The sequence below is a fragment of the Tyto alba genome, unplaced genomic scaffold, assembly GCF_018691265.1.
Source record: "Tyto alba isolate M040663 unplaced genomic scaffold, T.alba_DEE_v4.0 Super-Scaffold_38, whole genome shotgun sequence".
In the NCBI taxonomy this organism is placed as follows: domain Eukaryota; kingdom Metazoa; phylum Chordata; class Aves; order Strigiformes; family Tytonidae; genus Tyto; species Tyto alba.
Window position 1 is genome coordinate 18,713,215 of NW_024881313.1, and position 116,604 is coordinate 18,829,818.

At 37.4% G+C, this 116,604-nt stretch overlaps 1 protein-coding gene and 1 long non-coding RNA gene across 5 annotated transcripts; one reads left to right on the plus strand and one right to left on the minus strand.

Annotated features, from left to right (window-relative positions):
- Positions 1-365: 365 nt before the first annotated feature.
- Positions 366-55,297, minus strand: MINDY3 (MINDY lysine 48 deubiquitinase 3). 4 transcript variants are annotated; one of them, XM_042801846.1, is made up of 15 exons: positions 55,100-55,297; positions 46,759-46,838; positions 44,580-44,637; positions 42,784-42,957; positions 38,973-39,024; positions 36,931-37,045; positions 36,410-36,483; positions 35,853-35,932; positions 30,332-30,402; positions 29,098-29,178; positions 11,985-12,057; positions 11,026-11,098; positions 5,991-6,078; positions 2,687-2,758; positions 366-1,440 (listed from the first exon to the last, which is right to left on the minus strand). In XM_042801846.1, exons 1-15 carry the CDS (start codon positions 55,194-55,196, stop codon positions 1,291-1,293), a joined length of 1,338 nt encoding a protein of 445 aa, XP_042657780.1. In that variant the 5' UTR covers positions 55,197-55,297; the 3' UTR covers positions 366-1,290. The 4 variants fall into 4 exon arrangements, with proteins under 4 accessions (XP_042657780.1, XP_042657781.1, XP_032847540.1 ...); XM_042801847.1 differs by lacking the exon at positions 55,100-55,297 and adding an exon at positions 45,931-46,160 and having other exon boundaries at positions 46,759-46,797; XM_032991649.2 differs by lacking the exon at positions 55,100-55,297 and adding an exon at positions 45,931-46,160 and having other exon boundaries at positions 42,784-42,973; positions 46,759-46,797.
- A 159-nt stretch (positions 55,298-55,456) lies between these two features.
- LOC116961257 lies at positions 55,457-61,799 on the plus strand. The gene is made up of 3 exons (XR_004406907.2): positions 55,457-55,548; positions 56,880-57,202; positions 61,582-61,799. It is a non-coding gene; the product is annotated as an uncharacterized LOC116961257 (long non-coding RNA).
- The last annotated feature ends 54,805 nt before the right edge of the window (positions 61,800-116,604 follow it).

Here is a 116,604-nt window from a genome sequence, read left to right on the forward strand (position 1 = left end):
AGTGGGTGTTCTTTCTACAACTGCTACATTACTTACAGTGCAAATTCTCCAACAAGGGTTTCTCCCCCACACTGCATACCTAATTTTTGACCAAATCAATTTGTTTACCTGCATGATGATCGTTCTAGAATCACATTGTTATTTATACATGAAAAAAAATTAAAAATAAATAATTCTGAATGCAAAATTCAGCCCTGCTAGCAATACCATAGGGTCTGCAATCAGAGATAAGAGGAAATATTTTTTTTTTTTTTCCCTGAGATGTCATCAGCTTGAAGCTTGGCGTTTCTAAAGCCCTGATCCCTTTTCATTATCTTAGAGAGGCAGTAAACAAGTTCAATTAAAACCAAACTTAAAACAATACGTCATGATTGAAGGAAAAGATTTTATTTTAGGGCTAACAAGTTGATAATAAATAAAGGAATATAATAATGTAGTAACAGATGTTCTCATGCACTTAACACATACAATAACGCTGGCTTACACTGCTGTTTGGACAAATTGAGAAGAGGTATTTGGCAATATTATAAGTTTGAACAGTTTAAAGATTATAGAACAAGAAATTATTTCTGCTGTTTTTACATTTCTTTTATACAAATTCAAATAAATAGTAATACATCTATTTTTCCTCAGATTTTCTGTTCACTCTTAACATGCCTGATAACTAAGCCACAGTAATATACAACTGCCAAGAAAGAGTATTTATGAATTATACTTATTCCTAAAAATGAATCATATTAATGTCACATTGTGCAAGCTCCTCAGGTAAAATTAGATTTTAGGAAAAATTGCAGAAAATTTAAACTCCTTAAAACATATCCAGTGCAAAGGCCAGTCTAGTCCACACATTATGGTGCTGTAATGTAAGCCAATATAATTTAAATAATAAAACATGCCTATATGATTCAGAGGAAGCTGAATATGTTTTATGTTTTAGAGATCTGACATCTAATATGCACATTCTGCAATATCAGACATTTTTCAAATCTTCATGAGATGGCAAAATATGTTAAGAGTTTATAAGTAGGCTTTTTTTTTTTTTTAAATAACTCACATTAACAGTACTACAGTGGCCAAAAAAGACAAACTATTATAATAGAAATCAATCTGATTAAAAAATTAAATATTCCAATTAACACTGAAAAAGTGTTTGTAATAACTATTTACAATTCGTCAATGATACCAGTGTATAACTTCACACAGTCAAAGTATACCACTTTCCAAGCAAATACCAATTCTTGCATCCCTGTTCAAGGATTTGCTAGTAGTATGTTGTTTATGCGCAACATATCAGTTTAAAGAAGGAGATCGATCTGTGGTCCACAGTAATTCTATATATGGCCATTTGGTTTGCAGGCAGCGTTTTACAGGAGTGTCGTCGGTCTGTAGCATTGGTTCTTCAAAACCCATAACAACTGCTGTGCCTTCTACATACATGACCTGTCAAAATAAAACCAATTATGTCAGCCTATGCTTATTTAAAAACTCTAAATTGAGATGATTATTTTCACGGGGTTTGGAGAGGATTTATACTTTTTTTTTTTTTAAATTACAAAAATAAAATCCATGAAGTTTTATATACTTTTTTAAAATGAAATTAGGTATGAAATAAAAAACGCCTAATCTCTTAGACTCAAGTGCCTGAAAACCCTGATCAGGCCATATTAATTCAACTGTTCACTTCAACAGACAGTAAAAGCCAAAGCTGAGAAGAAAAAAAAAAAAAAAAAAATCTATGAAATGCAATGCAAAAACTCTGTGACAACAGATCTTCTACTACTGTTGGCAAAGTTTGATGCTGTTATTTTATAAGAACAGTGTTCCTTAGAGTTAACTTTATGGGATTAATTTCCATAAAATAGAACTTCTGTTGCAAATTACCTCTATTTGTCAGACGGTATTTAAAATGCTATAGGCAGAATCCTCTGAAAACAAAAAATTGTTTAAATTTTCATTATGTATACATGTTTAATAGTAAAGATAAATGCATCTTTGAATATTTTTGCCTACATTTTGGGGTACGAAACTGCTGGAGGTTTCATAGGGGTAATTTTAAGGACTTAACTCCAAGCTATTCCGAAGTCTGAGTATATATATATATACACATACATTTTCTCAAAAAGTCTTCTTTAAGTAATTTTTGTTCCCTGTCTATTAATGTCTTATATTCTTCTACCCTAAATGCTAATTCAGGAACTAGCTTTCTTGGAAGTTGGGGTATACATGACACATGAAAATGCAACAGGTAATTTTTGTCCCCCACTAAGTGGTTCCAAAAAATACTGATTTTTTGATGCAAGTCCGGACTACTAAAATATTTCATAAAAAATTCCAAACATCTCAATTTAGATGCAGGGTTACTTATAGAAATTGCAGTTTGTCTGTGTTACAGCTCCATTTCCTTTACAGTTCAGATCCCACTTCTCACGGATAGACATGACAAGTGCTCTATTCAAAATACATAGCTTAAGAGATGCTGTCTAGCCAACTGATCCAGCATACTAGCTAAAATATGATAAGGAGCACAAAGCACTTTCCAATTTGAAATATATTATTTTGGAAGAAAATTATTGAAATAACAATTTTGTAAAAAGTCTGTTTCAAGTGAAAGTATTTAGCCTGTAACTATAGTCAGTTTTGCATATTAATTGTTACTAGGGCTAGATTTATGTTTCTTAAATCTCACCTTTTCATTATAGTTAGATTGCTTCAGTCCATTGTAATGGTAAACAGTGAATGACTCCGAAACCCTAGAGTCCTAGTAGAAAGAAGACAGTTAATTTCATGTGACATGTACATCATGCCTTGACAGACTCTTCTATTTACAATTCAACAGATGAATTTAAGCAGGAAGACTCAAGGAAATTGTAAGAAAGTGCCACTTTTTTAGGTGACATAATCTTGAAGATTTTGTTCATTTTACCTTTCTCATCAGAAATAAGAAAAAAGATGTTAGTAAATTAATGGGTTACGCCCTCAAGAGCAAGTAATGATTTTGTGTTCATCTGGCCCCTTTGAACTATAACTTCAGCACTAACCAGAAACTGGCCTAATTTTTGAAGTCAAACACCTTATGTAGTAGTCATATTCATGTGTATTTGTGACTGTGATGCTACAAAGTTAAATATTTACTAAGGACCAGATCCAATCAGCCAACCCTCCATTTAAGAGCTAAAATGTAATTTACACCCACACCTGCCTAACTGTAAACTAATTGTGAAGGCACCTGTTCTGCTGAGGCCTAACAGCAGATGTACTGAAGTTGTCAACCTTTACCATTCCAGGTGTTTAAATACTTTAGTCCTAAAAGGACTGAAAAGCTTTGCATTTCACTGAATCAGGAAATACAAATCAGGTGTAATATCATCTCTTTTATGCCTGCTGGACCAGGCTCCAAACAAAAGCTTATCCCTTTTTTAAGTACCTGGAGGTAAAGGGTGGAATGAGAAGAAATCTACTCAGGTTACAGTACATCCATCATATTATGAAAAGCCCTCATTCATTTTTCTCCTCTTAAATAATTCAAAACCCTTATCTCTGTATGGGTCTCTCACAGCAACCCAGGCTATTCAGTACAGGGTGGGTGGTGAAAAGGAAGATAAGCAGTAACTCTACTTACAGAAGTTGCTTCACAGAGATAAATAAAATCAAGCTTTGCTGGAAAGGAAAGAGGACACATTCTTTTCCCTGAGGAAAGTATGCTTGGCCTGAAGAAAAAGAAGTGCTGCTTTCTGGTTCCTGTCCCATGGATGTCAAGAATTGTGCAGTAATTGTTCCCTAAAAAAAGGGCTACTGGGGAATTCGAGTCCCCCTCTCCAGGTGACTGCCCTAAGCACTTTAGAGTCAGGCTTGCTATCTCAGACTGAATGATCTTTGAATATTTTTCTTCTAAGCCAACAGCTTTGAAAAGGAAAGCTGAGATACCTTCCTGCTTTTGAGGTGGAGTTTGGTACTTTCTAGGGGAATAAGAATGGGGTTTTAAATATTCTCAGCAAAGAAGGACTCTCATCTGTATCTCCTGAGCGCTAGCTATGTGTTCAAATGCTGTGTAAAGAGGAACATCAACAATTCCAACCATCACTGGCATCTGTTATTTCCTCACAGTATTTTAAGCAAAGACATTCATTTCTGCAGAATTTCACTTTCAGGAAGAATCCTGTACGAGGTGTCAATATGGGTAAGGGCTCCTGCTATCTGATCCACAGAGCACAGATTGGACAACACATTCTTGCTCTCAGCATTCATTCAGTAACTGATACTGGCAGGTTCCGGTCCAAAATGTGCTGATTGTTCAGGCTCTACCCTTAAGGCAGTAACACTTCCCATGTTTTGTCCTGGAGCCAGAGAAGGTTCAACAGCACAGGCAAAACTGAGTGGTAGGGAATCATGTGCAGCAGGGAATTAGTACTTGACAGATAGGCATTGACTTGGGGGCTCCAACTTTACAGCAGGTAGAGTTCCTCCACCAACTCTTAGGTGACTAAGGTGGGGAGATCTGCTCATGATTCCACCATTCTCCTTTCCTTCTTCAGTCAGTGATGCCCTTCAGCAACAGGCAACAGAAGCAGCAGCCCCATACGATGGCTGTTTTCTCCTCTGGCTGCCCATGACCCGCAGTACCAGACAGTTTAGGCACAGCCAATTACAGAGGATGTGCTTTGGCTTTCTGGACTTCATTATAAGCATCCGGTGCCTAAAGTTAAGCAACGGAGTCTTCCAGATTTGCAAGTGTAATGTAATTGTAAGTAAGACTAAATTATATTCAACTGTAAAGATATTTCCACTTCTGAATATACAAAGGAAAGGAAGAAGAAATAGTTTGCAAATATACAATGCAGATGCAAATCTGGAGAAAATGAACACTCTAACTCCTTCTTTTTCCTCTGGATGACGAATCATCTCTTAATTATATATTCAGTACCTACTACCTTTGGCAGTGCAGTTCTAGTGTCTTCTGAATGATGAGATTCTTTCATAGTACAGAATACTACACCCAAACAGTGCTGCACAACCCTTAACAAAAAGAGTGTTGCTGAAGGCATTTTAAAAATGTTAGTTTCCCATTTCCTTGGTTGTAAAAATTAAGCCCTATAGTTTCAATGACAAGCTACAAAAGCCTCCAAAGAATGACTCCTCTCAGCCCTTCTCTCGCCTCCACCAGCCTATCTTTTTGTCCCTGGGGAAACCCTCTCTTCTGCCAATACAAGCATTTGCATGGCCGTGGAACAAACCTCATAAACCTGCAAAGAGAGCTCTCATCTGGACCAGTTTCCTGTTCTGGTTTACCACATATCTGTACAAAGAGGTTCCTGGTGGCAGGAGGAAGGTTGCATGAGGGAAGGAAAATGTGACCCAGGGCAGAGAGAGAAGAGGACAGCAGTGTTCAGTTAACACAAGCTTCTCAGTTGTGGTGCTATCTTAATGAATATATGGAAAAGATTTACGAGTTTGAATATAATTTTCCATTACCCTGTCAGATCCTGACTTCCACATATGCTAAACATAACTCTAGCGTGACTTTTTGTTAAGCTGTCAAAAATTTTACATTGTTAGAGATATACATAAAAATTGTTTTAAATATATTTGTAACCTTTTCCCATTTGCTAGCAATTACAGCAGACATTTGCAATATTGATAAAAACAGTATGGTCATTTATTCTCAGAAATAACAAACTCAGATGATCTTTCTGAGTAGGGAACCAGTTCAATTTCATATGCAAAATGATTATATTTCCTGAAGTTAATTTTAGAACTTGGTGCTACTATGAAGTTTCCTTCCAGTGTAAAGCTGAGCAAATCACGGTCGCCCTACACAAAACAGAAGTCTACAGTTTGTTGTGTAATACAAGAAGTTGTTTGCTGGTCAGCTGCATCAATTAATGCAATACTTATTCTTAAAAACAGCTCTGTAATATTGATGGAGTGTTTAATGAATCTCAAAGACAAGCAGAATAGACAATGCTCTGCAGCAATAAAGCTATATTGATTACCTGCTCAGGGAAAAATTCTTGCAGAAAGGGACCCAGTAATATGATGCCCAGTCCTTCTGGGTCTAATTTGGTCTTCATGAGGTTTACACTATGACAAAAACATTGAATATAAAAGTATGAGTAAGACATTTTTATTCTTGCATGACTTAAGTTATGCTGTGCTACCACAGTACTGGTTGCCAAGTATAGCAATACTATTCTATTTTTAATAGTAAGTGACAGCTGCACCAGAATGGCATGCAAGTTGCCAAAACATGGCTATTTTTAAATAAAAGTAATCTGTTATTTTAAATTAAATAAGTGATAATTCTGAAGGACCACCATATTTGGTAAAATAATTTGAAACCCACATAATCTAACACCAGCTTTACAGCCCAAAAGGCATTTTGCTGTCTTGTGAGCATTCTTGAACTTAGATACGTAAAACAGTCATCTTTTGAACACAGCTCTGTAACTTCCAAATAACCTGGTTTTAAACAGAGATCTGAAAAGCCTCCAAGATTTTCTAAGTACACCAAAATAAAATTAAGTTGAACAGATAAATTTCTTATTTACATCATGTCCTCGATATCAAAGAAGCCAAAAACAATGAATAATGCAAATATTAACAATACTAATCTGAAAACCTTACTGCATGAATATGGTATCATTTCAGGTTACTACAAATGGATGGCAATTATAACTTTATAATTCTATTTAAGCAATATATTTCTACAGGCATCAGATTGCTTAAACATTTATTTGCATCTACCTATCTTTTTGCCTAAGTTACAAGTTGTACCATACACAAGAATGTCCTCCCTGGGTCAAACCAACAGAGCGTCTTGCCCAGAATCCTGTTTCTGACATTGGTCAGTAGTGGATGCTTACGACAGAGTACAATAGGGCAAACATACAGTGATATCCTTAGTTTACCCTCCCCATTTCCAGCAGTCTGCTGCTCAAAGACATCTTCAGTGAGAGGCAGTATCTAAAACACAAAGATACATATTTTTTCTTTCCATGCATGTGCCTAATTGGCTTTGAACCCATATACACTTGTGGCATTTAATAAACTCCACTCACAAAATTAAAATTAAACTCTAGATTCTGGGAATAAGTATCTCCTCCTGTTTTGAACCTGGCACCTGGTAATTCAGTCTGATGACACATTTTTGTATTGTGAAAAGTAAGTAATAATCATTCCCTATTTATTACGAAACTCCTGATTTTAGAAACTTCTCTTACATGCCAATGGTTGTCTCTCTCTGCCAGGTTGAACAGTCCTAACCTCGTTTTTCCTTGTACTAATGCCATTCTGTACCTTTGGTTAGCCTTGTTGCCTTCCTGATACCTTTCTACAATGTTCTTTTTTAAGATGGAGTAAAACATCATACATTTACACAATGGCATAATTCCTAGAAATCCTACTCCATATGTGTGTCTATTATGGAGTAACAGTTTAAATCTAAGATCTGTTTCCTGAAGGGTAATATGTAGTTCACAGCCCAACAATGTGTATGTAAAAATCAGGATTGTTTTACCCCTGTGCAATCAATCTGTGCTTACTGTACTGAGACTTTTCTGTTACCCTATCTTCCAATAACTTCTGCTGCTTTTCCACATAATTTTTTAATACCTTGAATACTTTTCTATCAGCAGCAAACCATCACATTAAATGCTACATTAAAATCCTCATTGGTGCCACGGCAAGCTTCACAGACCTAATACAAATTCCTGTAAAATTTCTCCAGTGATCTGCCTCCATTAAGAAAAAATGACATTTTTGTCCTTTGATCAGTTTTTTATCTACAAGAAAACCTTCTTTCTTATCCCACCTTTACACATGAAACATTTACATGTGAATTTTCCCCAGATTGGCCTTCAAATCCTCTTCTAAGTACTGTTGTCCATTTGTCATGTTCTTATTCTGGTACTGTCTGGTACCAGGACAGTTTACAGTGATATGTAACCTAAAATCATGCAGCAACTTCATTCTGATGTTTCTTCAGAATTTTGGGGTTTTTACTTATCTTGACACTTCAGACTCTTAGTTACTCTGACCACCCGTAAAAAGGCTTAAGTGTGGAAACCTCCCCGTAATCTTCCCCAGTGAAGATGAGAACTACTCCCTAGCATCTTCCCCAGTGAATATGCAGAAGAATTCACTACGCTTCTTACTGACTTTGTATACTTCTTAATATTAGGCATCACTTTTCAGAACTACACACCTCTTGCAAGTCTCCTGGTTCTGATGGACTTGAAAAAAATACTATGAACTTTTATTTTAGAACTTTGCAGAGTAGTCTTCAGGGGATTTTAATTCTGCTTTATTTTGTATTTACATTTAAAGTTCCATTATTGTAGGTTCTTCCCTATTTTTTTCATGTATGCACTACATTTTCCTTTCAGAAGACAGTCTTAGCTTCTCATAGCTGCTTCTTGCCACCTAGGCCTTTAACTACCTCGGTCTCTTTTGCTGGGGGCTGCAGGCAGATGTCTTTCTAAAGTCTTTTAAATTATTGTTGCATATAAGCATTTTATCCTTTTGGCTACCACTTATGTGTCTCTTATGTGTCTTCATTATCGAGTAGCTTCCTTTCTTGGTCCTAAAATAGCACTAGTAGTAAATTATTTTTGTTTCTGCCTCAACACAGACAGAATAAGTTACACAATTCTTAAGAGAATGGATCTGTTAAGGCCCTTGGAAGAGGAATTTTAAAATTAATAAAACTGAATGTGATATCCTATAAACCATGTTAATTTAAGATCTTAAAAAAAAAATAACACTAGTCAAGTGAAACTACAACTGAGGATTTGCAAGCTACTGGACTTTAATCCTTCTATTGCTCATTCTTACTGCTCTCAAAGTACAAAATTTAAGGTATTTCAGTAGCTGTCCGAAACCTGCTCAAATTCTTGAAATGCTGTAACTGAGTTGTAAAAACATTGTGTTGGTAAACAGAACCAAGGCAGATTTAAGTAAAGGTAATTTTGAGAATGCACTTAAAATTATGTAATAAAATTAAAGCAAGCTATATACTCACTATTAAAATACAAGAACTGTTCAAAAATGCAGAGCCATACTAAATTTTTAAGTATGAACAGTGTACAAAATTCAATCAATAAAGCAGGAGGGGAGATGTAATAAAATTTGATTGCTGTATGTTTCAGCTGAGGCTTTTTCATCCAGCAAACAGATAATGCTGTTCAGTGCTACTGCTATTGCAGCAGAGCTACCGAAACAAACAAGTGTGTGTACACACTTCAGTCACTTCAGTATGAAGTCCAGCATCTTAACTGAAGAGGTTATGAATGTTGGGGCGATGATACTGGTGACCTTTGTACAGTTATGGCTGAGAAGTGGGTGGGGACAAAAGCCTCCAGCACTGGTCAAATAGACAGATAGAATAAAATGTTTTAAACAAGCTAAACCTAGATTGACAGATGTACTGAAATCTGTGCCCTGAAGAACATCAGATGGTTTTTAGAAACAAAGTGACAAAACAAACAAAAGACCTGTGTTCTCAGATGTATTTACTAAAAGACTAGAAAATTTTACTAAAATGACATGCAATGGCATTAAGAGCCTCAGATGAGATGATAAAAGTGAATTTCCATTTAGTTCTTCAACTAAAAAATGTAAATAGTACACTTGGAAGCAATGCCTTTAATTTTACTTAAAATCAAATGAACAAACAAAAACCAAACAACCAGAAAAGCCTGTATGAAATTTGTTATTTATACTCATGTTCCACATTAAACAGACAGAACATCTAGAACTAAAACAGAGTAGGTCCTCAAGACAGTAATATTAGACTACATTTTTATTTAAGAGATGATTCAAGACTTAATATTTCATGGTTTGATCATGGCTTTTCAATATAGCAGGCCTTCTGACTGGCTATTCCTACACCAATTTATACTCCATGTGCTATGCACAATAAAATAGGCCAGGGCTATGGCACAAACACCCTGAAGGCCAAACAAAAAAACTGCTGAATACAGAAAAAGGATTTTCACAGATTTTTTTGAGGCAGCAGAACAAAAAGGCCAAAAGAAAGGTTCTCAGACCTATTAAACTAAAGCTTTTTTATTTCCCTCCCTTTAAAAACATCTTCTGCAGACTTCATGACTTATTCACATAATATGAATGTTAGCCTTTTTGTCTTCTATTTTTTGTTGGGTTTAGTTTCCTGGGTGTCTTGATTTCAATTTTCACTCCTATTCTCCAAAGGCAACAGCTCAGTAAACTTTGTTGTACTTTGTAACATTTCAAAGGACAGAAAATGGCATCAATCAAACTTCAGATGGCTGTAGTAAGTAAACATGCAGTCTCCACAGCCATTCTACAGGAACAACTGATTTAGACCCCAGTAAACTAGATCATATGTTTACAAAAGAGCAGAACCATTACTTGGAGATGTAGAAAAGTACAAGCACATAGCTCTCCTTTCTGGGTTAAGCATTTAGTGTCAAAACATGGTAAGATTTGACACCAAAGGTTAACTGCTGCCGCTGAATCTTAGTCTTGTTTGTCCACATAAAATCTAAAATAAATTACCTTTTTTCATTCACTAGTTCTAAGTTTAATCCTAGGAATCAAGGTTTCATTTCAGGAAACAAATTACAATTATAAACACTACAAGGTACTGAGTGTTGGTGGAAACAAAAGTGTAACTGAAGCAGTTTCAGCTTCAAACTCAACAGACAGATCCAGCAGTAATCTAATGCTCATCTGCCCATGAATACCTTGTCTGTTTGGCTCTTTTATCACACAGTTTCACCCTCATTAACATACAGAAATATATTCATGACTATCTCCTCAATATATAGTAATGCAGTAGGTCTGAGGGGTTTTTGGCTTCTGGTTATCACTACCAAAGTTAGAGACATTTTAGTTTGATTTCCTTCCATTTAATTGAAAGCTGACTTGAACACTTCAAAATAACATTCTGTGCCCAGAATGCAAGCCAGAAAAAATCTAGGAAAAAACCCCTGAATTATAATTAATGTGTGGTTAATTGTTACATCTGTAGTATTTAATTATACTTACTATTCAGGATCTGAAACAAGGTCCAGAGCCTTCATTACATCTTCTAGCAGAGTGTCAGGTATAAAACCATTATCTGAAGAAGTAGCAAAGCTTTTCATTAGGAAGAGAAAAAAAATACTTTCCAGGAGTACAAATTTTACTCAAAAATACCAATACTGCTTATCTTTCTCTCTAAAATTTGCAAACAAATGGTGGGGTTCTAGAAGGAACATAGTTTTCAAACACTTTTCTCCCACTTTAAAAAGCAATGAGTGAAATACAGATAGTTCAGTTATCAGTCATACACTTAGAAGTCTAATACTTGCTAAGAATTCAATCTTTTGATACCGATCTCCATCTCCACTAGATACCTTGGGATAATAACCGTTCATTTTTACCCCTTTGATTAGTTAAAATAGTACCTGAATGTTAGACATCCTCTGTTTTCCAAAACATCAGAAATTCTCTGATTACGCCATATACATTCAAGAACAAAATTTCATGAAGAATGCAAGCATAATGGATCAGTTACTTTATGAAAATGTAATAAAAGAGAAAGCAGATTATATTTAAGCTTGATGTTAATTACAACCAACATTACAAGGTTAAAAAAGCTTATGCTCTAAGAACTCTATTTCCTATTGTACAATGTTGTACTCAACTGCCCTTACTACAGAATTCTCAGAAAGCTTCTCTATGTCACTTGCAGATTGACTATTGTATTGAAAGTTTATTGTCTCAAGTACTAAGTACTTCATTCCTCTCTTAATCAGCTCAGGTATAAACAGCGTATTACCCTGGCATGGAATTTGAAATAGATTTGAAAGTGCAGTATTTGGAACAAATTTTAGAAAATAACAGTCCTATTTTTAAAGATACCCTGTACAATGCAGTATTCATTACTATTTAGAATTTGTCTCTACTGAGTGATTACATTTCAGTTAAAAAAAATTTATTTCAGCAAGAAGCACAGCCCTTACCCTCTGGGTCATATGTCTGGAAAACCCTCCTAGCTTGTTCTGAAGGCGCTTCAGGAGCAACAAGGGCCATATCCTTAGGAAAAAAAAAAAAAAAAAGAAGAAAAATAAAAGAAGAAAACTTTCAGAATATTCTTAATTCAGATACTTAATTCAGATACCAGATATTTAGCCATACTACAGAGGTTTGAACCTTAATGAAAATTTAAAGACAACAGAAGAAAAATTAAGGTAATTTGGCAATATTTCTGATACTGACATAAAATGATCACGAAATATGTTAAAGATTATTCCACAAATTTCTAGACAAATTCTATGTCTTTCATGCAGATGTCATGGCACAAGAGCTAATTAGAGACTACATGTATTATGTGGAGATTTATAGTATTGTTCTTTATATCTGAAAACACACATGCGTACCAGTGAAATTGAGTGTACTATGCATACATTGAAACGTGTAAAAAACATTTAGATAAAAAGCTGTGAGAGAATGTTTTGAAGTCCCTTTCACAGACTGTCAGAACACAAATTTGTTAGCTACATGAAAATGTATGATTCCAATAGTAGCTACTGCAATGCTTTTATTTATCTGTGACTTTTAAAATCTGAAATACAATCATGCTTTCCAAAACCTATGTGGAGGCACATGTCCACCTCCTACTGTAAAACCAACAAAAAGCATAGCCCTCTGGTTTTATGTTAAAAAAATTATTATTAAAAAAAGTGAAATTGGTAAGCTATTAATGGGAAATGAAAGGTAGCATAAAGGGTAAGAAATGCACCTATTCGAGGCACCCTTTAGTTTAAAAAGATACATAAACTTGATGTTCAAATAGAACATGAAACTCCAAAAACTGCTTGGTAGGAGTACTTAAAATCTCTTGCAAATTTACGATCACCTATGTTGTTTTTCACATAGAAAGGAAAATTAAAAACTTGCTCAAAGGCAAACACTGCATTTAACAATACTTTCTATAGTTTTTCTTTCTGCCAAAGTGAAAATGTAATGTTACCTGATATACTCTGAACAGTAAACACAAAACCCTAGAAATAGAATCACTGACATTGCTATGAACAATAAACACAAAACCCCAGAAACAGCAGCACTGACATTACTCTGAATAACATTAAACCCTGGGAAACTTGCTTTTGTTCATACTGTATTAAGTAAATTGATTTGTTACAAATCAAAAAGTTACCTGAAACTTTTATAAAGTATACATAATCTTTTTATGTCCAGTTCTGCTTTCTGAAGATGACTTTGATTTTCTTGAAAGAGAAAATCACGAGAACATCCCCTCATTATACCTGTATATGCTAACAGTGAACGTTGGTCTAAACTGTACAAGTCCGTAGTACTTCATTTACAGGAAGGCACAGAAGAGAAAATCAGAAAATGTAGAATTAAAAGATGCATAAAGACCTACTGTTCTTTTAACAGATCAAGAGAACTGCTTCATGGAAAGAACAAAAGCAAATAAGACATTTGACCAGAATTCCACTCTTATCCAGTTTCTTCTAATAGCTGACTCCAAATCAGCCAAGAATTTAAAGTATACACCTGACGGCATCCAGCATACACTTAAAAACTTTCCTGAATAAAAGCCAGCTGCCTAGGACATACCAACAGGGATAACACGGAACACAACATACACTTAAAAATAACAGACAACAGTTTTACTTTGAAGAGATGAATGATGCAGCCATTACTGGGATAAGGTGCGCACAGCAGGGGTTAGAGAGCTCCCCTCATTTCCATGTACAGGAGAGATAAAAATTTGGTATTATATAGGATTGTATTAGACAAAAAGCTAGGGGACATCTGCCCTGTCTTCCAAGGCTCTAGATCACCAGCCTGTTAAATACTTTCACTCCTGTGGGCTACTCTGTTGCCGCTTGAGCACAATGCAAACATTTACATTATGATCAACGCAGTGCATGGAGAGAAGGACTGGGCTTCAATTTGCTGTGACGTATTAAGGGGAGCCCACACTGCATCTTTACTGGCAAAGAAGTTTGTGCCAAACATCAGTCCTAGAAGCACGCCTTGCAGAAACAGAGCCAGTTGCTGGAAGCCCTTGTGTCCACACTGCAGGTGAGACACTCTGAAAGGCCTCCTCATGTGCAACTTCAAGTGCTGGCTCCACCAGGAGAGAAACATCTTTCAGCACATCTGTAGGACACTTAATTGCATACAGAAGTATTCCAACTCTAGATGCAAGGAAAATTTGCACCAAAAAGCAGTTCTCCAACATGCTAAACCACTAATATAGATGAATCTGATAAATCATGTCTGCTAGAATTCTTCTAGCTCCTGAGGTGTGATAGACTGATCAGGACTAAATTACTTCTGGGTCCAGCCTACTGCCCCTCTTGCAGCACAAGTGCCACCTTTCAACGCGATTGGGGCTGCTGGGCCCATCTTTAGGTCAGAAGCAGGCTTGCCTGCAGATTAACTCCCATACTATGGGACTTCTCCAATCACCCTGAGAGCTCCAAGTGAGAAAGCATATGGAAGAAACTAATTTAGGAGAGGTCCCGTTGTCCTAGACTATCCTAGTGAGAACAACTTATAATTTGCTTGCTTAATATACTGGAAATATAAAACCTAGATTTTTATATTAACTCAGATTCATAATAATATAATTTTAAGGATCCATAAATTGGACTAATTTGGTACAAAACCACTATTTAATGAAAAAGATTCCAGTGACTTCATAAATGAATGATAACTAGAACACTTACAGAAAATCAATGCTTTAACAGTCTATCTTCATGTTTACATATGTTCTAAACTTTTTTTTAAAGTATTTTGCAGATAAAGAGACCATACTGCTTTGATAACATCTACAGCTCAACACAAAAAGTTTCATGATGCCAAACAATAGAAGTTGTGCATTTGTCAAATATATACTCTGTTATAATGGGTAACACGTGATTATTTACAGTACATACATACACTGTCAAATTTGATATGTGACCAACTTTTAAAAAACCTGGAATAGTCCAGAAATGGAAAAGTTTCATTTTGGGTGTGGGTATTACAAAACACACTAAGTAGGAGTAGATTTTCAGTATCAGTGAATTACAGTAAACTATTTGAAATAGTTCTCAGTTTAAAAATCAATGATGCCATAGCATATAGAGTTTATCAACAGCAAAATGATCAGTGATTTCAATATTCAGGATTTGACTCCAAGGAGAGGATATTTTTATGGTAGGTTCTTATTAAGGAATTAGCAGCTCATGAAGCCAATGTAACAAGGCAAAACTCTTACCATTTCCATGGTATGGAAGGATATAACCAAAGTAACTTCCAACTGCACAGACATATTACTTCAAATGCAAACTACATAGTTCTACTTTGGTTTACTAGTATGTAGTTTTCATAAAATCTTAATGTAATCCAAGATTAAAGACTATCATTTGCATTGTCCTTCCTCCTCCCAAATCATCTTGTTAATGTAGTACTTTTCACAGTTTCATGTGACACAAACCAGTTTTTTAAAATTAAGTCTTCTGCAACTACTAACAAGTATTTTTTTTGATACTCCAATTGCAAACAGTGTGTATTTCTGTTGGCATTTTAATTTTCCAGGTCCTTAGTTATTTCAGTGCTTGTGTACATGGGAAGAACTTAAGAGTCACTGAATGTATTACCCAAAACTGAAAATTCTCCATGTCTTTCAACTGAATTTTTAAATATGGTAAAGCCTCCCAATTATTACACATTAATGTTTTTTATTATTTAAATGTGATTTACCTATGATTTAAGCTAGTCATTTCAGGAGGAAATTAGAAAATTACCTGCCTTGGAGAGATGACCAAAAAGCCCACCCCTCTTTCAAAATAATTCTAACTTTACACTGAGACTGTCATCCTGTAAACAGTTAAAAATACAAGATTTGAATCCTGCATATACAAATCCCATGTATCCTCTAACTTAACACGTCACTCATTTCTAGTATCCAGAAAACTTTAAAAGTACAACTAATCCATATATTTGTATCTAGGGGAAAAAAAAAAAAAAGTAACATACCTCCTTCAGGTGGCAAAGCTGAAAACATGACAAACATCTAACAAAAACTTACTTCAGCTGCCCAAGCTGATATTTCATCATATGTGCCAAAATATATCCACCACAGCCTTATGAATTGTATTTTGATGTATCTCATGCATTGAAAAAGAATCCCATCAACAGTTAATTATAATAACTATTTCCAATACTAAGTACAACATGTCCCAAAGATTGTGTTTCACTCATCGGCTCTTGTGATACACAAACAAGTCATTTTATATTACTTTGAAAAGTTATTCTCATCAGTAGTACCAGTTATTTTAAGATCCCATGTTTACTCTGAGGCAAAAAATACACTTCGTGAGTTTCAATGAAAACATTCTAGTTTTCATTCTACAAATCAAAAGCAGAATGTAAGGGCTAAGCCACACTGAAATCCTTGCTATGAATTTTTACAAAGATCCCAGCCTGAAAGATTTCTTGCCCTTGAAAATGTAATCTGTTCATATATTGACTGCTTTACAGTTCTATACTACCACTGTTGAGTGATATGTGGAAGAGTATTGTAGCACTTTCATCTTAAAAAACTGCCTAAAGACAATATAGAAACACTGATAATTTACCAACTATTTAACTTGCTATAATTTAAACAAATCTGCAAGAATGAAGATTATTTAATCCAGTCTTGTATTACAGAAAAAAGTATGTATCTTTCAATGCTATAATCAGCGTCTTTCAAGCCACCAAGTTTTCCAAAACGGTTTCCTAAGAAAACAAGGTTGATAGGATCTCTGAAATAGATTCCCATCTCTCTAGCTGACTTCTGAATCTGTTGTCCAATTTCAGTTTTATCTGACAGAGGGAACAGAGTCTCACAACTGGCTGTTGAAACTGGAAGCCAGGCAGGGAAGAAAGGTATAGGTTTGTGTGCCCACCGAGAGGGAAAGCAGAACACTGCTGTGAATCGCTGCATTTGGCAATAGGTAGACAACCAACCATTCAAACACTGCTGGCACAAGCCCAGACTTGTGCCTACATGCCTGGCTCTTGTCAGGAGTACCATCACAGAAGACAAGTGGTGGGTTACTATAGCAGGTATTGGTGTGCATGGGAGAGGGAGAAAGAGAGGTGCGAGACAGAGGTGGAAAGGAAAAGAGTAAAAAAAGCATTTAAGAAAGGGTCTAGGAGGCAAGCTGCTGGAAGACAGGCTTCAGATGGGCGATCCTTACATAACATGCTTTGATTTAGAAGTGCTTCCGTATGTAGTTTTAAATTAACATGACTTGAAGTAGTTGTACTGTTTCACTAACTACCCAGGGGAGCAACCTTAGATTTCTTCAAAGAACACTGCTTTATTATTCACACCGCTCTTGGGGACTTCAAAGATGGCAAAACATTTGGTGAAGGTACAGACAGTTCTGACAGATGTTGGCGAGGGATGTGGCAGGAAGAGACCAGACTGGAAATCCAAAAAGCATGTGGTAAAAGCATAGGTCCAATAAGGAGTAGAATAATGGGCTGACTTTCACTTATCTCTAATTCAGCTGAAGCGGATATTTTAAAATAATTGCAGTTGATATGAAAGGAACAGATTTCCAGGCAAACTAAGATGAAATTTTGATCCACCTAGGAAAGTGGAAAAGAGTCTATTATACATTCCTATCAGTCATGCTGGAGAAGAACAGAAGTCCCCATCCAACCACAGCTATCCACAATCCAGTGTTGTGAAGATCTTTGAGTCTGGAGGGATCAGATTGTTTAATCACTGTTCCTCGTCCAGATGTAAAGGTGGGGACTCTGGTCAACTTACTGAGGTCCTGATAATAGAACTGCCCCAACCATGTTAAAAACACTGGTGTCCTGTTCCGTTTTTCTATGAGTGGGACTCAAGGGACAAGTTAAACTGGGTGAAATATAACATCTGTCTCTTCAACCACAAATGCCATCAGAAACACAACTAAGAAATGGCAGTTTTTAACAGTATGGGATGCAAAAATATAAAATTCAGATCAGTCCTAATACTGTGAGACAACAAAGAACACCTGAGGCATGTTGTAGAGGCAAGAATGTCATTCACTGCGGAATTGGTTCAAAAAGAAATTTGATTTTAAATGTCAGTAGGCTTCTCTTGGAGATTATCTTTCTGAAAGAGAAAAGACACTTCATGCAATCTTACTGATGTACTATGTAACTCTATTATCATTTGGATGCATAGGTCTTTCACACGTGACCAGAATGCACTTCAAACTGGATAATGCCCTCAAATAAGAATGTGAGGCTTCAGTTCCTCCTGTGGCTGTAATCCATTTGTAACAAATCTCCAGATGCGTAAGAGCCACATACAACATACGTATCCCAGAGGAGAGACACACAGAAAAGGTGGTTTCTTCAAATGGTGCAGGGTTCCTGCTACCGAAGCCAGAACTGATGAAATGCTCTTTATAGCCTGGGAAATAAAAACCCACTTAACTGAGGGAGAATGGACTGAATGCAGCTTTATTTGGAGGCAAGGAGCAGAAGTCACGTGTATCACCACATATACAAATGAGGTTATGTGTCCTAAAGGTGTCAGATACTGTTTTATTTGCAGAGACTGGCTAGGAAGTGAACCAAATAATAAAACTTAACATAGACTGTTTTCAGATCACAAGTAGGAAAGGTATCATCACTACATAAGTAAAAATAGGTTCAGAGTATTTCAGTAATATAAAATTTAGTTGTTGATTCTCATTGAGATCGAGAAGATTAAATAGAACCTGGGCATTGCTTGAAATTAAATAACAGCTTTCTTATAGGTATTCCTAGGAGTTAATTAACCAGTCAAAGAAAGAGGGAGAGCCCTTGAGATCTGAAATGGGAGTCTATTATTACCATCATACAAAGAACTGAACAGGTATGGAAAGACCATAGACCTTGTTTCCTCTTAGGGACCACTGAATAGATGTTAAGAATGCTGAAGTATGCAGTTACTGGTTCTAAAAATATTTAGCAATGTAGCACCCACTGTCAATTTAGGCAGACTATTGTGAAGGGTCCCTGAAAAGGCACAGAGATGGAGAATTATGTTGTAGCAAAGAAGCAAATCAAATCCTAGAGCCCTTACCTGTAAAGTCCATGCTAAAGCATCTGATGTTAGTTGATATAAATGTAGTTTGAAAGACTACCAGTCTCTCTCTAACAGAGAGACAGCCAATGAAGACCAGTTCAAGACTCCCATCTGTGTTCAAGACATCATCTGCATCAACAGTTTGGAAGGGCCACTGCCCATAGTTGTTGCAGTGATGGAAGTATCCTCTACAGACTGCTTTATAATGCTTTTCTCATGCTGGCTGGTGGAATATGAGATTCCTCTGTGGCATATTATCTTCTGTGAGATAAGGCATTAAAAAATGTCAAACAACTGGAAAATACCTGCAGAATACCTGAAAAAGTAAAAGATTTTCCTGCTTGAGAGCTGTATAGGAAGAAACTGAAGGAAAGGTCCTTGACTTAGCTGTCACTATTCAAGAGGTCTGCAGCCACAACTGTTCCCACTTCAGAATGGCAGGTGTCAAAGATCATATACTGTATCCTCCTCAGCCTTGAAGAGGGGTTTTGGGTCTATGTGGAATTTGGAAAAAGCCAAAAGAAAATCCTTTCCAAGACCAAGAGAGGGGAAAAAGACACAAAAGGAAGCACACCACCCCCAAGATAGCGGAGTTCTTATCATGGGTCAGAAAATAAAATACAGGCCTTCTAATTTGGACCAGCAAATGGTGACACATTTTATCTGAAAGTGTTCATCGAGGGATAGAGGTGGTGATGGACACAAAATATTCATGGTAAGCAATTTGTTTCAACAGGGTAGTTGAAGCAAACTGGCTGAAGTTGCTCTCTGCCTTGTGAACAAGAGTGAAAGAAATTCTTTCCTGTGAGGGTGGTGAGACGCTGGAACTGGTTTCCCAGAGAAGCTGTGGCTGCCCCCTCCCTGGCAGGGTTCAAGGCCAGGTTGGTCGGGGCTTTGAGCCTGCTGGTCTAGTGGAAGGTGTCCCTGCCCATGGCAGGGGGGTTGGAACCAGATGATCTTTAGGGTCCCTTCTAACCCAAACCATTCTACGACATGATGAAAGGATTGCATTTACTCTACAGTATCTGCATTACCTTTCTGGTACTGCAAACAGAAGAGGGTTCTCAATAGGGCAGAATAAAAAGCAACATTTAGACTAATTCAAATCCTTTTTCACCTTCACCCATGTCACCCAGACAGAAAAGGGAGCCTACTTGATCCAAGGGTGGGGTGAGGCTGTGGAGAAAAAGCAAACACAAACCAAAGAGCAAGAATTAATAACAGAGAAATCTACAGTGAGTACATTGTAGAACTATCCATCTGGAAAGCAGGGCTTTTAACATGAACTCAGCTAAGTTATGGAAACCACAATATATGCTCCGTTCCTGTGGGAGAAGATGGCTTAATGAGACAGCCAATGAAAAAAAGCCACAGCATTGCAGTTTTTCAAAAAGAAGAGAAACTCACAGTACAGTGAATACACATTTAACAATTACATCGACGCAGATGTTGGTGTTTTAGTGCAAAACATTAGAAGAAGGCAACAATTCACTTGTTGACACACACAAAAAAAAGAGCACCTTCTTCACTATGTAATCTGTCCTTCAAAGCAGGGAACAAGAGATTGCTGTGAAACAATAAAGATTAGGTATAAAGTCTTTTTTTTTTTTTTTTATTCACAGTTACTACCTCATATTGCTCATCATCACAGAATTAAGTCTCTGTTTTGAAAACAAAAATACATCACTTGCATTATAGACCAGGATTCAGCAAATTTGAGTTTACTGGGATTGTTATCCAATTACTAAATTCCCTATTGGCCTCCAGTCACAAATTTAATCTGAAAGGGCAGCTTTTCAAATTACCTGCAGTCTGCCATATTCAGATATTTTTATTTTTTTGGAGGACAGAATACAGTGCTATGCAAATGCCAAATTTATTCCTAAGAGGAACCAAAGTAGAAGTGGGCAAATTTCATGGTTTATGACTTCCAAAAACTTCACAATATAATTCACTCAGGATGAATGGTAGCTTCTATTATCATGCCACTTTTCTTCTACTTAGAAAAATGAATTTCTGTATTAAACACTATTTCTATATCTAATACTATTTCAGCCTATAGACATGAAGTATTTGCTACACAACCTGTGGTGAGCATTAACATATAACTATTTAGCAATTACAATAAGAAGGTGGGAAATAAACAAGTATGACAGGAACATTTGATAGCAGAGTTCAAAGCCAGTGAAGATTTACTGCAGAAACTCAAATTTTCCTAAATACAGTTCTCGCAGTACCAAAACCTGTACTTAAAAGTTGAAAATCAGCTTCTAGTGTTCAGTTTCCCACCTAAACTATATAATTCTCTCTTGGGATGATGAAAACCCTCTGGTTTGCTTCAATCCAGAATGATGAAATGTTTTTGGAAATGGACCATTTTAATTATTTTCTAACTCGAGTATGACAAAAATGTTTCTAAAGGACAATTATTAGCCTGGTTAATTATTCTAATAGTAATATCTTATGGCTTTACATGTGAAATGTATGAGCTCTATGAAGAAATTCAGAAAACAATTTATTAATAATGCCATGTAATCCAGTGTTATTTTGTACTGGTAAGTAGCATTTTAGGGAATCTTTATACACCCATTTGTTGATACGTGTATGGAGAAAATACTAAGTATTCACAAACTTTACACATTTTCACATATTATAAAAACAGTATCGCCTTTTATGTTCATATTTGAATTTGGTATTTCAGGTAGATAATTCCAGTAGTAGCAGAATAGAGCAATTAGCTTCTATGAAAACCCAGTATGTTTTTTCCTTTAATTAATACAAAACTTGTGATATTTTTCTCCTTAAAGCTGTATTATACGGTAAAGCCCATCTCACATCACACCAATTACCTTAGCTTTCTTAACTATGCATAGGCAGTCACTGAAATTCTTTCCTAAGCACATCCACACTGCCTCAGTATTTCCATACCAAAGTGACTAACTTATTCAAGTCTTAGACAGACAACTTTGGCAGCCCCCTGTAACACAGAACAGTTACTTTTAAAGTACATATATAAACTTATATGCTTATAAAGATACCCTAAAGTATCAAATCAGTAGACCAAAATTGCATTGAACTCCTTATAACACAAATTAAAATAAAGAAATACATATTTCATACCCTTCTTATCTAAAATAAACCAGCACTGGAAAAAATGCACTTAAATACTGAAATGAAGTTACTTCAGTTTTAGAAACAAACAAATATATTACTCAGCTAATCGAATGTGACTTCTGATGTTATATAAGGAGACAAATAAAGATAGAAAATTAAGGTAATGTCCTAAATATCACTAAATGTGCTTCACCTCTGCTAGGAAGAGTGAAAAGCTTCCATCACCATCCACAGTCCCCATCCTCACTTTTTTGGTATTCATAACGTAAACAATACTTCACTATTCAATATAGCTGAAAAATAGAGTAATTGTGGCAGAATAATAGAGTAATTGTGAGTAGAACTTGTACCTGGAAAGGCCACGGCACCTGACTAGTACAAGAAGCAAATGATAGAGGAAAGAGCCATCCACATTTTTCTTTCCCACTTGATTTGGAATTAGAATTAACATTTTTTTATGCAACACATTTCTGTAAATATAAATTTGATTGATATTTAAAATCTGCAATACTAGCTGAAACTCTATCAATTTATTAATCATATTTTAACAATGAGCCAGGATGCCTACTCCTCCAAATGTGAAAATCAGAATATCAACCCATCATATGATGGCTCAGGCCCAATGTCTTCACTACTGTATCAAATATATCTGGAACCAACATTGGTTTCCCAACTAAAAGGGATACAGAATGACACAATGATGTTCTCAGCCTTTGTTTCTATGCAGTATGTTTACTTTCAGAATTTACTTGATACAGTGACTATTAATGCAATTATAAAATTGCATTTAGCAATGTCTTTGATGCATTTACTATTTGCAAGGCACTCTGCATATAATACTAAAAAGAAAGAAAAAACTAATTTTTTTTTCTTTAAAAACCAGCCTTTCAATTGATAGGTTAATATACATCCAAACTAGATGTTGCTCATATCCTCCTTCCTGAAACAGGAAGCTGTAATTCCTTCTAGATACTAGTAAGTATTCTTAGGGGGCAGGACCCAATACATTACCTTCCAGTCCCCAATTTCAGTTTATGAAGACATTCACTCTAATATGAGGAAAAGTACTCCTTAGGACTGCTCAACCTACAAAGGGACAGTAAGCGACCCAGCATTTCTATACTGCTTTGTGCATTTTTCACAACAGGTGCTTTACACATTCAGCACTACAATCTATTCCACTAAATGTATAGCTAACTAACTTGCAGAAACAATGCATCATTTAGGTTATAGTCAAAATATTGTTTCATGGAGATGACTCAAGTATGTTCCTATAGCATACCGATAATCTTTAAAAATTAGACAAAAGTTTGTTTCTTAACCAACTGAAATGCAAACTCAGCAAATGGAAAGGAAACAGAGCGTAGGCTTTGCAGGGAACTAGGACGTTGGAAAACTGAATAAATAGATGACTACTAGAATAACTTATCTTCCTAACTGTATTTAAAAAGACTTGAAATTATTAAGGAATACAATTTTCCTAAAAATGGTTAATGTAATATTCATGGTCACTACTTAAGCATAACTTCTTTTTAAGTTTTCCAATTGAGAAGTGCTCCTACAATATATTAAATCGAGAGTTTAGCAGTTCATGGGAAATTCTTTCATTTTTCATTTGTGGTTCTAGAAAAGGTTCTCTTCATTGCGTTGGCTTTCTTTCATTTCTTCTCTCATCCCTTCTTTCTTCCTTCATTTCAAAGGGCTTCTCATGCAACAAGTGGTACTGTTTTATTTTGAATATTTAGATCTAAATTCTGCTGGATCTAAAGTTCCTATTAGAACTGCTAGAAGTACTTCCCACATCTCATTTTACAAGTTTTCATCTAGGCTTGGAAACAGCATGCAAGGAGTCAGTACAAAGTCATTCTCTCAACGGCCTCAGCACAAAACGGTATCAAAACATGTAACATTTCAGGAGAAGGAATTCAGCGACACAAAAATTGGAACAACTCAAATATAAACACATGAAAAGCGATATCATCTAAGCAGCCCTACTCTCAACTACTTCATATATAAAACTGAAACTCCCCCTCTGAAAGAAAACAGATGGATGAGAAGTATTTTCCCAAAAGGAAGTAATTTGCTTATTTGCTTAGGGGCATATACAACTACATTTCATAGTCTGTATCAGCCAACCATGAACAATGTCCTTAAATGATCATTGTGAAAGCTGCATATAGTGGGATGAATGTTAAAAATTTTCTAAAACTTTAGAGAACATATAGCTATGACTAAATGGCTGGATTTAGTCAGAGAATTGGGGTAAACACAGTGAATACAATTCTTTTAGGATGGTAAATCCCAAATAATTGGCTCGGTTAAGATTCAGTCTTACACCTCTCAATTTAATGACCTCTACATTACACTTTCTATGCCTCAACTCTAAGAACAAATAATACAAAACCTCATGACTGAGTTATCTCTTTATGATCTGAGCAGTAAGTCATCATAATTACTACTCATTATTATGGGATAGACAACACTTCTCACAAAAGCAATACATGCATTACAGGACCTTGACCTAATTCCTAAATGTTCTCACTTTGGAGTTTTTGCCACAAATTGTCAAAATACCTACCACTGCCCAAGGATTAATTTCTCCAGCGTTCAAAGACAAAGGCAGAATGCTCTTTAATACTTCTCATGTGCAATTTCCTCAACGTATATGGGTACTGCGGTCTTGATAAAAGTCACGGCACACTGATCAATGAGCCCTAACCTTCTAGCTCTGCAGAGATCAGCCCTCCCCGCCTACCACAGACATGTACACCTCAATCTTCCCACTCAATTTTCTCTTTATCATCTGCATATCTCTGCTGTTCTTCGAAGTCCAGAGTTCTTCAAGACACTCTGTAGGCCTGAAAAGATGTCAGGGAGGTGGAAAAACTAGAATTAGTTCTTTACGTCTTAGATTGGAGAAGGCATCCCTGGCTTCTTCACAACCTTTTCTTCTTTACCAAACCAAGACATGAAAAAGAACATGTCCTGTAGAAAGTTGGAATAGCCACTTTGAGGAGCTTTGGTTCCTCCATTTAAAAATTCTTTTAGTACAGCAGAAGTACAGACCATCAAAAACTAAGAGGAGATAGATCTGATTTTTCCTTGCAGCTACCACAGTTGGCTGCTCATTCCAAAATCTGGGAAATGGGAAAATACAATGAGACAGAAATGTTTCTCCTGACCAAATCCAAAAATCATACGATGGCTAAAGTTTCTCATGAAAGCTACCTCCATTCAAAGCCAAAACTACATTTCTTAAAAAAAAAAAAAAAAAAAGAAAAAGAAAAAAGAAGAAATTAAAAAAGAAGGAATTAAAAAAGAAGAAATTAAAATACATATCTTCAGAGAAAATAAAGCCACCGTGACTTTGGATAAATTGATGTCATGAACTTGTTTCATTAAAAACAAATATGCCACCATACACTGCTGCACCACATATAAAGTCTCTTTTACTACAATGAAAACTTTAGATAAAATCTAGAATTACTTGGATAAACGCTGGTGTAAAAATCCCTTGCACTGCTGGTGTGAAAATCCCTTGCATGAATAAATAAAGCACAAGTTTTCCCATGGAAAACCTCGCAAACAAACAATAAACAAAGAAACTGCCCAGAAGCACCTGATCATAGAAACACACATCTGTAGTAGGAACAAATTCACCCACCAGTAAAACCGGAGAAGACCCACAAAGAGCAGAATAAAGTTTCAGAGTTATGGTCTGTGATCTTGCAAAGCTAGAATAAGGTAGATACCTCAACAAAAGTATTTTTATTTTGAGGTGCCCCTTGCCAACTATGAGACCTCAAAGTTGGCCTTTGCTCTAGAAAACTTATTTGGACAAAGCAACCCATATGAACTACTGCATTATACAGAACAATTTAAATTAATTCAAGAATAGCATTTACACTATGAAGCTTAAACCAACCAGTAGAGTAACTTCAGTTCTCTTTGGGGGCCCACAGATCTCACAGGAAACACCCTGCTCTAACATTCATTTTAAAAAGGGGTTTCTTCCTGCAGAAAGGAACTTTGAAATCAATTGCTGATAGAAGTATTTGAAGATTCACTGCTGATTTAGCCAGGTTAGAGCTATTGACAAGAACAGAACACCCTTTGTCTCCCTGCTCTTAATCAGAACACTGAAAATTTAAACCCTACTTTACTCCCAAAGTTATTTCTGCAGTTGCCTCACACATCTATAATTTATTAGATATCCAGACTGTCTCAACCAAAACCAATTCCACTTACTCATGGAAACTAAAGACTCTGAAACCACATGCTCTGTAACCATTTCCTGAAGTGGAATTCTTCAAAATCTGATTGATTTCTTCTCTGATGAAGAAAGACTTTTAAAAAATTTTATTACCTGCATTCACTGGTCGTGGGAGCAAAAAAAAAAAAAGGAATGGTGTAGCTATTTTTCACTACTTTCCCAAAGTAGAAGAGTTACTATAAGTATAGTTTATTTGGATATACATAGGTTACTTTTGCAGGGACCAGAGTTGTTAACATATACTAGTAATGGTTGAATTTTTACACATGCATCTTATTTTCCCTCATGGCCACTGACACTCTGTTGGTGTCCTGAGATTAAATGCTGTACCCAGTAACACTCCCCCTTAGCCCAGTTCTGGTAAACACCACTGACCCAAATTCAGCATCTCCTATAGCAGTGTCAGTGTTTGCTCAGGTGTCCCTCTGTTGAACTTTGATGAAAAACATTGTTAAGGAAGAGAAGTGAATGTTCTTTATTCTGAGAGACAATACTATCAAGGATGCTAAAGAAAGGCCCTGAGAATATGTAGAACAGGGTACAGTGATCAAAGTTAGAAAAATAAAAAAAATGCAATCCGAAACCATAAGTAGAGTCCCAACACAGCAGAACAGGCACACTTTCTCTGAAAAGCAGTAATTTGTAACTTATTCAGATGTCTCAGCCAGGAGTTACCTCTGCTTATCTGATTCTTCAAGTCTATAAATACTACAATGCTGTAACTGAAAATGGATAGCCAATTCTCTTGTGGCCTATGTGCTCCCAACACCTGGGAAAAGGCTCAGGGAATTTTTGAAAAACTTACACAGTTCCGAAGTGTCCCCACACACAGTTTCAATCACCTGAAGTCACCGGACACTCATTCCATGCTGTCTTTCCACTTTCAAAGTGTCTGCACTCAAACTTCCAAACCATGGGAGAGTTTGCATGTCAGCAGACAGTACATACAAAAGCAGCTATTAACCTGCTCTTGTTCTATTGTTGGTACTGAAACATTTTCTTGTTACATTTCACATAACATTTCAACCCATTGGTATTACTTTATACAGTGTCTGACCACACTCTGACATTCCTAAAAGTTCTGAATAGTCTCAGCTTGTCATTCCCAGGAAGAAAAAGTACTCATATTCTTGTCAATAAAATCTGCCTCAAAGTTGCTGTTTTAAGGAAGAAATTAGTTCTTAAGCTATTTCATTCTACCTCCAATTCGTTATAGTAAAATGAGGCTAATAGCATTTCTGTACATACCAAATGAGTTTTGATAGTCAAGATGTGGAGATAAAGACCATACAGATAGAATAAAATACCTGTTATTTTAGCAATGGGGGAAACTGCTGACTCACTGGTAGACTTTCATTAAAACTAGGAATTGACTCAGCTGTCACTGTTTAAGACTATTTCATGCAGCAGCAGTTACAAGAGAATTTAAGCCCAATTACACGCTTGAGTTAATTTTTTTTAACTTCACTTCTAGCTGTAAGTGTGATCTTCAGCCCAAAGATGCTGTGTTGCATTTTGCCCATTCATTAAAATCCAGTGAAAATGTAGAAAGTTTTAGAATGTCAGCTATGGACAGATTTATTTATTTTCGAAAGTATGACTGAAAAACATTTCTCTGAAAGTCACAGCTACAGCAGATTGGTCCACATTTAGAGTAATGCAAATATATTCTGGCAGACAGCAATAGATGTCTATAGTATTTAATTCAAAATGTTCTGAGATAGAAAAGCAAAGTAGATGATTGTTCAATCCACAGTTAAGAGAATGATGTTTATTGCTGTACTCAACATCAAATGTAAAACCCTTTAGTACTCTGGTGCTTCATTTAGAACAGCAGCCAACTTTCTTTGTGTAGGGTGGTATGCAGAATTTGAGTAAAACCTTTTGCTTGTTGAACCTCCATGCTCAAGAAAAGTCCCTGAGATAGCAATGAAGATTCTGTCCTGTTTCCTAATTTCCCTACACTACTTGTCCATAGTGACAGTAGTGTAGGAAGATTGCTTCTTTCTAGGTTTTTAGGCCAAATTACTCAGCTAATGACAAAAATTACTATTCTTCTGCTTAATAATTGCCTGATGTTCTTCTGTTTAAACATAATGGTTCAGGCTCCTGTAAAGCATATGCAGGTTGAAAGCATTAAAGCTATACTTTCCCTCCCCCCCCCCCCAACTTAATCTTTCAAATTTAATTAGTCCTGATATCTATTTTTAATCTAGAACAACAAACTATGGTTATAGATTAAAAATTGTGAAAGCACTGTCAGGGAGATTAAACTACTAATAGGCACCTACACATAACTTTCCTTTTTATATCTCTCTTACACTATAGAAATTTAAGACAGTACTTATCCCAATTATGGTGTTCTAAAGCATACCATTCCCCCAGCCCAATAAATTAAGATAGAACCAGAAGACTTCACTAAAATTTATGAGATATCATTAAACCATGTGAACAACTCTGCCTTCAAGGGATGGCTTAATTAAAAGGTTTGTTGACTACAATTTTACATTAAAGCCACATGAAACTCACATCGTAGCAAGATACGAACTTTGAATTTATGTGGTGTTTATCTACCAGAGGTTACCAAAAATCACATCTAACATACCTTGGCAAAAAAGACTGTGAGGTGTGTTTCACTGCCAAGAATCCAAATGGGAAATTTTGGAGATTTCAAATAGGAACCAACCTAAAAAGGTGTAACAAAATGAGAAACACAAAGCAAACAGAAAACTCATCTAGTCAGTGATCAAGTTAATGACAATTTATTTAGTAGAGTCCCAACTGCTCTGAAAACGAATATAAAATGTTCAATAAAGTGACAAAGCAGCACAAAAAATTTAGATTCTAATTTTTATCAATGACTCCTGTTGGACTTGGAAAACAACATAGCTTATGATAATTAACTGAAATAAGTCATCAGTGAGACTGTGGTATCAAAAATATCCCTTACTTCAACCTTGGAGATATGCTTCAAACACTGCACATGAGTAAGTACTCCTATGCTTAACAATACTAAAATCAGATGCTAAATGAAGTAGAAGTACACTTGACTTGTTAGCTGGTTTGGGATGGACCAATTTGGAATTTACATTTATTTAATAATGGACAGTTATTTACAGTCAATATACCAGAGTTCTGCCAACTACATAATCCTCTTTAAACCTGAGCTAAATTAAAGGAATTTAATAGACATTGAAAAGAAAGCAAAGACCAACCAAAAAGCATTTTGAAATTAAAAGTATTAATGCTGTTTCAAAAGTAGTATTTGTAAAGCACAAAGTTTCTCAAATAAAAGCCTTAAATCAAGAAACTCTATGTCACAACAGGAAGAAACAATGTGGACTAGGTTGTACTTTCAGATGTTCACAGATAAATTGATAAAGTAACTTAAGTCTTGAATATAGTCTATTCAGAATACATTTACTTAATAGTAGTTTTACCATTTTTACTCATGGCTATTTATTTTAAATGGAAATAAAAAGAGGACAATAAAATGTCAACATTCACAAGAGCAAGCCACTTTGAGACTTCACAGTTTCATAACCATATACATAACTTGCATTAAGCATTATTTTAGTAAAAACATAAGCTTCTACCTAGCTGTATTAAATTGGTGCAGTAAAATTCTAATTTAAATAGCATCAAACAGCATTTACTCAGTAAGATGCATTTAACAATTTTATCATATATCTGTTTTCATGTTATTATTCTGTTTTAATTCAAACATACTTTGTAAGTTCTTTAGTATCTCCAGTCATACACAGCAAAACTTTTAGCAATACTGTCAAAGAAGCCCACAACACCTTAATGAAAGAAAAATTAGGTAGAAAACAGCTTACCTTACAATATCTCAGAGATTCCATCAATGTCAAAAAACCTACTGTTGCCTGTTTATGTATACCAAGAAGTTCTGTTCAAAAGAAAACACAAAATTTATTCAAGAAATATTGCAAAGCCTCTCAAGCCATTTTTTCTTACTTTCAAAATTGGTCATGTAATAATTTTAAGTCATGCAGTTTTAGCAGCAACAGCAAATCATCCAGGTACGGTCAAAAAATGTTTTGCCTCTTTATAAAATAAGAAAAGCCAAATGGATGGTTTTAAAAGTTTGCCATTGATAGCCTTTTTTCAAAAGTTGTTGGATTTGTCAGGAGATGAAGTATCTGTAACTTACACCAAAACTATTCTCAGAAAAATTTAAGAAAAACAGCTATCTTGAATGGGGAAAAAAAATTACATATGCATATATGTATTTATGTATTCCTCCCCCCTCTTTTTTTTTTTGGTAATCCCCTGGACATATTTATTTTAATTATTTCACATTCTGAATAATAAAACATAATTTTTCAAATAATAGTTTCATTAGTAGGAAAAAAATAATTTCCTCAATTAGATTTTCTGTACTGACTTCCACTTAATGTATCATACAGCTCTCAAATACACACAGCTGTCAGGAACAGATGAAATATTTATGTACTACTGATTGGAAGAGCACTTACAGAGCCTTATTTGAGGCTCTCTAACAAAGAATGAGAAAGTACTTCAAAATTCAAGCTCGGAAGCTAGTTACAAGGATTTGAAGAAGCTCTGGGTTACACATACATCATCCCAACAGTGCAAGTACTGTCTACTTGGAAATGCTCTGTTGGGTCCCGAAACATTGCCTAAACAAAGAGCAACTCCAAAAAACAAAACCCCAAACACTTACAAATAGTAGCCCATTCACTACCTTTGTGGCCTGGAAGTACAACTCCTTCCTTAGAGTTGTCAGCTATACACAATAAAAGGCTCTCTTTGCAGTGCAGAATTCTTTGATCTGAAACCATGCCTTCAAGGATTATCTTCAAACTTGCTTGGAATTAAAACATTCAGGCGTGCATAGATAATACTTTGCAGAACCCCATTATCTTACTGACTTATAGCTGTGGTGCTATAAATTGTCATATGTTGAGACAGTTCATCCTCTCATTGAGCTGAGGGCAAGAAAGCTAGCCAAACTGAAAAAACTAGTGAAGGATTCTTCAAACCAGGTTGTTCAAAAATAGCACATTTATATGGGCAATAAAGGGAAACAAATGGCAGAAGCAAGCAATAGTACATTAAATAAATAATTTTAACACATCACGCGTATTTCTTAAAAATAATTTAAAAAAATCAATGTAAATTTCAGTCTGCTAAATAAAGGCTTCAGATTTAGGAGCTGATGCTTGGAGCAGAACTGCAAAGTCACAGATAAATAATATTTACTATTCAGAAAAAAAAAAAAATCACATTATTGAGTATTTTGTTCCCCTGACAGATAACTAGATGAGAACTCTGACTGATAACTAGAGGGACCTGCGATCCTGGCTATGACTGTAGCTGTCGAATGTAAATATCCTGAAAAACTAGCAGTCAAGCTATATAGATTATAGATCTGAAAGCTATTAGGTTAACTTTAGCCTGTAGTCACTGGTCTACCCATGCATCCTTCAGAATTAGTCAACAGAGAAGAACACAAAAGCAAAAATGACTCTCAAATGACTTATGAAGAAACAAAGAGATACATGCTTCCCTAAATCAAAGTTTATCCCTGTGAATATCCTCACCGCATAGAAAGAAAACATACCCCCTGGCACAGATCTGGTAACACCAAAGATCATTTAGGAAAATGAATATGTACGCGTCTTGTCAGAAGGTTAGTTTCTCCTTTTTTGAAAAGTACTTTTGCAAAGTATTCATAATTCTAAGAAAAGGAAAAAACTGGAGCCTTCAAAATACTAGTCAGTCCCAAACTAATGATGATTTTAAAATATAATGATACTGCTACCACCCGTAACAGGATACCGCCACCTAGTGACAACATGAAACACCATAAATTCTTGGCACTAAGAAAAAGCCGTTACAGCATTATCTGCATTCATATTAAATTGCTACACTTCATGTAAGAATGACAGTCTTTTAAAAAGGAGGGAAGAAAAATCTACCCTGACATATCTTCCTACTGTGGATAACTGTGGGAAAAGAAAAGATTAGAATAAGAAGAAAGGTTTGAAGGGGAATATGTAGATAGTCAAAGAAGAAGGGTCATTTCACTGGTATTTGTACCAGCGATGGCCAAGAACAATTCCAGTTAATGACTCCTACTCTATTTGGAATACATGCAATACTGTAAGAGTCAGCGCTCTGAGAATAATCTGTAAACTATCTTGTAATTCCTCAAGTCTGTAATTCAGTATGTTCTTTGTCACTGATAAAATTACTGACAGTACCTTTAAAATGGTTTTAAAATAATTTTCAAGATTTACTTATTAATTAAAGATTGCTTATCTAAACAGTTGAACAAGAGGTAAGGTGGCTTTACATAACTTCTGAATAAAAATGTAACACAAGTGCCATTTTGAAAATTCAATTTAGTAAATAAGTTTACCTGGGATAACAGCATCACCTATCTAGCATTTTTACTGTTCCTGCATTGTGGCTGAATCTTCTCACTGTTGCTTCGCTGCTGCCCCTGCAAATATGCTACAAACCACATCACATCCATTGCTTTCTGCAGTTCTGTAGCATCGCCCTTCCCCCATATTCAGGGATACTTTTTCTGCCCCTCAGTTTCCACAGTTCACCTACTGATTACACCTAATCACAGAAGTACCTGAAATCTCTTTTCATCATGTTTACACATGGAAAAATCAAGCAGCACTGGCAATCAACTCTGTACAATACTAATGTCAAACCTCCCTACGTGTAGTCGCTTGACCACAGGAGTTAAAGACAAGTGACCAGTAACCAAATCAGAAAAATGTACATAAAGCCAACTTCAGAAAACAGTCAGCAAACACATTCAGTTCTTGTTATTTTGACACCTGCAACCAGTCTACATGAGAAACTCATAGAATTGGCAGAAAGGAAGCTGAAGGCTACACCCAAAGAGAGTCAAAATACAGGAGAAATGACTGAAGGAGAAAAAAGATTACAAAAAGGATTGATAGGTAAAGGAAATGTGACAATGTACTCAAAATTCAGTTTTGCCTAAGAAGTTGTGAACAGTACAGGTCGGTCTTTGTCCTTCTTATTGATAGGTCACACAAATCACTTTGTAATAGATACTGATTATAGACTTGTGACAGTGATTAAGCTGATTTTGACTATAGTTATCTCAAGGACTTGAAGAAAATGGAGGGCTCCCAGCAGTAGTTAAATCCAATTACTCAACTGGTGAAACACTAATAGGACACATAATACCAGATTCTTAAAATGTACTAAGGATTATTTTCTGCTCCTCCTCTCCCCTCAAAATGAGACAGATGTTTCTACAGGAGTTCTGGTTCTGGATTTTTCATGTAGAATTGACTGAGAAACTAAATGTGGAATATTACTATGTGCAAAGAGAGGTCAGTATTCTCAGAAAAGAAAAAAATTCCAACTTGGATAACTAATGAATAAGGCTGACCAGAAAGATAATCTGAAAGACAAATGAGGGAATGAACTGCAAGATTTCCAAAAAAGATATATTAAATTGCAGAACAGCAAATTATCCCAATGTAAAAGAAAGCTACAAGAAAAACTCAGATTGATTGGTCATAATCTAACAATTCAGATTAATAAATCATAACATAAAAATCCAAAAGAGAAAATTAAAAATACTGAAGAGAACATATGGATAAAACCAGGAAGGCTAATTAGAACAAATTTCAGTTAAAGGGGTCAGATAAATGACAACAATGTTCTATACATGCAGCATGAATCAGGGAAGGAATTGTCTGATAAAATACAAAATGACATGATACAAAGAAAATACAAGTATTCAAAGCCATCTTTGCTTTAATTCACAGAACAGTAAACGATGTCGTATACACAAGAAGATTAACAATGAGATAACGGTGTCATCCATAAAAACCCCCAAAATGGATAAAAAAATGTAAATAAAGACAGATGTGTTCAAGCTGGCAGATCCTAATGAAATTCATTGTATACCTCTTAAGTAGCTAGACAAATTAGGTCTCTGACTCATTATTACCTTATGTATCAAAGATAAGGGAGGTGCCAGGAGACTAGAAAATGGAAAACCTGGCAATTACCCTAACAAAGAAAAAAAAAAATGCTAGAGGAAAAAAGCAGGAAAAAGGATGATTGTAACATCCAAGAGGTCTTGAAACAAATTAGTAATCAATTTGCATGCAGTAGGAAGGACAAAAAAAAAATAATAAAAAAAAAAAAATCAAAAAAGCAGTCAGTATAGGCTCAACAATAACAGACAGCAATAATCCAATCTAAACACCCTGATAGGAAGTCTACCAATAGGGGTGAGAAGAATTAGATATAATATCCAAATGACATTCTGGTAAGTCTGATGCTGAAGTACTGCCTGTATGGAATCATAATCAAGTAGAAATCTAAAAAGTCTCAAAGGAGATTATACTACTTGCTCGGAGTCAAACCAGTGCATTTCGACTCAGGTCTTGCATGGATCTGTCTTGAACATCAGTTCAAGTCCATATTTTCAGTGATGGCTTAGATGATGGAAAATCCTTGTAAAATACATGCTCATGAACCTGAGATGGACTTTGTAGCAGTGGGAGAGAGGATGTGAGCACCTTCAGAATTCAAAGTGTTCCTGCTTTCAGATCATCTTCTGTTTCTAAGATGAAATGCAATAACCACAAAAGCCCCCTAGTCATCATGGTGGCCCTCCACTGGACTCACTCTACTATGTCAATGTATCTTCTGTGCAGGGGAGCCCAAAACTGGACACATCATTCCAGTGGTCATCCCACAGCTGCCATATAGAGGGAAAGAAACATCACTTTCCTCCACCTGCTGGCTATCCTCCTCCTAACATAGCCCAAGATGCAGCTGGTCTTCCTTGCCACAACAGCACACAGATGACTCATGTGCAACTCACTGCCCACAGGGACCTTGAGCCATTTTCTAAAAAGCTGCTTCCTAGGCAGTCAGTGCTGCTGGGTACTGTTGCACGGGTTTATTCCACCCCAGATGCTGGACTTTGCATTTGCCTTTGGTGAATTTCAAGAGATTCCTGTCAGTCCCTTTCTCTAGCCTGATGTGGCTGCTCTGAATGGTGACCCTGTCTCCAGTGTACTGACCAACCTTCCCACTTGCAGAGACTGTGCTCCCTTCTGTCATCCTGGTCATCAGGTACCTTATTATTGCAACCTGTAGCTAACAATCCTGTATTCACCAATATTACCATCAGAGATTTTGTGCAAGTATGTTTTATTTCCTTTTGAGGTCTGCTTAAATCAAAGGACGGTAAACAAGGAGACTATCAAAAGAGAAATAAAGCATATTCCAAATCTGTAGGTCAGCATCTTATAGTATGTAAAAATTCTGAACAAGCATAAACTAGAATCAACTTACTCATTCCTGAACATTCTCTGTCTCCATCCCACACGTTAGAAACAGCATGCCCCGTCAACAGGAGGTTAATCAGACTTTGGCTATGTAACAGAAAGAAATAGCCTATTAAAAGTGACATACAATTTCTTTCTGAAATGTAGTTATCTCTAACAAATTAAAAAATTATTGTATTATCTGGACAGCTAAGCAGACATTCTCTAATTTCCTTCTATAAAGGAATATTCTATTCCTTGATTAGCATGTATTTGTAATTCAGCAACGCTAATATTATCTGCACTCTTTCAACGAACAAGTTGATATAAAAATATAGCCCTGAATTTGAGAATTATTCCTCTCAAAATTAAGCAATAACAGAAACATTTCTTCAGAACTGATGCACTAAATGGGGTTAGCAGTGAAAAAAGCAAGCTATGTGAAGTGTTGCTTTTAGCTATTACAAAGTTACAATCTTTGTCATAATGTCAATCATTTCCTAAAAGAATGGTCAGTTACAGAAACATAAAAAATTTTCCCACTAAATCTATGTGACGTGGTAGCAACCATATTTTGCAGCTTACCTTCCATGACCATAAACAGGATCTATCAATGGCTCAGTTGCATCTTCAATTTCATTTTTTATGTTTTCAATGCCCTGCAGAAAAGTTACAGACATTTTTGATCTCTAAGGAATGAATTGCAACATTTGCAACAACAGAATGCAGTAGTAAAACACTAGGAGGCTGATGTTCTTGTATGAATTGATACCTAAACACACCTCCCTTTCTCTGGATGAAAGATGTTAGGAATATACATGGAAGGATGTTTCAAAAATTGGCAATTCTCCCAGATCACGTGGGAAAAAAAAAAAAAAAAAAAACAAACCTCAACAAAGAAACAAAAAAACAGACAACTTTTCAAGTTTTTATGCTGGAAATGTACTACAACTTGAATGAAGGTACCATTCCACCCATTTATCTAGATTTGATGTAGTTTATCAGTTCAGTGTTCACCTTCTACAGAAATAGGGTCATGTGATCAAACTTTCTCTTAATAAAGAAACAAAACACACACACACAAAAATATCAAACAATCCACAAACCTTTGTCAGTATTACAGAATACAGAAAGAGCAATACTCCAAATCTGTTTGTCCACACTGAATATTGATCCCAAATGGCATCCTTCAGTTCAGGGAAGCTTTTGAATGCTCGTTTGCTAAAGAAAAAAAAAACCCAACAGAAAAGGAGAATGGATTTAGATGAAGCATTAGAATAGTGTCACAAAGCACAAACAAGAACTACTGATATGTAACATGAAAATGTCCAAGTAACAACAGAGTATATCTGGTGTTATATACAAATGACACAGCAGCTGTTCTGGAGTTACTGTAACTGCCATACAGTCATTAGTATTTACCCATCAGAAGAAGATAAATCATTCTGGAGCAATGTGCAAAAATTAACTTTATATACATTAAGCATAAAATTACACACACTTGTGAAAGAGCTGAGTGACTTGAACCAGTAATTCTAGAAAACAGTCACTGAAATTGCGAATAGGCTGTATGTCACCAAAATAACATTTGCATTATATAGAATTCTGAAAGATATTCAGTCCATAAACTGAAGGAAAAAAACCTTCCACTTAACCAGTTAAGACTATCTTTCAAGCTTCTGAAGTAATTATTACACTTCCCATGAGAATTTGATTTTATTAGACTCCAGCTTCAGAAAAAACAAAATGTTCAAAACCAAGAGTAGTACATGAACATTTGGGAAACTATCTTGTTGTATGATGATAGGGTTGCTACCTGGACGATAAGGTAACACCAGGTGATCATATGTTTAAAAAGAAAAAAAGTAAAATAAAACCAGAGGAAAGAAAGAGATCCATTGATATTCCAGTGAAGTAATATACTTTCTATTTCCTGGGATATTTAGAGCTAAATACTGCTTTTCAGAACACAAACATTAGTTTTAATTGAGTAATTCAAACTAGATCATATCCTGTGCTTACCTTACACAAACTTAGGTATATTATTTTCTTTTTGATTTCTTGCACACTTGTAATAAGTTCCGTTTAAAAAAGAAACAAATAGCTGCAAAAATATATCCATAGATGGGTTTACTCTGGCTAACACTTGAGATTTTTAAACTACCTTTCATTATCAAGAGACTATACATGGGCATATAAGGTATGCAAGGCAAAGTTAGTTCTGATATCCATCACTCATCTTGCTCTAAAGGCATATGCCAGAGTGTTCATTTCCAGGTAAAAAGACTGAGAAAAACTGAAGTGGGCACCACAAGTCCAAATACTGAGGGGGTGAGTGGAAAGGAGGGGGAGGGCACGAAATGAGTGTTTTGATCAGAGAAGGCTACAAAAGTATTATATTCTCTTTTTTTTTCCTCATAAGAGAATGGCTTTAAAGAACAAACTGTAATTACTACTGATACAATAATCAATAGTTATTTCAGCTCTAATTAGAAACATTTTCTATCTCAACTGTAATGTGAAATTCTGTTGCTCTTTATTTCCTCTTTGGGGATTTATTTGTATGATTACAACTGTTCACTATGAAAATAAAAGGCTGTTACCTTTAAAGATAAACTCACCAAAACTGTAAGCGCTGTATTTACATCCCAAAAAGAGAACAGTTAAAGTATGAAACAAAAAAATCAAGGTTTGTGTATGAAACATTTCTATAAATGTTTCTTATGTTGTCTCAAATCAGGAAAAATATTAGATGACCATTTTTTTTCAGTATATATATCACAAGTATTTCAGATAAAATCACCTGTGAAGACTGTGTATAAATATCGAGCATTAACATCTCTAACCTAAATGTGAATCTTAATTAGCTGTGTTCATATACTCGAAATGCACAAGTTATTCAGCCAATTTTGCACATTTCATTGCTCCAGTTTTATTTTAAAGCCTAATGCTTATGCTCAAGATAACATTCCATTTTAAATGGTAAAATACAAAGAAAAACCACCAAAACCCCCAAACCAAAACTTGAAATCCAAGTTGAACCTGATGTGTAACACACAAAAAGTTCCTCAACATACCCCTTTCGGGGCTGTGAACTGTAGTGTAACTTCAAAATATTGTATTTTAAATGTTCCAACATATTACTTACTGAATTAATGCATGAAATCGCTCAAAGCCAAGCTCTTCGACAGCCAAGGCAGCTATACACAAGAGACACTTTTCAGCACTACACATGGCAAAAAAATGACACAAGATACACACAGCAAGCTAGTATACTTTCAAGCTTTAATTATAATTTTTAATCCTCCCTTGCCATTTAAATTTTTTAATTGATTAGTATAAACTAATTTAGCACAACATTAAGATTCTACCATACAAATTAGTGAGAACATTTCTATTTGGACTAATCAATTTATTAAAACCACAAAGCCACTGGAGTGTGTAGCCTTGAAAATATTTGTCCAATACTAAGCTGTTGATTTAATACAAAACATGGCTGTCACAGAGTCATCAAGCATATGCATACTATAGATATAATTTTGCAGGTCAACAAGAGTATTATTTCCTAGAACAGCAGGCATGATTATTTGGATCATTTTATCAATGTAGGCAAGCTGTATTTTTTCTTCAGATATACATTTCTGTTACTGAATTTTTTTGTTTGTTTGCTTTATTTTTCCCTTTTAATACTTATTTATTACAAAAAAATGAGTAGAATTATTCTACACATCCTATTTTAAAATAAATTCTCATTGTTTTCTTTCAATAATGAATAAATAGCCTTTCAAATAAATGTTGCACCCAAGACGGAAAAAAAATACAGCATTAGTGTCTTCCCAAGTTCAACACAGGCTTTATACCTTTGTTCCCCTCTCAACATTTCCAAACCAAGGATATGAAACTAACTTTTTAAATCAAATTTTCTTTTACCAACAGGAAATTACACTCGCCAGTTGTGTAATTATCAAATTCTATAAGCTTTTAAATATTAAGAGTGTTGCAGTCTTTAGTGCCCTCAACATTCGTAAGGACTTTATCTTCCCGCTAGTAGAATAATGTACAAAATATACAAAACAGACAGATCTGCTTTCTGATAAAGGCCACAATGCTGAATATTTAAATAATGTCTGATGATCTAGCTACTTAATTTGACTGCATACATATCATTAAAGACCTGAAGGCATTAGGGCTAATATTACCAATCAATTCTTCCCACAAGAATTCCCAAAAGGCCTTTTTATGCCCTTTCTGATTGAATTTTTAAAGATGCACTTGATTAGCTTACATGCAAACACAACTGATTCTCCAGCAATAGAATACTTTAATTTTCTACTTCAGAAATAAGGCAGCAGTAGTCTTAAGAGTGTTAGTTTTTTGTCTTTTGAAACACTACAAGGAATTACTAAAATTAGGTTACCATGAGCAAAACTAGACTTAAGAAAATATATTTTTAAGACTTTTTTAAAAATATAAAACAATGAATCTAAATTGCAGAAAATGCTACAGGAACTAACCCTGCTCCAAGAACATATGTTTTTGCAAGCAGAAAGTTAGAGGGACTAAGTCATATAAAGCAGCCTTTGAACCTGGGAACTTGCACTACTACAGCCAATGCATGGCCAACAACAAGTCACTGGTATACACCACAAAAGCAGATGAAAAATGCTATTGCATTCAGTAAGTGTGCTCGAATCCACCTTTTGTTCACACAACAGGATGATAGGCAGTTTCATTCTGTTACTACAGAACGGAGTGAAATGGTAAGAGAACTACTATCTGAAACAAAGGGAAAGAAGTAGAAATCCTAAAGAGAAATGTAGCTATACATAACCCAAAAAAGACTAAATAGAGACAGTGCTTTGTGGAGAGGAAAAGAGCAAACAGCAATAGAACATAAGCTGTATGAGAAATACAATTGTATAGAAACTCTTTAAAATGATACTCTATCATGCTGTGTCTAATCATATGTCATGGTTTTATTATAAATATATTCCCATATTCAATTCCCAAATAGCAGTAGCCTGCCATGTAGAATTGTATCTGTAATACTCTCCCACACACGTAACTCATCTCTTAAGTCCTACCAACTATGACAATGCCTATTTCTATTTTTATTGATTACAACAACCATCAAGAAATAAATGTATTCCTTTGCACTACCAGTAACAGAACTCTGCACTATTAGCCATACCTTCTTCTCCACATCTTTTTGTCCCACGCCTAACAAGGCAAGAAGCTGGTCTATATTTAAATACCAACACAGAAAAAAAAAAATAACCCTAACAAATATATCTTAAATCAGGAAGTGCATTGCAATATAGCTACAAGGTAAAGTACTATTTGAACTGTAGACTGCATACAAGAGGTACATTCAGTGTCTTATCAGGAATACAGAATATGAACGATGAAAGAGATTAATGTTGCTCATGAAAAAAACAGACCGTTCATGGTAAATGTACCCTGCTCTTCCTAACCACGTTCCATGGCATTAAGGACAAATCAGGCAGAACTTGTAAACTTCTACAGAAATATGAAAAACGTAGGTATGTAGTAGAACAGATTATTGTCAGTGTTGAGAGTAAATATTCAGTGTATGTTCAAAAAGACTTTCTGTTGAATATTTTCTACGGTTAAAAGTTCTTTAGAATAAGGTGATATATTAATAAACAGGACAGTAAAAGCCTATCAATAAGTAGGCTCTGCTTCGCTTCTTCAAAGGAAACTTCATTATATGAGCAAGAGCTTCAGAGACAACTGGAAAATCCACTGAAATTAAGAATTTCATTGTTATAATTGCCTTATTATTTTGCAAAGAAGATTTATTTTTTTAAAAAACAGAAAAGCTGTAGATGGAACTTTCTGCATACTTTTTCTTAATAAAAAATAACCACTCACTTTGAACTCTTATGTGGTGACCTTCTGATTTTTCACTTCAGTAACATTTTAATTATTATTGTTTGAGCCTTCTAAAGCACGTGGAGCATATGGAGCATTTGATAGAAGCAGATAAAGATGACTTGTAACATAAAGAGCTCCAGCACTACTAACTGCTATAGCTAGCTACAAATGTCTAAATCTACTTCTACAATTCTTACTTTGCAGTTATGCCACAAATCGCTGAATAGCATATTCCTTCCATCAAAAGATGGCACCTTTATAAGCAGGTTCTCATGTGAAGAGTTTTTCATACTTCTTAAGAGACACATTGGGAACAAAAACTAAAAGAAGTTTATCTTTTAACACATTAGATATCTCCTATTAAAAGATTAATAAATACACATCTCAGTGATTATGGGTGCACAGCTAAACTTTCCACGTCACTGGCTCCACAGCAGTTAAATATGACTGGATGCCATATCTTACTGCAACAGATGATGTTCACTGGATACTTGATGTCAGTAATTAATGAAGAAATAGAGACATTTGGAAAAAACAAGTAACTGAAAAATTCTAACCTACAAAAAAATTCTGTTAAGCTAACTAGAAGGTGATTTGCGTAAGCTGTGTTGGTACTGCATAGAATCAAAGAGAAAAAGGCTACTTTTCCGTAACAGGGGATGTAGAATATTTTACAACAGATAAAGCTTTATAAAAGCTTTTCTGAAATAAAGCAACAAGTGACAAGTTAAAATATTCCTCCAGTGTTTGGAAGCATGTAGATTTTTCCAAATTAATTTATCCACCAGGTCCCAGTAAATTACAAAATAAAATTGAAAAGATTATGGAAATTCTCAAATTCAAGAGAAACACATATGTTAGAACTCCAGTGACAGATAGCATTCTTTTCGACAAAAAAATGATCAATGCCACTAATTACAACAGACAAAAATTTGTCTGTTGCTAATGGAATTATAAAGGCAAAAACCCCACCTATGTAATAATAAAAAGCAGTGTTCCCTCAAAAAAACATAATATTTCACTAAGTGATGGGTAATTTAGAGTATAGAAATACATCTTACAAGGTTGTTCCTCTTGACGACTAGATTCTGCAGGACTCTCGGAAATACTAGCAGTTTCTTCAGTTGTTTTTCCTCTTATCCACATTGCCAGAGAGTACGACTCAGAATTATCAGAGCAAGCCATTTCCAAAATATCACATAATGTATGACAGAGAAGATTCTTCTGCTCCTCTTCTGAAAGATCAGAAACCTAGATGAGTTCAATTGCTGCTAATCAGTGTCTTATATAAACTACTAGTATCTTTTTTATACATTAGTTACCTAAATAATTGAGTTTATTATTTTATCTTATTAATTATCTTATTAACATTAATTGCACTTTGACTATACTGAACCAAATAATTATAAAGCTGTCTTTAGAAAAATGTGTTTTATTATGATTTCAAATCCATTCCCTTCCCTAATAATAGATTTCAATCAAATATTTATAAAACACAAAAGTACTATTGACAGGCATGGACCTAATAAACGGGAGTTTAGAGACATGTAGTATACATACTGTATGCCTCTGTATTGGGTTTGCATGGCAAGGTTTTGGTAGCTGGGGCCGGTGGGGGCTACAGGGGTGGCTTCTGTGAGAAGCTGCCAGAAGCTTCCCCTACGTCCGATAGAGCCAATGCCAGCTGGCTCCAGGACGGACCCGCCACTGGCCAATGCCAAGCCCATCAGCGATGATGGTAGCACCTCTGGGGTAACATATTTAAGAAGGGGAAAAAAACAACCTGGAGGAGAGCAGTTGCAGCCAGGAAGAGGAGTGGGAATATGTGAGAAAAACAACCCTGCAAACACCAAGGACAGCTAAAGAGGTGCTCCAAACAGCGGAGCAGAGATTCCCCTGCAGTCTGTGGGGTAGACCATGGTGAGGCAGGCTGTGCCCCTGCAGCCCAGGGACGTTAATGGTGGAGCAGATACCCACCTGCAGCCCAGGGAGGTTAATGGTGGAGCAGATACCCACCTGCAGCCCAGGGGGGTTAATGGTGGAGCAGATACCCACCTGCAGCTTGGGGAGGACCCCATGCTGGAGCAGGTGGATGTGCCTGAAGGAGGCTGTGAGCCTATAGAAAGCCCACACTGGAGCAGGTTTGCTGTCAGGACTTGTGACCCTGAGGGTGACCCTCACTGGAGCAGTCTGTTCCTGAAGGACTTCAGCCCATGGGAGGGAACTACTCTGGAGCAGTTCATGAAGAACTGCAGCCTGTGGGAAGGACTCACATTGGAGACATTTGTGAAGGACTATCTCCTGTGGGAGGGACCCCATGCTGGAACAGAGAAAGTGAGGAGTCCTCCCCCTGAGGAGCAACGAGTGTCAGAGACGTGATGAACTGACCACAACCCCCATTCCTCATCCCCCTGTTTTACTGAAGGGGAGGAGGTAAAGAAAAACTGGGAGTGAAGTTGAGCCCAGGAAGAAGGGAGGGGTGGTGGGAAGATGTTTTAAGATTTATTTTATTTCTTATTACACTACTTTGATTTGATTGGCAATAAATTAAGTTACTTTTTCAAAGTCAAGTCTGTTTTGCCTGTGATGGTAATTGGTGAATGATCTCTCCCTGTCCTTATCTCCACCCACAAGCCTTTATATTCTCTCTCCTCTGTCCAGTTGAGGAGGGCGAGTGATAGAGCGGCTTTGCTGGGCATCCAGCCAAGGTCACCCCACCACCAGAGCCTCCTAAAATGGCATGGGTACACACTTAAACAAAAAGAAAGTGTAAAATATTTTAAAATTTTGTGCTAGGATGTGCTCTACAAATAATTAAAATAGAAAAAATAAAGAGGAAAAAAAGAGTTCTCAGTACCTGGACAGTCTCTCCAAGTAGACTTTTCGCTGGTAAAAAGCCTCTTCAAAAGGAATGCCTTTGTTATCAAAGCATAAAATAATATTAAAATACAAGACAACACCAACTTTTACATCATGTCACAAGCTCTACACCAAAGCATTTTTGCATGTTATCAGAAGGGTTTCAAGCTGCTCATCGTTCAGTAAGAAACACTGAGCCTGCACTCTTTACTGATTTTTCCCATTCAAACTAACAATAAAGGTGGCCTCACACCTACATGCAACATCACTGAGTTTGAACCTCAAGTACACTTCAAATCCACAGAGTGCATATTTACATAAACATATTCCAGATTCACAGGACTGTTGTAATGGAGGCACAGATATTTCGCAATATATTTTGACTATATTTTGAGTAATACAAGACAACTCTATTAGCAGTTAAAAAGCACACCTCTTAACTATTGCAAGTCATAATTCACAGATCAGATAAAAGAAAATCTACGCATCTCCATATCCCGGCTTTGTTTTCCATCAACAGTAATGTTGCAATTAAAAAAAAAAAAAAAAAAAAAAAGTGTTCGAAGCTACAGAGAAGGAACAATGAAAGAACAAACTTTGGGAAGCAGACTCTTGGTCTAGTTACTTTACTGGATGCTGTTTCAAGTATTTGCAGCACCTAAAAACCAGCTGCTTCAACTTTCACCCCTTCCCTGACAGACTCACTCTGTTGTCTTGTCATGGATCTTCCGCACACCTTTTTTAGTAATTCACAGCAGCAATAGGCACTGCAAGATCTGTCTGATCCCCTCCTCCTTCCCAAGCTGGAACTCAGCTCACTTTTAAACATGCTTTAACTATTTTATTTCAGGGAAGTTGAACTACATATAAATCTGGAAAAACACTATCTATAAGAACATCTGATATGGTAAAGACTTGGCACTGCCTTTAAGGAGCTGGCTGGACCTATTCTTTACTCTCTCCACTCCCACCGAATAAAAGACTTGTAATTCTAACATCAGAGACCAGACACTCTACATCTGGTTTTAAGACCACAGAACTAGACAGAGCCATGTTACAGAGTGCAATTCATAATAAAATGTTTTTCTATTGATTTCTTACAGCCTAAACAAGTGGTGTTCCTTCCTGTGGTACAAGCCTTTTGGTGGGACCAGTGTTTAGAGTGTCTTGAAGTAACCACAACAGAGGTTTTATGACTATCACATTACACACACCAGAGATGCAAACAATTCCACAATGTGACTTGTCTGACACAGGTACCTCCCAGTTCATGAGAAGATTAACTCTGCTACACGGCTTTAGTATGTCCCCTATCAGTGGACAAAGCCTCAACTCAGACCTAGACATACCTGCAGAATTTGGTCTGTGTGTAAGAGGAGTCAAGAGCAGGTTACCAAAAAAAGTAATCTAGCCCATGACTCAGTGTCTGCCTGTCTCTACAGGGTGCTTCTCAGAGAATGAAGAGCAGTCACAGATTAGACAAACTGCTCTAGCAGAACGGATCCAGCCTTCAGGTTGTATATCTACACAGCAGTCAGAATTGCCCCAGAAACAGCATTTCAAAGAGTATGCACATAGCCTACAAGATACAATGAAGTAAGAAAACAAAAAAAATCACAATCACGGTTGAGTGTATCTGAAGCACAAGTGAAATCCTAAGCACATACGCAGAATAAAATAGATTCACCTGACATACTTCAATTATTCTGCTAGCTACGACTTTGCAAGTGTAACATTTCTCCTTTTCTCACATAGAAAACCTTGTTAGGTTTGGAAATCAATTACTTCAAATATTTCTAATACAGTTTGCTAAAGGACACATTGTGACACAGATGCTACCCTTCTTAAGGACAGGGATAAGAGATGAGAAAGGATTACATTTGTATCTGATCTTTTACTTCTCCCCTTTATCCTGCATTCCACTTTTAAGTTACCTCTGCTTGGATCAACCTGCCAAAGTTCCTGAAACAACTCCACTTCTGCAAAATTATAGTTCAAAATCATCCCATCTCTGCCTTTTTACTGAAGATTTTGTCTCCTCCATGCTATAATTATGAAATCAAAATACAACTGATCTGCAATTTTTAAAATATTTAACTTAGTTCCACTTATATAGAGAAAAGAACAAACTTTGGGCTTAGTAATTCTGAACCATTTCTATGATAAATGCATCTTACCTGTACAGGTGCAATCACTGCACAAGGGCCACCTTCAAATTGTTCTAATGCAGTTGATTCAGATTCACTGAAGACAAATCCTGACAAATGAAAAAACCCTATATTTAGTGAAATATATAAACAAGCAGATGCTTATGTATACTTCTTCCTAATAGAAATGACACCTGATTTATTCACCTTCAAAGATTAGGTAACTTTTCAAGATTTTTTTTTTTCCCCTGATATTGCAACAGAATGCGGTTGAACTATCTGAAGAAAGAAAAGTCACAAATACAAATACATATCAAAGCACAGAAATGATTTATCTCCACAATGAAATAATAGCTACAGAGGACCAACAGCTAGGGTTTTAAACAAATGGATTTTTAACAGTAAAACTGTCATTAGAGCACATGTGGCTGGATACTTAAACCACAGTTTTTATTTTATTATGTTTTATTTCTTATAAATCAATTAAAATTTGTTTGTAAGAGATAATATTTTGTCTCACATATGTAAAAAAAACCCCAATATCAACTTTGGGCCTTCACTGAACATGCATAATACATTTCTATTCCCTATGAAGGGCACAGTATGCCTCTCACTGATCTCATTTCTGGCCTATCATTGCTTCGTATTAAGAATGAAATATGCTGAGTAACTCAAATATTCACTTGTAATCAGTGAAGCAAGCCTCTTAATGGTGTTCTTTCACAGAAGATACACTATATTTACTGACATGCAAGATCATCTGTTTTCCCCCTCCATCTTTAATGCATTTATATTTCAGAATTATCTTACAGTCACATAATTGAGAAAATGCCAGAGCAATTACTGTAAAATTGTTTGTTACCACCTTGCCCTTAAACTTGTCTTCCAGATACAGTGATTCATAGCTTGCATTTCTCAGAGATAAATGAATATACATGGACAATTACCTTGATGAAGCTGACACACAGCAACTTACAGTGAGTGATATTTTGCATTATTCTTTTAAGTGCTGATAAGACTGTGCTGAAGTGACTCTAGTTCAATGTAATCTAGAAACCATGCAACTGCAGTCAGCAACTAACCAGCAAGCACAAGCAAGTGGGGGCAGGTAGAAAGGGGATATACATGCATGTTTTTGCAGCAGTGTCAGTCTCAGCAGAAAGAATACTCAATCCTTTTTTCCCACAATTCCTCCTTTTCCCAATTCTATATCATTACATGCTTCCATATCAAAAGCATCCCTAACCCCTTGATATGAATTTCAAGGGGGAAAATGTATTGCTCCAGTGCAGACTTCCACACCAATACATGACATGAGAGAGGACCACTGCATGTTTTGTAGGCCATATTTCATCACAGAAATTATAGTTATTCAACAACATGACCTTTTTCTTCCAAGATGGATCGATGTAGCCATAATTCTTTTAAAAATGGGGTTTCCCCTGTATCTGACAGAATGTTCCAGTTTTCAACTGAATTGCAAATGTGCATTACAAAGATGTTATTTTATATCCAAAACCCAGATGCACGTCAATCCTACATACTTTGATCCAGCATCACCCAATGTAGCAACGAATCTCCATTAATCTGTCCTTTAACCAAAGTTTGCACTAGTGTCGTTTCACTCCCCTGTTAACATGCCTCAGTAAGAAGCATCACCAGTCCTTTAAACTTTCTGAATTAGTTTGTGCAGGCTTATCATATTAAAAGGTAAGTCTTTCTCTACTTTGAAGCACTACTGCATGCCATCTAAGCACACTGCAACAATAGGTGTTTTTTTTTTTTTTTTAGTTGTTTTAATGATTTAGCCACTGCAGAAAAACAACATACTTGGATGTGGTACCATTAAACCACACTCAAGAAATCTTGAATATGTTGCACATTCTTCAGTCTTCTTACAGAAAGCATGAACTGTCTCAGATTAACCCTGCCTTATTTTTCAAAATTGCTTCCTAAAAATAAAGAAAATTGAGTGTGATTCCACCAGAGTGAATACAAATTTGAGATAGACAATGTAAAATTGGTATTATACAGAAATTGACAGAATACAACCACAGGAAAAAAACATGTATAACCTAAAGGCACACTTAACTTCTTTTACCTAAATGATGCTTAATAAATATCAAGGTTCTAAAAGCTGTTAAGCAAAAAACGGGCTTCAGGGATTTTGGTCTTGCTCTTTTTTTTATAACTTTTTTAAAACTACAAAATCTGAAGTCAGCTCAGGTAAAATTTCAGAAACCTGCAGTCTGCAGTCAAGTTGGGTTCAAGTCTACCTCAGCCTTCAATCACATCTACTTACGTTTTTTGCCCTCCACAATAATCACATCTTGAGCAATCTCTGTAAACATCCATTAATCCCACACTCTTCTTTATGATTCTTAGGAATTGCCTGGCCACCCTTCAAGCTATCAACTAAGACTAGCATCTCTGATCCAAACTAACTTCTACATACTCCCACTCTTAACCAGATATATCTATCATACAGTTCTTTTCACTCAAGACAAAATTTCAATAGCAAAATAGATGCAATGCAGCCAAAATAATTCTTTTAAATTAATCTGCTTGCCTTTTATTCATGAGTATAATTATAAAAATTTACCTATAAGAAACTATTAAATACTATCATTATAATTCATCTGCCTTGTCATTTATAACCGTGTTAAGTGCTCCACTGACCTCATTTTTTCAACATCACTGCTCTACTGCTTTAATCCTTCTGGAAGGGGGCAGGTGGGAAGCAGATCTAGATTCCTGTTTGTAGTCGGTGTATTGTCCAGTATTGTGAGTTACGGTGACTGATACTCCCAGATCTGTCTTTATATCCTTTGTCCACTATTAATCACACAACACGAAGTTTTATTTTCCTTATTTCCCCAAAATTTAGCATTTACCAAGACCCATGTTTCTCTTCTTAAACCTACTTCTTAGCTCTTTGACATAGTTTGCCAAAATGAATGTATGACTTAATTACCTATTCTTGTCTTTCATCTAATACTCCACATCATGGTCCAAAGCACTACAAAGCCCATTCATTCTTCTATTATGACCACCCTTTCCTGCATTTTTTTTAAATTTGCATATTCCTATTTTTTTTTTTTTAAGCTAAGACTCTAGATATTAGTAACACTGTCATTTTACAAAGGACGCTGTATGCCTTCAGTGTTTGCACTCTGTGCAAGAACCAATTCTAGATGCATGAAAGAGACAAGGGGAATAGCTAAAGAGCATGCAACATTAAGCACGTTAGAAAAAACCCCTTGCTCCACCCCTGATCTATTCTACCTACAAAGATGCTGCGCTATTCATTGTTTTGTCCTGTTCCCTGCTGAGCTGGCCTCTCACCATGGAACGGTATTTCTTTTTCTCTTTTGGGATACAAGAACTGCCTGACAGAAACGCTAGCATAATCCATTATTACCCAAGTACGAGGTTTACAACAAGTCTTAATGTTTTATCCTTTCCCTAGAGCTGGTGTATAATGATAAGACACATTTTGCATATGGCTTTGTATTTTCAAAGTGTATTTTTATAGTAAAAATAAACTTCTGAAATTTTCTATAGGAAAAAACAAACAAAACAACTTTTTCCACACACACAAAAAGAAAGGAGCATTTACTACAGCAATACTACAACAAAACTCCGCTTAATAGGTTGTGGATAAAGAGCCAGAAGTCCTGGAAGGTTCTGAGGAAAGTATCCAAATTACCTGGTAGACTACCACTAAATTTGGCAACAAGCTGCCAGAAAACAAGGTAACATTCCAACATGTCTACTTCTTTTTACATCTTTGTAAAAAAAAACGAAAATGAAAACAAACAAAAGCAAACAAACAAACAAACAAACAAACAAAAAAACCAAACCAAACCAGCTCTGTGAAATTTCCCAATTTTGATTGAAACTTTTGAATCTGTACCCTGGTAAGAGCCCTCTGTGTGAGTGCTCCTCAATACCTTTATTTTCTCTAAGCCTGTCAGACTTATCCAGAGTAAAGAATGGACTCAATAGCATCATGTCCTTTCTTAGCGTAAGGACACTCTCTTTTCAGATATTCCTTTTTGGGTCTGGGCATCAGCAAAGAGTTTTAGTGTTCACTAATTATGTGGATAATTGTGTTACAGGGTATTCCAAATTCTTAATGCTCTATATGTATTCCAACTACATTAGCCACAAAATACCGTTTTCTTAACCACTTAACTTCTACGTTCACACCCCATTTTTTTCACAGAGAATAGTATCTTCTATTCTCCTTCCAGTTTAACAGTGCTGAGAAGGCTGTTACACATAATGACATGGTCCCTCAAAAAACTGTATTTCTGCCCCAAAGCCTAACTTTTCATTCAGCAAGCTTCACAAGAGGTTTTGCATCCTTCAGAATGAATTCATTATTTCAAGACAACTCTGCATTATGGAAGTACATGAAATAAACATTTAAATCTCATATACAGTAGAAAGGGATTTGACAGTCTGTCTAAACAGCAAGATGTGGTTATTTTGTCTGTAAATACAGTATCACTACCCAAAAACCAGTATGCAGTATGCCACTCCAAAGGAGGAAAGAAGAAAAAAGTCAATCAGTATAAAATTGAGAACAGAAATTCTTCCCTAGAGAAGGCTGTCAGGTAGCTCGTCCCCAGTGTTTTTCCAAAAGCTACTGTTGTCTCACATTTAATAGTAGTATGGCTTATTTTAGCAAGACCACTTCTTACCGCCAGAATTAGCAACATTTGCTTAAAGAGAAGCAACATCTTCTACTTAAACAGAAACTCTGAGTTGGTAGTCATCAGGACTTCTTTGTTTGAAGACCTCAATTTTTTTTTCCACATGATGTGCAAACTCCTGGCAGCAGGTTTGGCTTCTAACTTCTTTATTTTTACCTTAAAAGCAGTCCACAGACCATGACCTGAAGACCACTCATCAAGGTATACTTTGCTAAGCGTGACTGGCATCAGTAAAGCAGAAGCTTCAAAAGCAGTTCCCCCAGAAGATTTGAAGACGAAGTACTTATGGCATACAAGCAGCAACAAGTAGGCAGAGGTGGGCCAATAGGTATAACCACTTCCTCCAGCCGTTCACACAATTCACACCTGTCTATACCCTAACTGTGAATATTAAATGAAAAATGCTTTTATTTTCTTCCTGATTAACAGCTCCAGTGACTTTAAAATATTATAGGATCTAGCTCCTCAAGCAAGGATGTAATAAAAGCCAATCAGGTGATGTTTAAACGTACTAGACCAGAAACAGAGTTCCAAGCATGTAAAAAAAGGAAACCTGGAAAGAATAGGGGAGAAGGAAAGGGAAAGTTGTCAAATTACTCACCGAGATCTCAACCTGGAATCTGGAAGAGGATCCAGATAAAACAGACCTTTTTACATGATAAGTTATATGTATATACATGAACTATAGTATTAATACCTTCACGTTATGCTTTTGAAGTTAAATAGCTGTTTTGGAAAGACTGTCCTGTATCCTTCTTTCCAAAGACCAATGAGAAAACAGCACAGGTAATTCTAAAAGGATAAAGCACTCAAAATTGCCAGACATTCACAGTTGTATAGACCTGATGCCGCATGCCTTAGGACTGAACAGAATAGCGGCTTTATGAATGGGATTTGTCTCTTGGATCAATGAAGAAAATCACTCCTAACATGGGTATGTCTCTTAACGGTTCAGTCCTCTTTCTAACTCCTTCTCTAGTCATCATATTTATGCCAGGAAACACCAAAATTCAGACTGAGCCTTTGCACTACATTCCTCTGTGTCCACTTTCAGGATTCTGATAAATAGGATTCATGAAGTTCAAACTGCAAATTCTGCTGCAATCATAAATAAGAAAATTTCTATATAAAAAAAAAAAGACACATAAACTGCACCAACTGCAACAAGAGCCTTGCAGCCATGCCTCTGTTAAGTCAGGAATCAAACCAATATATTTAAAGCTGCCAATGCAGCAAACTTCGGAAATTATTGTCATTAACTTCAAACAGCATATCCACATTAGCTAGGTCAGTTCTGTTAACTGCCCGCAGATCAGTCTGTCTTCAGTTTTGATCAAATGACTATGATGGTTAATGAGCTTGGTGCATGGCGAGGATTCCTGGAACGCTGCTATCTTTACTGAGAAACTGACTGGTTTGAGTCTTACATTCCTCAACACCCTCCCTCCTCTCTACTTTTCTTTCGAAATGTAAATTATAGTTCTCATCTTTCAAAAAGTTTGAGAAAGGATGAGACAACATTCAGAAAGTATCTGAAATAAATACTAGTGTTGGCCCTATACTCTAAAAAAAAAAAAAAAAAACAAACCTCAAACCACAAAAAAACCCCAACACCGAACTAGTCGTTTGATAGTTTCTGCACATATGATGTGAACCAAAGTCTCTCTTTTAAACTTTGAAGTATCTGGAAATAATAAAGCTTGATTTTTATGTTTGGTTGGTTGGTTTTTTTTTTTTTTTTTTTTTAGTCCTGATGAGTAAGTGTCAACAAGACTCCTTTGCAGTTGGTAAATGGTGCAGAACTTTTTCAACAAAACAGAAACTGAAAGTTGGGTAAAGGTATTATGCTGCTACACAACATAGAGGACTGAGAGTGGCTTTTTTGATTCCCAGCACAAGACGTCCAGACAACACACTAACTTACTGTCATGTGTTTTTATTTCACAAAACTGATTATATTAAAGAGGATATGAAGAAGGGAACAGATATACTACACAGCATAGCCACAGGACTTTCCCTAGAGACAGACAGGAAATAATAGCTCCTTTCCAGGAGCCACCTAGAACACAAGGGGCCTTTTCCATTACTCTTTAACAGGACCACAAGTGTGGGGTGTTACAACATGCATTTCAGTTAATTATGAAACTGCTAAAATTTCATATACAAACAAACCATCTTGAAAGTGTAAATTCTGGTAATCTAACATTACCAGTTAAATAAGTAATTAAACTTTGTAACACCAATTCTTTATTCTGACTTTGTGAAAACCTTGTACTGAAACAGCAAGAGTCTACCAAAACTTAAGAGATATTTCAGAAAGTAATTATATTTCAATAAAAATAATCAACTCGCTAGGAAAAGTAATGGTTTTACTAGGCCTGCTTAAATTCTAGAACTTGAAATGAATTTGGCATTTTTTCCCCAAATATTTCTCACCGAATTATATGAACACTGATTAACCTATGGAAAAAGATACGAGTCTGGTAATGCACTTTGTGTCCTGTGACAGGGGAGAAGCTGTGCAGCTCCCAAATCAACATCCCACATGGATCTACTGAAACTACGCTGATGACAAAACTCATATTAACAGAAAGAGCAAGGAACAGAGAACACTAAAACCATGCTTTTGTTTCAGCCAACTTTACCCTGAGACCTGACGCATTATTATTTTTTTTTTAATCTATAAATTCCATTATTATTTGTGACCTTTCTCCAGGAAGTAGGGTTTTTATTATGATCTTCATAACCATTACTGTAATTGTTCAAACCCCATAGTAAGTTACAGAGAAGGCTATTATTCCCCTCTTCCATCCAGGACAGGTACGCAGACTGATTTCTCACATATCATTTTTATCAGTAAGTCTCTGTACTACACGTTGCAATTGCACTTTTGAAAAAATACCAGAAAGGCTCCATCAAGAAGAAACTATGTATGGGCTGCATAATTTAAGTATGTAAAAAACATCTTACAAATACTCCAGGTTCCATGGTTATTACTCTATCTCATGCCATATTCTAAAGACAACATGCACCTGCTCCAGTGGCCAAAGAACTAGTTTAAAAAAAAAATCTACGGGTCTTCAGTCCCAAGCCCGTCCCCACTTTTGCTAAGTCTATCTGTGACTCCCATGTTCTTTGCAAAGAAAAAAATAAAAAAGGCAACTTATGCTTCTACAACCTATGTGAAATAATGGCACAAGATGCTGTTGAAATACATTTAAGAAACACATTTCTTTTCCTACTCTTTTACGTTCCTTTGAAGATTTGTGGCAAAAGACGATCAAGCGGCAAAAAATACTATTTAGCAGGAGAAACTGCTGCATCATTTTTCCCGTGGGCCACACGGCGAGTTGCGGGTGATCCAGGATCACGAGCGCAACAACTATCACGGTCCCCACCCGCACACGCGCGGAGGGGCCCCGGCCCCAGGGAGCGGCGCCTCCCTCCCCCCCCCCAGACACACGGTCACGGACAGGCAGGCGGCGCGGGGCCCCGCGGGGAGAGCTGTGGGTGTGTCCGGGCAGGTGGGCCGAGAGCGGCGGGGCGGGCCGAGGGCCCAAGACGGGCCCCGGGGTAGAAGGCCGGGCAGGCACCGAGCCGGGGAAAGGGCCGGACGGGGAGCGGGGCCGGGGCACGGCTCACGCAGGTACCTTGCGCCCAACGGCAGAAGATGGTGTCGGCCAGCCCACGGGGCCCGGCCTTCTTGCCCCACACCAGGTGGACAAGCTCCTGGCCCGCCTCGGACATGACGGGGCGGTGGCGGCCCGGCGGCCGGGCGGGCGAGGCGGCGGCCGGCGGCGGAGGCGGCTGTGGCAGCCGCTGCCCCTGCGCAGGGGAGGGGCCGGGCCGCGCCGGGCGGGCGGGCGGGGCGCTCGCGCGCCCGGGGGGGCGGGGCCTCGCCGGGCGCCTGGAGGAGCTGCGCATGCGTGGCGGTTACTCTTCCCGCTCCCCCAGCAGGCACCGGTGCTTCCGTGGGCGCAGGAAGCGGGGTCGGGGCGGGCGGGTGAGGAACGCCGATAGCTGCTTTGTCCCGCCTCGATAGCGGTTTTGGGTTGCCCCCGAAGCTTTGTGACGAGTTGAGGGGATCGCGGTGGCGTTGGTGAGAAGGTGGTGGTGGCGGCGGCAGTGGCAGTGGAGAAGCTGGTCTTCTGAGGCTGAATGTAGAGCAGATGGTAGTCAGTGTGCATCTGACTGCTAGTCTTGCCTATGGGCTGGATCTACCAAGAGATTTCCGGAATTTGTAATAATACTAGTATAAGTATTTAGAGAGCTTCCTTTATGTATTTGTTGTATAGTGTATCGTGGAAGCACTAACCTAGCATACAGGTAACATGTAGTGCTTGCATATATACATGAATCAGTTTTACTATTTTGGAAACCCGTCTTACCTGGCAGTACCTGCATTCATACAATAGTTTGAAATAAAGAATGAAAGGTAGCAGTATGAGTTTCTTAAACTATTTAGGAGTGGTGTTAGATGGACATCCATTAACTTGAATAGATTCATATTTTGAAAATAAATTTGGCTTACCTAATTCAGTAATGATTTTTCTCCAGTAGAAATAAAGACTGGATATTCTTATAAAAGATAATTGCCATTCAAATGGGAATTCTTCATGGATGTTCTGTGATCAGTATTGTACACAAGATTAACATAGACTTTATTAAACAATTTTTCAGAAGGATAGTAACCATTACCACTGACAAAACTGGACTAAGGTTGCTCTCTTAGAAAAAAGTTTAATTCTAAAAGTTTTCTAGTTGAAACTATTGCATATGCTACTTGGAATTCTTTATGTGGTGTGCAGATGCAATTGAGCTGTAATATCGTGCCCATCTACTTCATCATATATTTGTTACTTTTATGGAGATGGAGCACATGTTGAAACTGATACATGTGCAGACTTTCTGAATTAAGTGTGAAAATAGCCAATATCAGTCTGTTTGTAAGCTTTCTGACATGTCATACCACAAACTGATCAGAAGATGGTGTTGTTGTATTTCTGATTTTTAAGCATTTTCAAATACTTGCACAATTAAGAATTTTCTGAATAATTACTGACAAGCCATCAATTTCTTCCAATATTGATTAATGGAATGGATTCTAGATTTTCATAAGTAATGCTTATAATGGACACTTTCTGATTTTTAGCATAAAGAATAACTTAGTAAGTGAAAATCATTTAATTAGAATTAAAGACATGATAACAAAATCATGTTCTGTACATACTATAATAAAGGCCATCAAGTTTTAAGATTTTGTGTGTTCTGAATCAATTGTGCAGTAAAATGCAAATTTTCTTGTAGTACTTTAATACTAGGTATAACAGGCTTGAAATTGTAAACATCCCGTGATCAGGAAGAAAGTATCAGAATAGATATATTCTAAAGTGTATTGTACATACATTTGTAATATTTGAAATATTTCAGAGAAGTATATTTACCAAAATGGTGTGATGGTGCAAGCATAAGCCAGCTACGTCAACCAAGTTCAAACCATCCCTTGATAGTCTGAAGCTTTACAAGGAGGAGGAGAGAACTGCAGGTTTTAGCCCATCTCTTCAAGCTGCTGGGCTTGTTCTGAGGAAGGAAACTTCTGTTGTCATGGGTGTTCGGAGTGCAGTCCAAAAAACAATTCTGTGAGCAAGTGGAGAATTGAGGAGATGAAGACCCTGTAAAAGAAGGATGGTGAACATACAACTGGACTGTGGTCACTGCTGTATGGAATTGGAGTTCAATGGCACCACCCAGAGGTACCAAAAGGCTGGGAAAGCTCCTCCACTTCCCTCTCTGCTGTGTTGGAACGTTTGTGCGTTGTTGAAAGGAGGTTAAGTAGAATGAGAGTGCTCTTTGGTTTCATGAGTGCAAACAGGTGTTCACACTGAGACAGATGTAAGGAAAAGTTCAGTCACAACCTTGGGAGTTGTGAGCTGGAATAGGTCCTGCAGTTTTAATGCACTCTAAATAAGTGCCGCAGGATTATTTTCTCATCATAGAGTGGAAGAATGCTCATCAGCCACACATCTGTGATTATAGACCCATAGGTGAGCTAGCAGCTAATACTCCTGTAAAGTCACAGTATCAAGTTAAATTGAATCTGTATTTCTCACCTGAGTTAGAATAACACATAGCCACATTTTGGTGTAGTTGGCAGTTTTGTTGTGTAGCAGTGGCAGTTAGGTTTAAGGCTAATGCCCTGTGTTGTGTAAAAATGGTTTAAATTTTAAAATGTCTTTCCAGCTACAGATGCTGTACACCTCTGATATTGCTGATTTTCTCCATATAATTTGAACGCTGATACGAGAAAACGTGTCTTCAGAATTACTCACTATACTGAAAAAAGCAAAGACAGTAATGAGAGACACAAGATGTAAAGCTATTTGACCCATCTTAATTTGATTGTCATACTGCACATAGAATTCAATATAGACAAATACAAATGAATGAATTTGGGAACAAGAGAGCAATTTTGGGCATATGTGCCAACCAGAACAATCTGCCATGTCCTGGTTAGGAAAAGCATTAGGAAATTATTTTGGAAATACTACTGAAATCATTAGTCTTACTAATACAAATTGGAAAAGGCAAACCATATAGTCAGCTGTAGCAAGCAACACTGAATATGAGTGAATGAGGCTGTGGATGTCATCAGTTAGGATTTTTGATCTCCTGCTGATTATCTTTTAAGTCTTGGGCATTCATAAGCTAGTGATAGTTGCACATGCATACCAAAGAAATGGACTGGAAGATATGTGTGTGAATTTATGTAGGTGGTTGGGTTGCAGCTAGCAAGTAGGAAACTAAAAAGGAGGATTAGGAGAAAAGCATACAAGAAAACTGGTATTTTAGAATTAGGATTGTACTGGGAATTCTGTTTTTTCAGGTTGTTGGTTTTGTTCACTAAGGGAGAAACTAATAGCTCAGTGAGATCTAGTATCAGGTTGACATATATACTGTATTTCAGAAACAATGTATGTAGACTGGAGTCTGAACTCTGAACAGATTGTGCAAACCAGCACACTAGTACGTGGAAATAGTATTTTCTAAAATTATGAAACAATATTGTTTAAATATTGTTTGTGTTGACTCTGGGATGTACAAACTGTACTTTAAAGTCAGGGTTTCATGGAAGATAAATAAGACGGCAGACTTCTCTGTGTATTGGGTCTTCCTTAAAATGTTTAGAGGTATGCAAATCAAGAAAGAATAAAAACCACTGCTCTACAGCATTGCTTAGATGTATCTGAGTAGTATGCATAGATTTGAACTAATTTTTCAAGTAGTTTCTATTAAATGCACAAGTGTTTTTCCTTTTTTTTTTTTTTTTAATGTTGGACTGCCATCATGTGGTTGGTTTGGTGATTTAATGTACACTTTTAATATATCTGCAAGTTTTCCTTTTTTCCTCTTAAAATACTATTCACTTATGTTTTTTTGGTTAGTTGGTTGGTTGGTTGGTTGGGTTGTTTTCCATTTTGAAATGCTGTTAATTCCCTCTGCAGAATGATTTAGTGGTTTTGTTTTTTTAGGAAAACATAGTAACTACCCTTCTCTCTTTTCTAATCTCTAATCCAAACTCACTTGGTTTAGTTTAATTCTGTTGATTCCAGTATGTAACATCTTAGAAAAGTTCTCCACTACACCAAAGCAGAAGGTAAAGAACATAAGCATATGTTCTATATGTGTGCAGCCCCATTTGGTTTACTTAATGTATTTTGTAAGGATTAAGCCTATTCAAGAAAGTTTTTGGATTAATTGAGAGTTTGTGGGTTTACTTCTACGAACTGTTGACAGACAGCAATACGAGTTACAGACATTGCACATTTTTGTGAGGCAAATCTCAATAAAGTTCATCTACACTGATATAGCTTTGTCTTACTTGTCTTTAAAAATTTATTGTCTTTAAAATGCATTTAAAAAGCTCTGTGGCTGACTTGGATTCTTCCAACTTGTTATTGGTTAAAGATAATTGTAGTAGCAGTGATGACAAAGTAGTGGGGGAGAAAGGCACTGATCCCTGTTTTTCACTTGGGTCAGCCGGTGAGACACTATATGGAAGAGACAACACAATGTCCTCCTCATCTGCTCAGTGTCCCCCTCCTGAATTGGGGTAGCCCTGCAGTGCCTGTTGCGTGTCAAAGGAAAAGGCCCTGCAGTCCAGGGAATGGGCAAAGTAAGTTGCTTTCTGCCAGCAGGAAGATGGAGAGGGAAATTGGAGCAGAAAAATGAAATTCTTCAGGTGCCAAGGGACACCTATGGCCTTGAGACTTGCATGGTTCATTTTTTCTCTCCTCAGGCCTCCTTATTTTGAGAGAAGGGTAAAACTTATATTTTGACCTGTGCATCAGCACCAGATTCTCTGAGAAGGTAGACTCCAAGTCTAGGAAACAGAAAATTCTGATGTCTCTTATTTTCTCTTTTTAAATGATGAATTAGTGCTATATCTGAAAAAGTTCTTAGAGGACTGACACCTACTGAAATTGTAGAAAAGAGAAAATGGGTAATTTTTGGGTAGATATTTGCCCTCAGAATCTGTTGGTGAGACAAAACAAGCTATTGATTGTCCTGAGTGTGTTAATGTTTGGGATTGACATCCCTGTGGAATGGGAAGGAATTTTTGGAGAATCGCAACTTTGTGTGACAGCCAATATAGCAAGTTAAAAGAGTTCTTTCATATATACCATATATATAGTATCTTAATGCTATAGACAATAGTTTAATATTAGGTAAGCTGTTTAAAACTGCTGGGTCTATAACTCTATCATTTACAGAAACACCAGTGAGTGAATCCCCCTATATTCATAATATAAGCTGCATCAGAACATAATGATTGTACTCACTGTTACATTTCATTTAAGATCTTTAAGTGTGGAAAAAAGTATGACAGAAAATGGACTACTTTAGAAACAGTCATTTATTCAGTGTCTGCAAGTTACCACGGCATTTTCACATTGTTTAAAGACATATCTTTTTTTTCCTCTCCCAAAGCATACTGAGATTCTCTATTATTTTCAGATAAAATGATCTTACAGACACAGGTAAAATTTAAACATCCGTTATCCTTATATGGTCACTCAGTGTATGGCTCACAGCAAACACCTTTAGATTATGGACTGCAATTTTTGGGGAGAAAAAGGAAAAAATTTGACATTGTAATTGGCAAGAAAAAGTCTGTAATTATTAAGACTTTTAGGAATATAATTAAGAATGTCAAGTACCAACACAGTGATGCTAATACTATATCTCTGACGTTACTAGTTACAAGTGGCTCAGACAAGTTTAGTGCGACATGAATGGCCTAATAACTTGCTGTGCAGTCACTACCCTCTGGTTATCTAGCAGTGACAATGCACAGAAGAGATAAAAAGAGATAATGCAGTTAATTTTTTAAGAGACATATAGAGTTATCGATTTTAATAATGTGAGCTACATTTCAAACTGAAAAGTTACTTGAAGCAAAAGACTGGATTATTTGATTTCAATAAAGCTGAATTTAAATACATTAATTGTATTGAAATGTTAAAAGAATTAAATGCACATAATTTAGTAAAAATTGACAGGAAAGTTCTAATTTTGCAAAAGGACTGGTTTCCTGCAGAAAATTACACCATTTAGCACAACTTTAGTTTTTATCTTGGAGAGATTGGGAAAAAGCTAGTTTCATGGGGGAAGTCTTGTTTTGAAGCAGGTGATGTGTTGGAAGAATGCAGAATGAAGAGGTTGTTAAGATTGCTGATAGGAGAAAAAAAAGATACTCGGAAAGTGATCTGTACTAAAAGGATGGGAACCTCATTCTCCAAGCATGACAATCAAAGCCATTTGCCCATCTAAATGTCTTGCTCTTTATTTTTCTTACTTTCTCAGGTTTTCTGTCTCAAATTCCTCTTTTTTGAAAAGCCTGACACAGTGGTACTCCTCTCTTCATGTTCTCATCTCTGTTTCATCTACAGCACTTATGTTTAATGACGCTTGTCTTTTATTTAATTTCCCATCCTTAACAATTGTTTTGTCTCCCTAAGGATTAATATAAATGTTACCCCTTTTTTATTCTTGGAACAATCTATTTCTTCCTGTATGACATTTTGTCCTTCATATCTGTTATGAAAATTCATTATTTCATCTCTTTTCACAGAGGTAGCTGAAAATTCCATCTACTTTCATATTGATACCCTTTCTGCAAGAGCCTGTGAGTTCCTTGGGCCCATGACACATTTGTGTCTGCAATGCATTCTGCAAAAGTATCACATACTTGTGACATTTTAAGAATACATAAGGAAGAATGCAAGGACAAGAGATTCACAGGAAGCAACCATGTTGGGAACAGTGATTTATTTGTTCAGAGGAGATGCTGGGCAGTGCTGAGAAAATCACCCATCAGTGAGAAACCTTGGGGAAAGGGACGTCATGAATAAGTTACTGTAAATTCAGAATTGTTTTGAGATGGGTCTTTTCTTTCATCAGAAGATTAATTCCTACTCCCTCTTTACAGAATATTGTCATCACACCAAAATAAATCAGAGGATTTTATACATCATTACAGCTTATATATAGCTTATTGTGTAGACCGTATATGTGTGACTCATGCACTCAGCCTTGACGTTTTGAAGACTGCAACCAGTGGTTGCTTTGGATCATTGAAATTAACTGGTTTACCAGATTTGAATAAAACTTCTTTGCCCGCTAGAGGGTACTCTAGTTCTTAGAATAGCTAGAGTAACACTAGGTTTATAAATTCAAAGAAAAAAAAATGGTCGGCACACTCCTGTGGTTAAGAAATTAAGGGTCAGGGAGCTTTGCTGATTTATAGCAGTTGAACATCTGCTTTGGAACACACAAAGTGAAAGATTTCAAATTTATGCTTTCCCACAACAACCATGAGTTGTCCCTGTTTTACATGCCGTTGTCATTTTTACTGACAACTTTTATTCTTGAACATATAAACCACTATATTCCTTTTTTTTTTTTTTTTTTTGCTTTTAAATGTCTCCATGTACAAAATTATGCTAACATTTTTTTTTGTTTCCCATTTTATTACTTTCTTTATAACAAAGTAATAAAGAGTAATAACATCTAATACCCTTTATCCAGTCATTCTAAATAGCAATTGATAGGCATCAAAGCTTCAAGAGATGATTGTGATCAAGAACTGTCTAGATGAATTAGTAACATATCCTCAATACTACATTCCTCTCTGTTAAAAACTGTATAAATGAATAGGAGCATTTCTTCAATATTACATTCCTCAGTTAAAATAGTCTATTCCTGAGATAAAATACTTTGAATGATTCATAGTCCCTATGGACTGTGGACCATATTTGCAAGTATTACAAAGAGCTTTCTTTGAAATTTTGCCATTAGATGGAAAGAAGTAAGTTTCCCTGTTTTATCCAAATGCAGTTTTCTTTGGATTTCGTGAAACTATCAATTCCAGAAAGGTCTGAGCTTAGTAAAAGATGTTTGGTTTTTTTTTTTTTTTTTTAATTTCCTTACTTCCCTTCTGTTGCTTTGAAATATACTAAATAGCGTTAGGTGTTACATGCTTTTAGAAAAATATATGAACTCCTGAAAAGTAAGGCTGAGAAGAATACTGCTCATTCAGCACAACAGTGCGACTGCTGCTACCACTACTGTTAAGAAAAAAACAGCACATAAATCTAGAGTATTATGGCAACTCTCATCTTAAGATGGTTGGCTGTGGAAAACAGAGGAGACAGTCTGATATTCAAGCATCTTGTTGAGTCACTGGAAATGGTTGACATTGAAATGCTTGATATTAAATTGTATGAAAAGGGTAGTGTCAGAGCCTGTTCTGCAGTTTAACGTGTGGTACGTCCTTGCATAGTGTTCTACAAAACTTAGCATTACGTGAAACATGTATGTATGAGTTTCAAAATCCATTTGTCTCTACTATAACACCTCTTTTCTTTGTTTAATGCAGTTAGCATTAGTATACTTTCAGCGACATCACCTATGTCCAGAGAAGTCCTAGGGCAACATTCCTCTTATTTGATAGCTTCATTCTGGACCAGTACAACTGAAAGCAAAGCTAAAGAGCTTGTCAGGAGCTGAGAATGTAAGTTTGTGCTACAATGAATCACGTGACGACAGAGGAACATTTTTGGATTGGTACCTTTTTCACATGGCATTGAAAAGAAAAATTGATGTGCAGTTTAATGTGGCAAAGATTTCAACAAGCTTTGTGTATTCCAGTGAAGAAATCTCTTCCTTTCAGGCAATTAGTGATGAGGATGTATACCCTAAATCTTGCACCTCTGAGCTTCCATGGTTGTTGCGTTTACATGAAAAGTTGCTACACTGTCAGAGCAAATGAAAATCCTGACTCCTTTTTTTGAATTCCAGAGGGTGCCATGTTTGCAATGAGCAGAACTCTTGGGGACATAGAAGTTTCCCCATAAAATTTCAGAAGAAAATGCAATGCCAGCAAGGAACTGGTTACAGCTTCCCAGATTTCTGGATTATTTATTTTTTTCTAGTTTGCATCAGTTGGAAACAGTTACTGAGCAACTGGTTCTGGTGTACTCTGGCCACCCCTCGTCTGTGATAAGCTTTCTTTAGGTTACCTATATATCCTGTGTGCCATGTGATCTGGGAGGGATATCTGCATTCCGTTCTGTGATGAGATGACTAGCTGAGCAGATAAGATGAGCAGTGGGAGAGCAGTGGATGTTGTGCACCTTGAATTTAGCAAGGTCTTTAATAGTCTACCTAGTGTTCTTACAGTCGAACTGTGAGCTGCGGACTGGATAAATAGACAGGAAAGTGGGTGGAAAATTATCTCAACCATTAAGATCTAACGGTGGTGTTCACTGGTACGAAGCTCACCTGGCAACTGATTATGAGTGGCATGCCTCAGAGTTTGATGTCAACCATGCTTGTCTTCAGTAACAACGTGGATGACTGGATAGAGTGCATTCTTTGCAAGTTTGCACATTCTATGAATTGGGAAGGGTGGGCAGTACACTGGAAGACAGGGCTGATGTTTGAGGGACTTTGTCAGACTCCAGAAATGGGCTGTCAGGAACCTCGTGAAATTCACCAAAGGCAAATGCAAAGTCTGGCATCTGGGGTGGAATAAACCCATGCAACAGCACCCAGCAGCACTGACTGCCTAGGAAGCAGCTTTTTAGAAAATGGCTCAAGGTCCCTGTGGGCAGTGAGTTGCACATGAGTCATCTGTGTGCTGTTGTGGCAAGGAAGACCAGCTGCATCTTGGGCTATGTTAGGAGGAGGATAGCCAGCAGGTGGAGGAAAGTGATGTTTCTTTCCCTCTATATGGCAGCTGTGGGATGACCACTGGAATGATGTGTCCAGTTTTGGGCTCCCCTGCACAGAAGATACATTGACATAGTGAAGCAAGTGCATTAGAGGGCCATTGAGATGCTTAGGGGGCTGGAGCACGTGATGTACAAGGAGAGGCTGTGAGATGTGTTTGTTCTGTCATACGAAGAGAAGGCTAATGCAATGGTGGGAATCTTATTGCTGTATATGACTACCTAACAGGAGGATGTTGGGAAGTCAGAGCTAGATTCTTCTCAGAGGAACACCTTGGAAGGACAAGAGGCTGTGACCAGAAGTTAGAACATGGGAAACTCCATCCCAGTGCAAGGGGAAAATATTTTGCCCTGAGAATGGTCAAATGCTGGAACAGGTTGCCTGGGTGATTTGTGGAATCTCCATCCATGGAGATACTTGAAAGTCAACTGGCCACTGCCTTCAGCAGCTGGATCTAAATGGACTTACATTGAGTAGGGTGTTGGTGTAAATGTTCTCCAGTGGTTCCTTCCAACTGACATGATTCTGTCTAATGGATTCGTTGCATGACAGTCATTGAATGCGTATGGGCTAATGCCAGTAAGAGAGATCTATTCCTCTTTATTCATATTTTAAAAATAGGAAGTAACAGGTCAATGAAGTTTCATTTTGCAGGGGACAATGTAAAGATGAAACAACTAAAGTTAAAGAAGAAGAAATGAGTTATGAATTTTCATTTGTATAGTATGTTACTTGAGTCTTAGAAGTGCATGAACAGTATTATATTTATTCCACCTTCTCTGTATCTTCTTGATTTGGTATCTTCTCTCATAACAACTTCCTAGAAATTTCATTCACTTTCTTGTTGCAGATAATCACATCATGTAATTGTTTGCATACATCGTTGGTGAACCATCTGAAACCTAGACTTTTTGCTCCTCTCAGTCTAATTGGAGGGATTTTCTGTAACTGATTCTCAGGCTAATTGTATTGATGATGATGATGGTTCTGTGTATTCCTACTGCTGAGAGAAGTTTACTAGTATTTTTTAAAGGCTCATATTCAGTGGAGAGGTGAAATCATTTTACTGAAGCTAAACTGTCTTGAATCTGCAACCGTGCACAGAGGTAGTATAAGCTATATATTGAGTGCTTTGATTCACAGCTTAGCAGTTTTCTACTTGAATTGAAGTCTCTTGGTGCCTTCCCACCCTATTACTAGCTAGAAAATTAACAGGCTTTGAGATTTTCCCCTCTGACAGTCCAGTATTTGAAAGCTTAAAAATAAAAGTTTGTGTGTAGGTAGTAATCAGTTACAGGTTTGCCTTTGTTCCCTTGGGCTAATGCTCCAGAGAGGAAAAGCAACAAGACAAAAACAGTGTGCAATGTATACTCAAGTCTAAAGCCTGATTGCAGATAGGTTGACTGTTGCACACTGGTAATTAATCTGTTTCTAGCCTTTCTTGGTTTTCTCTTTTGTAATGTTCTTTTTACCCCAAAAGTTATATATTTCCTGTATCAATTTTATTCAGAAATAAATGGTAGTTATAGAGACATTATAGCTTCACTATGGAATTAAATACACAGACAGTTCTGGGTGAAGATGTATAAATCATAACAGTGTACTCCATCAACTTCCATTTTTATACCCATAAGATGAAGCATTAAGTATAGTTTTTACCTTGTAAAATGAAGAAAGTGAAACAATAAGAATTTATTGCACCCAATAAACAAACGGAAAGAAAGGGAATAGAATTTAAGAAATAATGTGCTAACTCAAAACAATCCAGAGATGAATATTAAATATATACACTATATATCTAAAGCCATTCAGTGTAATAAATAACATGGAAAAAACATTGTAAATCATAGGACCTAGTTTAGTTTTTGCACTTTGTTGTTTTATGTAAGATCAACCAGGCTTTAAAGGAAGCTACAGAGTATTTTTTCACAATGCACTCCTTTGAACTGGGTTTGTGTAGGTAAAGACTATAAAATAATAATGTGCCAAATGTTTCCCACGTTACTAGAAGTTATAGTTACCTTGCTGTTTGCCTATAGGTCTTGCTATAGCTGGGTCTTTTACTCTCTTTGAGCTTCTTAATAGGCATGGTTTGCAGTATTTGATTTCCCTGCTTGACTCTAAGTTTTGCTATGTCAAAATTAATATTTTAGATTACTGAACAGAATTAGGATTCAGTGCAAAATTTGTTATTGAGTTGTTGGAAATTAGGTCAGGTCAGGAAGCATCATCTCCTGCAGTATGTTTTTGGAGTATTTTTCAAGTAAAATTTAAAATACATTTTCAAAATATTTTCAATAAACACCTTACTAACTCTCTTGTTGGTAAGGTTTTCATAAGCATGAAAAATATATTATCCTCTTATATCTAACTAACTGTGCATGGTAAAGAAATACAGTAGTACCAATTTACGTAATCAGAATCTTAAGTCTAAAGAGGCCCAAAGTTGGATGGATTTTCAACAAATGGGTTGAAGGGCCGCAATTCTTCTGCACTTACCTATGAGTTGTCAACAAAACTGTGTTACAGAGCATTTTTCAAGAACTGAAGCAAAACAGCTTTCACAGGGGGAAATTTTTTAAATTAGGTCCTATATATTCACTTTTTGTAACAGTCATGCAAATACCAGCAGTATTTCCCTAGGTAGAAGACGGTCTCTTTCCTGTTTCAGAAAAAATGATATAAAAAGCTTGATTAGGATGGTGTAAGAAATGTTTTGATGTTGGGTGTGAAGTACATCATAAAAGTCATCTTCGATGCCTGTGCAAATTTCTGTTAGCATGAAACTTGGCACAAATGCCAGTGCCAGACCTTCAACCTTGTGTCAGCTTAAGAATCTGACAGAGCTTTGCCAGATGCTTTTCCAGCAGCTCACCTGGAACACTGAAGGCAATAGAAAGTCTACCTGGTCTTTTGAAATATAAATCCCTTTCCCAGAATCTCAGTATGGATTCCTATCTTCATGCTATCTTCACCTATGGAGGTTTTGGATATAAATGCTTCTAAAGATTTGTAGCAGTCAAACAACAGGAGAGACATCTGCTTTATTTTGCATCTAAAGCTAACTGTGGAGGTTTACTGAAATAATCACCCACATGAAACATTCAGCTCTGATTAGAGTGCTCAGATGATTCTCAAAGCTGTACTGTTATGTTATGCCTAAAAGAAAAAGCTTGAAGATCAGTCACCCAACACACATAAACACCATAAAGTGCTTAATCATAGAATCACAGAATAGTTTGTGTTGGAATGGACCTTAAAGGTCATCTAGTTCCAACGCCCCTGCCACGGGCAGGGACACCTTCCACTAGACCAGGTTGCTCAAAGCCCTGACCAACCTGGCCTTGAACCCTTCCAGGGAGGGGGCAGCCACAGCTTCTCTGGGAAACCTGTGCCAGTGCCTCAACACCTTCACAGTAAAAAATTTCTTCCTTCTATATAATTTAAACCTTCCCTCTTTCAGTTTAAAACTGTTACCTCTTATCCTATCCCTACACTCTCTGATAAAAGAGTCCCTCCCCATCTTTCTTGTAGAACCCCTTTAAGTACTGGAAGGTCGCTATAAGATCTCCCTGGAGCCTTCTCTTCTCCAGGCTGAACAACCCCTACTCTCAGCCTGTCCTCATAGGGGAGGTGCCCCAGGCCCCAGTCATCTTTGTGGCCTCCTCTGGAATTGCTCAAGCAGGTCCATGTCCTTCTGATGCTGGGGAACCCAGAGATGAACACAGTACTCCAGGTGGGCTCTCACGGGAGTGAAATAGAGGGGGAGAATTCTCTCCCTCAATCTGCTGGCCACACTTTTCTTGATGCAGCCAAGGCTTTCTGGGCTGCAAGTGCACACTGATGGCTCATAGTCAGTTTTCCATCCATTAATACCCCCCAAGTCCTTCTCCACAAGGCTGCTTCCAATCCACTCATTGCCCAGCCTGTATTTGTGCTTGGGATTGCCATGACCCATGTGCAGGACCTTCCACTTGGCCTTGTTGAACTTCCTGAGGTTTTCATGTGCCCACTTCTCCAGCCTGTCAAGGTCCCTCTGGATGGCATTCCTTCCCTCTGTTCCAGCGTGAGTCCCTCCCACGGGGTGCAGTCCTTCAGGAACAGACTGTTCCAGTGTGGGTCCCCCACAGGGTCACAAGTCCTGCCAGCAAACCTGCTGCAGCGTGGCCTTCTCTCTCTCCATGGGTCCACAGGTCCTGCAAGGAGCCTGCTCCAGCGTGGGCTTCTCACAGGGTCACAGCCTCCTTTGGGCTCATCTACCTGCTCTGGTGAGGGGTCCTTCATGGGCTGCAGGTGGAGATCTGCTCCACTGTGGACCTCCATGGGCTGCAGGGGTACAGCCTGCCTGTATTTATATGTATACATGTTTATGTATATATATATATATATATGTATATATTAAAAATTATGATGCTCACAGTGGAGTCCTGGCCTAGTCAACTAAGCACTTTTAATAAAATAGAAAGACAACTGTTTTTTTTGTTCTTCAAAAGTCATATGATATTTTCCATAAGAAAGTCATATGCTTTTTAAAAAGTGCATTTTTAATCTGAAAAAATTTGATCTTTTTATTTTCCTAATCACTTCAAACATTGAAGCTTATTTCAAACATGACTACAATTCTCTGTTTTGTATAAAGATAATTTGAACAGAAACAACTTAAATCAGGAGGAGGTATATGATTTAGTTCTGTCACTTGCGGTACTATAAACCATTTAATGTTATATTCTACAGCTTTGGTAGATACACAATACAGACTTTAGGGTCAATTTGCAGTCTGTATTTGTCTAGGATAAAGTTAAGCTATGGAAAAGTTAGTGCAAACTGTTTATAAGTTTTCTTACTATTAAAAAAAAAAAAAAGGAAGAAGGACAAAACCAAGATGTTCTGCTATTGCTATTAAAGTGATTAAGTAATTTACACTCAGAGATCCATTTCCAAACTTAAGCCCTCAAACAAAACCATTGTTTTTCAACACTGGGAGAGTATGTACAGGTCCTGGCTTCGTTCTATTTTGATGAAATGTGTCATTGATAAAAGAGAGTTCAAGCTTCCCTAAAGCAATTAAAATGTTTTTGCCTCAGGTGGTAAATAAAAGCACATGATAGAACTAAAGCAGACTGGGAGAGTGGTAATCAGTACAGTAGTTCAGTATTGAACAATATTGAACACTGTAACAATAACACATAATAAATCATTTTGAAAGGTACATTGGATATATTATTTTCAAGGACAAATAAAGTATACTCACAAGGATCAAAAGGACACCTTAGTTATTTTTATGTTCTATTTTAGAAATTATTGACAATTCCTTTTTAAAGTAGCTTTAGCCTGCTTGACTTCAAAATATTTATGAGAATACTTTTGGGTATGGGTCAATTAGATGTAAATATCTTTTATCAAAAGCTTTTTTCTTGGAAACATTATACGACTGTAATGTTTCATTTTTAAGAGCACTATCTTGATTTTTATACATTAAATATCTTGATCTTATAAATGTGAGATGTATTCAACCCACGTATGCTTGTATCATACAAGCCAACGATAGAGTTCACCTTGTGTTGTTGCTGTACCATCTTTTTATACAACTAATTCACTAAAAGAAGAAAGATATGTATTAGGAGAAAATTTTACTAAATCCATTACTATATTCTTGGCAATTCCAGAAGACTCAGTATTTCACCTGGAAGTATCAAGAGGAATCCAAACAGACTGTTCTTTCCATTTTTTTCAGTAGAATCCTATATGAGGGGTCAGTTTGATGCAGTTCAGTCACCCAAGTCCATGAAAAATAATGGTTAAGAAGAATAGCAAAGTATGCTGAAAAACAAATAATATATGTTTAGAATAGAATTTATTTAAGGAATGAGGCAAAGTAAAATTTACAGTATGACTTTTGTGTTCTAACCTTCTTGAAACCAAACTTTATACTGTCATTTTGATTACATTACTTTTTTATTTACACCATGTTCTCAAATATAACTTCCTTTAACTAGATCATGTCCTAATTTGGGATAATTATTGTCTATTTTCTATGAGAACTCACCAAGTTTTGAGAAATATTTGTATTTGACAGCAAGGCATACCTTTTTAAGACAATGAGCTTGCATTGTTTTCTTTTGAATTGTGAGAATGTCCTTATTTGAATATGAGCATGCTGAAATACTCAGAGACCATGAGCACAAACCTTTACCGAGCCTAGCTTTACCCCAGTCTCTGCAGTAGAACTGAGCTCTCCTGTTTTAATCAAACAAATCTTTTACTTATTTCAGTTGCTTGCTTAATGATTAAAACTGTGCTTTGCTTCCTTGTAAGCATTTCTGGAAGTTCTGCCATCATATCTCTTCCCCAGTGATTCTGGGAGTTTTGTGGGGATAATAGATTTTTACTGCGATAAACCAAAGCTGACGTTTTCTTCTAGATTTTTTGTGTCAGTAAATCATTTTTATAACTATAAAATTCTAGAATGTACAGGGAACATTACAAGCATCTTCCTGTAAAACTGCACTTCTCTGGGCATATATGAGTTAATGAATGATTGGGATGTTGTATGGTTTTACTTCCCACTTTTTACAAACTACATTTTTTTTCCCTTTTCTAAAGAAAATTTTGAGCTGAGTTGCAGGTGCTAAAGAGGTAATCAAGATCCCCATGACCAAAACTGAGTAACAGGAAAAAGTCTTGCTGTTGTATTTGTATAAAATGACCAATATTCATTATATGCCAGCTTCTAGCTATTAGTGACATTATGCCTAACAAAGAAGTTCACACTTTCTGCACCCTGTCCAGCTGAGATGAACAAAAGAGAAAAAAGAGTAAGTATCAGGATCAATAGGAGTACTGATTAATCTTTCCAACTTCTTGAAGTTGAAGAGAACTCGAATGGTTGCAAAAATCATGCTGCATAATTATCAACTTCTGTTTAACAGTCACCTTCTTTAACTCCAGCAGATAAAGATGTGTTTGAAATGTTATTATTTGTGTTTGAAACCAGAGTTGATCTGAAAAAGGAATATCAGGTTTTTCAAACAGAAGCATTTCAGCAATGAGATTTTTAAGTAAAATATAAAATATCACATTCCAGTCAATTCAAGGCCCTTTTATCATAGCAATTTGGGGTTATGACCCAACAGGATCATCACCAGAAACATGAGGTAGTGGTGGCAGCTTAGCGAAGCTGCAATGAATGGAATTGCTGGTGAATGTCACCAAGTAACAAAAGTGCTATTATGGGCTGGAGCAAGCAGAGGGCTGATCTATAGTTGCTACCCACTTCTTCCTCCCATTACCATCCCCAGGAAAATCCATAATCAATGAACATCTTGAAGATTGACTTCTGTAGACTGTTCTGTATCAAAGCTTGTATTTGCCCGTCTCAAATAATTAATTTCCCATATATTGAAGCAGCCAATAGATTAGACAATCCTGATATGTAAAAGATATATTACATAGGTCATTACATCAGCAGAAGTTCAGTGTTTGGTCCTGGGAGATCATATTACTATGAATATGAAATATGTTATCTTGAATTATACCTAAACTCTTGATTGTGTTCTTGTATTAAGAGAGAAACATTCCCTGCAAACTGACAACTGATAGGTTGAGCAGGCTAACTCACTTAACAAAAGAGCCATAATAAACTGTAATTTTTAGTTTTATCTGTGAGTATTTGACCATTACCATGTTACTTTTTTTTTTTTTCTGGAACCTATATTGGTTTAGGTAGGTAAAATCCTATTGCTTTGTGACAGAGAACTAAATAACATCACAACTAAAATGATTACGTAGACCTTAATAAGAATTCTTGAGTGAATTAATATTATTTAATCAAATTGTGTATTCAAGCAATGTGATAATTTAATGTTGATTTATTTTATTTTAATGTAGTCATACTTCTTTTATTTTATACTTTAGACAAATTACCAAAATACACACTTTTGGGAACACATAGTTTGGGTATTTCTTTTCCAGAGGCTAGCTTTATAACTCTCTTAGAACAGAAGGTTTTCTTTTTGATGGTGGTCTTGGTATCATCTTACTCAAGAGGTGAAAAGTGAAATAGATGAATGTCCTGGGTTGAGTGAGTGGTAGAGTTTTTTGGTGGCAGGGGAGGGGGCTATAGGGGCGGCCCAAACTCACCCAAAGTGTATTTTATTTTCAGAATTTAGTAGCATTGGGCATTAGTGACTTCCTACCAAGTAGAAAACAAGCTGCACCTCATCACAAGCGCCATTGGTTGCTCCTTAGAATGCTCTTTCCTGCCACATCCACGGATATCCTCCAGACCTCTCTGAGACTGTGTTTGTATTGAGGATTAATCTGGTGCAAAATTTGTCCATGTGTCCACTGTCAAGCTAGAAGCAGTGCTATACACAGTATTTCTATTTAAGAAGAAGCTAGAATGAGATAAAAAAAATGTTTTCTATTGGGAAATTTCGCTTTAGACCAAATGAATTTGACATTTCTTTACTGTCAAAAATTTACCATAAAATGCCAGGCTCTCCAGGACAAAATATAACTGGGATGCTGAAGGTAAATTCTGGAGGACCCCAGATTAGCTAAAAATTGTTGAAGTTGACATGGAGTTACTTATTGTGTCAGCATACCCAGAGATCGAGTATGAAATGTTTTACATTTGGGTTAAGCTCTCAGGAGGCAACAATCTTCATCAGAAAGCAACACACAGAGGCTGGAAATGGAAGTGAAAATTAGTTTGTTTAGCTTTTGCTATTGCTTATGAAAGCTAAGACCAAATTTTCTCTTTCTTAAAGGACAGTCAAGGTCAAGGACAGTAAATATACTCCAAGAAGGGAATTTGCATAAGTTCTTGGTGCAGCACTGTATTCTGTGGGATACCCTGCTTCTATGATGCAGTAGTTGACCTCTCAAGATAAATATTTGCCTTCACAGGAAGAAAAGAGCAGCAACAAAAATATAATACACATCATTTGCAGCTTTAAAAAGTGCAATATAATACCCTTTCTTTTTTCCTTAGGTCTTTGTTTGTTTGTTTGTTTGTTTGTTTTTCACTGCTTGGAGACCTGAAAAAGGGACGAAAATTTCAGTTTTCTGTCCACTGTATCAACAAATACAGCAGACAATCATTGTCCTATATAGTTTACCAGAAAACTGCTACATGCCATACAAAATGTGGCAAATGACAGCAAATGGGATAGATCCAAGAAACAGTAAAATGAGAAAATTTTTGCATATAGAAAAAAGACTTTTAAATATATTAAATATGTATTTTAGCATAAGCCTTGGTGCCTTCTGTATTTCCTTTTTTCTATCTCTGTGTTCTCTGTTGACAATGTAGAAATTGATCAAGTGATGAAAGAGAACCCCCAAATCATAGAAATAAAGGTCTTGCTCCATCTTTCTTATTCTCCAGTGCTTTGTTTGGCCTTGTTTTAAAGGAATTCCATGACAGCAAAGCCATTACTGCCTTCCTATGTCTATTCCAAACCCTTAAGAACATTAAGGGATTTCTTATGTTGGTTCCATATTCTTCCAGACTTTTACTATTTTTGTTCTAGATTATCCTGAGAAACTGGTCTTTATATCCTTTGAATGTTTGTGGCCACCCTTCGTAACTTCATGCAAGGTTTGATTTTTCAGACCACTACTAGTGGCCACCAAGCATGTGCACAGTGTATTCCTGTGAGTCCTCTCCAACGAAGCATGAGGAATAAATGTCGCTGTTTTCTGAGCAGTTACACAAATGTGTAGTCCTGAAAAGACATAAATCTTACATAAGCTTTATTTTACTGTGTCATATTTAATGTACGTTTCTTTCAGTAGCAGTCCTAGATTCTCTGTCACCAGTGCTCACTTCAAGCCATTTGCTCTGTCATGTGCCTCCCCCACTGCTGTGCCAATAGGTCTAGTAGTGGGGTTCCCACTGGTAAGCCAGGTCAGGAAACTAATAAAGGCTGCAGTTTTTCTTTTTCTTTTCTTTTTTTTTTTTTTTTTTTTTTTTTTTTAAGGTTATTTTTAGGATATCATTTGTCTCTATAGCACCAGCAGGTGATTTGCTATTTCAGATGCTATTCTGGTCTTCCATGAACCATTTTGTATGAAGTGGTTTCTTGCAGTTCATTCCAGATGTATTCTGCTTACTAAAAACTGGAAAGATAAACAACTCAAAACTTAAAGATTCACAAGTGCCAAATTTATGTACATATTAAAGATATTTAGTCAGTGTGATTTCCTTCTGTGCTTTGTAGTGTAGCTCTTCTTATTTAAGGGTGATGATCTTAATTGCGCTGTGTTTTCCATTTTTCTTTGTTCCCACTCATGCTCTCAGAAGACTGAAGAAATATTGCTGCTCTTACCATAATATATACACTTGAGAAAACACTGAAAAGGCATATTTGTTAAGCACTCCAAGCAATAACTGAGCATTGATGCGGCTACTTTGGCCATCCCACATGTTTACTGATTTTGCACCAAAATGTACAAAACAGAAAGTCAGTCCCAAAGTGGTATTAAATGTACACCCTAGTGAGCCCACTCTGGGAAGGTATAAAATGTCTAACCATAGTTCACTATCTCCAGACCTCATTGCTGCTAAGAGAACCATTCCATATAGCTAAGCCTTGGAGACTTCCTCTTCAATCAAGCTCTCCAACTGCCTCATTATATTGTTGTTCATAGAATCATAGAATAGTTTGGGTTGTAAGAAACCTTTGAAGGTCATCTAGTCCAACCTCCTTGCAATGAGCAGGGACATTTTCAACTTGATCAGGTTAATCAGAGCTCTGTCCAACGTGACTTTGAATGATTCTAGGGATAGTGCATCTACCACCTCTGGCCAACCTGTTCCAGTGTTTCACCACCCTCATCATAAATAAAATTTCATCTTCATGTCTAGTCTAAATCTACCCTCTTTTAATTTAAAACCATTACCCCTTGTCTTATTGCAAGAGGCCCTGCTAAAAATTTTGTCCCCATCTTTCTTATAAGCCCCCTTGAAGTACTGAAAGGTTGCAATAAGGTCTCCCTGGAGCTTTGTCTTCTTCAGGCTGAACAAGCCCAACTCTCTCAGCGTGTCTTCATCAGAGAGGTATTCCAGCCCTCTGATCATTTTCATGGCCTTCTTCTGGACCTGCTCTGACAGGTCCATGTCCTTGTGCTGAGGACTCTAGAGCTGGACACAGTAGTCCAGGTGGGCTCTCACGAGAGCAAAGTAGAGGGGCAGAATCACCTCCCTCGACCTTCTGGCCACACTCCTCTTAATGCAGCCCAGGATACATTTGTATCTGGGATGCAAGTGCATGTTGCCAATTCATAGTCAGTTTTCCATGCACTACTATTCTAAAGTCCTTTTTGGCAGGGCTGCTACCAACCCACTCTTCACCCAGCCTGTATTTGTACATGAAGTTCATAAAGTTGGTGCCTTGGGACCAAAGCACTGCCCATCCACAAAATTCAGTGGAAGCTAGCACTGCTTAGTCAAGGATAGGCTCTGCCCATAGCTTTTTCTATTCCTGCTTTTCTGGGACAACAAACTTTTACAGTCATCACTGAAGGTGATATCCAAGATGATAAACAGTATATGAGTATGAGCTTATTCAGGTCCCTCTGGATGGCATCCCACCTCTCAGGTGTGTCAACTGCACCACTCAGCTTGGTGTCATCTGCAAACTTGATGAGGGTGCACTCTATCCCACTGTCTATGTAATTGATGAAGATATTAAACAGTACTCATTCACGTGATTTTTATGTTTTACAAAGTAGGACTTGGTACCCTCAAGTTCTGGGATGGTAACAGGGCAGCTCACTGCCATCTTTCTGTTTCCACTCTCTTTCTGTATATGTCAAATCCCTTGCAGTTTTAGAGCAGCTCAGTCTCTCTGTGGATTTGACTTCTAAAGAAACATATTTTGAACCTGAAATATATAAAATATTCCTATGCTTAGTGAAGAGTGAAAAATGACAGTACAGGCTTCCTGCTACATGAAGTTTCACATGCTTGGGGAATCCCTCTGGTATCTTTACCAAAACATATGTTTAAGAGCAGTCCAGATCACTTTTCACTTGTTCTTCACTGCTTTGTGTGATTGTTATGGTTCTGACATCTTCACTGCTCCTGCTGCTCCCCATCCTGATGCTGCATGGCACTGTCCAGACCTACTTATCTCCCTCTGACTGGACTGCTTACTTGGCACATAGGTGAATAAGACATATGAACAGTAGTGGAAAGAATATTCCTATATCTCTTTTTTGACTTCAGCAATTGATCAATGAGATATTTCTTTTAGGAGAAGTTGTTAAGGGAGTCAGGTGTCTCAGTAACATCCTTTTTATTTACAAAGAGTGTTCAAAATGACAGGAATTATAAGCCTCTTTCATATAGCACTTGGCATAACTCTTTCTGGGCTTTTTTTTAGGGCTATAATCCCAATGTTGTTCAGGACATATTGTTGATTAATTGATTCTTTCTCTTCATGTCTTTGGTCTTCTGGCCCGAATTGCACAAAATGGTATTCTGCAAAAATCCCTCTACCTGCATAATTGACGTGCCTTTGTTTGACTGTCATATCTGCTTGCTCCTAAGTTGATGCAGCTATAGCTTCACATTTATGTTGTTCCATGAAGGAGTTCAATGGCATCTTGCAATTCTCTTTTTTCTGCCTACTAAGAAAGCACTCAAGTCATCAAAGTGGAGTCCTTCCTAGAACAGATATTAATCTAAGTACATAGTGCAAAGTAAGGGGCATGATTGGTGTGATGGGTTTAAATGTTTCAGAGTAACCTAAATTTAACAGAAATATCTGATACAAAATTGATGAGGTGCTACAGTTGGAGCAAATAGGAATTAATGGAAAAATCATGTTAAAGAGGTAAAATAATGTAGCTTTTGTTTTAAGTGAAAGATAAGGAGAATAGACAAAAGGAAGAGTTCAATACCCTTAGGAGATCCTGGTGGACATTAGTCCAGACCTACTCAATGGAGAGATCGAGATGCTTGGGGTTAAGTGGCCTGAAAAAACCTGACATATATAAGTTTCTAAGTAGAGTATCATGCTCCTTGTATCTTACTCTATTTCAACGGAGAGGGGAATAGGTGAAAAATCAAGTTTATACAATTTGTTAGCTACTAAGCTACTTTCTATATCATGTGGGTTCCAGGCTTTGTGACACAAAACTAATTTTTGTTCATTTTGAGCATTTTTAAGCCATGTGCCTTTGCCATCACCTCTGATAATTTTTGCTGTTTTTTTTAGTTATGAATTGTATTTTCCAACAATTCCCCAGGAAAGTGTCTTTAAATGGCTGAACTTGCTGGATTGCTAAGTGAGGCTTTTTAAATGTCATTCAAAAATAAGTATGGCACCTGGGAAAACATAACTACTCAAATATTATTTCATCATGGCGTCTTTCTTCCTCAAGTCATACTCCCTTCAGAGAAATAACCTGAATTAACTCTGCAATGAAGGCTAGTAACCTGCTTGAATAGAACCCGTGGCCCTTTAATTTTAGAACAGAGATTCTATTCCTAGACTCTTCTACCTCACTTTTTTCATAGAGTAATGTTATTTTTCAGGTGGAGGGGAATGAGAAGAAAAAAAATAAATACTGTTAGGATGTTTTCTTCATACACTTTTAATTCCATACTTCACAAACCCATGCAACAATAGGAGTATCTCTTTGGCTTTAACCAGTATTTTTTGATCTAAATCCAACTGTCATTGACATAAGCACAAGTTTTCTATTCCTCTGTAGGAAAAGAATTATAATGAACTTAGCACTAGACTCAATTATTGCATACAAACTCAGTTTATAGAAATGTACAATAGCTTGAACACAAACAGTAGCAACAAAAACACCTAGAAGAAATGGGAGAAACATGGCTATGACATTCCCCCAAATTAATATAAATTGACTTTTTTTTTTTTTTTTAATTTTATCATGTACCAGGAATGCCAGGAGTATTAAATATAATGAGATTTTAGAAACAGAGAAAATGGATGAGATCATCATGTCTGTTTGGTAGCAATAGTAACACAGAACTATGCTGTTTCCAATTAACCGTGGAGAGATACTGAAATATATTTCATTAATACACAGGTAAAGGGGTTTTACTACTAATCAGTATTAATCGCTGCATTCGACACAGAGCTGCTACAGGTCTTTAAATTGCTTTTGCCTTGCTGTATGGATATAGCTGAACATAGCTTAATACATTTTTTACATGATGTAATTTTGTCTACCTCATACAATGTCAGGGTAATAATAATGATATTCTAATATTAATGCAAGCACAAGATATACATATTGATGAATAATGGTCATATGTTTTTGGATCTCCTTGCCAAGTCATATTAAAATGACAAATAATTGCCATTCCTTCAGAGAAATGGTACAGTCTCTGTAGTCAAAAAGCACATTAGGGACTCACAGCGTCCATTTGTTATCCTTTGTCAGGAAAACATGGTTCTTTAATGAAAGTGAATGAAAGGACACTGATTGAGGACAGTGACACTAAACCTCTTTCTCAACAGGAGCCATGACATGAGTATTAATAAGCAGATTGAAAGGTTAAGACTCAGTTTTGAAACTTTGGAAGCATAGTAGAATCTGAAATAACTCCCCCCTCATAATATGGGGAAAATCACAGTGTAAAATGCATTGTATAAGCCTTCTGGCCACAGGAGGATAGAGCAAATGGAAATTGGTTCCCAGACAATTCAGGCAAATGCCATTTAAAATCTTAATCCAAATACATTTTTGTTAAAGTCTTGCTTTTAATTCTGTCTTGATAAATGATCCCTTTCCTTCTCATTATCCCCTCCCTCTTTGCTCCCAGTACTACAAAAATGCTAGCAAAATCAACCCATGCATTTCCTGAGAATTAGTGAGAGTAGCTGAGAAAGCAAGGGCACAAAGATGAAGCCTGAATAAGTATAAAACTGTAACATAGAGCAATGTATTTAATAAGAATTCAGCATGTATGGTACTTGGGAGAATGAAGAAATACCGGTATAAGAAAAGGATTTTTGAACATATAATGTATTATGGTGATCACTTATTAATTACTGAGAACCTGGAGGAGCCAGTCAGGGTCATGGAAGAGTCTGAAACAGGCAGTCCCTGATCCTGCTGAGCTCTGCACATATATGTGGTCCCACTGGTGTCAGTGGTGCATGCAAGGAGACAATGCAGATGTATGTGTCACTGCAGGATAGTGGCTAGAGCTGCTGTGTCTCTATTGATAAGGTTTTGCCTCTCTGAAATTCTGTATGATCTGCACAAACTCTATATGATCACAATCTCTGACCACCTTTGCAGGTTTATATTCTTTTTATAGTCCCACTTTTCTATGTACAGAAAATATCTTCCAGGAATTTGATGGGCTTAGTGTTATGGGAAAAATCCCTGTAATACTAAAATATAATTTTCTCTATGCCAGTAGTAAATCTAGGCAAAATTCCTGAAGTTTAGAGGTGTTTGAACAGAGAGACCACTTCTGCTCATCAGAGAGATAAAGTGAGCTGCAATGTTCACAATTAGATTTCAGTATATTCAAACAAGATTAGAAGACTCTAACTGATTGTCCCCCCTCCTAAAGATCTGACAAAATGGCAAACCATTGCACACATCAAAAAAATGCTCTTAAGTACAGATTTAAATGTATTTAAGTAGTTGTAATAATTCAAAATTAGTTTGAAATATTTGGTTTATCTTTAGGCAAGGCTAATAATGATGTGGGCCAAGTCTACACCAGAAAATTAAGAGGGCCTGGGACTATTTTCTGATGCAGAAGCCAACAGCATGGCATAACCCATGTCCATATAATTAAATGCTTTTAGTCTTCAAACAGGTTGCCTCCATGCATGCTGCTGATTGATACTATTTGGCAGCTTGTGGTAGGTTGGCTGAGACAGCTAGTTGAAACAGAGCAAAACTCTATCATGGACTTTTAAGATAATTGCATGATAGAGGAGTTTCATTGTTCACTGGTGCTGTTTTGTTAATGATGTATCTGTAGGTAACGGACTGGTAACAGACTGATTTCTTCAGTAAACATCCATTGACTCAATACAAGTTGATGTAATTTTATATTCAATGTAGGGAAACAGTGGAGATTTTAAGGATGAAATGGCCACAGAAAATAATCTAAGAGGTGACTCTGAGATGATTCAATTTAAATTAAATATAAAGAAAATGTAAAAGCAATTTGTATTGATTTGAACAATGGAGAGCAATAGCAACATTTTCTGTCAAGAAATGAGCCACTATCTATTAGAAATAACACAGGAGAAAAACAGACTCTATATGCATGTGCTGGTGAAATGATGGAAATCCTCAGCTCAGTTCTGGGTCTTCTCCTGATCCGCTGCACTGCATGTGTGTTGGATCCTGAAGCTTTCTCCTGCACCTCACCATTAATTCCTTCCCAGGGGAAATCCAAGTGTGTTATGAGCTAGAAGGTGGTGTTCACTCAAAGGACTGCTTCTCATATACAGACAGGGAAAGCTCAAACACGTGTTTAATGCCATTTGCCCTGTGTAACCATCCAACTCCATTTCAGCAAATCCAGTACCTCTCATATATCACACATGTTGAAACAGTGCCCTTGGTCTGTAATTTCTCTGGCATACTGCAATTCAGTTTTCCTTTTATTTTGCACACCTGAACTGGAAAGCCACAAGAGAATCAGTTTTAATTCTTAGAGCCACAGATGCACCACAGGGGACCCAGGTCAAGCACTATGCAATCTAGACATGGTTGGCACTCACTAGAAGAAGGACTGCATGTCCCAAGCAGTGTGAGCATGAGTAGTTTTGCACCATTTGTCGCTGCATCCTCTGCTCTTACGTGTAGCAGGTGCCTTAAGCAATGTGGACGCAGTCTTAGTCAGTCAAAGGATAATTCTGAAATTGGTTAGATGCAGAACTGTGAAAAGTAAGTCTTCGAATATATCAGGTGAAATGTTTCTAAGATAGAAGGAAATGTGAATGCCATTTTATAAGGCCCTAGAGAGATCTCATCTGGAGTACTGATAAAATTCTGCTCACTTATCTACAATAAAGCTGAAATCAAGTAGAAACAGTTGCAAATAAAAGTTCCCTGGATGATCAAGGAGCTGGAGATCACTGCAGGGTTTTATTAGTCTTGCAAGAAGTAAGCTGGAAGAGGATGTGATTGCTTTAATTACAACAGGAAGGTAGACATGAGGGATTGAGAATTGCCTAAACTCAAGGGCATTATTGACTCAAAACAAATGAGTATAGATGAGTAAACATATGAATAAATAAATTGAGGCTAAAATATAAAGAAATATTGCAAGCTTTAGGAGAGAGAGCTTGTGAAAATCTTGTGTGTGTGCTGTGAAGGCAAGACACCTAGTTTTTCAGATGGAACTTGACGAATGTAGGAAAGGGAACTATATGTCTTGGTTGTTTAGGATAGCACAGGGATGATGGTCCAGAGATCACTGCATGACTGTCTGTTTCATCTATCCCAAATGTAGTAGAAATCTTGTTCATATAAAGCATTCCAGTGTTATAGTTTGTTAGCTGATCTTTTAACCTGTAAGAATTTAAATAATTTTTGTTCTTGAAATAATTTATTATATTTACATTGAACAAAGTACCTATGTGATTTCAATGTCTAGCTGTATCAAGTACAGGTTGAAATACAGATACCTGTAACTTAAATGAGAAACTGGATGCATACATTCAGAAATGCCTCATTGATGTATGCATGCATTGTGTATTTTCAAGTAAATATTGTGTCACGCAATTTGAACTTTGCAAATTTTGAAGATTTAGCCCTTGATATGTGGGTTGTTTGAACGGAGTGTCTGCTGCTGCAGGTTTTTTAAGGTTCTTGTTTTGTTTTGCTTCATTTCTGATCTGTGGTGAGGCTTGTTCTGGCAATGACAGGAGGGACAAATTGTTCATAGATCTTGTGTGCCATTCCTGATACAGTATATTTTCAGTACTGCAGTTCTCATGTGCAGCGTTAGAAGTAGTTGAATGAAGAGACAGAGTGCCAATATCTTGGTAAATAATGGATATATTTTTCTTGCTGATAGTCTGATCTTTCTGGAGCTCCCTCCCAGAATCCCACGCCCTAATAAGTCTGGCCTCCACAATCCAGTAATGGACTTGCATTGTGACTAGCTATATATTTTAATGGAGGGAGCCAGTTCTGAGGAAATGTAAGAAATCAAAGTGGAGAATCTGAGTCTGGTTATATTGCACTGGAATTCACTGCAAAACATTTTTATATTATCTTACACTATAATAGTATATACTTTTACAATTTTCCTTTAAAAAACTAGAGTTTTCTTTATGGCTGTGAGGTAAACTCATTCAATGGTGAATTCAATCCAAGAAATATTCTGAGTCTTCAAATGAACTATAGCATTTGCTAAAGACATTCACAATACTGGTTTCATATCAGTTTTATATTTACAGCAACGATACCCATGTAAAATGTGTATTTAAATGTGTTTTAAAATTTATTGTTATAGCAAACAGCATGAAAAATTACTGTAATTGAAAGAAATTAGAAATGTATCCATGATTTCCTTTTCAACCTGTGGTAAAAATAATATTATTTTCCCTAGTTAGACAGTCAGTTAGGCTTTTAACCAATGTTTAACAACACCAACAGTTGCCCTTTGTCCTTATGGCTCTTCATGTAGTGAGTGTCTGCTATTATATTTAACCTAAATAGCATCCTCATTTGTGATAGTTGTATTCAGCCATTTATTATTCACAGTTTATTAGAGTGGGAGTTAAAGACAGATTGCTGTAGTTTTCCATTTTTCATGAAGGTTAGACAAAAATATTTCCTGGTGTAATCAACACAAAGTCCCACTACAGGAGATGCCACCACCTCGTAAACTGTAGGTCCTGTAACCAGGTAGCCCTTTTACTTCATCTCAGTTTTGGATATTCTCCGTCAGCTGAAGAGATAACAGCATACACATACCCATACATCGTTTATTGTCTAGTAATGACTGTAAAAGTTTGTTGTCCCAGAAAAGCAGGAATAGAAAAAGCTATGGGCGGAGCCTATCCTTGACTAAGCAGTGCTAGCTTCCACTGAATTTTGTAGATGGGCAGTGCTTTGGCCCCAAGGCACCATCTTTATGAACTTTATAACAAATTAGTAACGTGTGCCTTCAACAGAATGATGTTACTGCTGCGACAGAGAACTAATGAACCTTCCTGTATGATTAGACTTGGAAAGTTTCAATTTTTAAATAAGATAACAATTAATACTTCCAAAAATTGTTTTTTTCAGTGTTATTTTAATGGCTTAATTTTTGCACTAACTAGGCAATCTGGTTTAAAATTCATATAGAGGTAGGTTTTTTAGTGCAAAAAAATACAGTGTGTCAAAATCAGGACTCAATATATTTGAATACAGAATCATAATATTTTTCTAATCAGATTAATCACATAAATTCTTTAAAATATAAATTTGTTTCAGCTCTATTTATTGGAGAAGCTCAGTTCAACGGTTTCTGTGTAATACCTAGCTTCTCAGAGAGATTGTGTCTAAATAGCTTTGAAGTTTTGGGAGTAAATGCCTTAGTTGAAATGTGCAAGGAACTGAACAGACTTAATTTTGCTCATGTTTGCCTCCATCTGCTTTAATCTTGCCATGTCTGAAATGAGACTGCTTAAAGTAAAGCCTGTACCTAGATTATGTTCTTCCCTAAATCAGGATCAGAATCTTGAATTTTTACTTGAAGTCAAATGCTTTCATTGTCGCATCTCATTCCTACCTAAGATATGTTTTTTCCTTTGATTTCAGAAGGAATATAATTGAATGCAAATATTCTTTACTGCCTTGAAACAGTTTATACAAAAAAACATTCAAGTCCATAACTGGGATAAACCCAGTGATTTTTGGGGTGGATTTTCAGTAAATGGATAAGTCAACAACTATCTCTACTTGCCAATAAAATGAGAATCCCTTGACCTTGTCTACAGAACCTGTTCCCATACATGCAATCTTTGCTCCAAGTCGGAGGATGCTCTGCCTGGGAAGATAATGGAGGTGATGGCCAGGCTGGATGGAACTGAATAATTAAAGAAGATTATAAATTACAGTACCATCAAATGCTGGAGGATATGGTCCTGCTGCAGGAAAAGAACTGGCTCTCATGTATCTGAGACATTTTTCAGAAGATATTAAGGATAAATATTGAATGCATAATTAGATTTTCTTGAAGGTATGTTAGTACATTAGAGGTAGATCATTCAATAATTTCTATTATCCCACATTACCTATACTTTGATTGATCAGTTGTATCACTGCTTGTATTTCTGCATGTCTAGTTGATATTTTTCTAGAATAAGTGTATTTTAGAAAACAGAAGATTAAAGCTAGTCTCTACATACGTTATTCCTTTTTTTTTTTTTTTTCTTTTTTCTCTTCATTTTGTTCCCTTTACATATTTTCTTTCCCTCTTTAATTTAATGGGAACCATACACAGAAGCCAGGCAGATAAATGCACCAAAACCTTGTTAACATTTAATCTCTTTTTTAGATAAATGCAGATATTGCTGTCAATGGTACTGGAGCCTTGTCCAACAGTCATCTGAGGAACTTGCTCATCCATTTTTCACAGTGTGTCCATTACTATCAGTCACTGAAGATTGTGATCCAGAATATTCGTTCTTGACGAAAACAATAGAATTAAACTACAGTGCTTCAGAAAATTGCTTTCATATTCAAGCAGTGCTACACATATACAGACACCTTGTTGATGATTTTCCTGCCCTGAAGAAAATATATTGCTGCTGCCACAAACCTGTCTTTTGGCACTTTGTCACTTACAAGTGATGATAAAATTGCAACAAAGAGACTTCTTTTTAATCTCATAGGTCATCGTTTGTACTCTGGACAGTCCTCCCTTTGTCCTGTCGTTTAGTTTAGATAAGGTGGAAAAATCCTTTTAGTTGCCTCTAAACTTCTCTTAAAAATACAAGATGCAAAAAGTCAGCCTCAATGTACCTTCAAATTTTTAAAATGACAACTTTTTTCTTCATGTATCTCATTTAGATCAAAAGCTCTGTGTGCATTTTAAATACATATATTTTAGGGAGCTGAATTGCAGGCAGCCTTTTTGATTTATAGAATCACATCAAACTATAAACCTTAAGAGAGACATTTAGTCCTTTTAATTTGGTGAGAACCCAAGAATCATGTGATAATTGTATTACTGATATTCTGATGATTATTATATCCATTTGTTACTATTATACACTTAATATAATGTTTTAAATTCAGTTATCCAGTCCAGCAATTCAAAGTTGCAGAAAACTTGTGATGGATAGAAAGAAAAATTCTGAATAAATCTATGTATATGTTGAATGTTTTGAAGATATACTTTCACACCATTTGTACAAATATCAATTTTTCTGGCTACATTTTATTTGCTATTTTTTTCTACATTTGCTGGGAGATTTTTCTGATCTTTAACAGTGTCTTCTTCAGCTTTATGCCTCAATGAAATCCCAAACCTGTCTGTGACATAAAAAGTCTACTGCCATGGGATTTTGATGCAGAAAATGCAGTATTTTGTCTCCTGTCTTCCAGTCTGAGTCTGTTCCAGATGGAGGTATGGAAAGAACAAAGAGGCCTAAAATCTCCTGAAAAGAGAAGCAGAAGAAGGTACCATTGCAGTCCGTTTTCCTCTGTCCACATTGTACATCAGTCTTGTCTGCTCCTGTCCTGTACCTCTGACAACCTGTATCCAGGAACAAGACAGAGTAGGAATGAGGTGAAAGAAAACTGGTGTCATGCTTTTTATGTGAGGGTTAAACATACTGTTTAAAAAAATTAAGGTGTGCTATCAATACCTAGGACAGATTATCTACCTTTTCTCTCTTATTTTGGTCCCCCTGATGACTGCCAAGCAGAGACTGTGGAGGCATCACACATTCCCTAGGATGGAGGAGGGGTCAGCTCCTGCAATCACCATTGTACACAAGGGCTTGAAGAGCATGTCCAACCGAAGAGAGAGACAGACACAGAAATTCAAAGTTTACTGATATGAGTACAACCTCCAGAAGCCTAGGATGTTCACAGTTCCTCCTGTGAGAACACCAAGCATTAAGAACTACAGAAATGTTCACTTAGGTGCCCAAATAACCGTTAAAGGCCAAACCCCCTGTAAGTCACCAGGGAAACGAGCTTCATCACTCCAGATGAAGGGATCCTTGTGTTCAAACCTACTGAGGGTAATGGACAGATTATTCATTTACCTGGATTTGGCCCTTGCAGATAGAAATGTCTTGGGCCTCCTGCCGTGTCACCTTCCCTCATCTCCTACAATAACTGCAGATTCACCAACATAAACCGGCAAATGCAGAATTAGCCACAAGGAGCATTCTTGCTTCTCTGTGGGACATTTCACAATGTGGTCTGAACTTGGAGATAATGAACTAACATTGCCTAGTTTAATTATACTTCTCGAGAACCTTCATAATATATAAAGATGCATGTCTAAATAACTAAGTTCAGAAAATTACTTTTTTTCACTAGGTAAACTGCCCTTTTAGGGATATTAATTATGCTTTTTCATTCTTATATTTGCCTTATTAATTTTCATTTTCTACTAGGTCCTTATAGAATAAATAAATCCAGATACTCCTTCCCTGTTCAGGACTTACCCTATAGTAATCTTCAAAACCAGTAGCTTCAAAAATAAATGGTTTAGAATGGAAACAGATTTCTATGAAATCCCAAATAACTACAGTGCTTAAGAATACTAATGTATAAGTGTCCAACCTAAGTTTCACGGTCAAAGAAATAGTCTATGGTGGAAAACAATATTTTGCAGGAATTATTAGTCCTGAGATGTTTGAACTTAAGATATAAAAAGCAATTCCTCAAAAAGAAGTGTAAATATTGTTGTTCAAAGTAATTTCTTAGTATAATGTTGTATCACAAAAAATTATATAAGTGATGGGATGTTACTTTTAAGACAAGTTTTCTCTCAAACTCTTTTATTTCATAAGTCACCTCTTCCTGACCTTATGCTGATCACATAAGATTTTGCAAGGGTTTCATAAAAATGTATGTGCTTCCATGTCAAAAATAAATAAAAAAAGGCAAGAGCAAGAGGATTTCCTCAACTACAGACTGTAAAATAGAAGCAGAAAATTATGGGGAAAAAAAAAAAAAAAAAAAAAAACGAAACCAAAATGATGAAAAGCATGAGCAGTTTTAAGACTCTGATTGATGGAATTTTCTCAGATTTTTAGGAGGCTTTTGAAGTGTTAGTGCATTCCACAGCAACCACTGGTAGGTTCTGAACAAATATTTTAAGGCTGTATTTATATCAGGGGCTCAATTCTGAACTTGGAGACAAGCTATTTTACCCATGCATATGTAATAAAATTAGTTACACTCTTCCTGTGCTTATACAGGGCTGCTGGTGTGCCCCTGGCAAACTCAGCAGCACAGCTTCATGCCTGTGCTCTGATGTTTGGCCCTGGTTACCCTGTCTCACACAGACCCCCTGTGCCAAAAAGGGACAATGCACAGCAGCTGTCCTGTGTCAAATGGCATCTTATACTCAAACAGTGAATTAACCTGTAGCTGAGTTAAAAAACTCCTGAATGAGATCCGTTATGGCCAAATGCAGGAAGAGTTGTGCCAAACCAGCACAGATGGCTCAAGCTGAGGCTTCATCTTGTCCTGCCCTAGGAACAAGACACATCTGTCTCTAAGCGGTATAGCTGGGATAAATGTGAGCGTACCATGAGAGGTAAGGGGTATAACAGAGACAGGAATTTTAACCTAATTGTGTTGTGCCAAAAATTCCCCCTGCATTTATAAAACACTTTTTAAAATCAGCAGGTAATTCAGGATTTAGCAATAATTTTGCCAACTCTGGCATTTTGCCTGTATGTAGTTGTTAATGTTTTTATTCAGTTTTATTTGTTTCTGTAGCAATCCTCTAGTATTTAATGACCTCTCTTTATTTTGTGATTTTTTTTTTTTGTTTAGTGAAGCAAAGCTTCTCTATTACAGCCCTGAATCTCCACACTTGGGATCCCTGCGGTAACCCTGGCAACCTCATTAGCGAGGGTGGGCTACAGCTCCACCACCTCTCACCGAACAAAGCAGAGTCCTTTCCCCGAAGCCCGCAGCACAGCAGCCCCGAGTCACTGCCTGAGCTGGGGCGCATCACTGCTGCTGAAATGTCACCCAGGCTTTTGGTGATGAGGCTGCTAGGCTGATGGATGTATGCAGTTATGCATTTGGTTTTGCATGATCACACAGTACCATTAAAAAAAACCAAAACAAAACAAATCAAAACCAACAACAAAAAAACCCACAACAAGCTGTTTAGATTAAGTCTATAATGTCATTTTTGAGAGGGCATTATAGTGCTACCACAGAGTTCTTCATCAAGACAGGTGGCAGGGCTGAGCCCAAACATGTTTTGTCTGCTTTTGAGATTTTGTCATTATTAGTCATGCTGGGAACTATCAGGCAAGCTCTTTTAAATTATTTTTAAATCCACTAATTGAGTAAACAAATCTGTGTTTGCTATAGACAAAAAATATTTTTAAAAATAAAGGTATTTTCTATCATATTCTATAGGGTTCTCAAGCACTCTGTTAGCATAATCCATAATTTATTAACATAATCTATATTACATTCTCCAGTATCATCTGTTAATTTATACAGCCATAAGGACATGTGAAATCAGTATGCACCATGCAAATATTACCTGACTTTTTTTTACAGGTATTTTCCAAAACTCACTCTTCCCATTTCATATATGTATACTTAAAAAAAAATATTAGGAAGGAAATTTTGGACTGATAGGCGTAAAATATGGGCTGTCCCTCTCTTGACAGATATTGAAAGTTGTGACATCAGGAGGGAGCACTCTTCATGGTTAAAATTCCTTCAAACTGAACTACTGTAAGTGTTTAAATCATAAATTCTCACTGCAGTACTCTGGTTCAGGCAATCCTGCTAAGTGTTCCACATCTTCTCTCCAATATCTTTCCAGTTTATAGGTTGCTGCAGTTTTATTGTTTTCCAGAGTGCTAACTTTAGTGTGTTCATGTTTCTGAGAGCCAATATTGTTACTTGTTTTCTCTAGATTTAGTATTTCTCAAAAGAATTCCTCCTAGAAGGTTCCAAAAACAACTGAGCATTCAGAAGAATAGATGTTGTTTGCAGGATGTCTTAAACTTTTGAAACAGATTGATGGTGATTGAGAGATGGGACTCTGGATGGGTGTAAGAGATAGAGAGTTTGGAGTTGAAATCAAAGCCGAAGTCATTGCTGAAGTTGAAGTCGTTTATTGTCAACAATTCTACAACTATTCAGTCTTTAGCAATACTTGTCAACATTTGACTGGTCATTACCCTCTGTCCATGATACACCAGACAACTCCTTGGCTACAAGTTAGTTGCTGCTATCCTAAGCCTATAGGTTAATTAAATCTTACAAGCACAAACACAATGTCCTATACACTTTTAGCTCAAGGTAGGAAACTTTCTACTGTTTAAGAAGCGGCCAGATGTTTTCCATTAACCATAGCCTTGCATGTTTTCTCCAGACAAAGCTCAGCATCCTTATCTTGTTTTTTTACATGTCTGTTTGCTGCTCCCAAGGCTTCTGGCTGACCAAGGTCAAGATGTCCTAATCATTCACTAGCTGTACAGCACTCTCAGTTCTTCTTCCCAGCCATCCTGCTACAACAGATTGCTATATTTTTATGTATTGGTGACTCAGTTTACCCTTAATTAAAATCCCAGGGGATAAAAGTTTGCTTTTACTTTTACTCTTCAAAATTCAGCATGTAAAATACTTTGACTTATTGATATTAGTTTAAACAAGCCAAGAACTTGCTCAAGTATTGGGGCTTTCTGGAACAATTGAATTGAAATTGATTTATGACATAAGATTAATGAATAATTTCTTCTTGATCTATTGTTGTGGATGGAAAAGGCTGAAGTTATAGACTTACTGTTCAAATTTCTGTGTTGTACAAGCCTAGGACAAAAGTGTAATGAGAAAGGGATGAGAAGGATTAGTTTCAAGGTTATAGTTTGAATTAGTGTTGAGATTGGGACTATGGCCTGAGGTGGTAGTTTTACTCCTCAATCCTCTGAGACCTTGTCTGTGTTGGTTTAAGAGCTAGGTGAGTGCTGCCGGTATAACAGTATCTATAGGGTTGTGGATAGTGTTAACGTTTGTTATATTGCCTAATGTTTGGATTCTGCTTATCTCCTACACTGAGAATGAGGGCTGGGACCCACAGGGTCTTACACTTTATGTGCTTATTTGGTATGTATTTTTGTCTTAATGTAATGTTAAAGATTGGGTTGCATGTAGGTTAGTAATGGAAAGGAGTTGGAGCGTAGTTTCTTTGGGCATTTATTGGAATATGCCACTCTGGCATGCTTCCTTGTTCTTGTAGTTTTTTTACAATTTATCACTAACTCCTGCTGTACCAAGGGTCAGCAGGCTGCAGTTTAAGCTGTCTGCCCTCCAGGCCAACTTGGAGACCATGCCACCAGTGGCCTTGAAGGGGCCCTTCCAGGAAGGTCTGCAAAGGAGCCTCAGCCATGGATCCTTCCTGAAGTTTATGCTTAGGCATGAGGCTGAAAAGACAGTGGATGGTTCACGGATGTGTTGGGCCATGTGGAAGCCAAATCTGAGGCTAGGTGTGGAGCTTATTTTTACACAAAAGAGGAATTCAGTTTTGTGTGAACTGTTAGATAAGTTGCTTGATATTGTTATTGATACTGATATGGCACATAGTTTTAGTTGAAGACTGATGAGAAAATTGTGAAATTATTTCTGTTCTGCTGTGAGATAGGTAACAGCAGCCAAGTAGAATTAGTTCACATGAAGGCAGAGGTCCAGCACATGTTGATTTTATTACTCAGTACCTGGAGGTCCTCATGTCTACCATAAACACTCTTTTCCAGCTATGAAAACGACTGCTGGATAATTGTAAGCTCGAATGACTTCACTGGCTAACCTGTGGATTTGGCAAGATAGGTAAATAAACTGAGCACTTCAGGCACTGCTCTCTGTAATCCTTTTTATCAGCCTTTGTCCTAATGTTAACGATAATTCTTAACAGTAGTTCAGACACCTCTCTCCTGGCCAAAATTAAACATAACTGGTTTTCCATTTCACATCCATTGTCATCCTATTTCTTCAGGTGTTAAATTTCATACAGCAATAATAATAAAAAAGTCAGTTCCTGGTGTCTGTGGCACTAATCGAACTCCAGCTTTAGAGCTAATAGCAGCAAAGGGTAAAGAAAATACTCTTCCCTTTGGCCTAAGCCCTTTTTCTGAGTCCCTGTTCTTTCAGGATCATGTAGTAAAAGTAACAATTTATCATCTACATTTGTAAATCTAATCAGAGCCCTTACACTTACTACTGCTAATCATTATCCAGGCATAATTAATGGGAACAGAAATATTAGCAAATCATATGCTTCTTGCTCTACTGCAATTGATTTTATTATCAAGCCATAAAATCAGCATGTTTCTGTGTCTCTGACCCGAACTCAGTCCTAACCCTGAACATAAAAACAGGCTGGAACACCTCCCCTGACACAAGCACAAAGCATAAACCATCCTTTTTTTCTCCAAATATCAGCCTTCATCATAGCTCTGTGGGTCTTGAAGGAGTACTTCAGATTCTTCATTTATAATCATAGCCCCAACCCCCACAATAACTGTAGCAATTCCACCTTTACTGTTAAAATACAATGCAGATCAAAGCAGTCTCTGCACCTTTAATGCACTCTCAGGCACTGCTCATCATGCTTTAGTTGGATTCCATTAAAATACAGGGTTTTTTTCTGTGTTTTGTTTACTTCTAGGCCCTACTTCTCAAATATTGTATAGTGAGAGGCTCTCACAGGGCTTTGCTTCACATTATTCAAGAGCTCTAAATATACAGGCATTTATAACCAATACATACTTGTGTTATATTAGGTGATGTTTTATATAGTACTACAATAGCCTCCCTAGAGACAATAATGATTGGATTACAGACTGTCCTGGGTTTGAGTGAGTGTTAGGGTTTCTGGTAGCAGGGGAGGGGGCTACAGTGGTTGCCCTCTGTGAGAAGCTTCTTGAAGCTCTCTCGTCTCCAATTTGGCCCCACCTCTGCACCAAGGATGAGGCAATCAGCTGCACCTCTGCGATAATATATTTAAGAAGGGACCTGGTAAGGGGGAGTCGGACTTGTGAGGAGGAGTTGTGGCAGCTACATGAACACCAAGGTCAGTGGAGGAACGGAGGAAGAAAGGAGGGGGGAGGTGTGCCGGAGAAGAGACCCCCCTGTATCCTGTGGGGAGATGTCAGGGCGGCCCCCCCCCGCCACCCATGAAGGTCTGTGGTGGAACAGACACTGTTTTATGGCCTGTGAGGGGCCTCATACAGAAATTTGAGGTGGGTGTGCCTGAAGAAGGCCAGGATCCTATGAGAGGAAGCAGCCCTCACTGTTGTGGTTCGGCTCTGGGAGGATTGCAGCATGCGGGGGTGTTCCATGCCAGAGCAGCTCAGGAAGGGCTGCAGCCCACGGGAGGGACTCACATTGGAGAAAGTTTGTGGAGGGTTCTCTCCTGTGAGAGGGGGACCACGATGGAGCAGGGGGAAGAAGTTCCAGAAGTTCCCCTGCTCCAAGATGGAAGAAGTGGTAGCACTGACTGCACTCCCCATTCCCTGCCACTGAGCTGCTGGGGGGGAGCAGGTAGAGATATTGGGAGCAAAGCTGAGCCCAGGAAGAAGGGAGGGGTGGGGGGAAGGTGTTCTCAAGATGTGGTAATGCTTCTCACTGTCCTACTCTGTTAAGTGTCATTGTTGTTAGTGTCTGTAATAAGTCTGTGTTCTTTTTTTCTTCCCCTAATGAGTCTGCCTTTTGCCCATGACCATAACGGGTGCTTTGCCCCTCCCTGTCCTATCTCAAATCCCATGCGTGGCTTATTTTCTCCTTCTCAGCACTGTGGGGGAGGAGAGGAAGGAAAAGTGAGCAGCTGTGTGGTGCTCAGATGCCCTCTGAGATCAGACCACTGAGCCCTCTATTTTCTCCTTCTCAGTGCTGGGAAGGAAGGAAGGAGTGAGTGGCTGTGTGGTGTTTAGTTGCCCTCTGATCTCAAACCACAACACAGACAAATGTGATTGTTTAAACTGTAAAATGCCTCACAGTTAGAAACATCTGGAAACAAAGCACTGACAGGGTGAAGCATAAAATAATACACTCAAAATATTAATAACAGTCTAGTATTATCAGCTTCATAATGATGACACGAAAGAATACTCATATTGCAGTCTAATGTTTTTAATGATGGGAGCTATCCTTGCAGACTATTGAGCTGACAATTAGTGGACATGAGACTGTGGTCAGATGTGCATGGCTGCAGTTAGCTCTACACCTACCAGGTCCTTAGTGGTCTAACCAAAATGGCAGAGACATCAAGAAATCAAATACAGCAGAAGCCAGAACAGACAATCATTTATTGGACATTTTAAGTTAATATAAAAATCACATGACTTTACTGACAGTAATATAGAAAAGTGGGGGCTAGACTATTCTGTATTTCACTGTTCCAGTGTGTTTGTTTTCTTTGCCAGGCTTTGTAGCACAAGCTTTGTTGCAGGATAAGTAGTTTAAGTTTGGCTCAAATGTGCAGTTTTCCTACTGTTTCTTTCGCCTTGGATATTTAGCTTTTTAGGGAACCTTCAACTCTTACCATTTCAGTATGAGAATGAGAAAGTTCATCTGAACAATATTACTCCTGTAAAACCATAGTATTGCTGATCCCTACAACAGGTTTAGTGTTTTCCTGACAAAAATGACAACCACTCCATCTTCAGTCATTGGAGTATCAGGACACTTCAATATTAAGAGAGAAACTCCCTGTAGTAGCCTATTTACAGATAATTTCTTTATCTTCTTAAGTCTCTTGAAGATCTATTGACAAGATTTGGCAACAGATTGTCATTCAGGGCATAATATTTCATCTGTAGCTTGCCAGTTTCTACAAACACCAAGGTGGGGAGATTCATTATACTGGTACATCACAAGGTCTTTCAAAACAACAGTGCAAAACACACTGTTCCAGATACACCTGTTCTCTCATTGTAAAAACCTGCAGCACAGTCAGCCCTGGGAAAAAATGGCAGAACTCTTACATCCTCTGTGTATTAATGCATAGAGAGTTCGTCATGAGGTGATACTTTTGGAATACAAACTGTGATATATGGTCATTGCTTTGAAATGTTAGAGAATAAGTTGGGAGGAAAAATATAAATATCCACTGTCTTGGGGTGCCGGAAGGCATGAAAAATCACCACTTGACAAATCTTGTTGGGTTAAAAAATGAGTTCGTGGCACCTCTAGGACTGAATACACAGGATTACCTGATTTATGGGAGTTATGAAGTTAGATAGTGCCACTTGAGGAGCCCAAGGCAGGGAGCTGTGCAGGTGGAAGTATAAATACTGATTATATTTGATTTTCAATACTGAGATAGAAAGAAAGAAAAAGTTCCATCAAGACTCAATCACTCTTTGAGACCTTGTTCTGAAAATATCTTTCTATGAGATACAATGGCATTTGGGCAGTTTCTAGTACCACATCAGGGTGGTCCTTTAGTGGAAAAGAGTAACAGCCAAAAACTAAATGTTTAGTAGAGATGTGGATTTTCAATCAGGCAAGTTTTTTCTTCTGCAAGACTGGGATGTTTAGATCCTGATATAAGTGGAGGTGAGTGGGTCCAAATCCACAATCAGGCAGCTGAACACGGGAAGAATTATGTTTGAGATTTCAAATGTGTGTACATGTGATTGGTAAAGGACTCTTTCAGATTTGGCCAAATCCTGCTTGTATTACAGTTGGAAATAGTTCTAGTATCTAATTAACAGAATAGTAGAGAAATGGCAGTCAATGGAAGTGATTTGATTATCAAAACTGTTGTGCAAAAGAGTAAGCACTTTTCTTATTACCTGTTTATTGGGACCTTTTCCCCACCTTCCTTAAGATGTCATTAGCATAAAGCAGCAACTTCATCTGTCAGAGATGGCCTAGATGTAGGTGCTGCTGCTTTGAGGCAGAGAATGGAGGACCTCTGAAGGTCTCGTTTTTCAGTGGCTGCTAGAGCACTGGAAGTACAGCTTGGTTCTGTGGAATCTATCAGTCACTTTACAAAGCAGATAAGCCTGGTGAATCACACTGAGAGAAAAACTGTGTAAGGATTAAGGCTTATTTACTGGATAAAAACAACAGCATAGTCTTCTGCTTGAACTTAGGTACCTAAACAAAAAAGCTGTGTTGAAAGAGTTGCTGAGTGCCTGAAACTTCCCCTGACTCCCTCCCTCCCTTCCTCCCGCCCTCCCTCCCTCCCTCCCTCCCTCCCTCTCTCCCTCCCTCTCTCCCTCCCATTCTTTCTCTCCTAAAATTTACAAAGCTACCTCTGTTTTTTCATTATAATCCTTCAATAAGAACTTCAAAGTAAAGGTCTACCATGTGTCAACATGAGCCACTTAGTTCAAGCTAAGCTTCCCAAAGAACAGTTAATTAAATCTTAACTTCGCAAGATTTTTTTTTTTTAGGACACCAACAGCATTTTCTGTGAAAATTCTGCCTTAATGGAGCATGCTAGGTGGCTGCACAACTCCTGTGTGCTGGGCAAATAACTACCCACTCTCCCTCTCCTCCCAGCTAAATGACTGGCCTTATACTGTCTGGTACTGTTGTCACTGAGAAGGACTTTCCCTGCAATAGTTCCCTCCCATGGCGAGGCGTCAGCTTGACAGCAAATGTAAGAATAAAAAAGTTCCTGAAAAATTAGTGCTTCCATAGCTGTTACTTATGCAAAATGTAGATTAATTAAGTGAACTGAGCATGTGCCGAACTGGCTGAGACTGGTCAGAACTAAGATGGGGAAAAGCATATAGAAGCCATAGGACAGATGCAGAAGGATGTTTAACCGCTTTCCTGTCTTAATTCTGAAGCTGAATCCATCTTTAGGAGAAAAATTTGTTTCAACATTCCATTGGCAGAATAACATTTTTTATTTATTTATTTTTTTCTGTTAGATGTCCACATAAGAAATCACAATTTACACATGAGCTCAACCAGGAAAAATCTGGGCTGTGAATATAAAATTCTCCTCCTTGCTAAGGAACTATTTGGGGCCAGTATGATTCTCTGGCAGAACTCCCATTCTTCCAGGTTGAATTAAAAGAATGTGAATATGAAGAAGTCACATAAAAAAGAAAATTAAAGTGAATATTGTAGTTGCAAAACACAAAGCATACTTTATTATGCATTCTTTCATTGTGTTTTCACATACAATTTTTTTCTAAAAAATTTTGGCTTATTCTGGCTGTGTTATACACTTAGGTACATTTAGTTGGTTAGCTGCTATATCATTTTTTTAAACCAAGTATCCCAAGCAGAATTGAATTTTCCTACTAAGCAGCATTAAATTTTCCTCTCAAAAGCAATTAATTTGCTTCAGTTCTCAAAAACACACCCCAGGAACCAGCCCTCAGTCAAAATGAAGCTTGATGAAAAATGGAAAATTTCTGTTATTCCTACAATTTTATGATCAAATTTAGTCCTAAACTTTATTAAGCAATGCTTTGCTCTTATAATTTAATAGAGTAGCAACTTAGAAGTGTGCTGTACTTCCAGAAGAGGTTAAGAAATGTACTTGTGCATCTCATAAATAATTCTAGCAGGTAAGAGCCAAAGTGCTGCTCTTCCTATGGGCACCTATGTATAATTGTGTAGTGGACTTCCCCAAGAACAAAGTGGCATTATTGAAGATTTGTCTTGAAAGATTTATGTTACTCTGTTAAAACATGTCATTAGATTTATCTCTTTCAGTATCATAGGTCTTCATTGAGTCAAATAAACCATATTTTGTTTACCGCCTTGGAAAGATATAAATGCTAAATACTCTTTAACTTTATTTTATGAGAGTGAATATTATATTCTTCTTTCCAGTGACCTTTTATTGCCTTGTGAATAAAAAAATAATTTACCAGATAGAAATAACAGCCAGAGGAAGGTGGGATTTATGAGCATGCCAACTCCACTAAAACCAAAGGATAAACATAATAGTCTCAGAATAAAAATGGTAAATTATCTAGTGCTCTATTCTCAAAACTTTAAAATAACTTTTCTCAGAAAATTAGAGCTTTAGTCATGTTGTCATGGCAGAAGTAAAAGAGTGCAGGTTCTGTTTCTTCCTTTTTTTCTGTTCCCTGTATCTTAATGAATCTAAGACATAATTAGATAAATTCTATTTGTAAGAAAACAGAATATGAAAAATTGTCCATCCAGTCCATAATACCTCATTAAATACATGAGCTACAGAACAGCTCTCAATTCTGAACACAGCAGATTTTTGTATTATCCTAGCAGTGTTAAGTATTTCTTTGTTGCAATGAAGTCTATAGCTTTTCAAGCTAAAGCAAGCATCAAGTTTCCATGCTGGTATCTGTTTGCTCTACAGGATGTCTGATTTTAAAATGCAGTCTGTTTTGAGAAGTAACTGTAAAATGAAAACTTTGTTTTCCTGACATCATCTCTCAGAACTTTGTTTTACACTATACAGAAATATTATTTAGGTGGCATCACGCTAGATTCCTTACTGCAATCCAGAGAGGCTAGTTCTTCTACACTTTATGAAACAATTATCTTCTCAAAATATGTGATCAGTCTAGCTCAATAATCTGACTTTGCATTTTAAAACACTACGCATTTATATTACATTTGATTTTTCTTTCATTTGAAATTCTCACTGAAGTGATGCACACAGACAGCTCATAATTGTGGGTATGTATCTGATTTTGTAATTTCATGTCTTCCTTCTTTTCTTAAATGTAAAAGGCTTGCAAGTATTAGTTTTATTATTTTTTCAGTCATATGATGTTGCACCTGCACTGACAGATCAGTACAAATGCTTGGCATTTATGTCATGTATTTGTTCTTGAGGACTTCTAGGCTAGGAAACAGCTTGTTTTCCCAGCTTAGTCGTTTTCCCAGCTTAGTTACATTTCACACTTTGATTCTCTTTCCAACTGGTACTTAGCAGTTTCCAACTCTTCACACCCCTCCTCCCCCCCCCCCCCCCCCCCCCCCCCCCCCCCCCCCCCCCCCCCAATTAGCCCATGGGATCCCTGGAGAGGAAGAAGAGAAGAAGGCAGAAAGGTGGGTGACAGCAAGGCATCCCTTTGCAAGGTGCCATTAAACCTCCTGTCTCAGGACCCTTCAGGTTACAGATGGGACATGAGTGGGAAGAGCAAAAGGAGGGGGAGAAAGGACCCTATGCAAATTTGAGGAAGAGAAATAATTTTAGGGGAGTCATGAGAACAAGAGAAAGTAGGGTAGGGTCTGTCTACACTAGATCAGGGCAGGGACCGATGGTCAAGTCCTTTGTTAAATGGGGTTCAGGATGACCTATTGTATAAGCATGAGATGGTTGCTTCCTCCCAGGGAGTGGATGGTTGGAAGGAAAGCACATACCAAAGCACTCTTTGTACCTTGCACAATCCCAATCAAGTTGTACTCTTCAGGTTCCCATCTGTCTCCTGTGGAAGTGCTTGGGACAGGGTAGAGGGGCATCATGTGCTACTGCAGTGGGTCGCGTAAGGGCTTTTACCCTTTTACTCCTAGGTTTTTAATTTATATTAATTTTATTTTTATTTAAATTCTCTTCCTTATTTCATATTCCAGATAGTTTTTCATATTACCATCAAACTAATGTTTACTGATGAAATTTCACAGTTGCATGTATTTCCTAAGCAACATGTTCTTCTGTTAGAAGAAATTAACTCATTCTTAGTTATCTCTAGTCTGGAAACAGTGTTCAACCATAACTGACTGGGGAGATAAGTGAGCAAGGTTGCTGGAGTGGGTAGCCTTCCTTCCCTGATACTTTCAAGGGACTTTGTGGGGACTCCCATCATTATCTTCTTGGTGGAAGACTGAAGTGAAGGACAAAGTCTGCATATTACCTTTCTCAAAACCAGTCACATGCACCTCTGAGCACTTCACAGAAGTTGCCAGCTTTTCAGCTGCATAAAACAACAAAGTCAAAACCTGAAGTGAATTATGATTTGTCTCTTTGTTCATAAGATGAAATGAGTATTCTACTGCCCTGAAATTTCATAGATTTTTATGCTAAATTAATGACAAAAATATTTGTGAAGAAAATGTCCATTTTGCACCTGTAATAGAATTTTCTTGCAGCAGCAGCAGCTGTGACTGTTCCATGTATATGACAGGCTGACAAATGGAAAGATTATTTCTGTTCCTTCTTTCATTTGAGAGTCATAAATCTGAAAAATGCGGAATAGATTTTTTTTGTGCATCTTATAAGATTTTGTAGGAAGATCCAAGATGGCAGAGAGGGCACAGTTCCAGAATATAAATTAAGATTTGTACTGGTACCACCAGCAGTCACTCAACGCAATTTGACAGTATCTTTGTCATATCGATATACAATGCTTTGTTGAACTAGTGGAGTAAGTGGATATGTCTGATAAAATAAACAACGTGTTGTCAATGACATTGACATGAATGCTTACTTAATAAGATTGTTTTGATTCAAAGTCAGTTTTCATATTTATACTATTGCAAATCCTGCAGAAGCATCTGTGTCAGGCATCTGTATAACCTCATATTCCACAGAGATGCAGATCTATTCAGCTCTGTCTTGAGGTGTGTGTATATAGTGCTACCATACCAGTAGTAAATACTATGATAATTTATATTCACCTTGCATGGGCAGAGACAAAGCTTTATCCTTTCTTGGTGGCGGTACAAAGACCAAACAAACTGGATGTCGAGTTACTGGTCAGCTCAGGTGCTCTTTATGATGAGGCATTTCACTCTGTGCTGCTCTGGAGCCGGCTGATTTGGGGACAGTAATTACACCATGGACCTACAACTCCACAGGAGTTTTTTCTTGGGTTTCAATGCAACAGTTCCAATGTCAGATTTTCCTTGGACATAGAGCTGCTAAATTTAAGAAAAATATAGATCCTTCCATCCATATCTGTGGCAATTCAAAGGCAGTGGATTAAGTTGTGTTTGTGCTGGTGAGCAGTTAAAGCCAGGGAAAATGTCACCCTGGACCACACTGCAAAGCATCTTCAGGGGACAGGTGTGTCAGTAGAAACTGATCTCTCAGGTCACTGACACAATTAGATTGCAAAATCCTTACTAAGTCTTAAGTGGCATAACTCACAGTTAATTTTGTTTAGCTGTTCTGATGACTGCCTAAATAGCGTTTAATGATAAGCCTTTTTTATACTTTTCTTCTTCTTTTCATTCCTACACATAAATACAAGCACAGTTACTCTTTATTCAATTGAAATATTAAGATTATATAATCAGAGTGCACTATAACATCATCTTTCAGTGCATGAAACATCATATTATAATAAGGATTTATGATTGTATGGTTACCCTGAGAAAGTCCTTTTATTCATAGTGTAAAAATGAAAGTCAGGTGGTGGCAGGTTCTTTTCTTTAACTCTGTGATGAATTCTCCATCACTATAAGACCTTCTTATTTCTGGTAATGTAAGAGATATTAGTTGCTGCTTGAGCATGGGTGAACCAAGTTTTTTTTCAATGGAATAGCTGGATGTAGCAAGGCTGATGTCTTTCTCTCTCACTCGTACTGCTTCTACAGAGCCAGGCATGATCCATTTCTACCTCAAATACCCTGAAAACTTTACCTTTGCTTTTCATCTTCATAGGCAATGAAATTCACCTTTTATAGGGGAACTGTATAAAGATTGACCTTTCACTTTTGAGACTTTGAGCAGAATCCAGGGTTTGTCCTTATGTTTTGCACAGTGAGCCACAGTGTGTTTGAAATCATAAAACTGTAATATTTTGTCTGAAATTATAAAACTATACAATAACTGTTCTAACTTGAATGTAGAAGACCTGCTTGGGTAGACCTCACTGGTCTTCCTTAATATATGAAAGAACAGCCTCAAGCAGAGAGGGCAAGCCTGTGCAAGTGGGCTGGTGTCTTCAAATGTGTTGAGTGGGAGGTACAAAGCTCCCCATGTGCCTCCCCTCTGCCTCCTACTCCCTATGCTCAGCATCCATCTCCAGATGGAGTGAAATGGGGAAGAAGCAGAGAGGTCGCTCCATTCCTCCTCCATAGCGTGGCCGCCTTCATAGGATGATTCAGGAAATTATCCTTTTTCATGCATTCCACCCTCTGGCAAGCAAATTCCCCATGGAGGATGCCAGCCGCATTTCTACCTCCAGGAGGAAGGAGATAAAACTGTAAATAACATTTAAGAGTTAACTATTTTTGGCTATGTTGCATAGGCTGAAAGTCCTATTTTCTCCTTCAGAAATTTGTTTTGTGTGATCTGACTGAGGCAAGTCAGGGAGAGAACAAAGAAGACATTTCTGCAATTACAAGTACCTCAGACCAGAGATCTGCAGCACAAGTGAGATTCAAATATAATGAAAAATGGGAAGTCACAAAGGACAGAGTGACTGCCATAGTCATGGTGGCAGGACTCCCACGCGTGCTGCAGCTTTTGTAATACTGAGCCAACCTTGCTGCAATTTAGATGTGTCCTATGGCATGAACATCACCCCTCCACCAGGCCAGCACTGTGCCAAACTGGGCTGTGACAATGACCTCTGAGCAAGGCAGCAGCACCATTTCTACCCTGACCTAAAAGACAAACATTTTTTGTTCTGCTCTGTGGACAAATGTGCTGAGGAAAGACAGCTATTTGATTATGTACAGTCTCCTACAAGCTGGTGTCTCTCTGACAAGACACTAGTGAGTTGTGGTTGGGCTCTAATGCTGGTCCCAAGTTATTCTCGCCCAAAGCATTTTGGGCTGTGGCTGTTCATGGTTTTCATCTTTGCATGCTCCCATATCTGGATACTTCATTGTTTGTTTTTTTGTTTGCTTGTTTGTTTTAAATAAATGCATCTCTGCTGACTGGTACCTCAGGTTTCAAAGCAAGTTCACCACTCATAGTCTCCAGTTGCTCCTATATGTTCTCTCCAGTTGTGTCTAGCCTGCTAGGTAACAACTCTGCACTGATGTATGGGCTTGCACCACGCTACCTCCTCTGTCCCTGGAAAAAAACTTAGGCAAGCAAACAAGTAAGAAACAGATTTGTATGAACCTGGTCTAACCTGCAGATTGTGCTTAATTTTTAGTCTAAACATAGCTTCTGAATTGCTCCTTGTGCTCCCAGGGTCTTACTTAAGAAGGAAGAATATGTCAGACAATAAAGGGCAAGAAGATCTTAGAAAACTTTTATTCATTCATAATAGTTTTAAGAGAGCACTTCACTATACTTCTGTTTACAAATCAGTAAACAGCACTAAGGAATTTCCCTCTTCCACAAAGGGGGATTCAGAGAGAAGAGGTCTTTTCTCTTGGTGCTTCGTCTTGAGACTGCATGTTAGGTAGATAATGCTAAGCGATTTAACCATCTAATGTGATACAGCACAAGGTTTTGATCAGTAAAATATACCAGTGCAACACATACACATATATGAATGCAGCCCACACTAAATGCATTTAGTATCAGTTAAATATGAGTGTCATGAATACTAATTATAAATAGAAAATAATGGTAAAGCTATGCTAGTTCTAGTAGTGGTTCTACAAAATATGATTCTTGACACTATTCTGTCTAGCACTTTCATTATTAATTTTCTGGGAAAAAAAATCCCAGTAAAGTTTGTAAATATCCCCCAAATCATGAGAGAAAACAGCAAACAAATTTGCTAGCATTTGACCATCTATGTTCAGTTCAGGCCCAGTTGTCAGGAACAATGACTACTACATTAAAAAACACACCTCTGAAAACAGAAATTCTGAAAAACATCTTGGGGTTTGGAGCAGATGATCTTCTGCTCAGTGCTGTGGCAAGAAGACCTAATGTAGGTAAACAGTATGATCTCAAGCAAGGAGGTTATACTGGGAAATATTTTGTCACCGTCTCTTGTGATATGAAACCTAGAAGACAGGATTGGAAAACAGAGTGTGACAGATTCAAAACAAACAAAAAAAGGGATTCTTTTTTAATGTTCCATATTTAAACAGCTAAACTCATTGACATACAATATTATGGATACCAAAAGCTTATGTTAATGAGAAAAGTTCTTGTAAGTAACCTTCCACTGAACACTCCTGAGCACAGAGGTGTCTGTGTCATAAAGCTAGAAGCTGGTAGAGGAGTCCAGAAAATACCACTCTGTTCTTTCCTTTTCTAAATTTTCCTCAAATCATCCACTACGGACCACTGTCAAAGACAATCCATTTATCTAGATAGACCTTGGGTCTGACCTAGTGCAGCTAGTCATACGTTATTCTTCCTACTACTGCTATATTTACCAACCTGATATATGATCAGATGTCTAATTTTGTGTCCAGTTCTGATGTTCACAGTCCAAGAAGGAAACTGAAAATTTGAAAACTGTAAGAATATTTTAAAATATTAGGAAACATGTTAAATACTAAGGGAACCTATTATTTCCCTTAACAAGGGCAGGGCTAAAGGATAGTATGCTTATACTCTAAAAATATTTAACTGGGAAAGGCCAAACTGTTCAATAGAAAAAGGTCATACATGATGGTAGGATTCATGTGGATAAATATAGATGTCTATATATGAGCTGGTCCATCTAGGAGCTCTGTATGTCAATACAGAGATAAGGAATGCTTTCGGTGGATTGTAAAGCACAATTCATCTCAGTCTAGAGTAGAGGTCTAAAATGGGTTAGATGAATCAATCCCTTGAAGTTTCTATTTCTCCACTGTCTGTGACTAGCACAGTTGCAGACTTCTACTGAAGGTGCCCAAAGTTGATTGAATATTACTCCTAATGTCTGTGAATGGATTAGTAGAGATTAGTAAAAGTAGTAGAGTACAGATTGCTGCTCAGTGTAATTAGCAATTGGAATAGAAAGGACTGAAATAGCTCTTTTTTCAAAGGCTTTTTAAAAATTTAAGTTACACTTTATTTCCTAGAAAATATGCCCTAGTTGAAACACAGCTGTTGGCCTTGTGCCAGATGACTCCTCTGGCCCATGTTGTACAGGAGATCAGACTATCAAATCATAATGATTCCTTCTGGCCTTAAAAATCTGTGCCTTCAATCACTGCTGATGAATAGTGGCATGTTTTCAATGTCTTATTAAGTGCCTCTGGATCGATACAGATGTGCCATTTTACCTGCAGGGTTTTTCCCACAATTGTTAGCTGCTGCTGCTGTGTTCATTTCAAATGATGTGATGTTACAAATCAGCTTATGAATCTTAAACGTATAGAAGTTTTCCATCAGTACCAAAGGGCAGATTTAGCAGTGGCTCAGGTGGTGGTAGACTTTCCCCTTAGCACTCTGCTCCATGCTGTGCAGCCAGAAGTGAAGCTGCAGTGTAGTGCAGCCCTTTCTATCAATATCATGGCAACATTCAGCCCTGTGTAGCCAAATTTATCTTTGCATTACTTAGTTTGCAGTGAAAATGGCTGAATTTGAAGCATGGAGTTTAAGGAGTCTTTCCTGACTCTGTCTTTCCTGACACTAACAGGTTTATCTGTAGTATAAGATGCCTTTATGTGCATCATTGTCATACATAAAGAAAAGATAATGTGTGCATGGCTATGCCATGAGTATGCTGTATGCTACACTTATTTTCATTAAGTATAATGGCAAGTAAACACATTAATTAAATTTAGTATTCACAAACACAATTTTACTTTGTATTGCTGCTATTTAGGATGACTAACCAGGATTTGCACACAGTAACTGTGTTCTTGGGGTAGCTGGTATGAAATCACACTGTGAGTCAATATAACAACAACAAAAACACTTTTGACTGGTCTGAATACTTCAATGACTAAAAAATTTACTACTGATTTTGTCAAATCTATGACATGCACAGTAGTTCCTGTTGTTCTCCCTTCATTATTATTGGTGTTAGAAATCTTGCATGTTTAGCTTTTGTTAAAGGATTGATCAAGGATGGCATGAGTGAAGGAGGTGTTGAAGAATATTATAAAACCAGAAAAATCTGTTTCTCATGGGCTGAACAGTGATCAGCATCACTGGTGATAATCACTGTCTCATCTGATTTGTTTTCATCTCACAAATGAGCATGGCTGGGAAAGCTATACCTGAAAGGCTTAAATTCCTGGTTCTTAAAACTGGATCTCCAGCTGCAGGTGCTCAGACATCTCTAAGGCACTATCAGCAAGCCCAGTCATAAATCACAGAGACTTGCTGTTTACCACTATGACTGATCTCCAAAAACAGGATCAATGCGGTTCATTCCTGAAACCTGAAAACAAGTGTATATATAAGAGAAAGTGTCAAGAAAGACAATATTAAAAAGAAGGTCAAACTTTAATTCACCTTGGTTCCCAGAAACATTCCTTAAAGCCTCCTGATAAGAATAATTTCACAGCCTGTGTGGATTGCATTACGCCTACCCTTAAACTGGGTCCTGTAAAGATAGTTACTGACTCATTTTTATTCTAAAAAATCTTTACTGTGGTGACATCCCTTCTTATCCAGTAAGGCAAATGCAGATGAATTAAATGTAGTTTTCAGTGGTATTTTTGCTGCTAGGAGTCTCACTCCAGGTTTTGCCCCAATTTTGGGCAATAGAGGGGCATCTTTTTGCACTGTGCCAGGAGAGGCTTGGAGAAAACCAAGCACTTCGAGGCAGTGATGCATAGAGCAGTCTATATTCCTCAGCACAGGGAACTGCCTTGTTGTGGGGAGAAGGCAAAATCAAAGCTCCTGCCAACCTAATTCCTTTTTCCTTTCACAAAGTAAAGTCATTACTCTGCAAAGAAAGATTGCTCTCCCTCTCACAATCTGGTCTTTAACTCCATCATCCAGCAGTGAGACACAGGAGGAATTCTCACAGCCTTTGGCATCTCTTCGCTGTGTGCCAGCTGAACCACAATTTGTTCCTTCCTGAATACATCCTGCAACTGAAGGAGCAGACTGTGATATCACCATACTTGTATAAGGTGAGATCAAAGATCCTTCCAGCCCAGTATCCTGTTTCTGAGAGTGGACAGCAGCAGATGTTCTGGGAAGAGTGTAAGAAAAAGGCAAGCTGCAATGACACTTTCCCAGTGTGTTTGCCCCAAACATTTCCCCAGCTAGAGCCAAAATCCACTCAACGCTTTTCTCCATAAAGCGTTTCTAACCAATACTGTACATTGTTCTCACTGGAGCTGATCCTCAAGGTAGCAATGCCACCATAAATCCAAAGTATCTACTGTTCATCGGGTTCCATTACATTCTCCACCAGTTACAACATATTCAGGCTTTCTCCTGGCAGATTGTCTCTTTGCTACTGGCACAGCTCGAAACAGGAATCTCAATAAATGGGTAGGCAAACCCTGCTCTCCAACAGGACTCACTACCAGCATATTTATATAACTGCTGGCTTTCATGGAGCTGGACTACATTTTCACTGGACTGTGTGACATGTTTAAAAGTTGAGCTAGAACAAAAGTTTTTGCACCTGTTACAGTTTTAGAGTAGAGCTCTGCAGGCATGGCTGGGTAGATGGGCGAAGGAAATGTTCACACCATATTCAAGTGCCAACTTGAGCACTCAAGAAGTTTTCTGTAGCCAAAAGAAAGAGAAGGCATGTACCTCAGCTCTACAATTATCCTAGAGAGATCAGCCTCCTCATCTAGTTTCTAAATTTGGAGATAAAATTCAGGCACATGAACACCCTCCCCATTACTCCAACATATTCCAGTTACCAATTTTGATTTAAAAATAAAACTGACTAGATCTCTGACAATCTGCGGTGGCCCAGAATCTTGCCCTGCAGCAGTTTCAACTCTGGCAGCAGCAACAGAACTTTTAGGAATAAAATCTCTGGCTGATTTTCTAGTTAACTTAATTTATTGTAATTAGCTTTACTTAATTATACATACAGCTGTTCTGCACCCTCAACATAGCTCAGGGGACTGTTTAAAGTGCTTAAGTCTAAATGTCATGTTTTAGCACAGTACAGAGCACAGTATTATTCTTCTCAGGATCTGGTGGGAGGGAAGGGCATCCAGCAGCCCATCTTTCTTTCCTTCTACTCCCTCCACACATTCTCAGCACATCCTCCTCCCCAGCTTCTTTTCTTCTTGGGCAAGGAAGAGATATCTGTTCCTCTGCTACACTGACACTCACTCAGTGCACCCAAGGGCTGCAGAGATCACGACATTCACCCCTCTCCAGGGCACACACTTGCCATCTCCAGTAAGCCTCACCTGGTCTAGCCAGAGGAGGAACGTGCCTCAAAGACAATATTAACCTTGACTTTTCTGCTGCCTTTACAGCACTGGGATATAGCTATCACAAGTAAATGGTGAAAATATTTGCAGTATTGAATCACATGTTACAAATCTCATAAGGAGACCTTCTTTAAAGTAAAGCTTCATAAAGACTTTTTCTACCCTGTTCACAAAACATTCCTATGCTCCTAAAACTGGTTAATAAATTCTCTGTCTAAATCACCTCAGCACAAAAGGCAGAACAATTTCAACAAATCAAGCATTTACATAAACAATCACCTGGACTCTTCTACTAGGTTTGTATTGTTTATTAAAAATAAGTATTAACAATATTTGAGATAGATTGGAAATTTAATCTGCTTTTCTATCAGATGAGACTGATGCAAGATCACCTTTGCTGTGGTTCAGATATTCACATGTGCATATTCCTACACTGATAACTAGTGCTCTCTAATTTTTATTGCATTGTCATTCCACTTAAAATAGTTTATTTTAATTCTTTTCCCTTTTATAATTTAATAGAATTTTGATATCCTTATCTTTACCGGTTCTTTTCTGTTTTGTCAGACTTTTTCAAGCAAGATGTAGAAAGTGCCAGAACATCTTGGGGATAATTACTCTTCAACTAATTTGAAGCAGTGATGATGATATTCTAGATTTTTATGGAGCAAATGTTTTATGTTTTATTAATTGCACTTGTCCTTTCCTTTGGTATTTTTCCTGATGTCTAATAGCCTTACAGGTTTACTGTCTAAACTACTCCTATGTTGCACATCTTGTACCCCAAAAGAAAGCCTTTATGATAGCACTCTAAAGCCCAGATGCTGCCCTTTGGAAAAGGAAAGTGTTTATGAAGAAAACTTCAGTCAGAAACATGTTCACTACTTCTGATGGGGGATGTCTGGCAGATCGTGCCCTTTCACAAATCCGGGTCTCAATGTATGATTCAGTTTATCTAACACAATAGTGGCTTGTACCACCATCCTCAGCCAGGTACCTCAGAAAGTCTAACAGGTCTAATCAACAAGACCCTATGTCTTTCCTCCATACCCATCTGCCTTATCCTTCTCTCTCTCCATAACTTCCTCCCTCACTGCCAAGACCATGGGAGTTTTGACTGATCTGAATTGGACAATTCTGCTCTGTGTTGGGAACATCACATCAAAGGTTTGAGGCAGGCAGAGTGACCTGGTGGTGATCTGAGTGGTGTCCTGGAGGATGTCTTGGAGTAGTGTAAGGGTGTAATTGTGACAGAGCTGGTGTCTCCCTGGAAAGGAAGCTGCTTACCCCAAACTTCTGCAAATCCTCATAGGATTTTTCAGGTAAGGACTGGGGAGCATATAAGGTGGGGGCACCTATGTTTGACAATGGAATGATTAGACACTTCTTTAAAAATCATTGAATATCTATGTACCACTTAAAACACCTGAATTTGCCTTTCCAAACCTTCAAACTGATATTCAAAGTGGAATTTGTTGTTGTGTCCTATTTTTTGTATAAACCATCCCCATTCTCCATGCGTTGCAAGGCACAGAATACTTCAGTGGCCTTGGTTTTCACATCACTCCTATAGTTTAGGGAAACACTCTTTCAGACGTCAAAATAAAACACAGACCCTGTGGCTTCCACGTGATCCTTCAAGATGTTTGTGGCAGTGCAGGGACATGATGTCAGCCTCTGGATACTCCTTTGGCTATTTTCTTTTCTCAGTACTACTGGCTTGTGAGGCTAAGGACATCAAGCTAGAGCTTCTTAGGCAGATGAAAGCATACTTTAAAGTGAAGGTCAAGTTATTCTTTTTTAATGAAGTGTTGGTTATTTCTTGTATACCTTGCAGAAAAAAACAGAACTCCGCACAACAGATGGAGGCCTAGTTGTCCTGCTGTGCCCCTGTGAGTCCCTGTTTTGCAAATGAACAAAACACAGAGGCAAATATATTCCTGACCTCTATTCAGGACACTTTCCTACTTTTTTAGAGGGGATAAGAGAATGCAGGTTATCTTTTCCCTAAGTTTCATTGGTGTTTTGTCACAGACAGGATTCCCAGAGTCAAGTAAAAACAGCCTTAGCTGACAGAGGGTTTCACGGCACAAAAATTGTCAGTGGGGCTGTGTGGCTGTTGTGGTGGAGGGCAGGAATATTTACAGACTTCTTACTTTAGGGGCACATTTGTGCAATTCCTTCTTTAAAAAGCCGTTGAAAAGTGCTTTTATTTCTTACCATTGAATATGATTTTTTTCTCTGTCACTTTTTGCTACCCAAAGTCAGAGGTTTGTGAAGCTAAAGGGGTGGCATGTGTCTCATGAAGTAGTATTAAACACAGTGCTCTTCATTTGTGATTCTCAAAGCCAAGTCTATTAGCATGCTTGTCATCATTTTTAGCTGAAGCATAGAAGAGTCTTTAAGTGCAGGGATTACAAACTGATTAACTGGCAATCTGAAAATGGTACCTGGAAAGACCTTGTCCATCTCCTATAAAGGAAAGCTGAAAGGAAAATTTTAGAGAAGAACAGTTAAAAGTCTCATAGAAGTCAGAGTACTTTTCCTCCAAGTGTAATGATTCAAATACTGAGAGATGAGTAATATCCCCGTAGCTCTACCGGAATTTGTCCTGGACCCTCAAACTTAATGTTTCCTTGTTGTCAACACCAACTCTCAGGGGAGAGATCTCTTCCTTTTCAATATTCTTAAACATCCAGTTGCCCAGGACTGGGGCATGAGAAGTCAGAGTCTCATGAGAAGTCAGAGTCACATGAGAAACCAGAAATAGCAGAGGAAATTGTCACTGACAGTAAGAGCAATTCATTAACAATGTATCAACTCACACTTGTAAATTTACTTCTCATGTTTGACTGTTACCTCATCCTCCTGGGCACCATTTCTGTATTTATGTCCTGGTTTCAGCTGGGATAGAGTTAATTTTTCTCCTTCATAGTTAAATAATACTGTGTTTTGGATTCAGTATGGGATTTGGTATAAGAATGCTGATAATACACTGGTGTTTTCAGTTGTTGCTAAGAGATCAGGGACTCTCTAACTCCCCATGTCCTGCTCGTGCGCAGGTGTACAAGAAGCTGGGACGAAGCATGGCCAGAGCACCAGACCCAAATTAGCTAATGAAACATTCCATATCATGTAATTTCTTGTTCTGTATATACAGGAGGGGCAGCTGGGAAGGAGGGGGTTCTCTCTCACTTCTGGGATTGCAGTTTTGGGATCTTGTTTTTCTGGATTGTTAGCCAGGAACAGGCTGGGTATGAGTCAGTGAGTAGTAAGCAATTGCATTGTGTATTACCGATTTGTACTTTCTCTTATTGTTTTATTTTATTTAAATTATTAAACTGTTTTTATCTCAACCTTCAAGTCTCCCTTTACCCCATCAATTCTCCCCTCCATCTGCTGAGCAGGGGAAGGTGAGCAAGTGGCTGCATGGTGTTTGGCTGCTGGCCCAGTTTAAACCAAGACAATTTATTCACCATGTTTCATCCTTTGATACTTAAAGAGTAAGGCTCACATTCACAAAAGGGCTGAGGTACAGGTGCTGGTACAATAGATGGTTGTTAATGCCTAAGAAGTCAGGGTCCAGCCATGCGATTCCCAGAGTAAATTGGAGGTTAAGCATTCTAGGATTAAATTCATGATGCCCAATGTGTCTAGCTGGTTGGCAGGGAATAATGCAGAAACCCTGAGAAAACTGCTTTAGTATTTACAGTACAAGAGCCCTCCCTGAACTTAGGTACACAAAACTAAGTTGTCCCTTGGATATATGTATCTATCTTGGTCTTATCTTTGGAAAGATGATGGCAGGGGAAGGAGAGGCATGAGAGATTGGCAGACTTATTATCTATGATGACTCAATGCACCTAAGCAGGTTGTGCAACACTTGAGCTAATTTTGTAATTTTTATTTCATGTTTAGAAATATGTGTCCCACATATTTATTGAGGATTCCCAATGCTTCCAAAATGGAGAAAAACTCCCAAAGAATTCAATCCTTAACCCCTCAAAACCCCAAACCAAAAAGTAAGGTACACATCAATATTCCTTGATAGAAGATTTTCAAATTGGCTGTGATCCCAGACAGAAGTGTGTTACCCTGAAATTGGAAAGAAAATATTCATATGATTTTGCTACACTCTTTTTGACTTTAAATGCATAAATCTATGTTGGCTTCCTGTAACAATAAAAAAACAAATATATGTTCAAATCACAGAATAAGCAGATATTGGAGGAAAACTCTAGACCTGATGCGCAAATATCTACCAACTGTTTTCTTTTAATGGACTTTATAAAACCTGTTGGGCAAACAAAATCCTAACTAAATAATGCTGATTGTACTTCTTCCCAAGAAGAAATAATTCAAAGGAATCAAATGATAAATTAAATGAATGGTGCCCCAGCAAAGCAAATGGTGATAAATAGAAACACCTTGGTGTTGCTAACACTCACACTAATGTGAACTGGTCAGTATAATTTATAAATTTTTTTTTTTACCTTTTGCAGGCTGGTTCTTCGTGCTAAATCTGATGTTAAAGTGATAAATTAGGACAAGGAAGGTTGTCTAATGAGCAAGTAGGCAGCAATATATCAAAAAACCCAAACAAATCTAGGCTGCTACCAATCTCTGGGGTTTTTTTGGTGTTCCTTTGAGAGTGGAAAAGCATATTTGGTCTGAAGATGCAGTCCAAAATATATAAATATTTTATGTTCCTTTCCATATATATGCATGATAGGCATAAATATATGCATATCATCTTCAAATATGTGTAAAAGTCTGCAAGACTCGAAGGACAATCTGTACACGAGTGGTGTAACAGTTCTGAGTTACTTGCCTATGCATGATTAAACATGCAACTATACATCTGCATTTCTGAAAGTGAAGCCCTTCCTCTTGTACATGATATATAACCCACTGAAATCAATGGGGAAATGATCATTTAATTCACTGAATATTCAATTAAATGCTTAATTTTCTTACTTTTCAGGTAGGATGCAGTTCCTCTAGAGAATATATTTAATCACAAGCAAAGCACCCCTATAATAGTCTTCATTATGCCATTCAAAAAGACTTAGTGAATAAAGAGGAAAGACTTATTTCTTTGTCCTACACAGATTTGGAAATGTTGAAAACTTAAACTGTACAAATATCAGAAATCAAAATATTGAGAATTTTCATGAAGCTATAATGTGGTTGAAATAGTCATTTCTATGGTTTCAAATATTTCATTTTGCTGCTGACTTCTGTGTTCTAAGTAACTTAAATGTCAGCTTAAAAGTAATTTTGAACTGAAAATCCAGCATGTCCTTTTCTTAGAATAGTAACATTGGAAGTTTCGTGCTGTTTATGTAAATATTCTTTTCTTTTTGTAAGCTAAAATACAGATCTTTTTCCATATTTTGGTTTAAACATTTTTCAGCAATAAAGCTGTTTATCAAAAAAAATCACTACTTACTCTGTGGCAAATTCTGCAGAGACCCCACATCCCAGAAAACTAGGAACATTAAAAAGTGTCTCTAATTTTTAATGATAGAACCATAGAATGGTTTGGGTTAGAAAGGACATTAAAGATCATCTAGTTCCAACCCCCTGCCATTGGCAGGGACACCTTCCACTAAACTAGGTTGCTCAAAGCCCTGTCAACCTGGCCTTGAACAATCCCAAGGAGGGGGCATCCACAACTTCTCTGGGAAACCTGTTCCAATGTCTCACCACCCACACAGTAAAGAATTTCTTCCTTCTATCTAATCTAAATCTACCCTCTTTCAGTTTAAAACTGTTACCCCTCAAGCCTGTGAAGGTCCCTCTGTCATCCCTTCCCTCCAGCATGTCGACCGCACCACACAGCTTGGTGTCATTGGCAAACTTGCTGAGGGTGCACTCAATTCAGCTGTCCATGTCACCGACTAAGATGTTAAACAGTGCCAGTCCCAATACTGACCCCTGAGGAATGTCATTTGTCACTGATCTCCACTTGGACATCGAGCCGTTGACCACAACTCTTTGAGTGTGACCATCCAGCCAATTTATCCACTGAGTGGTCCATCCATCAAATCCACGTCTCTCCAATTAGAAACAAGGATGTCGTGCAGGACAGTGTCAAATGCTTTGCACAAGTCCAGGTAAGATCATGTCAGTTGCTCTTCCCTTATCCACCAATGCTGTAACCCCGTCGTAGAAGGCCACCAAATTTGTCAGGTGTGATTTGCCCTTGGTGAAGTCATGTTGGCTGTCACCAATCATCTCCTTATTTTCTATGAGTCCTAGCCTATTTTCTAGGAGGATCCACTCCATGATCTTGCCAAGCACAGAGTTGACATTGACTGGCCTGTTGTTCCCTTGGTCTTCCTTTTTTCCCTTTTTAAAAATGGGGGTTATATTTCCCCTTTTCCAGTCAGTGGGAACCTCACCAGACTGCCACGACTTCTCAAATATGATGGGTAGTGGCTTAGCCACTTCATATGCCAGTTTCCTCGGGATCCACGGATTCATCTCATCAGGTCCCATGGACTTGTGCAGCTTCAGGTTTCTTAGATGGTCTTGAACCTGATCTTCTACAGTGGGCAGTTCTTCATTCCCCCAGTCCCTGCCTTTGCCTTCTGTGTCTTGGACGGTGTGGATGGAGCCCTTCCTGGTGAGGACTGAGTCAAGAAAGTCATTGAGTACCTCAGCCTTCTCCATATCCCAGGTAACCAGGTCTTCCATTTCCTTCTGGAGAGGGCCCACATTTTTCCTAGTCTTCCTTTTATCACCCATGTACATATAGAAGCTTTGTTGCCCTTGACATCCCTGGACAGATTTAATTCTATCAGGGCTTTAGCCTTCCTAACCTGATCCCTGGCTGCTCAGACAGTTTCTCTGTATTCCTCCCAGGCTACCTGTCCTTGCTCCCACCTTCTGTAGGCTTGTGTTTGAACTTGTCCAGAAGCTCCTTGTTCACCCATGTAGGCCTCCTGGCATTCTCACCTGATTTCCTCTTTGTCAAGGTGCATCGCTCCTGAGCATGGAGGAGGTGTCCCTTGAATATTAACCAGCTTTTTTAATGATGTATTGCATACAAATCTGGGCATAATTTTCTCTGCCAGTTGCCTGATGAAAACACCCAGCAAAGACAACGTGATGAAGATGATGGTTTGCCCCAGTGCTTTCATCTCAGCATTTTGCTCACTATCAGAAAGTCCTGATGTCTAGGATTTTTAATGGCCTATGAATATCTATATGAAAATCATTGCAAGAAAAAAAAATTATTACTTAATAAATTCTGACTCCCTGTGCTAATAATGTTGCTCTGAAGCAAAGTCTGTCCTTGCTATGCTCCTTCAAATTTGTGTTTAGTTTTGTTGTTTTCATGACAGTGGTCCCATATTTTCCTGACCTTTTTGCTTTTTGTTTGGTTACCATGGGAGAACCCAGTTCTTTTTTTATTTTCAGTCTCACCCAGATGACATGTATACTAGACAAACCTTCCTCAAGCTAACTTCAAGGCTTTTTTTTGCCATCTCCTCAGCCTAAGCAAAGGCACAATTTCATAGCGCCAGAGAGCATTTCTGGCAGGTAATACCCTAGCAGGCAGCTGTGGAGGTAAACTTATGATGAAAACTTCAGAGAAATGGAAGATAACTTCCTGCGGCTGAAGACTAAATATAGGGTTTTGTGTTTATCTATGATTTGTATGTTTTATTTTCTGTGGGTTTCCTATTAATAATGGACAATAAGCTAATTTTAAAAAGTCCTTCTGTATGCTTTGGCTCTTTTATAGCTGAATTAGCAACTCTGGCTACACGCTGAGATGACTGGTAGAGCTGCAGGCCCTTATTGCCAAGGTGTGCAATATATTTTTCCCTCACTGGCAATGAGCTGCTTTTTATTCTTCTTTTAAAGCATATAGGTAATAATCTTATTATTCCAAACTCATAGAAAGGGAAAGACACACAAATAGATACTAGATGAAAGTCTTGGTAAGTCTTGCATTTAAAAAATACTGAATTTTCTCTTTTTAATTAAAAGAATTCCTTTTACGCATGTGGTTATTATTTTTAAAACTTTAGTTACTGCATCCAAATTTCACCTTGACTTTCCACCTCACATTTTCTGCTTTCCCCCAGTTGCCACAGGAGCTGAGAGCCTTGCAGGACCCCTGGGAGTTTGAGAATTACTGCTATTTTATCCACAGAAGCCCGAGTCCTATATGTTAAAGGTACCATGTTTTACCTGCCTTCAAAATGACCTACTTAAGTTCCCTCTGATATTTTCCATGATCATACAGGAAATCTTTGGAGAAGCAGAGACCTAAACCCAGAGCACTTGGTGTTACATGGTTTTATGCATGGTTGAGTGCAGCTTATTGTCTGGCCAGATGATATCAGATCTTCTTGAAGATCAGCAACTATTTTAAGATTTTTTGTGGTTTTGGGAGAAAAGGGACCAAGAATACAGACTTATTGATATCTAGAAGGGGAATGTGCATCCTACACTTCAGATAGCATGAGGGAGCAGCCTACCACAAAGCAGGAGCTGGGGAACATCCATGGAGTGCAATCAGGGAGCATTT

Excerpts from the sequence above, each read along its gene's own strand:
- MINDY3 (XM_042801846.1), bottom strand. The coding sequence starts at position 55,196 with ATGTCCGAGGCGGGCCAGGAGCTTGTCCACCTGGTGTGGGGCAAGAAG. Across the intron at positions 39,025-42,783 it reads TCGTCAAGAGGAACAACCTT|CTGCCTTGGCTGTCGAAGAG; the intron begins GTAAGATGTATT and ends TCTTGTGTATAG. Across the intron at positions 29,179-30,331 it reads AATCTCTGAGATATTGTAAG|GTTGGTTCCTATTTGAAATC; the intron begins GTAAGCTGTTTT and ends ACACCTTTTTAG.